General features: G+C 43.2%; 2 protein-coding genes and 3 long non-coding RNA genes across 5 annotated transcripts in view; 4 read left to right on the top strand and 1 right to left on the bottom strand.

Annotated features, from left to right (window-relative positions):
• The window catches only part of LOC310673955 (uncharacterized protein), a 10419-nt gene extending 9352 nt beyond the window's left edge, over positions 1–1067 (top strand). The window contains exon 6 of the mRNA XM_083432807.1: positions 983–1067. Within this exon, the coding sequence (XP_083288933.1) occupies positions 983–993 (11 nt within the window). The 3' untranslated portion in view covers positions 994–1067. The remainder of the gene's footprint in view (positions 1–982) is intronic.
• A 23852-nt stretch (positions 1068–24919) lies between these two features.
• Positions 24920–70906, top strand: LOC310673917 (uncharacterized protein). The gene is made up of 10 exons (XM_083432738.1): positions 24920–25002; positions 27042–27170; positions 27607–27732; positions 28098–28223; positions 35477–35614; positions 37255–37383; positions 37723–37863; positions 38459–38587; positions 39653–39787; positions 70692–70906. The coding sequence occupies exons 1-10, from the start codon at positions 24945–24947 to the stop codon at positions 70751–70753; spliced, it is 1173 nt and encodes a 390-aa protein (XP_083288864.1). The 5' UTR covers positions 24920–24944; the 3' UTR covers positions 70754–70906.
• On the top strand, positions 48366–51989 carry LOC310674020. Its single transcript, XR_014509324.1, has 3 exons — positions 48366–48492; positions 48993–49127; positions 51795–51989. It is a non-coding gene; the product is annotated as an uncharacterized lncRNA (long non-coding RNA).
• On the top strand, positions 66582–69700 carry LOC310674010. The gene is made up of 3 exons (XR_014509306.1): positions 66582–66713; positions 67212–67346; positions 69506–69700. It is a non-coding gene; the product is annotated as an uncharacterized lncRNA (long non-coding RNA).
• Positions 70907–103511: 32605 nt separating the features above from the next.
• Positions 103512–114113, bottom strand: LOC310674058. Its single transcript, XR_014509366.1, has 3 exons — positions 113953–114113; positions 105848–105969; positions 103512–103635 (listed from the first exon to the last, which is right to left on the bottom strand). It is a non-coding gene; the product is annotated as an uncharacterized lncRNA (long non-coding RNA).
• Positions 114114–132807: the final 18694 nt, after the last annotated feature.

The following is a 132807-nucleotide window of genomic DNA, read 5'->3' as shown; positions in this document are numbered from 1 at the left end:
CTGAAAGGAGAAGTAATAAAAAATAAGAATAAGAATAAGAATATTTATACCCTGCCCTCCTCGGCCAAAGCCGGACTCAAGGCAGCTAAGACCAATAAAATTACAATAAAAACATAATAGAAAAACAAACAAACATTTATTCAAAAGATACAATACATTCTTGTCCACTGCCACAATATCACGGAATGATCAGTCCAGTCCTTGATCCCACAACACTGTCATGTTGGCTTGCCAAATATCCTCAATAGGAACCCAACTACCGATCTGGTGGTGTAGACATTTTCCATCAATATATCCCCTCAAAAGACACCTCTGTGATTGTGATGGCATTAAAACACCCTGCTCTTCAATAAAAGAGAAAAGAGAGACAAGGTTTCATGTAGGTGTTAAACAGCACGGGGATAACACAGAATGCTAAAGAACCCCACACTGAAGGTTCCATGGGGCTGCAAGCATCACCCTTGGGAAACCACCATAGAAGTATGATGTCAACCACCACAAAGCAGTACCAACAACCCCTAACTTGGACAGCCGCTCCCAAAAAAAAATTATAAAAAAAGGGCTGATGGCTTTGACAACTTTAAAGTTTTGGGAAGGAATATCTAAGTTAATTATATACAATTTTATTTTAATTAATATGCAAAATGATGATGCAACTTTAAGAAAAGGACAACTAAGTTATACTCGAGTGGAGCATTAAAATTCATGGGCTTCAGTTAGTCAAGACAATGAATACCAGTGGGTTTAACCAGACTCGGACTAACTTTGGGTACTAACCCTTGAGACTGAATGCATAGATCAAATGGCAAGATGGGAAGCTAATCATTCTTTATCTTTTAAGATATTTGCTTAACAAAGCATTCGAGTTAGAAATATATGCTCAAGAATTCTGGCTTTTCTAATTTGCTCATGTAATATATGTTTTCCTGAGTGTGGAATATTGCACGAGATTTAGCATAACTTATTCTCTTCTCTTTGATAGGGGAAGAATAGCAGACCATATAAGAGTGTAACAGGAAATTCCTAAGTTGCACCTGTGTCTTCGTAAAGAATGGAGCCCTATTTCCATTGCTTTCAGATGATACTTTTGGTTACCCAGAGTCTTTCCAGGAATTAACTATCTCATTCCTTTCTGCTCCTAATAAAACCAAACTTGTTCTGCAGACCAAGTCCTTTGTCATCTTTTCCTATGCAAACTGGGAGGCAAAGTTATCTTGTTTATTTCATTGCTATATGGTGGAATTAAAAACTTCTCTGGTTTTCTTTGGCTTCAAAGGAAGGGAACTCAGCTTGAAAGGACAAGGTCTGGTGTGTGTTTGTATTTACTAGTCTCCTGTGACTCTCCTGCTTCCTCCTTCACTTCAGACTGAGCTGGCATACAATGCCAGGTGCAAAGGGCTCCATCTTCCCCAGTCTCCCAGACACATATGCAGATTTCTCCCTGCCTTGTCATCAGAGGGATAATATGATAAGCAGTGGGAAAAGCTCAAAATTGTCCCAAACAAGCAGAACAGCCACAACGAAAATGTTAATAAGTATAATAATATGCTGTTTAGATTTCAGGTGTTGCCAATTTTATTTGCAGCAAAGGTTCTTGGAAAGCCCCCAGATTCCACCATTTAGGAATATAATGAATGATTCAAGTGTCCAGGGTATTCTCACCCGTTGCTGTTGTTTATGGCCCTGTCTTATGAACAGGATAACAGCATTGTTCTTTTTCTACATTATACTTGAAACAGGAAGTTTCAATGAATGTTTGTAGCCATCTTGTAGAAAGGCTAAAAGAGCTTTATGGAATGGGCTGCCCTCACTGAATAAGCAGTTTCCTCTTGGTTGCTTATGGATGTAAAGCAGATGAAAAAGCTTTTTGCAAGCTAAGGAGGTCACTTCTGCTCCTTGGGTCCAATGAGTTGTGTTTTTTGTTTTTTTTTGAGGTTTCATATATTTTTGTTATGTTTTTCTTTGTCAGTGCTTGCTTTGTTTTCTGCACACTGACCTTCAGAACATGTTTTTTTGGGTGGGACTGAGCAAGCAAGAAGGAAGAAAATATCTGGCTTCTTTTCAGATGTTCCTGGGTTTCCCCACCCTATCAACAGGGTACTGTGTATTTCCTACACTTGATGACATGCATGTTGGCATGTGTGGGGCAGGAAATGTTGTGTCTGGGTTTGGCATGGCGCTGATTCTGAGCTAATTGTCAGAGATTCAAAGTGCAGTACAGGTACCTCTCAAACACAGATGCTCAGCTTCAAAGGGCAGTCTGGGATCAGCTGCTTCTTCATTGGTTGCGTCCCAAGTGCAACTGAAGGGATCTGGAGGGATTAAGCTGTCTGCAAAGCACACGAGGAAGAGCTTTGAATCCAAACTGCTTTCCCTGCAGAGGTGCAGATGATCCTTAAATGCAAGTAGCAATAAGGAGATTGTTCTTTCTGTGTAAGCATTTAGGAAGCTGCCTTGTGCTGGTGTAGTATTCTTGACTATGACTCCAAACTGCTCCCTTACATCTCAGTTTTTCAAGTCGTCTGCTCTCTGATCCTTTCAGCTGCAGATTCCACTCTTCAGGGATTGAATCGTGTGTACTAGGATGAGCGACGACCCCTTCCTCTCATAATATCTTGATATGCTGCTAAAATTATGACACCGCAACACAATCCAAAATGCACAAAATAAACTCAAAAGGGATTTTAAAGGAACAACGTGTTTCTTGAATCAAGACAATAGATACAACATATAGTATAAGAGCTGGCCTGAGGCAATTTTCTGTCAGAGGTAAAGGACAAAATGGCACCCTATGATGATTCCACATCAATATGTCTACTAGAGGGGGGGAAGTCACAGCCAAATTTTCAAAGCAAGACTTGAAGACGGCTAATATTCAAACAATTCAATGATGCTGAATATGAACTGGGTGCCAAATGTATTGTCTGACATGAATGTGGCCTAGAACAGAATGAAAAGGCTATTACAAGAGTTTAGCTCTCCTTTGGCCAAATGTTTGATTCCACTATGGCAGGGGTGGTGAAAATCAGCCCTGCGTAGCAAACAAGTCCCTCCAGAAGAAGCCCCATGTTCTCATGCTGTCATACATGATAACACGTGGGCCAGGATGGGACTTCAAAGGGAAAACTGGGAGCTTTAAGCTTTACTTTTATTGAGAAAGACAAGCTCCCAACCACTCACCAGATAGTTGGTATTTTGCCAAATGCAAGAGTCATTTTGGAGTCAGAGGAAAAACAGCACAATTGGACACTGGTAGAGGAAGGGAGTGCGGAGGGTGTGCCCTCCCCAGGTGCCATCCCTGGGTGCACAGCATGCATGTGGAGGAAAGCTCAGAAAGGTTAAATACAGCATGAAATAGCATGCCTAAATAGGGCACAAAAAACAGTGACACAGCCCATGGATAAGATAAAATACTTCCCCTTTCAGTTTTCAGGAGCTTGAGGGATCAATAAAGGAGAGACTCCCGCTGGCAATCTTGGTCAGGGCTTCCATCCAAAGAGGACACAGTTATTGATTTTCTCAGTGGTTGCTTTTCAGGGAAAAACGAAGTCAACAGAAAGGTACATATTGTCTAGCCATTGAGATGGGCTGTTGAGAACAAGTAGCCTGTTCATTCTTTTCCTTGTAGGTGCCACAACATCCTTCAGCAGTGATCCATAAATAAGGGGAAACTTTTGATTATATCTGTGAGTCTCATGGAGACTGGAGCAGAATGTCCAGGATGATGTCCTGGGTGTTTTAGCTGAGATTCCTGCATCGCGATGTGTGTGTGTGTGTGTGTGTGTGTGTGTGTGTGGACTTGAAGGCCCATGGGGTCCCTTCCAACTCCATTATTCTATGAGGAACGTAAGAAGAGCCAATGGCCCATCAAGTCCAGCATCCTGTTCTCGCTTTGGCCAATCCAATGAGGAGCACAAGAGCATCAGCCCTTCAGCAACGGCCATTCGGAAGCATCACTGCCTCCAGCTGTGGAAGCAGAGCATAGTCATCCTAGCTAGGAGGCATTAACAGTCTTCTCTTCCATGAATTTGTCTCTTCCTCTTAAAGCCATCTATTTTAGAGAGAGGGAGCAAGAATTAATTATCCAAGACTGAAAGGGTGCATGGTAGCCATGAATATCATTAGCAGAATGTTTGGAACACCCAGTCCTGCCCTTCCCCCTGAAAGCTTCCTGTCACCATTCCCTTGGGAAGTACAAATAGGGGATCCTTTCTCTCTCTGCAATATCTTTGAGCTAGAAGGCAACTCTGGTGGCTACAGCATTCAGCCATGAAGACCTCTGCCCTTCTACTTCTCCTGTTGGTGCTGCTGTCAGTCCCAGGTAAAATCTAAAGGGCTGTCCATCCACAGCACTCCAAGAAGACCTGCCAAACTAGCCTCTGGACTGCTTTGTAGTGCTTGAACTGTTATCCCATTTGATACTATGGACTGATAAGGGAGACGGTTATGTTTGTACAGCTGGGTTCCTGTTATACATGAGCTCAAGTTAATGGTTTTTAGCTAATGCACCCTTGGAGAAGGAGAAATGGGGATTTTGGGGCCCGTTTCAGACTGACTACACAGTCAGGTTTTAGATTTGGGAAATCCATTCCTTCACTAGGTTGTTCGAAATATTAGCTCATTTGAAGCTACCGTGGTACTTTGGTTCTCGAACACCTTGGTACACAAACAACTTGGAACCCAAGCACTGCAAACCCGGAAGTAAGTGTTCCGGTTTGTGAACTTTTTCCGATTTTTATGTCCACTCTAGGAATGTTGTATTTGACTGCTCTGTGTTTCACATCCCACAGTTTTTAACAGTCTAGAACGGATGAATCCATTTTGCATTGGTTTTGGAACGCTTTGGTTTTTGAAATGACTTCTGGAACGGATTAAGTTTGAGAACCAAGTTACCACTGTAGATGATGTACCACTGTAGATGATGTACCACTGTAGAGATGTTGGTGATGTCTTCTCATCTGAGGGATTGATTTCTATCATCACAATATTTCTCCAGGACCTGTCCTAAATTATCGTTGTAAAGGTAGCTGCAAACTAAGTTGTTCAAGAACAGAATCTGTGGCTGCAACAGCCTACTGCCATCATCCTGATATGGTCTACTGCTGTGCAAAGAAAGGTAACATGCTAATTTTTTGTTATGGGCCTCAATTATTATGATTTGGAAAAGAGGTTAAAGATAACAAACAGTAGTGTTCAAAGCAGGAGGAAGAACAAATAAGCAGCAGATGCTTTGTGTGGGAGAAGATAAAGAGATGCTATTGGATGACAGAGAAAAAGTGCTACTGCTCAGCACCTACTTTGCCTCTGTCTTCACCCGTAAGGAAAACAGTGTACAATGTGGTGATAATAGAATGAATGATGCAGAGAGGGTGCTGCAACCCAAGAGAGGAAAGGAGGTGGTAAGGGAACTCCTAGCTTCTCTGAATGAATTCAGGGCCTTATGATCTGCACTCAGACATACTAAATGAAATTGCAGATGGAATCTCACTTTTGATTATATCTTTGAGTCTCCTGGAGAGTGGAGACTTTGTGAGCCCTGGAAGTTGCGTCTGAAGCCTCACAGAGCCTCCCAACGCAACTTCCAAGGAGAAACCAGAAGTCTCATTGGAGGCCTGAGACGTAACCTCCAAGGCCCCACGAGGTCTTGGAAGTGACATCTAAGGCCCTGCACAGTCTCAGAAGCTATTTCTGGTAGAAACTGGAAGTCACGTCGGAGGCCTCGTAGGCATTGCTGCGGCGCCCGCAGTGTAATGTGACATAATGACGTCACAACATCACTTTCCTTTTCACGTGCCATTGGGCAGCCATAATCTGGGGCCCAAGTTGGCACCACTGTGCATGTTAAAGGTGACCTCCCAGCTAGTGTTGACCCACCCTACTCAACAACCAGCGGTCAGGCTGCTTGATACTGTATACATACCCAATACCTTGGCCAAAACCTACTGACATGTGAAATCAATAAAAGTTATGGCCTATTTCAACCCAATAGCAATGTCCTGTGTCTCATTTATTTGGCTGGCCTTTCACTGGGCTGTGAGCATCTTGCCCCTGTATATGCAATCCAATCCTATATGTAACTACTATGTATCTCCCTATATCTGGTCCACTTGCACAAAGCAAGGGCAACTCATATATCAAAACAATGCAGACATTTTAAATAATCCCACAAGAAAGGAAAGTTACAAAATGGGGAGGCTAGTCTTTTAAGGAAAAACAGGCACTACTGAATGCTCCACCTTCCATTTACACACATAGTTTTGACTACAGTGGTGCCTCGCAAGACGAAAAGAATCCGTTCCGCGAGTCTCTTCGTCTTGCGGTTTTTTTCGTCTTGCGAAGCAAGCCCATTAGCGGATTAGCGCTATTAGCGGTTTAGCGGCTATTAAAGGCTATTAAAGGTTTAAGGGATTAGCTGCTAAAAGGCTATTAGCGGCTATTAAAGGCTTAAGGGATTAGCGGATTAGCTGCTAAAAGGCTATTAGCGGCTTGGATCAGCTGATAAGCGGCTTAGATCAGCTGTTAAGCGGCTTAGCGAACAGCTGTTAAGCGGCTTAGGGGCTTGGGAAAAAGGGGGGGAGGGAAAAAACCCCCCAGGAATAGCAAGGCATTTTCGTCTTGCGAAGCAAGCCCATAACAAATTTGTCCTGCGAAGCACCTCCAAAACGGAAAACCCTTTCGTCTAGCGGGTTTTCCGTCTTGCGAGGCATTCGTCTTGCGGGGCACCACTGTATGTATTCTGGGTGAAACATAAGGAAAACTTTTATATAATTTTCTTTTGTTTTTAAGTATAAACTATGAAGATGAAGATTGAGGATCATTTGAATATTGGGTGCTGTCCCATCACTTGGAGAGCCACTGGATCCTGCTTCAACCCCAGCTAGAGTCTCCTTCTGCTTCTTCATCAAAGCATCCAGATCAAAAGAAGTGCTTGCAACATTCTCCATGATTACATGAGATTCTCCCTTGCAATAAAAGTGAATTTAAAAAAAAGCAATTTCCATTCATTTGTCCTGATCTGATTATTTACTAGCATGAGGTTAATCCTGCTTAAATGTAGAACGTGACATTTGTTCTTACTGAAATTCATTTTGGGTTTTTTTTGGCCCTGGTCCCCAATCTGTTAAGGTCACCTGGAATCCTGATTCTATCTTCTGAGGTATTAGCCACCCCTCCCAGTTTGGTGTCATCTGCAGATTTGTATACATTGTTTTGTCCACGTTGACCTTCATGACATTTTTCAAAAGAAAGAGCAGGAAGTAATTATCCAAAATTAATAACCATGAATATCCTTAGCAGAAGGTTAGGAAGAACATACAGTCCCTTCCTTCACCCTGAAAGTTTCTCTTCCCCCTGCCTCTGTGCATGACATCATTCCCTTAGTAAGTACAAATAGAAGATGCTTTCCATTCTCTCTCTGCAGTATCTTTGAGCCGGAAGATGACTCTGGTGGCACCAGCATTCAGCCATGAAGACCTTTGCCCCACTGGTTATCTTTTTTATGCTGCTTAACTTCCCAGGTAAAATATAAAGAACCATACAACCACCGGACTGTGGTAAAAGAAGACTTGTCTAACTAGCTTTGCTGCTGCGCCATGCTTGAAGTATTAGCTCATTTGATACTATGCCATTTGCACAAGATGAAAGTATACCTGAAGGACCTTCTCCACCCCCATCGTTCTGCCTGGACGCTGAGGTCCAGCTTTGAGGGCCTTCTGGCAGTTCCCTCATTGCAAGAAGCAAAGTTACAGGGAACCAGGCAGAGGGCTTTCTCGGCAGTGGCGCCCGCCCTGTGAAACACCCTCCCATCAGATGTCAAGGAAATAAACAACCATCTGACTTTTAGAAGACATCTGAATGCAGCCCTGTTTAGGGAGGTTTTTAATGTTTGGTCTTTTACCATGTTTTTAATGTTCTGTTGGGAGCTGCCCAGAGTGGCTGGAGAAACCCAGCCAGATGGGCGGGGTATAAATAGTATTATTATTATTATTATTATTATTATTATTATTAATTATTACTACTACTACTACTATTCTGCTTTCACTGAATAGGAGATGCTTAAAGATGTTGCTGATTTCTTCTCTTCTGGGGGACTGATTTCTATCTTGTTAATATTTCTCTAGGACCCACCCCCACACTGAATGAAATGTGTAGAGGTCTCTGCAAACCAAGTTGTTCAGGTAGAGAATATTTGGCTTCGTCAACCTTCTGCCACCATCCTGATCATGTCTACTGCTGTGAAAAGACAGGTAACGTGTCTATCTTTTCCTAAGGACTGCAACTATTATATGATTTGGAAAATAAAATAAACAGGTTTGGGGTTTTTTTTTGCTATGTTTGAAGCAAGAGAAAGAACAAACAAGGAGTAGGTCTTCTGCGTGGAGATAATGGAGAGGTGCTATTAGGTGACCTGGTGTGTGTGTGTGTGTGTGGAGCTGATCAACACCTACTTTGTCTCTGTCTTTTTCAAAAGGAAAACAGTCTGCAATGTGATGATATTACAATTAAGAATGCAGGGAGGGAGCTGCAGCCCAAGAAAGGAAAATAGGTGGTGGTGGTAACCACAACAACAACAACTTATTATTTATACCCCACCCATCTGGCTAGGTTTCCCCAGCCACTTTGATGAGATTCTCATTAAAAACATAAATAATTCTCTCTCTCTCTCTCTCTCATAAAGAATTTATAAAATATAAATGAGATTCTCATTTAAAATATAAAGAACTGTATCAAAAGAGCCCCTTCCGATTCTCAGAACTGAGTGTCTTTGCAAATTAGGGTGGAATCTACAAACATAAAAACCCCTCTGAAAATGCTTTTTAAAAAGCATTTAAAAAAATACATTGCATTTTTCCATAAGGCTCACCATTGCCATCTAGTGTCCCATTGTTTACATTGTTTACCTTCCCGCTGGAGCGGTACCTACTTATCTACTTGTACTTTGACGTGCTTTTGAACTGCTAGGTTGGCAGGAGCAGGCACTGAGCAATGCGGGCTCACCCTGTCACAGGGATTCGAACCGCCAACCTTCTGATTGGGAAGCCCAAGAGGCTCAGTGGTTTAGACCACAGCGCCACCCGCGTCCCGTTGTCCCATTGTATATTGCACTTAAAACACACTTAAAACATTTTCTTTGCAGCTGTATAGCTGAGTTCTATGTCATTTGCGCAGGATTAGTTCCATTTCTTTTCTTAGTGAGAAGTGTAATGAGCTCCTTTCACAGAATAGGAGAAGCTTAGCGGAGTTGGTGATCTCATCTGAGGGATGAATTTCTACCTTCACAATATTTTTCCAGGACCCGCTCTCACCCGAAATAAAAAATGTATAGGCCGCTGCAAAGCACGTTGTTCAGGTGGAGAGTATGTCGCTTCAACAAGCTCCTGCCACCGTGCTGATCATGTCTACTGCTGCTCAAAGACAGGTAACATGCTAAATTTTTGTTATTGGCCAAAACTATTATGATTTGGAAAAGAAGGTAAAAATAATATACACGGTTGTTTGGCTATGCTTGAAAGAAGAGGAGGAACAAGAAAGGAGGAGGTCCTCTTCATGGAGAAGATGGAGAAATGCTATTGGGTGGCAGAGAAAATAGTGAACAGCTCAACACCAACTTTGCCTCTGTCTTCTTCCCAAAGGAAAACAGTGTACAATTTGATGATACTAGAATAAAAGATGCAGCTCAAGAGAGGCAAAGAGATAGAAAGGGAATACCTAGCTACTCTGAATTAATTTGAATCTTCAGGGTCTAATGAACTGCACCCCAAAGAACTATATATATGAATGTGCAGATATAATCTCAGAGGCTGTTTTATAATATTTGAGAATCCTTGAAAATCCCTGCAGGTGGGCAAAAATTGTCACCATCTTCAAAGAGGGGAAAAAGAAGACCCAGGCATCTACCGGTTGGTCAGCTTGACTTCGATACTAGGAAAGGTCCTAGAAAGATATATATATGGTGTGGGTTTGTGAACACTTATTAAAGTGTTCTGTGGCTACTAAGAGCCAGCATGGGTTTCTCAAAGACAAGTCATAGCAGATGAAACTCCCCCCCCCCTTTCAATAGAGTGGCAAGCTTGGTGGATAAGGGGCATGCTGTGACTGTAGTGTATCTTGATTGCTGTAAGGCTTTTGACAAACTCCTTCATGGTTCTGTTGTCATCCTGGGGAAAAGGTTGTGAGTGGGTTACCACAGGGTTCTGTCCTGGGCCTGGTATTGTTCAACATCTTTATAAATGACTTAGATAAGGGAACAGAGGGGTTCCTCATCAAATCTGCTGATGGCACCAAATCAGGAGGGGTAGCTAATATCTCAGAAATAGAATCCGGATTTTAGATGACCTTTACAGATTGGAGACCTGGGCCAAAACTAACAAAATGAATTTCAATAGGGATAGATGTCAGGTTCTGCACTTAGGCAGGAACTGCGAGATGCATAAATATAGAATGGAGGACAAAGGATCTTAGGGGCGTCTTTTTTTTTTTAGTAGACCACAAGTTTAACTTGAGTCAACACTGTGATGCAGCAGCAAAAAGAGTTAATGCAATTCTAGATGTTCAGTCCTCACAGCAAGAGAAATAACAGTACCACTCTTACCTCCCTTGGTCAGACCGCACCTTTAGTACTATGTGCAGCTCTGGGTACCACAGTTCAGGAATGATATTGACAAAGTCAGCTGAGGAGAGTGACCAAGATGCTCAAGAGTATGGAAAACACATCTTGGGAGGAACAGTTGAGGGAGTTGGGTATGTTTAGCCCAGAGAAGAGAAGACTGAGAGGTGATCTTATAATCATCTTCAATATCTGGAAGGCTTCCATGTGGAAGATGGAACAAGCTTTTCTGCTGCTCCAGAGGGCAGGACACGAGCCAATGGATTCCTATTACAAAAATGGAAATTCTGACTAAATGCAAAGAAGAACTTTCTGGTGCTAAGAGCTGTTCCACAGTGGAATGGGCTACCTCAGACTTTGCTTCATTGGGGGTTTTTAAACAGAGGTTGGATAGCCTCCTGTCAGAGATTCTTTAGCTGGGATTCCTGCATTTCAGAGGGTTGGGATCCCAGTTCCACAGCTGTGTGACTGGAGTGATATCTGGGTTAAGTGCTCAGTACTGGAATATGCCTGGGGGGGGGCACACACAGCCCCTGGAATGAGCACCTGGGCATCTTCCTGATGAAGCGCAGCCTGGGACATGCATAAATCTTCAGTCCCGGCAAGCACCAGCGGCACGTATCAGAAGACTATGTGCACTCAGCAGAGTATAGCAGAAACAATCGTGGAGCGTGCGTGTGGCATTCTAAGTATTTATTAAGCAATATACAGTTGTACCTCGGGTTAAGAACTTAATTCGTTCTGGAGGTCCGTTCTTAACCTGAAAATGTTCTTAACTTGAGATACCACTTTAGCTAATGGGGCGTCCTGCTGCCGCCGCACCGCCGCATGATTTCTGTTCTCATCCTGAAGCAAAGTTCTTAACCTGAGGTACTATTTCTGGGTTAGCGGAGTCTGTAACCTGAAGTGTTTGTAACCTGAAGTTGCTGTAACCCAAGGTACTACTGTATACAGGACAAAGCAATCATGGCGACCTCTCAGTTCTTCTCCGAGAGAGAGAAAAAGAAAAGTACAAAAATCCAAGAGAGTGGAAGAGATCATAAGACTGGCTTCCATTCTCATTTTCCAAACCTGGAAAGTAAACACAGACATGTGATGTAATAATCACATATCCAGCAATGGAGGAGTGAAATGCTAACACTTAGCGGGTGGGAAGATACAATCACTGGGCGGCAGAATGAAAGAACGAAGAAGTAATTTTTGAAAAGCAACTTAATTTGAAACATTTTGAATTGGAAAAATTGCAACACTTTTAACACTACATTTCTGGTCACACATAACCCCCAGGTTTCACTTGCATGTTCTATTTTCAGAGGTCCCAGAGATTAAATTAATTCAAAGTACGTATAATACACAACATTGAAAAGTTGTATCACCTTTTGTATTATCTTTTCATGTTTTCCAAGGACAACAGAATATAAACAGGAGTCCTTCCAAGTGATCTTTTTACACTTCCTGTTTTTAGAGTCAATATATAGAGCAGGCAGGAACTATTTCCCCAAGAAGTCACCATCCAAATAAGTATACAAATGAGACCTTTGTTAAAATGCTTGCACAGATACAGTAAAGAAGTTCAAAAACTGGTGAAGGTCTTTTTTTTTATTTACTTGAGGGTTTGCCACTCTTAACTAAAGGCCTACAAATATTGTGTGCAGATTATTATAGTTAGGAAGAGATGGAAAACTGGTGGTCCTCCAGATGTTGTTAGTTTCCTGGTTTCATAGAATCATAGAATCATAGAATCATAGAATCATAGAATCATAGAGTTGGGAGAGACCACAAGGGCCATCGAGTCCAACCCCCTGCCAAGCAGGAAACACCATCAGAGCACTCCATCAGCCTCAGCTTGCATGCCCAAAGGTTAAGGATTACCAAGATCTGAAGGGCCAAATTTTAAACGTGATTATAGTAAGGGATTGGATATTATGTCAGACACATTCCCATGGATATTGTTCATCAAAGGAATGCACAAATGGGACTTTATTGCATAGGATTTAACACATCTTGTTCTCTTCTCTTCCATAGGGGCAAAGTAGCAGGTCATAAAACGGTGCAGCAGGAAACTCCTAAATTGCATCAGAACCTATACAAAGGATGAAGTCCTTCTTCAATGCCATTCTTAAGCATCTGACACACAAGTAATCTTTCAGAAGTTCCTTTTTAGTGACTGAAAAGCCTTCCAGAAAGTAACGAACTTATTCCTTTCTGCTCCTAATAAAATCAGACATGTTGTGCAGATGGAGTGCTGTGTAAACTGGGAGTCAACTTGTTTATTTCATTGCTATGTGGCAGAATCAAAACATTCCCTGGTTTCCTTGACTGTAATAGAAGGGAACCCAGCCTGCTACAAGGAATTCAGAGAAGACCTGGTTTTATGGCCTCTTCTTCTTCTTCTTCTTTTGAGGTGGGGGGAGCTTTAAGAATCTCCTCTGACTCTTCTTTGGCCTCTTCCACTGGGCTTGCACACCAGGCCAGATTTAAACCATTCCTTGGTCATCAGATGGATAATATGATGAGCAAGGAGGGTGAGAAAATATTGGCAGCTAATCTGCAGAAGTGGGCTGTGGAGAGAGAGGGAATACATATGACCACATCCATCATTTGTATGGACAAGGATGAAGCCAAAACCAATAATAATAATAATAATAATAATAATAATAATAATAATAATAAGTTATACACCGCCCATCTCGCTGGGTTTCCCCAGCCACTCTGGGAGGTTCCCAACAGAACATTGAAAACACGGTAAAACATCAAACAGGGCTGCCTTCAGATGCCTTCTAAAAGTCTGGTAGTTGTTTTTCTCTTTGACATCTGGTGGGAGGGCGTTCCACAGGGTGGGTGCCACTACCAAGAAGGCCCTCTGCCTGGATCCTTGTAACTTCACTTCTTGCAGGGAGGGAACCGCCAGAAGACCCTCAGAGCCAGACCTCAGTGTCAGGGCTGAACGATGGGGGGTGGAGGTGCTCCTTCAGGTATACTGGGTATACTTAACCTGCCCCACAACTGAGCTCATACATGACAGGTGTGATTTGGTCAAAGTGGTCTTGCGGGTCAAATGAGGAGGCTAGGTAGGCCTAATTACACCCGTAGGCCTGAGGTTTTCCAGCCCAGATTAATATGATTGCAAAATATTTCATGGTTACAGTTCTGATAATTTCCTGTATATATTTTGGCACTTGGATCCTTTGATCCTTTGGATAAAGAGAAGGCATTGATTCCCATGTACTGGGCAGGATGGCACTTTTCTCAATCTCTTCCTTCAGGCCATTTTGTTACTTTCCAGACTGTTATTTCCCATAGGTTCAACGTTTATTGAACCTATAGGAAATAATTGTGTACGGCTGAAAACGTTGACAGCATTACGATAAATTCAACTGTGTAAATAAGTTTTGATGGATGCAATAGTGGAATACTGAATGGTATAGTTTTTGTAAAATATGCAGGGATTTATGATATGTAAAATAAACCATGGAAAGAGAAGAAGGGAAGTCACTGATATCTTAAGGATGTAAAATGAGTATTTTAAATTGTAAAACAGAAAATGTAATAACAATTATATATATACAGTGTATATATATATATATATACACACACACACACACACACACACACACACGTGTGTGTGTGTGTGTGTGTGTGTGTATGAGAAACCAAATGCCTTTACGTTTTGGAATGTTAACAAAAACATTGTTTTATGAACATTTAAGGAGTGAGAATATATCCAGCCCAGCTGGATATACGTTCCTAGTTGTTCTACCACCAAAACACCCTCTGGACTTATAGTCTGGCAATAGTATTAATAAAATCATCATCATCATCATATATTATTTATACCCCGCCCACTCTGGGTGGCTTCCAATCGAGTCTTAAAAACAATTTATCACTATGACCTGGGTAGGTGAGCTGGGAGTAGTGATTGATTGATTGATTGATTGATTATTGATTGGTTATTCAATGTCTATACTGCTTAATATATATAAAATATCTCTAAGCAGTGTACAAAAAACTGAAGCAACAACAGAGAAATTAAATGAAATGTTACCAAAACACTCTGTTACTTATAAAAATGCTACATCAATACAAAGTTACTAGTATATATAAGACCAATATCAGTTCATTTTCCTTCTGACATGCCTTCACTCTCAGCTTCTGGGTTCTCACCCAGGGTCAAAACAAACTCTCGGCTCTCCCACAAAAACTATCAGCATCAGAAGAGTTTCTGGAAACAGTGGACATCCCCCTATTGTCTTATTCTGGAGTTGCATTTTATGGGCAGGCCCAAGTTGGTGGTACTTACGCAGGCTGCCCGCAGCAGTGTCCCATTCAGCTGTCCTCTCCACAGTCATTTCCAGGTGCAGCAGGTTTGTTGAGTTTCCTAGGGGTTCCAGAGGTTGGGAAAGGGGTCCCCTACACTCTCAGCTCTTTCTTCAGCCTTTGTCCTCTCCTCCTCCAGCTGCTAATGGATCTTATCTAGCTTTCCCCACTTAGGTCCTTCCTTCAGCAATAGCACAAGCTGGGATGTCTGTCTGTGTCTGTGTCTGTGTCTGTGTCTGTGTCTGTGTCTGTGCATGTGCATGTGTCTATGTCTATGTCTATGGAGTCCAGTTGGGGTAGTCCACCCAGAGAGATCTATAGATTCCAAGTAGTTCCTGAATGCATGCTCTGGGGGATTCTCCACTTGACAGAGTTGGTGATCCTGTTGAAGCCCTCACCGTGCTGTAAACAGTGAGATGTGGAGGGCTATCCACACAGTCACTCCTGATGCTGTAGAACAGGGTTCCCCAAACATGGGTCTCCAGCTGTTGTTTGACTACAATTCCCATCATCCCTGACCACTAGTCCTGCTAGCTAGGTATGATGGGATTTGTAGTCCAACAACAAGTTTGGGAAACTGTGCTGTAGAGCGTGCTCAGCTTTCTAGAATGTTAGTTAGAGACCCCCCGTGTTATGAAATGGGCCACACAATAGTTAGAATACAAATGGTGAAAGTCCAACAGTCAAGATGACTGAACAAGTGTCAAAGCACACCATCCTACCGCATGGTGATTGAGACCCAGGTTTGGGACTGAATCGACCTTGGCCACCTTGATGAATGACCATTTTGGGGGGGATAGAGACGGGGTGTGTGTGTGCTGCAATCCTACTGCTTGTGCTCATCAGATTTAGGGCCTGTGTTCCTTTGGAGAACTGAGACACAGCGGAGATTGCCGTAGCTGTAAGATATATGGTTTATTCACCTATTTACACCTTCAGTCTGCACGGAGGGAGTCTAGATCTTACAACATAGTCATTTCAAGAGGGGCTTGCCCTTCGCAGCACTGCAGCCCTGGAGTCAAAGGCATCTCTCCCAGACTGCCTTCAGCCAGCCTGCCAAGATGGATCCCAGTCTTTGCTCCCACCCTTTTCCCCAGCACACCTTGTTAAAAAGCACTATTTTCCTGTAAACTCAAACACCAACCCAATCACCACCACAACCTCTGTCTGCTCAGGCCCAAGATTCCTCCTAGATGGGCCACCAACCCCTTTTGTCTTGTTAATGCTTCTATCCCAGGAGAGGCCCTGACTTCAGAGGAAGTTCAGTTTGTACTTTTCCACTGTTCTCCAGTCTTTCCTTCAATACTCCAGATAATCAAAATTCTACTGTTTATTAATTGTTATGGTTTAGGAGGGGTTCTTTCCCAAATCTATAGCAACACTAATAAGGTCATTTAGTTCTAAGCAGAACTAATTTCAAGAGTACTGCCCTTGCTGTAAAGAACACATTGTTCAGTTGGGCGTGTTAACAGCTGTTTGCATTAGTACTAGTGTAAATGGAACGAAGAGTCTTTCAAATGCCCATGGGGCATTTGAACATTTTTTGCCTGTGAATCACTATGATGACTCTCCTTTTAAATAACCCTACTATATGTAGGCTATAGACGCTGTGATATATTGCTAGTAGCAATGTTCTTAACTTTATCCCTGAAACCTTTTCCCAAAACACTGGCAGTCTGCATTTGCTCTCAGCCTATTTACATCCTACAATCTCCCACAGATACACTTGTGCTTAAAGCACTTTACAGGAAACAGACTATGTAAATCCAGACATGCACCCCAAATTTTTCCAAGATGCTTGCTTGCTTATTGATTGATTGATTGATTGATTGATTGACTGAAGTTTTATACTGCCCTATACCCCCAGGTCTCAGGGCAGTTCACAGAATAAAATCAAAATATAAATGCAGAAAATGCATAATCAAATAAAAACAACCCAATAACCCCCCAACCCCCCCCCACATTTTCAAAGGGCATAGGATGTGAACCAAATCAACCTAAATATGTATAATGGAGGTGCCAGGCAAACTTCCCTGGGGAGAGCATTCCACAGATGGGGAGCCACTGCAAAGAAGGCCCATTCTCATGTTGCTGCCATCCATACCTCTCGAGGAGGAGACATATGAAGAAAGACCTCAGAAGATAATCTCAGCACCTGGGTAGGTTCATATGGGAAGAGGTGGTCTTGAGGTATTGCAGTCATGAGTCGTTTAAGGCTTTATAGGTCAAAAACCAGCACAAAACCAGCACTAATTGGTAGTCAGCTCAGTTGAACCAGGATCGGTGTAATATGCTGAAACCGTCTTGTTCTGATGAGCAACCTGGCCACTGAATTCTGCACTAGCTGAAGTTTCTGGACCATCTTCGGAAGCTGCCCTCTGCGTAATGCATTGCAGTAATCTAACCTTGAGTTTGCCAGAACATAGACAACAGTCAGGCTATCCCTGTCCAGATAGGGGCATAGCTAGGCTACTGGCCGAAGGTGATGGAAGGCACTCCAGGCCATGGAGGCCACCTGAGCCTCGAGCAACAGCAGGGCTCATCAAGGCTTACAGCCTTGTTTGCTAAATATCTCTTTCTACTTCTCCACCACCTCCAACAGTTCATTAATTCACACATACACATGCTAGATGCAGCTTGCTGTGAAATGGGGAAAAGCTGCAATTCTTGCAATTCCTATTTATACACAACTATCAAAGATACCGGATGCGGGTGGCGCTGCGGTCTAAACCACAAAGCCTAGGGCTTGCTGACCGGAAGGTCAGCAGTTCAAATCCCTGCAATGATCTCAGCTCCTGCCCACCTGGCAGTTCAAAAGCACGTCAAGTAGGTAAATACCATAGGTACCGCTCCAGTGGGAATGTAAATGGTGTTTCCATGTGCTGCTCTGGTTCGCTAGAAGCGGCTTAGTCATGCTGGCCACATGACCTGGGAAAACTGTCTGCGGACAAACGGCGGCTCCCTTGGCCTACAGAGCGAGATAAGCGCCACAACCCCAGAGTGGTCCGCAACTGGACCTAACGGTCAGGAGTACCTTTACCTTTACCTATCAAAGATACAAGAGGAGATCCATCTCCTCCTTTACATCTGGTCTCTCTCTCAACCAAATTTGGGACCTGGGCAGCTTCCATCCTGAATCCCTGGAAGGGATCCAAATGGTCCGCTTCTTCCAGGAGTTGTTCAGCAACCACTTGCTCAATCACCTTGCCACTCCCCTGCAGATGTTAGAGTACATGCAAAGCAGTGTGGTTCTTGAGGGGCCATGCAGGGACTCCTGTAGTCATTGCTTTGCTGCAGACTGTTCTAAGTTGCTTGGTGTTATGTACTGAGTTGTATAGGATCCAAAAGGCAGTGGTCTGATTGGTCCTAGAACAATAGGATTCAGAATGCAGCAATCTGATTGGTCCTAGAACAATAGGATTCAGAATGCAGCAGTCTGATTGGTCCTAGAACAATAGGGTCCAGAATGCAGCAGTCTGATGGGTCCACAGGAGCCACCCAATCCAGCTCCAGGTGGAAGTGAATCCGCAACCTGATTGGCCTACAGGTGAATCCTGGAATTAGCCAATCACGTGGGGCCCATTGTGTAAATAATGTATATAAAGCAGACATTCTGGGGGAACTTCCATTCCTCCTCACCACTATGAGCTGAATAAAGAGCATGAAATCCACTCTCGACTCCGAGTATATTTCACTTGGGGACATTCTTTTGTATACATTCCACACCAGGACACTCATGATTTATTTGGGATTTTTGTGAAAGATGTTCTGGGAGGTGGGGAGAGTCATGTATTGTAGAGCAGGAGGGGAGAATGTACTAACAGCTTTTAAAAGCTCTTGGATTTTTACATTTCAACTCATTCTTGAGTTTCCTTCATCAAATAATTGATTATTACGTTTGTAAATCGCAGCCTTTTGTAACTTTTTGAATTGAACCAATAGTCTTGAGAGATTGAACTCCTTTCTTCCTTTCTTTAAAATGATCCCATTTTAATATTATAGTTAGTTTTTAAAATATATAAAATGTTTCCAGGAGGCTACATCAGTCCTAATGACATTGGGTGTCGTGGTCAGTGTAGATCAGCTTGCCGAAAAAACGAAGTTTTGGCTTCAAGGAAGTCCTGTCTATCACTACTGCTGCAGACTTTGAGGTAATGCTATTTGGCAGAGAAATGATGGCTTAACGGTGTGGGATGCTTGATGATAATTTTTAATACCTAAACAAGTTTTTAATGAAAAGCTGATCAATACCAAGGAATGATTTCTAAAAAATGAATGTTCTCCTCATCTTTACTTATTTTACCAAACTATTGTCCTGCCATTTTATTTATTTATTTTACAAATGCTCTAGTCAGAAACCCCCTCCCAGGACTACAATATTCTGGCTTTTGTAATCAGTTCACAAGTTTCTCTTTAAATATATTTAAAATACTTGTGGTGAATTTCAGAATGTTTTTAGACAAAGCATAGGTAGTCTATTTGATGCTATTGCAGACCCTCCAAGTATCCCTATTTTCCAGGGACAGTTCCAGATTTACAGAAGCTGTCCCAGATTCAGATTTGATCCTGGAATGTCCCGCTTTTCCTTAGAACATCCCTATATTCATTGCAGAAATGTTGGAGGGTATGGTAAGTTAAAGGTAAAGGGACCCCTGACCATTAGGTCCAGTCGTGACTGACTCTGGGGTTGCGGTGCTCATCTCGCTTTATTGGCCAAGAGATCCGGCGTACAGCTTCTGGGTCATGTGGCCAGCATGACTAAGCCACTTCTGGCAAACCAGAGCAGTGCATGGAAACGCCATTTACCTTCCCGCCGGAGTGGTACATATTTATCTACTTGCACTTTGACGTGCTTTCGAACTGCTAGGTTGGCAGGAGCAGGGACCTAGCAACGGGAGCTCACCCCATCATGGGGCTTCAAACTGCTGACCTTCCCATCAGCAAGTCCTAGGCTCTGTGGTTTAACCCACAGTGCCACCCGCGTCCCTTGGAGGGTTTTGGGGCTCAACGCCTTGGAGGGTACGGGATACAGCTTATGTCTTAAAAACCAGAAACCTAGAAGTAATGTTTAGATTTCTGCATTGCTCCAATAGACCTTCACTCACTGTTTCATTACAGTCAGGATATTCCAGTCATTCTCAGGATTGAGTCACACTTACCTTTCTCTTGCGCTTCCCAGACATGGTCTGCACTTTAAAGCTCTGTTTCTGAGCGCTCTTTCTTTCTTTCTTTCTTTCTTTCTTTCTTTCTTTCTTTCTTCCGGAGCTTTCCCAGTAAAAGCCTACTCTGTAAAGCTGAATCAGAGCAAATGTTAATCCACGGAAAACCCAAATTGTAGTTTGTTGCGTTTCAGCTATAAAGAGCGGGTTTTTGCAGGGAAAACTCTGGAGCAAAAAGTAGAGCGCTTGGACATGGACCTGTGTCAAGAAAGAGTGGAGCCAATGGTCAGTGTGGCTAAGCACCCAAAGTCTGTTCTGCAACAATGGCTGCTGTGCCAGAACAGCTTAGTTAATCAAAGCATTAACCATTCCCATGAGCTCAAAATAACCATCTAATGTATCCCTTCAGGGTTCGCTGCTGCACCAACGCCAGTTTCCAATCAGCCTCCAATGAAGTGACATAATTCTCTCCCAGGTTTGCAACCTGAGGCACAGTCTATGCTTGGTTCTACAAAAGGCTGCCCCTGAAGTCACCAGTCCCGTCGCCCGTGTCTATTACAGCACATTTAATTTATTGCAATTCTTTGGTGACCATTTTCCTACCTGTTTTTGCGCTTCCTTGTGAAAAAGAGAATGCATTCCCACTAATGGTGTGGGAGGTCTGGTGCTTTTCCCAATCTGCTCCTTCAGTTGCTTCTATTGCCTTGCTGACTGTTTAGCATTTATTGAGAGTGATACTGCAGTGGGAAGGCACGATTTCAAGACTAGAACTGGGCTGTTAGGGTTTTAGTTCAAAGTTCTTATCTGTAGAAGTTGGGCTGCCTTCTTTACCCTCTGAGCTCTAAATTTAAGAGGGTATTAGCAGCAGTTAGCGTTTGTGCTGGTGAAAGTGGAATGGTCACTCTTTCCATTGCCAACAGGTCCCCTTGCAGAGACCTACCGTATTTTTCACTCTATAGGACGCACTTTTTCCCCTCCAAAAATTAAGGGGAAATGTGTGTGCGTCCTATGGAGCAAATGCAGGCTCCTTGGCTTCAGTGATAGCAACGTGAAGCCTCCGAAGCGCAGAGGGAGCACTCCCTCCACGCTCCAGAGGCTTCGCGTTGCTTTCACTGAAGCCTGGAGAGTGAGAGGGGTCAGTGATGAAGCCAGGAGAGTCTTGCTCTCCCGGCTTCAGCAAAAGGAACCTGAAGCCTCCAGGGTGCAGCGGGAACTCGTGCTGCGCTCCAAAGGCTTCAGGGATAGCCGCCTGAAAGGGGAAGGGGCTCCATTTCTCCTGCAACTTCGCTGAAGGGGCGCTGAGCAGAGAGGGGGAGAACAAGGTGAGTCCTATGGTCAGGTGCATCCTATAAAAATATGGTAATTTGTTCCTTGTCCACCTTCATTTCCTTATTAAGTATAAATAAAGGGTTATTTTTTGCTCTCTTTCTGCCAGCTGGCTGCTTCAGCGCCTGCAGCAGAAAAAGCCTGTGGTGCTCCGACGGGCTCTGCTCCGCTCAGCAGCGGCTGTCAGCTGGCCTGGCTCTTCAATCCCCGGACTCCAAATCTTGGCCCTGGGCTCTCGGCCTGGTGCCCCTGAGAGCCCGGTGCCCGGTGCACCCCTAGCACCTATGGGTAAGCCGGCCCTGGAGTTGGTGGCCTGTTTGATAAGGTTACACTGATCTTGTTCTTCTTTGTTTACCAGGGCAAATAATATATTATCCAGTCAATAATATAATAATGTATTATCCAGTCGAAGCAAATCCTAAATGGCACCAGTCACTTCCTAAAAGATGGACCTCTTCAACACTGTCAATTTGATGCACTGCGAATGTTGGACTGGTGATCTGGAAGAACTTATTGACTTGCTGGAAAGCCACTGAGAAATCAAATTTCCCATTTGCAGTAACAGTCTCATCTCCAAAATAAAATCTCCCATTGTCTATAACAATGTTTTGACTTTCTGCTCCCAATAAAACAAAACCGTTTCACCGAATCTGCAAAAAATGCAGACATGACTTGTTGCTCTTTTTGTTTCTACCATGCTTTTGATTCCACGAAGGTGGATTTGTTCTTTCCTGGCAGTCAAGAGAAGAACACTTCATCCCTTTCCCAGAAAGGAGGAGTGTCATGGAAGTCTAGTTGCTGTTCAGATCTATGGCATCTACAACCCACCATACATTTTTGGCAGCATGCTTCCCTTTTAACCTGTGAGAAACATCCTTCATTTTTTAAAATAAACCTACAACAGAGTCACATCTAATAGCTGAAAACTCATCAAAACGTAAGGAAAGTCCTGCTGTATCAAGCCAGAGATGCCCGAAGGAAGCCTACGAGCACAATCTGAATGCAGCTGCACTCTTCCCATTTATCATCTGGGTAGGCAACCATTGGTAGCCTTATCTTTCACGTAACAAAAACTCCTGGCTCCAACCAGCACAATTTTGTTGAATTGGTGGGCATGAGACTGGCCCGGCACAGACCGATCTCCCAGTAGTTTGTTTCTTTACTGGAGTTTGTTTCACACAGGTGGACTGTTAAGCCCTTTCATCTATGCTGTGTTCCTTATTGAAATTGCATGCCCCAATGCTAGTTTAGGGAGTGGGCAGGGTGGAACAGGTGCCTAATGTGAATGACGCACTGGGAAGTATTGAAGCTTTCAGTGCTGAGCGGCACCTGAGAGTGAGGTCGGTGTGTGCGTGTCAGATTCGGACGAATCCTGGGTCAACAACTGTCATGGGCTATTACAGACAGATTTGGGGTTTTCTCCAAGATGAAGCAAGATCTCTCTGAAGCAGTATCCTCCAAAGAAACTCCAGAGACTGTGTCTGCAAAAACTGAAACATTTGCCCCCAAGCCTGCCCTATTCTCTAGCCGAACACCTCCTACCACCCCACCCCCTCACCATTCCTCCATCCAAACATACTCCTAAAAAACACTTATTCAATCCAAGCCCCCCCCCCCCGTAAATGCAGAACCCTCCTTGCACTTTGCCTGGAGTTGTTCACGCTGACGGTCAGACTCCTCCTAAACTGTTTCTTACCAGCTTTGTGGTCAGCCTGCAATCTTGCGTAATGACACTGGCCTCCCTGAAAATGGGTTTTGCAGAATTTCTGCTTCAGTGTGCATGTAAATCAGCCTGTACCCTATTGGTACATACCCTAAGGGACTCCTGGACGAAGGGCATTTCTCCAGCAACTTTCCATTGCTGACTGGATGATGGAGCTGCTTAGCCTGGTACTCTTAGGGTCTGGGCCCTGCATTCAGTGAGGGTGAGATGTGCAATTCAGGCTCTACACACCCAGTGCTCTCCTCTGTGGCCAGTTAGCAATGATAGGCTTGATAGACTCACATCACTCGCTTTGATGGCGATGGAGCTGGTCCAAGGAGGCTTTGTCCAGGGTGGGAGACAGTCAGTCTTTGCCCTTCTGCCTCCACATGTTCCATCTGCCCACACTGGAACAGCTTGTGTTTATGGTGATGGATCCTCAAGGTACCATGAATAAATCATGTATTTTTGCCACAATATTGTCTCCCACGTCTTCATTCTGGGGTGTGTGGGCAATTTGTTTGAGACACATTCCAATGTACTATACAGAACACTGCCAATCATGACCCCCCCCCTTTATGTAGAGAAGCTCTCCATACACATGTAAATGCACAATAAAATTCCTCATCTCTCTCTCTCTCATCTATCTCTATCTATCTATCTATCTATCTATCTATCTATCATCTATCTATCTATCTATCTATCTATCTATCTATCATCTATCTATCTATCTATCATCTATCTATCTTTCATCTATCTATCTATCTATCTATCTATCTATCTATCTATCTATCTATCTATCTATCTATCATCTATCTATCTATCTATCTATCATCTATCTATCTATCATCTATCTATCTATCTATCTATCTATCTATCTATCTAATCTATCTATCTATCATCTCTCTCTCTCTCTCTCTCTCTATCATCTATCTATATCTGTCATCTATTTATTTTTAATTCATTTAATTATTTGACAGTTATTAACTATAATCAACACGCACTGCAGGAAAAAAAATCACTTCAGCTTAAAAAAATTAAGGAAAAACTATGAATTATAATGTTTCTGTAAAAAAAAAAAAAACAACTCTCAAAGCTAACTTGAACTTGCTTTCTCATGAGATATTTATTTTCTTGACAATATTGTATAAGGGGCAAGCAGTTTCCCCAGAAACGATTTCTATATTTGCCTGCAATTCTCACTTAGACGTTATTTCTGCCATTATAGCCATTATCCCAAACTTTATTAAACCATTTTCTCCAAGAAGAAGTGTATGTAACTTTCTAGTTTTGAGCCATTAACCGTTTCTTTATGTATTCTCCTTATGATAGGTGATGTATAGTTCAGCAATATCATTGCTGGATATATGGAAACTTCATATTTCAATATTTTTGCCATTAGTCTAAAAAATCATTTTCCCCAGCATAACTACGTGTCCACAACATATGGCAATATGTTCCATTCTGCTCTTTGTACCTCCAGCTGTTCTCACAATGTTCTTAGCTGTTTTCAGAAGGTTTTTTAATTGTTTTTAGATTATTTCAATTATTGATCTGTTTGCTGCCCTGGGCTTCTTTGGGAAGAAGGTGGGGATATAATTGGAACCATCAAAGAAACCTCTTCTAAAGCCATCCAAATGTAGAGAACACCTTGTATCAACATTCTGAGGGTGTGCTAACAGCTGGCACTGTTAGTACCTGGTGGAACACACCATCTTTCAATGGCCAATGAGGTTTCCTGTGTGGGCCTCTTGTTGCCTGAGCATCCTAATGAAGTATAAATTCTTCTGCTTCTTCCACATCCAAAGAGAATGCGCATACCCAATGTTCAGCTATGAAGACCTTCCATCCTCTACTTCTATGTCATTTTTTCACACTGCTGACTTTTTCAGGTAAGATGCACAGGGCACATCGGCAGTGATAAAACCAACCAGCCTGTTCAATGAGGCCAGTTGTTTATTTGACCCAACATTGTCTCAAAATGGTGGGAATATTACTTGTTTTGTCCTACCGTGCTGTTCTAGAATTAGAATCCCATTTCTTTGGAAATATCAGGAATGGGGTGCCTTCATGGAAGGGGAAAGGCTCAGCAATATTGAGGACCCCTTTTTATTTGAGCACTCCCAACTTCAGGCAATAGTGCAGCTGAGTGATATTGGGAAGGATGCAAACCAAGTTGTTTCTATGTCAAATATGTTGCTATGGCAAAAACCTATTCTTTGCTATTAAAAAAAAAGCAACTATTGTAATAAATTGCCAGGTAACATTCTTTAATTTTATGCTCAAAAATAGTCATGATTTACTGGGGGATTTCTGGGTAAGGTGAGGAAGGAGGAAGACATTTCTTGCAGAAAGACATTGCATCTTTCTTAAAGAAATAAATAATAAAACCTTTGAAGTTGCTGATAAGGTCACTCTCACAGATTTTCTTCATCAAAGAAATGGACAGACATCATGCAATTGAGGGAAGTTTGAGGGTGAGGTTCAAAGATCCTCACCCTCACCCATATATAAAAGGATGTCACATAGAGGAGGGAGAAAGGTTGTTTTCTGCTGCTCCAGAGAAGCGGACACGGAGCAATGGATCCAAACTACAAGAAAGAAATTCCACCTAAACATTAGGAAGAACTTCCTGACAGTAAGAGCTGTTCGACAGTGGAATTTGCTGCCAAGGAGTGTGGTGGAGTCTCCTTCTTTGGAGGTCTTTAAGCAGAGGTTTGACAACCGTATGTCAGGAGTGCTCTGATGGTGTTTCCTGCTTGGCAGGGGGTTGGACTCGATGGCCCTTGTGGTCTCTTCCAACTCTATGATTCTATGATCCTTTCCCTTTAGTTAGCCCAGCCTTTGGTCTGGACCTTCCAATTTCCCCTCTGTATTATCTGTCTCCAATCCTCACGCAAAACAATGGAATGGGGTACAGTTAGATTGCAGGTGACGTAACAGAGAGGCATAGAAACACAGGGGAGCAATTAACTCCTCTAAATGTCCAAGTCTCTGTCTTTCTTTGAGTCTATGGGCTTCCATGAAGTGTGGCTATCCTTGAACCTGCTAGCAGATTGCTGACTTGAGGATTTTGTTCTTTAGAAAAGCAGAGTAGCTGATGATTTTTTTCAAATTAAAAAGGAAGAAATCGACAAAAGCTTCATTAATTTATTTAAATGAAAACCCTCCCGGTGTTCTGCTTAAAGTAAAGAAAATCCCCCAAAGTCCTTTAGCTCTCTGAAGGCAAACTGCGGGATAGCCACATTTCTTCTGATTTCCTATTGCTTCTTGACGTGTCCACTATAAATAAACACACACTGGTAAGTTAAGAAGCTGGTGTGTGAGAAGCTGGTGTGTGTGTGTGTGTGTACACACAAAGAAAGCTGCACACCACACAACTACATCTAAATCATTTTAAGGTAAGGGCAAAATATACTCCCTCGCTGCAGTGCTTTGAAGTTGTGACATCAGAATTTTATTGATTGATTGATTGATTGATTGATTCAATTTATCTAGTGCCCCTTATCCAATGATCCCATGGTGGTTTTCATCAAGGGATTTATTCTTGTCCATCCCACAACTGGGGATGGGGGCATGGGATGGTTTGGGGTAGTGGACACAATTTGAAATTATCGCCTTAGCACTAAGTCCCATGCTTTTTATGTGCTACAAGAAGGATTAATGTTATCATTTTTTAAAAAAATATTATACCCTTCACTTTCCGCCAAAGGAGCAGAGGGTGGTAAATGTGGAGGTTTTCTTCGTATAGCATAGAGGGGGTCCTGTGAAGGAAAATGAGAAACTGAATGAGTGGCTTCTAAAAGCCCTTGAATATGACGAAGAACGCTCCCTGAGTTGCTTTTGTTTTTTTAAATGGCAGCTTAATGTGACTATCTGAAAGTGAATTCATAGAGATGCTGGCAAACTCTCTTCCTCTGTTTTGCTAAAGTTTCCGGAGGATTTGCAAATGCTGTCGTCAAGAAACGTTGGGCACGATGCAAGCCAGAATGTGATGAAGATGTTTCTGCAGCAAGAGCCTGCTCTATTCCTTGCTTTGTCTTCTGCTGTGAACGGCCAGGTAATATCACCTTGCTTTTAATGTGCCAGAACAAGAATGAGGCACTGGGGTATTTCTGGGTAAAGCACGCGGTAAATGGGTAGGTGTGGTTTATAAATGTTGTCTTTGCCTGGTTCCTGAAGTTCCTTGCTTCCTAATGAATTGTGGGGTAGCCAGGAATTAATGTGAAGCCCAATGAGTGACAGAATGAGGGGCCTTTAACAGCCCTTGTACTTGTGGGATGGACAAATTCATAGATTTGATTCATAAAGCAACAGGCAAACAGAACTGTTGGTCTATAGATGGCAATCTTTTGTAAATTTTGTAGCTGCATTTAGGGTATTTAGAGACTGAATAGACAAAGATTAAACTCTTTTAATAATAATAATAATAATAATAATTCCTGCATTCATAGGAAGTGCTCGGAGATGTTGATCTCTTCTCTGTTTTCATACAGTGCACCAACAATTTCTCCCCTTCGTAGCTGAGAAATGTTTGGGTAGATGCAGTTCAAGGTGTTCCAATGGTGAAAATGTGCCTTCAAGAAGACCCTGCTCTACTCCTGGTTGCTGCGAGAAGCCAGGTAATATTCAAATGCCTTTTGCAATGATGTATTGGGGAATTTTGAGTAAGGTGTGCAGAGGCTGGGTACAGATAAGTTATTTACTATGTCTATGAGTGCATTTCAAAGTCCATCGTGAGGTAGACAGGAATTATTGCGAAGCCCAATGAGGAATTGAATGAGTAGTTTTTAGAAGACCTTGAACTTCTATAGATGCACAAATTTGTGGATCTTGGTTCATCATGACAAACAGCTTTATGGAGCTTCTCCCTGGAAATACATTTATGGTACTGAAAGACGGAATTCTTTTCAGTGTTTTCTGTGTTTATTGAGATTGCTAAGAGATATTGATGTCCTCTTCTCCTTTGTTTTGACCATGTCCCAAGGTTTGGTCCACACTGCAGGCAATAAATGTCGGGGTCAATGCAAGTCAAGATGTTCCAGTGGTGAATATATATCTTCAACAAGAATCTGCCCTGTCCTTGGCTATGTCTTCTGCTGTAAACGGGCAGGTAATGTTCTCATGCTTTTAATGTGCTAGAGAAGCAATGACGTATTGGGGGATTTCTGGGTAAGGGACGTGTGGGGGCGCAAATGAGGGTTACTTTGAAATTCCATGGTTTCTAATGAATTGCATGGTAGACAGGAATTACTCTGAAGCCAAATATGTGATTTAATGAGTGGCTTTTTAACAGCTCTTGGATTTTCAGGGATGCTTCTCAGGTGGCTCAGTTGGTTAGGGCATGGTGGTGATAACACCAAGATCGCAGGTTCGATTCCCATATGGGACACCTGAATATTCCTGCACTGCAGGGAGTTGGACTGGATGATCCACAGGGTACTTTCCAACTCTACAGATTTGGAAATGTTAATTTAAAGAAAAGGTGAGTAAGAGGCAACTTTGCAAAATTATGTGTGACATGGAGAAAGTGGATGAAGGAAAAATGAACTTATGGTCATCCTCCACTGCTGGAGACTCCTAAATGCCAGTTGCTGGAAACTCCAGGAGGGGAGAGGGTTCTTGTGCTTGAATCCTGCTTTCTGGTTTCCCATAGGCATCTGGTTGGCCACTGTGAGAACAGATTGGTGGCCTAGATGAACAACTGGCAGAGACAGACCACTCAGCCCTTTGAGTTAATTCATGCAGATTTGTGTGGCCCCGTGTCAGTTGAGTCATTGGGGGGGGATCAAAGTTCTCTCTGCTTTTGATTGATGATTTCTCGAAAAATGCGTGGATATTTGCTTTATTTTTTTAAAAAATAATATTTATTAGGATTTTAAGGTTACAAAAGAAAAGAAGGAGAGAAAAAAAGAGACAAGAAAAGCAAACAAGCAGAGTTAACAATACAGATCAAAAATAAATAAATAAATAAATAAATACAACATTCCAACATCAAAAATAAAAACAAAAGAATAAATTTAAAAACAAATCCAATAATTCCATATTCTTATCTTCATTAACTTATTTCCTTGACCTCCTCACACCTCCCTCTTTTGTATTCTAATTATTAATTTTCTCAGCAAATCCTTTCCATCTTTCACTATATTCAGTCCTTTAATTATCTTTGTTTTAGCCTTATCTCACCCTAAAAAGAAAAAACCTTAACATTAAAAAAATTATTTATACATAACTCCTTATAACATTTCTACTAAAGCCTAATGGTTTCATTCCTAGATTTTCCTAACAATCATTAATTTTACAATACTTCTCTAAATTTTTTAAAAAAACAATTCTGCCAAACTTCATCCACCGTCTCTTCTTCCTGGTCCCGAGTTCTGTTAGTCCTTTCTATCTGTTCCATCAAATCCATCAGCCGGGTGATCTTATGTCCGAGGCTCTTAACTCTTTTCCATGTCTCTTCTGGGGATCTTCTTCATACTTTACTTTGTGTTCTGCTGGTCTTGTTCTTACTGTCTTTCCTTTATCTCTGAGGGGTAGGTCTCGGGAAAGCAACTTAGAAATAACTTTACCCCTTCTTGGCCAGTCAGCCCATTCTCCATGGTTTGCATTGAAATCCAAAAGGTATTCCAAGGCGTACTTCAGTACCCCCTCCAAAATTGAGGGCCTTGATCACTCCAACCTTCTCCTGGCCCAAAACCATATCCGAAGGGTCAGAACATCCCTGCATAGGGGAGTCTGACCAACTTGCCATCTCAAGTCCCAACAGGACTCCATCTCTCCAAGTCTGGCTCACACCAGGTTCAGTTATCCGAGGCGACAACTTATGCTCTTGCAGGACCACATCACTCTCAACTTGTATTACTTGAGGTTCAACAACAACCTCCTCCTTTATTTTCACCACTGCTTGCCCTGTCAGGGCAAATTCCTGGGTCAATTCTTGAGCAGGTCCTATATAAATGTTCACTGTTTGACCAAAGTTAACAGTTGCAGTAGTCATCAAATCCATCTTTGCATGAAGCTGCCCCAACAAAGCACTTGTCCTGCACAGAGCAGACACTAAGGCTTCCTGTGTCAACATTCTCATTCTCGAGGTCAGAGCCTGTTTCCCACGATCTCTTATCTCTGCAGCTGTTAAGTCCCCCAGATCCACTCCAATAACAGTTCAAAGGCTCCCTCTAGAGGGAACAATTTCGGCAACAGTGTTACTTTCGTTTTCCAATCTTTATTCCTTTTCGATATAAAAAGAAACGTTGTAGTCAATATTTAGTCAATATGTAGTCTTATTTAGTTCCCTGCAACATACGTTGTAATTCACAGTCAATGGGCTTTCCCAAAACGTCTGACTTTGACAGCTCGTTCCCAGGTTCAAGACGATAGAAATTTATCTCTCTTTACTCCCTCTCCTGCAGGTTTAAGTAGTTTAAAAAACTTCCCCCCTCTTCTGCTTCCAAGGGGGTTTTGTAGCTTTAATCAATGGAAATTTAGCACTTTACAGATAGCTTTCCAGACTTTAGCTTGTGATATCTTTGCTTCAGGCTATTTACAAAAGCGGAAAGGTGGACTTCCTGTTTAGACCTTCCCGCTCCGATGCCAAATTACATAGTTTTATAATCCAAATTTTCCGTTCTACTCACGGGTACTTGTTTAGAGTCCAATTTGTCCACAGGAAAAAAGTTAATGCTCTCCGACAACAGCAACGTGGCTTCACTCCGTGAAAAGAGCAGTCGGTTCGAAGCACCACACCACTCACCCCACGTCGCTCTGGATGCCCAAAATCGGGTATCCCCACGAGTAGGGGAGGCACAAAAGGTGCCAGCCAAATCCCAGGTCCACAGGCTTCTCCCACCTGTGGTTTCGATGGGTCTCCGCCTTGCTGTGGCGGTCCAGACCCTGATTTTCATGGAGCGGGTTCCTCCAGTTCAGAGGAAGCCCGCCATTGCCGGTGGCGCCAACCCGGAATTCGACATTTGCTTTACACTCTAAAGGGGAGGTGGCTAAGCTGATCAGGGATTGGATCACCGCAGTTGAGGTAACCTTTCCACCAAAGTGCGTGGTTTCCAGAGTGACAGGGGTTCGGAGTTCACTGGTTCTGCTTTGCAGGATTTCTGTAGGGAAAAGGGGATTAGCCACCGATTGACCGCTCCTTAGTCTCCACAGCAAAATGGAATCGCGGAGAGGCGGAACAGGACAATACAGGAAGCGGTGTCGTCTGTACTGTGGGATGCAGGGCTACCCCAGAAATACTGGTCCGAAGCCTGGCGATATGTTGTGCTTACACAGAATCAAGTTTACAACTCAAGTGTAGGGAACATGCCCTATTTCTTGCTGCATGGAAAGAAACCCAAGGTGCACTACCTTCGTGTGTTTGGTTGTGAGGCCTGGGTTCTAATTCCAAAGGCTCTACGCAAGAAAGGTGAGCCAAGATCCAAAAGAATGATCGTTGTAGGGTATGAGCCTGGCTCCAAGGCCTGGCGGTTTGCGTACCCAAGTGGAAACCAGTCAAGGTTGGTGATCAGCAATAGCGCTGAATTCTGTGAACATGCTAGATGGGCACGTTTGCACACTAATCCAGACGTACTTTCACAGCTGTTCTATGACTCAGATGTTGAGGAGGAAGAGGAACTTGTTCCTGGGGACCGTGGTCCAGAGCAACAGGGTCCACCACAGGGACAGAGTCCAAGGCAGGGTCAGCTCAGGATCCCTCAGAGGGGGGAACCTAGAACCCCTCCTCAGGCAGTTTTCAAGTCTGAGCCAAGAGTGAGCCTTCCTCACCTGCTGGACCAGCTGTAAGGCCCAAGAGGCGCAGCAGGTCAGAGGGGGAAGACACTGAAGTTGAGGATGATTTAGCTGGACCCAGTGAGACAGAAGGGACACCAGGGTTCACACTGAGGAGATCAGCGAGGACAATAAGGCCTCCTGATCGGTATGACGCTTCAGGCATCTGGGTAGGTGCAGCCAGATGTGAACCTGAATCCTTCGAGGATATACAGAGTTTACCTCAGGAAGAAGCAAGTAAGTGGCACAAGGCAATGGACAAAGAGATGAGGTCCATGGAAGATCTAGGTGTGTTCTTGCTCACAGAGTTGCCACCGGGCAAACAGGCTGTGAGTTGCAGGTGGGTTTACCGACTTAAACCCACTGACGCTGGAGAACCACAGTATAAAGCTAGATTAGTGGCTCGAGGATTCACTCAGAGAAAGGGAATACACTTCACTGAGGTGTATTCGCCAACCTCACGAGCGGAGACTCTGAGGACGCTTTTAGCTGTTGCTGCACAGAGAGGTTGGAAGGTAAACCACTTTGATGTGGATGTTGCCTTCCTGAACTCAGATCTCCAGGAGGAGCTGTACATGCTTCCTCCTCCGGGGTTTGAGATCTTGAGGCAGGGTGTTGTGTGGAGATTGCACAAATCCATCTATGGATTACATCAATAAGCCAGAAACTGGAACATGTGCCTGAATGAAGCCTTAGAAGAGCTAGGTTTCAGAAGAAGTGTTGCTGATAGTTGCCTTTATTTGAGAGGCTCAGGCGCAACACAAGAGTACTTGCAGATTTATGTGATGATGTATTATTCTTTTCAGAGACAGATAAACAGGCAGAGAGGTTTGCCAGGGAGCTAGGTAAACGGTTCAAGCTCAAGCAGCTTGGAGCTGTCAAGAATTATTTAGGTGTGGATGTTGTCAGAGCACAAGATGGAAGTTTCTTGCTCAGTCAGAAAGGTAAAGTTGAACAACTGCTTCAGAAATTCAGGATGAGCGATTGTGCGGGAGTGAGAAGTCCTATGGAGACTAGTTTTGTGAAGGACAGTCAGCAAGTAGAACACGCTGTGTTCGAAAATGCTGAGGTGTTTCAGTCAGCCCTAGGGAGTTTGTTGTACTTGTCCCAATGGAGCAGACCAGATATAGCGTTTGCTGTCAATCTGCTCAGCAGGGAGGCCTCAAATCCTAGTGTGCAAGCCTGGAATGGCATCAAGAGAGTTCTGAGGTATTTGCAGGAAACCAAAGATTTTTGTCTTAGGTTGCCAGCGCAAGGTGAAGTCAAACTGACTTGTTTTGTGGACTCGGACTGGCCTAATCTTCAGGATCGCAAGTCCGTGTCTGGTCTAGTGGTGAAGTTTGGGAACTCAGTAGTTGGATGGAGGTCCAAGAAGCAGAGTCTTATAGTGCTCTCATCCACTGAAGCTGAGTTCAGTGCTCTTTCAGAGGTGTGCAGAGAGATAGAGTTCTACGCTTGTTTGGTCCAGGAACTCTGCGGAGAAAATTGTCTGCCGTACTTGTCTTCGAAGACAATCAGCCATGCCTTTGTTTGGCCGAGACGGGTCAATTCAAGGCCAGGACCAAACACCTAGACATTCACTTTCAGAATGTGTGTCAGAGTGTTCAGGAGGGGTTAGTTGCGTTGAAGTACTGTCCCTCCGCCAAGAACCTCGCTGATGGGTTCACAAAGCCACTCACCTTCCAAAGACATGGGGAGTTTTGTGAAGGTCTGGGTTTGGGGTGACCAAGGGTCAATATTCCCCCTCAGGCGCGAGACAAGAGGGGTTGTTGGGTGTACTGAAGGGTTAACCTTCTATGTCTCGAGCTTGAGGGGAAGAGCTTACAAAGGAAGTAAGCCAGGACGTGACGTAACAGCTTGTTATGCTGTGAAAGAGTGCTTTCGTTTTTGAGTTGGAGTGCGGCTTTCAGCCGAGAAAGATGTCTGAATTCTCTGAGGGAGTATTTGACTGTTTGACATGTAAATAAAGCGTTTAGATTAGAAGAAGCCATTTGGACTGATTTACTGTCCTTCTCACACATGAGATTTCGCTGTGCATCTGCTTAATTGCTTTCTCTGGAGCTACGTTGAAAACAGAAGCTGGCAGACGCTGGAAACCAGAAGCTCGCAGCGGGAGCGTAGCTAGACGAATAGAAGCAATAAATCTTCTGAACAGTGTAGGCAAGAAATGTTGGGGTCAATGCAAGCCAAGATGTTCCTATGGTGAATATATATCCTCAACGAAAGTCTGCACTGACTTTGGCTATGTCTTCTGCTGCAAACGGGCAGGTAATGTTCCCATGCTTTTAATGTGCTGGAGGAACAAGTGGGGATTTCTGGGTCAGGATCCTAGAGGGTGGGTAGATGTTGGTCCCATGAAGAACAGTGGGAGATGGAGCAAGTGTCCTTGAAAAGCTCTTGATACAGAAACTCATGGTTTCGGTTCACCAAAGAAATGGGCTTTGTTTTCATGTGTGAGTGGGGTGGGTGGGTGTTTTGGATCAGGTTAGCCATATTGATTTGTATGCTGTTGGTAGATTTTTTCCATTGTCTTGTTGGGCTGTGTATGTGATAAAGGGGAGAGCCATACTAGGGTGAAGGTGTCTTCTTCTATTTGTTCCCGTGTCAGTCTCAACAAATGAAAATGACTTGTAAAAATGTTGCATGGGAAAAAATATACAAGAGAGAGACATTGTGCACACTTTTGTAAATCAAGAAAAATCTTTAATAATAATAGAAAGAAACCAAAGAAATGGGCAAAATTGGGCTCTCTATAACTTTTTGGAACTTTTCTGAATTGCACGTATCATGTTGTGAGTTACACGCACACACACTTAATGGAAAATGCTTTGATACGTTGCTGACCTCTTTTTCTCTGCTCGGGTAAAATGTCCCATGAATTGACCATGAAATGTTTGGGTAGATGCAAGCCAAAATGTTCCCATGGGGAATATGTGTTGTCCGCTGGTTCCTGCTCTGTTCCTGGCTTCTTCCTTTGCTGTAGAAAGCCAGGTAATGGCTGCCTTCATGTCACCTTTGCAGACATCTTTGTAACGCAGACTGGGTCTGCTAATGGGCCTAGTACCAGAAGCCAGCTGCCCATAGAGCACCTCCTTGGGGATCCTGTTATCTTCCATTCTGTGGGCGTGACCAAGCCAGCATAGATGTTGATGAGACAGGAGCGCAAACATGCTAGGAATGTGGCTTGGGAAAACGCATCATTGTTTGAGACTCTCCCCTGTTGTGAGGTAACCCAAATCTCCCTGACACAGCACATGTGGAAGGTGTTGGGTTGTCACTCCTGGCGGTTGTAAGAGAGGAGTTATTTACTTTGCTTGAAAGTGAATTTCAAAGCCGTCATTTCCTAATGAACTGTGAGATGGACAGGAATTACTGAGAAGCCCAATGAGAGATTGAATGAGTAGCTTTTAGAAGCCCTTGAGTTCCAATGGATGGAGATACACATGGATCATCAAGACAAACAGTCCTCTGGTTATTCTCTCTGGAACTGTATTAATGGTGTTCAGAGACATACTTCTTTTCAATATTTAAAATACTTCTGATATTTCCAAATGCTTAGAGATGCTGATGATCTATTATCTGTTTCAGGAATGCCACAAGGATTGATTTCTGCTGCATCTCTGAATCTTCGGGGTAGATGCAAGTCTAGATGTTCGTATGGTGAATTTGTGTCTCCAGCAGTAGTGTGCCCTATTCCTGGCACCCTATTCTGCTGCAAATGGCCAGGTAAAATGCTTTTAATGCACTAGAGCAACAAGGGGACCAGGTAAAATGCCCCATGAATGGACCACGAAATGTTAGGGTAGATGCATGTCAAAATGTTCCCATAGTGAATATGTGTCTTCTGCAAGACCCTGCTCTGTTCCTGGCTTTGTCCTTTGCTGTAGAAAACCAGGCAAAACCTGGAAATTCTGGACGAGTGGTGGTTTGTGGGCACAGCACAGCAATGGCCTGCCCAGGGTTTGTCTTGCAGCACAGCCATTGGAGAACATGCCTCAGCAGCCACACAACCTTGCAGCAAGATGTCCGATTTGAATGGGCCAATCCAAGAATACTGCCCCAAGAATTGACGCTGTAGCTAATAAATTATTATTATTCATAATAATAATAATAATAATAATAATAATAATAATAAATAATAAATATTATAATAATAATAATAATAATAATAATAATAATAATAATAATAATAATAAAATAATAATTATTATTATTTATTTATACCCTGCCCATCTGGCTGGGTTCCCCCAGCCACTCTGGGCAGCTTCCAAGAAAAGTAAAACATTTTTTAAAATTGTGGTTAAATGCAATTCAGGATGTTCCAATGGTAAAAATCTGTCTTCAGCAAGACCCTCTCTATTCCTGGCATGGCAGCTGTAATAGGTAATATTCAAAAGCTTTTTACATGGTAGAACAACTGTAGTATTGGAAAATTCTTGGTAAAGTAGGTAGTGGAGGATTATTGGCATCCGTCTGTCTTGGAAGACAATGGAGGAATGTAACTGTGGGGGGTGAGGTCACTCCTGGTGGTTGTAAGAGAGGAATCACTTGTGAACTGTGAGATGGACAGGGATACTGAGAAGCCCAATGAGAGATTGACTGAGTAGAACTGAGTAGATGGACTTAGTAGAAATGTTATAAGGAGTTATGTACAATTTTTTAAAAAAAATTCTAGGGTTTTTTCCTTTTATGGTGAGATAAGGCCAAAATAAATTAAGATAATTAAAGGACAGAATATAGTGAAAGATGGAAAGGATTTGCTGAGATAATTAATAACTAGAATACAAAAGAGGGAGGTGTGAGGAGGTCAAGGAAATAAGTTAACGAAGATAAGAATATGGAATTATTGGATTTGTTTTTAAATTTACTTTTTTGTTTTTGTTTTTGATGTTGGTGTATTGTATTCTTTTTTTATTCTCTTTTTATTGATTTGTATTGTTAATTCTGTTTTTTCGCTTCTCCTGTTTTTCTTTCTTTCTCTCTCTTGTAACTTTAAATTTCCAATAAATATTATTTAAAAAATAAATAAAAAATAAAGAAGCACTGTAAAAGCTGAGATATATTGTTAAAAGGAAATGGATGATTGGAGGGAGGACTAATGACAATATAGAACAGAAGAAATGCGTAACTAAGAGTTAAAAATGGATGATTGTCAGTGAAGCTGAAGGAAGTTCATAAATGTTAAATTTGTGAAAACTTGGATTAAACTATATCTATGTTGGAAAATTAATAAAAAGTATTTTTTAAAAAAGAGAGTTAAAAAATGGGACAATGTCACTGGATAAAAACTATGGCATTTAGCTGTTGAACCATTTTTTCTATGTATAAGGGAAGATGTTAATGGTTCCTTTTCTCCTTTGCTGAAGTGTCCCAAGGATTGGTTCACAGTGTAGGCAAGAAATGTCAATGCAAGTCAACATGTGGCAACAGTGAATATGCATCTTCAGCAAGAGCCTGTTCTAATCCAGACTTTGTCTTCTGCTGCAAAAAGCGAGGTAATATTCCCATACTTTTATTGTGCTGGAGCAACAATGACGCATGTGTGGGATTTCTGGGTCACGATCTCAGTGGGTGGGTAGATATTGGCCCTGTGCAGGGCAATGGGAAATGGAACAAGTGTCTTTGAAAAAGCTCTTGAATTTGCAGGGATGTAAAAACTCATGGCTATGAAGTATCAAAGAACCAGAGGGAAAGGAGCTCTTTGGCTATTTTTGGAAATGGAAACCTGACAAAACTTTATTTGAACTGTTGATAGATTGAATTCTCTCTACATTATTATTATTATTATTATTATTATGCTCTGATATGTTGATGATCTCTTGTTCTCTGTCAAGATAAAGAGCCTAAACAATTGACAAATGCTGCAGCTCAGAAATGTGTGGGTAGATGCAAGGCAAGATGTTCCAAGGGTGAAAAGGTGTCTTCAACATGTTCCTGCTCTATTCCTGGCTTCGTCTTTTGCTGTCACAATCCAGGTAATATCCCAAAAAATTCTTTGTGCTAGAACAACTATAATATATTCAGGGTTTTCTGGGTAAGTCACACAACACGTGGGTAGATGGGAATTATTTACATTGTCTTCTCAAGAATTGCAGTATATTTTGTTTTCTAATTAATCAACAGGAATTAAAGTGAAGCCGATTGAGTGATTGAATGAGAGGGTTATAATGGTCCTTGGATTTGCTGGGATAGACAAACTCATAGATTCCTGTTCATCAAAGAAATAGGCAGATTCCTGTTCATCAAAGAAATAGGCAGAGCTGTCCGTTTATTTTCATAAATGGGCAGCCTTTTCTAACTTCAAAGAAATGGACTTATGGGGTTTTATCCAACAAACTCATCTCACTTGTGCAAGAACTTCTGTTTGTAAGCAGCTTGTGGATGGCACAAGGTGATATAGGAAAAAGACAAGGAGAGATGTTCCATTCCTCAGGTTGAAGTCATTGTTACAATGTGAATGAATTCATTGGATACAAACCATGGTATTTAGAAATTAAACGGCTTTTAAAAAATATATATTTTCTATGTGCATGGGAAGATATTGATGGTATCTTCTCTGTTTTTCCAAAGTGTCTCACGGATTGGTCCGCCCTGAAGGCAAAAAATGTCATGGTCAATGCAAGGTAATATGTGGCCCCAGTGAATATGCAACAAGAGTCTGCTCTAATCCCGACTTTGTCTTCTGTTGTAAAAAGCAAGGTAATGTTCCCATGCTTTTAAAGTGGTGGAGGAACAATGATGAGAGGGGGGGATTTCTGGGTCAGTATTCCAGCGGGTGGGTACATGCTGGTCTTGAGAAAAACCGTGGGAGATGGAACCCGTGTCTTAGAAAAGCTGTTGAATTTGCTGGGATATAGAAACTCATGGTTTTAGTTCATCAAATAACTACTCAAACTCTGGTTTTGGAAATAACAGCCCCATATTACTTTTTCTTGCAGTAGACTTGGTTTGAGAGATTAAATTTGCTTTGTATTTCCTCCAACTGCTTATGGCAGGAGTGTGAGGCATTCATGGAAAAGAGTTTTTGCTCAATGCAACGTATCAGCAGAGAAACTGAAGGTGCCGTGTTACATGGTTCAGTATAGCATGGCGAGCTAGCATGGCAAGATGCTTGTGCATCTCTCTGTATACTTGTATCTCACAAGGTTTACTTCAAAGCCCATAACTGTATTACAGTAGACTAGTTCAAGATGTAAGAGCATCTTTTAAAGTTTACGTGGCTAGCATGTTTATGCTTGTCTTGTAAGGTAAAGGTAAAGGGACCCCTGACTATTAGGTCTAGTCGTCCGCCGACTCTGGGGTTGCGGTGCTCATCTCGCTTTATTGGCCGAGGGAGCCGGTGTTTGTTCACAAACAGCTTCTGGGTCATGTGGCCAGCATGTCTAAGCTGCTTCTGGCAAACCAGAGCAGCACACGGAAATGTCGTTCACCTTCCCACCGGAGCGGTACCTATTTATCTACTTGAACTTTGACGGGCTTTCGAACTGCTAGGTTGGCAGGAGCAGGGACCGAGCAACGGGAGGTCACCCCGTCGTGGGGATTCGAACCGCCAACCTTCTGATTGGCAAGTCCTAGGCTCTGTGGTTTAACCCACAGCGCCACCCGCGTCCCTTGCTTGACTTGTACCATGAGACAATAAGCACTTTCTAGTCTAAACTGTAGTGAGTGATGGTGGGCCCAAGTTTCACAGGACATCAAACTCTTCATTCTCCCTCCCTCATTATATGGAAATATGTGGATGATATCTTCTCTGTTTTTCTAAAGTGTCTCACGGATTGGTCCGCCCTGAAGGCAAGAAATGTCATGGTCAATGCAAGTTAGCATGTAGCCACAGTGAATATGCATCTTCAACAAGAGTCTGCTCTAATCCCGACTTTGTCTTCTGTTGTAAAAAGCAAGGTAATATTCCCATGCTTTTAATGTGGTGGGGTAACAATGATGTGAGGGGGGATTTCTGGGTCAGGATTCCAGTGGGTGGGTACATGCAGTGGCGGAGCTTCATGATCCGGAACTGGGTGATGGACAGCAGGTGGGGCGGGGCTGGCGCGCGTCCTAGGGGCGGGGCACGCCTCCTGCACTCCTCTTCCTCCGCCAGTGGGTACATGCTGGTCTTGAGAAAAATAGAGGGAGATGGAACCCGTAATTTTGGAAAGCTGATGAATTTGCTGAGATACCAAAACTCATGGTTTTAGTTAATCAAATAACTGCTCAAACTTTGCTTTTGTAAATAAAAATCTCATATATATTTTTCTTGCAGTAGACTTGTTTTGAGCGACTATATTTGCTTTGTATTTTCTCTATGTATGGGAAATTCTTTGAGATACAGTGGTACCTCGGGTTACATACGCTTCAGGTTACATATGCTTCAGCTTACAGACTCCTCTAACCAAGAAATAGTACCTCGGGTTAAGAACTTTGCTTCAGGATGAGAACAGAAATTGTGCTCCGGCGGCACAGCAGCAGCAGGAGGATCCATTAGCTAAAGTGTTGCTTCAGGTTAAGAACAGTTTCAGGTTAAGAACAGACCTCCAAAACTTATTAAGTACTTAACCTTAGGTACCACTGCATTGATGTATCTTCAGATAACATGCCTAAACAATTGGTTTTTAATCCAACAATGACCATCCAATCACAAAGGGATTTTGCTTATGGCAGGAGTGTGAGTCATTCAAGGAAAAGCGTTTTTGCTCAGTGCAACATATCGGCAGAGAAGCTGAAGGTTACATGTTGTATGGTTCAGCATAGCATGGTGAGCTAGCATGGCAAAATGCTTGTGCATCTCTCTGTATACTTGCATCTTGCAAGGTTTACTTCAAAGCCCAGAACTGTATTACAGTAGATTAGTTCAAGATGTACCAGCATCTTGTAAAGTTTATGTGGCTAGCATGTTTATTCTTGTCTTGTGCCGTAAGATAAGAAACACTTTCTACTCTAGACTGAAGTGGGTGATGGTGAGCCCAAGTTTCACATATGAAGGACTAACTGATTGCCAGAAGATCATGGCATCTCTGAATCCTTTGGAACAGATTTAGTGGTGCTGGCAGAGAGAGCAGAGGAAAGAAAACCTCCATTTCACAGGTGGATATTTTTGTGAAAATGGGATCGTGCCACTGGGAATTGACCCATAGTATTTAGACATCAAACTCTTCATTCTCCCTCCCTCATTATATGGAAAGATGTGGATGGTATCTTCTCTGTTTTTCCAAAGTGTCTCACGGATTGGTCCGCCCTGAAGGCAAGAAATGTCATGGTCAATGCAAGTTAGCATGTGGCCCCAGTGAATATGCAACAAGAGTCTGCTCTAATCCCGACTTTGTCTTCTGTTGTAAAAAGGAAGGTAATATTCCCATGCTTTTAATGTGGTGGAGGAACAGTGATGAGAGGGGGCATTTCTGGGTCAGGATTCCAGTGGGTGGGTACATGCTGGTCTTTTGAAAAACAGTGGGAGATGGAACCCGTGTCTTTGAAAAGTTGGTGAATTTGCTGATATAGAGAAACTCATGGTTTTAGTTCATCAAATAACGGCTCAGACTTTGGTTTTGGAAATAACAGCCTCATATGATGTTTTCTTGTAGTAGACTTGTTTAGAGAGTACATTTGCTTTGCATTTCTCTATTTATGGGAAATGCTTTGAGATTTTGATGATTTCTTGTTCAGATAAAGTGCCTAAACAATTGACCAAAGCCTGAGAGAGATTGACTTGGATGTTTTCTCCAACAATGTCCTTCCGATTGCAAAGAGACTTTTGCTTATGGCAGGAGTGTGAGGCATTCAAGGAAAAGAGTTTTTGCTCAGTGCAACATATCAGCAGAGAAGCTGAAGGTTCCATGTTTGATGGTTCCGTATAGCATGGCAAAATGCTTGTGCATCTCTCTGTATACTTGCATTTCGCAAGGTTTACTTCTAAGCCCAGAAAGGTATTATAGTAGGCTAATTTACGATGTACCAGCATCTTTTAAAGGTTATGTGGCTAGCATGTTTATGCTTGTCTTGTGCCATGGAACAATAAACACTTTCTACTCGAAACTGAAGTGAGTGATGGTGGGCCCAAGTTTCACAGGTTAAGGACTACCTGACTGCTAAAAAATCATGGCATCTTTGAATACCTTGGAACAGTTTTAATGGTGCTGGCAGAGAGAGCAGTGGAAAGAAAACCTCCATTTCACATGTGGTTGTTTTTGTGAAAATGGTGCCACAGGCAATAGACCCATAGTATTTAGACATCAAATGGGACATGGGTGGCGCTGTGGGTTAAACCACAGAGCCTAGGACTTGCTGATCAGAAGGTCGGCAGTTCGAATCTCTGCAATAGGGTGAACTCGACTGGACCTAATGGTCAGGGGTCCCTTTACCTTTACCTATTTAGATATCAGACCCTTAATTTTCCCTCCCTCATTATATGGAAAGATGTGGATGGTATCTTCTCTGTTTTTCTAAAGTGTCTCACGGATTTGTCCACCCTGAAGGCAAGAAATGTCATGGTCAATGCAAGGTAACATGTGGCCACAGTGAATATGCATCTTCAACAAGAGTTTGCTCTAATCCTGACTTTGTCTTCTGTTGTAAAAAGCAAGGTAATATTCCCATGCTTTTAATGTGGTGGAGGAACTATGATAAATGGGGGGATTTCTGGGTCAGGATTCCCGTGGGTGGGTACCTGCTGGTCTTGAGAAAAACCATGGGAGATGGAACCCGTGTCTTAGAACAGCTGTTGAATTTGCTGGCATATAGAATCCTGTTCATCAAAGAAATAGGCAGAGCTGTCCGTTTATTTTCATAAATGGGCAGCCTTTTCTAACTTCAAAGAAATGGACTTATGGGGTTGTATCCAACAAACTCATTTCACTTGTGCAAGAACTTCTGTTTGTAAGCAGCTTGTGGATGGCACAAAGTGATATAGGAAAAAGACAACGAGAGATGTTCGAGATGTTCCATTCCTCAGGTTGAAGTCATTGTTACAATGGGAATGAATTCATTGGCTACAAACCATGGTATTTAGAAATTAAACGGCTTTTTAAAAATATATATTTTCTATGTGCATGGGAAGATATTGATGGTATCTTCTCTGTTTTTCCAAAGTGTCTCACGGATTGGTCCGCCCTGAAGGCAAGAAATGTCATGGTCAATGCAAGGTAACATGTGGCCACAGTGAATATGCTTCTTCAACAAGAGTCTGCTCTGATCCCGACTTTGTCTTCTGTTGTAAAAAGCAAGGTAATATTCCCATGCTTTTAATGTGCTGGAGGAACTATGATGAATGGGGGGATTTCTGGGTCAGGATTCCCGTGGGTGGGTAGCTGCTGGTCTCCAAAAACAGTTGGAGATGGAACCAGCTGAAAATCTCTTGAATTTGCAAGGATGCATAAAATCATGGTTTGGGTTCATCAAATAAATGGGGAAATGGCCACATTGGTTATACTTGGAAATAGAAACCTTATGACTTTGAGATGTTGATGATCTCTTGATCTCTGTTCATGTAAAGTCTCCCGACGACTGAACAAAAAATGTTTGGGTACGTGCAAGTCAAGCTGTTCCCATGGTGAAAATGTGTCATCAAGAAGATCTTGCTCTGCTCCCGGCTTTGTCCTTTGCTGCCAAAAGCCAGAGAACATCACAATACTTTCTTTGTGCTAGAAGAACTATTATATACATATATTCTTCCAAAAGCATCTCAGAAACATGGTGTCACCACTGAAGAGACCTGTTCTCGTGTTGCCAGCTTCCAGACCTCTTGTGGAAGAGGCACACAAAGACAGGCCTCAGATTATAATCAAAGGGTCCAGGCTGGTTCATATGGGAAGAGGCGGTTCTTGAGGTATTGTGATCCTGAGCTGTGTAAGGCTTTATAAGTAAAACCAGCAATTTGAATTGGGTCCCAAAACTAACCGGCAGCCAGTGCAGTCAGGCTAGGATTAGTGTGATATGCTCAAACCGCCTTGCCCTTGTGAGCAACCTGGCCACTGAATTCTGCAGCGGCTTAAGTTTCCAAAGCAATTTGTGCTGCAATAATCTAACACAGATGTTAAAAAGGACCCCTGATGGTTAAGTCCAGTTGCGAATGACTCTGGGGTTGTGGCGCTCATCTCGCTATACTGGCCGAGGGAGCTGACGTTTGTCCGCAGATAGTTTTTCTGGGTCATGCGGCCAGCATGACTAAGTCGTTTCTGGCGAAACCAGAGCAGCGCACGGATATGCCGTTTACCTTCTTGCCAGAGAGGTACCTGTTTATCTAATTGCACTTGACGTGCTTTCGAACTGCTAGGTTAGCAGGAGCTGGGACAGAGCAACGGGAGCTCACCCTGTTGTGGGGATTCGAACCACCGACCTTCCGATCGGCAAGCCCAAGGCTCAGTGGTTTACACCACAGCGCCACCCACATCCCAAACATATAGGTTGTTGTTGTTGTTGTTTAGTTGTTTAGTCATGTCTGACTGTTCGTGACCCCATGGACCAGAGCATGCCAGGCACTCTTGTCTTCCACTGCCTCCCATAGCTTGGTCAAACTCATCTTCGTAGCTTTGGTTACCAGAGTATAAATGACAGAAGTTAGGCTGCCACTGTCCAAATAGGGGTGCAGCTGGGCCACTACCTGAAGCTGATGGAAAGCACTTTGGGCCACTGAGGCCGCCTGAGCCTCAAGCAACAGCAAAGTACTATGTAGCTGCTCCTTCAGATGGAGTGTAATCCCATCGAAAGCAGGCAACCTCCCATCCACCTAGTCTATGGAACCACCCACTAACGGTGCTTCAGTCTTATATGGCTTGAGCTTCAGTTTGTTATATACTCAGGGAGTTCTTTGTAATCCACACAGTGTGTGGAAATTCCAACAAATCTTGTTTTCTAAGGAATTGCAGAGTAGACAGGCATTGCTGTGAAGCCAAATGAATGCTTGCAAGAATGGCTTTTAACGCCTTTTGGATTTGCAGAGATTACATGTTGTAAAGGTAAAGGTAAAGGTACCCCTGCCCATATGGGCCAGTCTTGGCAGACTCTAGGGTTGTGTGCCCATCTCACTCAAAGAGGCTGGGGGCCAGCGCTGTCCGAAGACACTTCCGGGTCAATGGCCAGCGTGACATCGCTGCTCTGGCGAGCCAGAGCTGAACACGGAAACGCCGTTTACCTTCCCGCTAGTAAGCGGTCCCTATTTATCTACTTGCACCCGAGAGTGCTTTCGAACTGCTAGGTTGGCAGGTGCTGGGACCGAACAGCGGGAGCGCACCCCACCGCGGGGATTCGAACCGCCGACCTTACGATCGGCAAGCCCTAGGCACTGAGGCTTTAACCCACAGCGCCACCCGCATCCCTGATTCCATGTTGAGGTCAATGCAAATCAAGATGCTCCAGTGCTGATAATCTGTCTTCCACAAGAGCCTGTGATAATGCTGCCTACATCTTCTGTTGTAAAAAGCCAAATAAAAGAGACTTTCTGGATCAGGATACCAAGGGGTGGGTAGATGCTGCTCTTGTGAAAAACAGTGAGAGGTGGAAGGAGTGTCTTTGAAAAGCCCTTGAATTTGCAGGAATACAGAAACTCATGGTTTGGGTTCATCAAAGAAACCGAGGAAAAGGTGCTCTCTGGTTGTTTTTGTTAGTGGAAACCTTATATGACTTTTTTGAAGTGGGTTTATGGTACGGAGAGGTTAAATTCTTTTTGTGCATGTGGAATTTTTAATACTATGGGGAAATGCTCTGAGATGTTGATGATCTCTTGTCTTCTCTTTTGATAAAGTGCCCCAAAGATTGCCTGACCCTGTAGCTAAGCAACCTGAGTGTGTATGCAAGTTCAGATGTTCCTATGATGAAGATGCAAATTCAGAAGCATTGTGCCCGATTCCTGGCTTTGTTTTCTGCTGTAAAATTACGACAGGTAATGTTTCTATTTATTTATCACAAGGCAGAAAAAATGTAATATCTGGACAAAGGCTACCAATGGTGGGAACGTTTTTTTTTTAAAAAAAACCTTATTAAAAAATCAAAAGTACAAAATTACAAGTGCACAGATTGAGGTAAGACACAAAGAAGAAGAAGAAACGGAAAATAGTACCTATGTGGGGGGACGGGACAAAACAACAACAACCAAAATATTTTGTGTACCTTGCGAAATGGGGAGGGGAAATGGGGAATTTGCTGGGATACCAAAACTCATGGTTTTAGTTAATCAAATAACTGCTCAAACTTTGCTTTTGTAAATAAAAATCTCATATATTTTTTTCTTGCAGTACACTTGTTTTGAGCGACTATATTTGCTTTGTATTTTCTCTATTTATGGGAAATTCTTTGAGATAGAGTGGTACCTCGGGTTACATACGCTTCAGGTTACATACGCTTCAGCTTACAGACTCCTCTAACCCAGAAATAGTTCCTCGGGTTAAGAACTTTGCTTCAGGATGAGAACAGAAATCGTGCTCCGGCGGCACAGCAGCAGCAGGAGGACCCATTAGCTAAAGTGTTGCTTCAGGTTAAGAACAGTTTCAGGTTAAGAACAGACCTCCGAAACTTATTAAGTACTTAACCTTAGGTACCACTGTATTGATGTATCTTCAGATAACATGCCTAAACAATTGGTTTTTAATCCAACAATGACCATCCAATCACAAAGGGATTTTGCTTATGGCAGGAGTGTGAGGCATTCAAGGAAAAGCATTTTTGCTCAGTGCAACATATCAGCAGAGAAGCTGAAGGTTACATGTTGTATGGTTCAGCATAGCATGGTGAGCTAGCATGGCAAAATGCTTGTGCATCTCTCTGTATACTTGTATCTTGCAAGGTTTACTTCAAAGCCCAGAACTGTATTACAGTAGTTTGGTTCAAGATGTACCAGCATCTTTTAAAGTTTATGTGGCTAGCATGTTTATTGTTGTCTTGTGCCGTAAGATAAGAAACACTTTCTACTCTAGACTGAAGTGGGTAATGGTGAGCCCAAGTTTCACATATTAAGGACTAACTGATTGCCAGAAGATCATGGCATCTCTGAATCCTTTGGAACAGATTTAGTGGTGCTGGCAGAGAGAGCAGAGGAAAGAAAACCTCCATTTCACAGGTGGATGTTTTTGTGAAAATGGGATCGTGCCACTGGGAATTGACTCCTAGTATTTAGACATCAAACTCTTCATTCTCCCTCCCTCATTATATGGAAATATGTGGATGGTATCTTCTCTGTTTTTCCAAAGTGTCTCACGGATTGGTCCGCCCTGAAGGCAAGAAATGTCATGGTCAATGCAAGTTAGCATGTGGCCACAGTGAATATGCAACAAGAGTCTGCTCTAATCCCGACTTTGTCTTCTGTTGTAAAAAGGAAGGTAATATTCCCATGCTTTGAATATGGTGGAGGAACAGTGATGAGAGGGGGCATTTCTGGGTCAGGATTCCAGCGGGTTGGTACATGCTGGTCTTTTGAAAAACCGTGGGAGATGGAACCCGTGTCTTTGAAAAGTTGGTGAATTTGCTGATATAGAGAAACTCATGGTTTTAGTTCATCAAATAACGGCTCAGACTTTGGTTTTGGAAATAACAGCCTCATATTATGTTTTCTTGGAGTAGACTTGTTTAGAGAGTACATTTGCTTTGCATTTCTCTATTTATGGGAAATGCTTTGAGATTTTGATGATTTCTTGTTCAGATAAAGTGCCTAAACAATTGACCAAAGCCTGAGAGAGATTGACTTGGATGTTTTATCCAACAATGTCCTTCCGATTGCAAAGAGACTTTTGCTTATGGCAGGAGTGTGAGGCATTCAAGGAAAAGAGTTTTTGCTCAGTGCAACATATCAGCAGAGAAGCTGAAGGTTACATGTTTGATGGTTCCGTATAGCATGGCAAAATGCTTGTGCATCTCTCTGTATACTTGCATTTCGCAAGGTTTACTTCTAAGCCCAGAAAGGTATTATAGTAGGCTAATTTAGGATGTACCAGCATCTTTTAAAGGTTATGTGGCTAGCATGTTTATGCTTGTCTTGTGCCATGGAACAATAAACACTTTCTAGTCTAAACTGTAGTGAGTGATGGTGGGCCCAAGTTTCACAGGTTAAGGACTACCTGACTGCTAAAAAATCATGGCATCTTTGAATACTTTGGAACAGATTTAATGGTGCTGGCAGAGAGAGCAGTGGAAAGAAAACCTCCATTTCACATGTGGTTGTTTTTGTGAAAATGGTGCCACAGGGAATAGACCCATAGTATGGAAAACCTCCATTTCACATGTGGTTGTTTTTGTGAAAATGGTGCCACAGGGAATAGACCCATAGTATTTAGAGATCAAATGGGACATGGGTGGCGCTGTGGGTTAAACCACAGAGCCTAGGACTTGCAGATCAGAAGGTCGGCAGTTCGAATCTCTGCAATAGGGTGAGCTGGACTGGACCTAATGGTCAGGGGTCCCTTTACCTTTACCTATTTAGATATCAGACTCTTAATTTTCCCTCCCTCATTATATGGAAAGATGTGAATGGTATCTTCTCTGTTTTTCTAAAGTGTCTCACGGTTTTGTCCGCCCTGAAGGCAAGAAATGTCATGGTCAATGCAAGGTAACATGTGGCCACAGTGAATATGCATCTTCAACAAGAGTCTGCTCTAATCCTGACTTTGTCTTCTGTTGTAAAAAGCAAGGTAATATTCCCATGCTTTTAATGTGGTGGAGGAACAATGATGGGGGGGGGGGGAGATTTCTGGGTCAGTATTCCAGCGGGTGGGTACCTGCTGGTCTTGAGAAAAACCGTGGGAGATGGAACCCGTGTCTTAGAAAAGCTGTTGAATTTGCTGGGATATAAAATCCTGTTCATCAAAGAAATAGGCAGAGCTGTCCGTTTATTTTCATAAATGGGCAGCCTTTTCTAACTTCAAAGAAATGGACTTATGGGGTTGTATCCAACAAACTCATCCCACTTCTGCAAGAACTTCTGTTTGTAAGCAGCTTGTGGATGGCACAAGGTGATATAGGAAAAAGACAAGGAGAGATGTTCCATTCCTCAGGTTGAAGTCATTGTTCCAATGTGAATGAATTCATTGGATAGAAACCATGGTATTTAGAAATTAAACCGCTTATTAAAAATATATATTTTCTATGTGCATGGGAAGATATTGATGGTATCTTCTCTGTTTTTCCAAAGTGTCTCACGGATTGGTCCGCCCTGAAGGCAAGAAATGTCATGGTCAATGCAAGGTAACATGTGGCCACAGTGAATATGCATCTTCAACAAGAGTCTGCTCTAATCCCGACTTTGTCTTCTGTTGTAAAAAGCAAGGTAATATTCCCATGCTTTTAATGTGCTGGAGGAACTATGATGAATGGGGGGATTTCTGGGTCAGGATTCCCGTGGGTGGGTACCTGCTGGTCTCCAAAAACAGTTGGAGATGGAACCAGCTGAAAATCTCTTGAATTTGCAAGGATGCATAAAATCATGGTTTGGGTTCAGCAAATAAATGGGGAAATGGCCGCATTGGTTATACTTGGAAATAGAAACCTTATGACTTTGAGATGTTGATGATCTCTTGATCTCTGTTCATGTAAAGTCTCCCGACGACTGAACAAAAAATGTTTGGGTACGTGCAAGTCAAGTTGTTCCCATGGTGAAAATGTGTCATCAAGAAGATCTTGCTCTGCTCCCGGCTTTGTCCTTTGCTGCCAAAAGCCAGATAACATCACAATACTTTCTTTGTGCTAGAAGAACTATTATCTACATATATTCTTCCAAAAGCATCTCAGAAACATGGTGTCACCACTGAAGAGACCTGTTCTCGTGTTGCCAGCTTCCAGACCTCTTGTGGAAGAGGCACACAAAGACAGGCCTCAGATTATAATTAAAGGGTCCAGGCTGGTTCATATGGGAAGAGGCGGTTCTTGAGGTATTGTGATCCTGAGCTGTGTAAGGCTTTATAAGTAAAACCAGCAATTTGAATTGGGTCCCAAAACTAACCGGCAGCCAGTGCAGTCAGGCTAGGATTAGTGTGATATGCTCAAACCGCCTTGCCCTTGTGAGCAACCTGGCCACTGAATTCTGCAGCGGCTTAAGTTTCCAAAGCAATTTCAGAGGCAGCCCTATATATAATGTGCTGCAATAATCTAACACAGACGTTAAAAAGGACCCCTGATAGTTAAGTCCAGTTGCGAATGACTCTGGGGTTGTGGCGCTCATCTCGCTATGTTGGCTGAGGGAGCTGACGTTTGTCCGCAGACAGTTTTTCTGGGTCATGCGGCCAGCATGACTAAGTCGTTTCTGGCAAAACCAGAGCAGCACACGGATATGCCGTTTAGCTTCTTGCCAGAGTGGTACCTGTTTATCTAATTGCACTTGACGTGCTTTCGAACTGCTAGGTTAGCAGGAGCTGGGACAGAGCAACGGGAGCTCACCCTGTTGTGGGGATTCGAACCGCCGACCTTCCGATCGGCAAGCCCAAGGCTCAGTGGTTTACACCACAGCGCCACCCACATCCCAAACATATAGGTTGTTGTTGTTGTTGTTTAGTTGTTTAGTCATGTCTGACTGTTCATGACCCCATGGACCAGAGCATGCCAGGCACTCTTGTCTTCCACTGCCTCCCATAGCTTGGTCAAACTCATCTTCGTAGCTTTGGTTACCAGAGTATAAATGACAGAAGTTCGGCTGTCACTGTCCAAATAGGGGTGCAGCTGGGCCACTATCTGAAGCTGATGGAAAGCACTTTGGGCCACTGAGGCCGCCTGAGCCTCAAGCAACAGCAAAGTACTATGTAGCTGCTCCTTCATATGGAGTGCAATCCCATCGAAAGCAGGCAACCTCCCATCCATCTAGTCAATGGAAGCACCCACTAACAGTGCTTCAGTCTTATATGGCTTGAGCTTCAGTTTGTTATATACTCAGGGAGTTCTTTGTAATCCACACAGTGTGTGGAAATTCCAACAAATCTTGCTTTCTAAGGAATTGCAGAGTAGAGAAGCATTGCTGTGAAGCCAAATGAATGCTTGTAAGAATGGCTTTTAACGCCTTTTGGATTTGCAGAGATTACATGTTGAGGTCAATGCAAATCAAGATGCTCCAGTGCTGGAAATATGTCTTCCCTGTGATAATGCTGCCTACATCTTCTGTTGTAAAAAGCCAAATAAAAGAGACTTTCTGCATCAGGATACCAAGGGCTGGGTAGATGCTGCTCTTGTGAAAAACAGTGAGAGGTGGTCAGACCTCACCTGGAGTACTGTGTCCAGTTCTGGGCACCACAGTTCAAGAAGGACATTGACAAACTGGAACGTGTCCAGAGGAGGGCAACCAAAATGGTCAAAGGCCTGGAAACGATGCCTTATGAGGAACGGCTAAGGGAGCTGGGCATGTTTAGCCTGGAGAAGAGGAGGTTAAGGGGTGATATGATAGCCATGTTCAAATATATAAAAGGATGTCACATAGAGGAGGGAGAAAGGTTGTTTTCTGCTGCTCCAGAGAAGCGGACACGGAGCAATGGATCCAAACTACAAGAAAGAAGATTCCACCTAAACATTAGGAAGAACTTCCTGACAGTAAGAGCTGTTCGACAGTGGAATTTGCTGCCAAGGAGTGTGGTGGAGTCTCCTTCTTTGGAGGTCTTTAAGCAGAGGCTTGACAACCATATGTCAGGAGTGCTCTGATGGTGTTTCCTGCTTGGCAGGGGGTTGGACTCGATGGCCCTTGTGGTCTCTTCCAACTCTATGATTCTATGATTATGAGTGTCTTTGAAAAGCCCTTGAATTTGCAGGAATACAGAAACTCATGGTTTGGGTTCATCCAAGAAACAGAGGAAAAGGTGCTCTCTGGTTGTTTTTGTTAGTGGAAACCTTATATGACTTTTTTGAAGTGGGTTTATGGTACGGAGAGGTTCAATTCTTTTTGTGCATGTGGAATTTTTAATACTATGGGGAAATGCTCTGAGATGTTGATGATCTCTTGTCTTCTCTTTTGATAAAGTGCCCCAAAGATTGCCTGACCCTGTAGCTAAGCAACCTGAGTGTGTATGCAAGTTCAGATGTTCCTATGATGAAGATGCAAATTCAGAAGCATTGTGCCCGATTCCTGGCTTTGTTTTCTGCTGTAAAATTACGACAGGTAATGTTTCTATTTATTTATCACAGGGCAGAAAAAATGTAATATCTGGACAAAGGCTACCAATGGTGGGAACGTTTTTTTTTTTTAATTTTATTAAAAAATCAAAAGTACAAAATTACAAGTGCACAGAGTGAGGTAAGACACAAAGAAGAAGAAGAAACGGAAAATAGTACCTAATGGGGGGGGGGGGACGGGACAAAACAACAACAACCAAAAGATTTTGTGTACCTTGCGAAATGGGGAGGGGAAGTGGGGAATTTGCTGAGATACCAAAACTCATGGTTTTAGTTAATCAAATAACTGCTCAAACTTTGCTTTTGTAAATAAAAATCTCATATATATTTTTCTTGCAGTAGACTTGTTTTGAGCGAGTATATTTGCTTTGTATTTTCTCTATTTATGGGAAATTCTTTGAGATACAGTGGTATCTCGGGTTACATACGCTTCAGGTTACATACACTTCAGCTTACAGACTCCTCTAACCCAGAAATAGTACCTCGGGTTAAGAACTTTGCTTCAGGATGAGAACAGAAATCGTGCTCCGGCAGTGCAGCAGCAGCAGGAGGACCCATTAGCTAAAGTGTTGCTTCAGGTTAAGAACAGTTTCAGGTTAAGAACAGACCTCCAAAACTTATTAAGTACTTAACCTTAGGTACCACTGTATTGATGTATCTTCAGATAACATGCCTAAACAATTGGTTTTTAATCCAACAATGACCATCCAATCACAAAGGGATTTTGCTTATGGCAGGAGTGTGAGGCATTCAAGGAAAAGAGTTTTTGCTCAGTGCAACATATCAGCAGAGAAGCTGAAGGTTACATGTTGTATGGTTCAGCATAGCATGGTGAGCTAGCATGGCAAAATGCTTGTGCATCTCTCTGTATACTTGTATCTTGCAAGGTTCACTTCAAAGCCCAGAACAGTATTACCGTAGATTAGTTCAAGATGTACCAGCATCTTTTAAAGTTTATGTGGCTAGCATGTTTATTCTTGTCTTGTGCCGTAAGATAAGAAACACTTTCTACTCTAGACTGAAGTGGGTGATGGTGAGCCCAAGTTTCACATATTAAGGACTAACTGATTGCCAGAAGATCATGGCATCTCTGAATCCTTTGGAACAGATTTAGTGGTGCTGGCAGAGAGAGCAGAGGAAAAAAAACCTCCATTTCACAGGTGGATGTTTTTGTGAAAATGGGATCGTGCCACTGGGAATTGACTCCTAGTATTTAGACATCAAACTCTTCATTCTCCCTCCCTCATTCTATGGAAAGATGTGGATGGTATCTTCTCTGTTTTTCCAAAGTGTCTCACGGATTGGTCCGCCCTGAAGGCAAGAAATGTCATGGTCAATGCAAGTTAGCATGTGGACACAGTGAATATGCAACCAGAGTCTGCTCTAATCCCGACTTTGTCTTCTGTTGTAAAAAGGAAGGTAATCTTCCCATGCTTTTAATGTGGTGGAGGAACAGTGATGAGAGGGGGCATTTCTGGGTCAGGATTCCAGTGGGGGGGTACATGCTGGTCTTTTGAAAAACAGTGGGAGGTGGAACCCGTGTCTTTGAAAAGTTGGTGAATTTGCTGATATAGAGAAACTCATGGTTTTAGTTCATCAAATAACGGCTCAGACTTTGGTTTTGGAAATAACAGCCTCATATGATGTTTTCTTGGAGTAGACTTGTTTAGAGAGTACATTTGCTTTGCATTTCTCTATTTATGGGAAATGCTTTGAGATTTTGATGATTTCCTGTTCAGATAAAGTGCCTAAACAATTGACCAAAGCCTGAGAGAGATTGACTTGGATGTTTTATCCAACAATGTCCTTCCGATTGCAAAGAGACTTTTGCTTATGGCAGGAGTGTGAGGCATTCAAGGAAAAGAGTTTTTGCTCAGTGCAACATATCAGCAGAGAAGCTGAAGGTTACATGTTTTAAGGTTCAGTATAGCATGGCAAAATGCTTGTGCACCTCGGGGGCTCTCCATCCAGTGCCCCCACCCCCTCCTTCTTTACAAACTTGGGGGTGTTTTGTTGGGCACCGCAGATGAGACTGCATCTTCCCTTCCACCAGGAAGAATTTGGGAGGTTGATTGCTCCCATGTTAGCCTCTAAATTACCTCACGGGAGCTGGAGAGATGGTATTGTTGGCCATCTTCTGTGGCGCCCCTAGCGGAGCCTCCTTTGGAACAGATTTAGTGGTGCTGGCAGAGACAGCAGAGGAAAGAAAACCTCCATTTCACAGGTGGATGTTTTGGTGAAAATGGTATGGTGCTAGCATGTCTTGTGCCATGAGACAATAAACACTTTCTAGTCTAAACTGTAGTGAGTGATGGTGGGCCCAAGTTTCACATATTAAGGACTAACTGATTGCCAGAAGATCATGGCATCTCTGAATCCTTTGGAACAGATTTAATGGTGCTGGCAGATAGAGCAGTGGAAAGAAAACCTCCATTTCACATGTAGTTGTTTTGTGAAAATGGTGCCACAGGGAATAGACCCATAGTATTTAGACATCAAATGGGACATGGGTGGCGCTGTGGGTTAAACCACAGAGCCTAGGACTTGCCGATCAGAAGGTCGGCAGTTCGAATCTCCGCAATGGACCTAATGGTCAGGGGTCCCTTTACCTTTACCTATTTAGATAACAGACTCTTAATTTTCCCTCCCTTATTATATGGAAAGATGTGGATGGTATCTTCTCTGTTTTTCTAAAGTGTCTCACGGATTTGTCCGCCCTGAAGGCAAGAAATGTCATGGTCAATGCAAGGTAACATGTGGCCACAGTGAATATGCATCTTCAACAAGAGTCTGCTCTAATCCCGACTTTGTCTTCTGTTGTAAAAAGCAAGGTAATGTTCCCATGCTTTTAATGTGCTGGAGGAACTATGATGAGGGGGGGGGGTGATTTCTGGGTCAGTATTCCAGCGGGTGGGTACATGCTGGTCTTGAGAAAAACCGTGGGAGATGGAACCCGTGTCTTAGAAAAGCTGTTGAATTTGCTGGGATATAGAATCCTGTTCATCAAAGAAATAGGCAGAGCTGTCCGTTTATTTTCATAAATGGGCAGCCTTTTCTAACTTCAAAGAAATGGACTTATGGGGTTGTATCCAACAAACTCATCCCACTTGTGCAAGACCTTCTGTTTGTAAGCAGCTTGTGGATGGCACAAGGTGATATAGGAAAAAGACAGCGAGAGATGTTCCATTCCTCAGGTTGAAGTCATTGTTACAATGTGAATGAATTCATTGGATACAAACCATGGTATTTAGCAATTAAACGGCTTTTTAAAAATATATATTTTCTATGTGCATGGGAAGATATTGATGGTATCTTCTCTGTTTTTCCCAAAGTGTCTCACGGATTGGTCCGCCCTGAAGGCAAGAAATGTCATGGTCAATGCAAGGTAACATGTGGCCACAGTGAATATGCATCTTCAACAAGAGTCTGCTCTAATCCCGACTTTGTCTTCTGTTGTAAAAAGCAAGGTAATATTCCCATGCTTTGCCTCCAAAAGCCAGATAACATCACAATACTTTCTTTCTGCTAGAAGAACTATTATATACATATATTCTTCCAAAAGCATCTCAGAAACATGGTGTCACCACTGAAGAGACCTGTTCTCGTGTTGCCAGCTTCCAGACCTCTTGTGGAAGAGGCACACAAAGACAGGCCTCAGATTATAATCAAAGGCTGGTTCATATGGGAAGAGGCGGTTCTTGAGGTATTGTGATCCTGAGCTGTGTAAGGCTTTATAAGTAAAACCAGCAATTTGAATTGGGTCCCAAAACTAACCGGCAGCCAGTGCAGTCAGGCTACGATTAGTGTGATATATTCAAACCGCCTTGCCCTTGTGAGCAACCTGGCCACTGCAGCGGCTTAAGTTTCCAAAGCAATTTCAGAGGCAGCCCTATATATAATGTGCTGCAATAATCTAACACAGACGTTAAAAAGGACCCCTGATAGTTAAGTCCAGTTGCGAATGACTCTGGGGTTGTGGCGCTCATCTCGCTATACTGGCTGAGGGAGCTGACGTTTGTCTGCAGATAGTTTTTCTGGGTCATGCGGCCAGCATGACTAAGTCGTTTCTGGCGAAACCAGAGCAGCGCACGGATATGCCGTTTACCTTCTTGCCAGAGTGGTACCTGTTTATCTAATTGCACTTGCCGTGCTTTCGAACTGCTAGGTTAGCAGGAGCTGGGACAGAGCAACGGGAGCTCACCCTGTTGTGGAGATTCGAACTGCCGACCTTCCGATCGGCAAGCCCAAGGCTCAGTGGTTTACACCACAGCGCCACCCACATCCCAAACATATAGGTTGTTGTTGTTGTTTAGTTGTTTAGTCATGTCTGACTGTTTGTGACCCCATGGACCAGAGCATGCCAGGCACTCTTGTCTTCCACTGCCTCCCATAGCTTGGTCAAACTCATCTTCGTAGCTTTGGTTACCAGAGTATAAATGACAGAAGTTCGGCTGTCACTGTCCAAATAGGGGTGCAGCTGGGCCACTATCTGAAGCTGATGGAAAGCACTTTGGGCCACTGAGGCCGCCTGAGCCTCAAGCAACAGCAAAGTACTATGTAGCTGCTCCTTCAGATGGAGTGTAATCCCATCGAAAGCAGGCAACCTCCCATCCATCTAGTCTATGGAACCACCCACTAAGAGTGCTTCAGTCTTATATGGCTTGAGCTTCAGTTTGTTATATACTCAGGGAGTTCTTTGTAATCCACACAGTGTGTGGAAATTCCAACAAATCTTGCTTTCTAAGGAATTGCAGAGTAGACAGGCATTGCTGTGAAGCCAAATGAATGCTTGTAAGAATGGCTTTTAACACCTTTTGGATTTGCAGAGATTACATATTGAGGTCAATGCAAATCAAGATGCTCCAGTGCTGGAAATATGTCTTCCACAAGAGCCTGTGATAATGCTGCCTACATCTTCTGTTGTAAAAAGCCAAATAAAAGAGACTTTCTGGATCAGGATACCAAGGGGTGGGTAGATGCTGCTCTTGTGAAAAACAGTGAGAGGTGGAAGGAGTGTCTTTGAAAAGCCCTTGAATTTGCAGGAATACAGAAACTCATGGTTTGGGTTCATCAAAGAAACCGAGGAAAAGGTGCTCTCTGGTTGTTTTTGTTAGTGGAAACCTTATATGACTTTTTTGAAGTGGGTTTATGGTACGGAGAGGTTAAATTCTTTTTGTGCATGTGGAATTTTTAATACTATGGGGAAATGCTCTGAGATGTTGATGATCTCTTGTCTTCTCTTTTGATAAAGTGCCCCAAAGATTGCCTGACCCTGTAGCTAAGCAACCTGAGTGTGTATGCAAGTTCAGATGTTCCTATGATGAAGATGCAAATTCAGAAGCATTGTGCCCGATTCCTGGCTTTGTTTTCTGCTGTAAAATTACGACAGGTAATGTTTCTATTTATTTATCACAGGGCAGAAAAAATGTAATATCTGGTCAAATGCTACCAATGGTGGGAACGGTTGTTTTTTTTAAAACTTTATTAAAAAATCAAAAGTACAAAATTACAAGTGCACAGAGTGAGGTAAGACACAAAGAAGAAGAAGAAACGGAAAATAGTACCTATGTGGGGGGGGGGGGGACGGACAAAACAACAACAACCAAAATATTTTGTGTACCTTGCGAAATGGGGAGGGGAAATGGGGAATTTGCTGAGATACCAAAACTCATGGTTTTAGTTAATCAAATAACTGCTCAAACTTTGCTTTTGTAAATAAAAATCTCATATTTTTTTTCTTGCAGTAGACTTGTTTTGAGCGACTATATTTGCTTTGTATTTTCTCTATTTATGGGAAATTCTTTGAGATACAGTGGTACCTCGGGTTACATACGCTTCAGGTTACATACGCTTCAGCTTACAGACTCCTCTAACCCAGAAATAGTACCTCGGGTTAAGAACTTTGCTTCAGGATGAGAACAGAAATCGTGCTCCGGCGGCTCAGCAGCAGCAGGAGGACCCATTAGCTAAAGTGTTGCTTCAGGTTAAGAACAGTTTCAGGTTAAGAACAGACCTCCGAAACTTATTAAGTACTTAACCTTAGGTACCACTGTATTGATGTATCTTCAGATAACATGCCTAAACAATTGGTTTTTAATCCAACAATGACCATCCAATCACAAAGGGATTTTGCTTATGGCAGGAGTGTGAGTCATTCAAGGAAAAGCATTTTTGCTCAGTGCAACATATCAGCAGAGAAGCTGAAGGTTACATGTTGTATGGTTCAGCATAGCATGGTGAGCTAGCATGGCAAAATGCTTGTGCATCTCTCTGTATACTTGTATCTTGCAAGGTTTACTTCAAAGCCCAGAACTGTATTACAGTAGATTAGTTCAAGATGTACCAGCATCTTTTAAAGTTTATGTGGCTAGCATGTTTATTCTTGTCTTGTGCCGTAAGATAAGAAACACTTTCTACTCTAGACTGAAGTGGGGGATGGTGAGCCCAAGTTTCACATATTAAGGACTAACTGATTGCCAGAAGATCATGGCATTTCTGAATCCTTTGGAACAGATTTTGTGGTGCTGGCAGAGAGAGCAGAGGAAAGAAAACCTCCATTTCACAGGTGGATGTTTTTGTGAAAATGGGATCGTGTCACTGGGAATTGACTCCTAGTATTTAGACATCAAACTCTTCATTCTCCCTCCCTCATTATATGGAAAGATGTGGATGGTATCTTCTCTGTTTTTCCAAAGTGTCTCATGGATTGGTCCGCCCTGAAGGCAAGAAATGTCATGGTCAGTGCAAGTTAGCATGTGACCACAGTGAATATGCAACAAGAGTCTGCTCTAATCCCGGCTTTGTCTTCTGTTGTAAAAAGGAAGGTAATATTCCCATGCTTTTAATGTGCTGGAGGAACAGTGATGAGAGGGGGCATTTCTGGGTCAGGATTCCAGTGGGGGGGTACATGCTGGTCTTTTGAAAAACAGTGGGAGATGGAACCCGTGTCTTTGAAAAGTTGGTGAATTTGCTGATATAGAGAAACTCATGGTTTTAGTTCATCAAATAACGGCTCAGACTTTGGTTTTGGAAATAACAGCCTCCTATGATGTTTTCATGGGGGACACGGGTGGCGCTGTGGGTAAAAGCCTCAGTGCCTAGGGCTTGCTGATCGAAAGGTCGGCGGTTCGAATCCCCGTGGCGGGGTGCGCTCCTGTTGTTCGGTCCCAGCGCCTGCCAACCTAGCAGTTCGAAAGCACGTCAAAGTGCAAGTAGATAAATAGGGACCGCTTACTAGTGGGAAGGTAAACGGCGTTTCCGTGTGCGGCTCTGGCTTGCCAGAGCAGCGATGTCACGCTGGCCACGTGACCCGGAAGTGTCTTCGGTCAGCGCTGGCCCCCGGCCTCTTTGAGTGAGATGGGCGCACAACCCTAGAGTCTGTCAAGACTGGCCCGTACGGGCAGGGGTACCTTTACCTTTTATGATGTTTTCTTGGAGTAGACTTGTTTAGAGAGTACATTTGCTTTGCATTTCTCTATTTATGGGAAATGCTTTGAGATTTTGATGATTTCTTGTTGAGATAAAGTGCCTAAACAATTGACCAAAGCATGAGAGAGATTGACTTGGATGTTTTCTCCAACAATGTCCTTCCGATTGCAAAGAGACTTTTGCTTATGGAAGGAGTGTGAGGCATTCAAGGAAAAGAGTTTTTGCTCAGTGCAACATATCAGCAGAGAAGCTGAAGGTTACATGTTTTAAGGTTCAGTATAGCATGGCAAAATGCTTGTGCTTCTCTCTGTATACTTGCATTTCGCAAGGTTTACTTCTAAGCCCAGAAAGGTATTTTGGTAGGCTAATTTATGATGTACCAGCATCTTTTAAAGGTTATGTGGCTAGCATGTTTCTGCTTGTCTTGTGCCATGGAACAATAAACACTTTCTACTCGAAACTGTAGTGAGTGATGGTGGGCCCAAGTTTCACAGGTTAAGGACTACCTGACTGCTAAAAAATCATGGCATCTTTGAATCCTTTGGAACAGATTTAATGGTGCTGGCAGAGAGAGCAGTGGAAAGAAAACCTACACTTCACAAGTGGTTGTTTTTGTGAAAATGGTGCCACAGGGAATAGACCCATAGTATTTAGACATCAAATGGGACATGGGTGGCGCTGTGGGTTAAACCACAGAGCCTAGGACTTGCTGATCAGAAGGTCGGCAGTTCGAATCTCTGCAATAGGGTGAACTTGACTGGACCTAATGGTCAGGGGTCCCTTTACCTTTACCTATTTAGATATCAAACTCTTAATTTTCCCTCCCTCGTTATATGGAAAGATGTGGATGGTATCTTCTCTGTTTTTCTAAAGTGTCTCACGGATTGGTCCGCCCTGAAGGCAAGAAATGTCATGGTCAATGCAAGGTAACATGTGGCCACAGTGAATATGCATCTTCAACAAGAGTCTGCTCTAATCCTGACTTTGTCTTCTGTTGTAAAAAGCAAGGTAATGTTCCCATGCTTTTACTGTGCTGGAGGAACTATGATGAATGGGGGGATTTCTGGGTCAGTATTCCAGCGGGTGGGTACCTGCTGGTTTTGAGAAAAACTGAGGAAGATGGAACCCATGTCTTAGAAAAGCTGTTGAATTTGTTGGGATATAGAATCCTGTTCATCAAAGAAATAGGCAGAGCTGTCCGTTTATTTTCATAAATGGGCAGCCTTTTCTAACTTCAAAGAAATGGACTTATGGGGTTGTATCCAACAAACTCATCCCACTTGTGCAAGAACTTCTGTTTGTAAGCAGCTTGTGGATGGCACAAGGTGATATAGGAAAAAGACAAGGAGAGATGTTCCATTCCTCAGGTTGAAGTCATTGTTACAATGTGAATGAATTCATTGGATACAAACCATGGTATTTAGAAATTAAACCGCTTTTAAAAAATATATATTTTCTATGTGTATGGGAAGATATTGATGGTATCTTCTCTGTTTTTCCAAAGTGTTTCACGGATTGGTCCGCCCTGAAGGCAAGAAATGTCATGGTCAATGCAAGGTAACATGTGGCCACAGTGAATATGCATCTTCAACAAGAGTCTGCTCTAATCCCGACTTTGTCTTCTGTTGTAAAAAGCAAGGTAATATTCCCATGCTTTTAATGTGCTGGAGGAACTATGATGAATGGGGGGATTTCTGGGTCAGGATTCCCGTGGGTGGGTACCTGCTGGTCTCCAAAAACAGTTGGAGATGGAACCAGCTGAAAATCTCTTGAATTTGCAAGGATGCATAAAATCATGGTTTGGGTTCAGCAAATAAATGGGGAAATGGCCGCATTGGTTATACTTGGAAATAGAAACCTTATGACTTTGAGATGTTGATGATCTCTTGATCTCTGTTCATTTAAAGTCTCCCGACGACTGAACAAAAAATGTTTGGGTACTTGCAAGTCAAGTTGTTCCCATGGTGTAAATGTGTCCTCAAGGAGATCTTGCTCTGCTCCCGGCTTTGTCCTTTGCTGCCAAAAGCCAGATAACATCACAATACTTTCTTTGTGCTAGAAGAACTATTATATACATATATTCTTCCAAAAGCATCTCAGAAACATGGTGTCACCACTGAAGAGACCTGTTCTCGTGTTGCCAGCTTGCAGACCTCTTGTGGAAGAGGCACACATAGACAGGCCTCAGATTATAATCAAATGGTCCAGGCTGGTTCATATGGGAAGAGGCGGTTCTTGAGGTATTGTGATCCTGAGCTGTGTAAGGCTTTATAAGTAAAACCAGCAATTTGAATTGGGTCCCAAAACTAATCGGCAGCCAGTGCAGTCAGGCTAGGATTAGTGTGATATATTCAAACCGCCTTGCCCTTGTGAGCAACCTGGCCACTGCAGCGGCTTAAGTTTCCAAAGCAATTTCAGAGGCAGCCCTATATATAATGTGCTGCAATAATCTAACACAGACGTTAAAAAGGACCCCTGATAGTTAAGTCCATTTGCGAATGACTCTGGGGTTGTGGCGCTCATCTCGCTATACTGGCTGAGGGAGCTGACGTTTGTCTGCAGATAGTTTTTCTGGGTCATGCGGCCAGCATGACTAAGTCGTTTCTGGCGAAACCAGAGCAGCGCACGGATATGCCTTTTACCTTCTTGCCAGAGTGGTACCTGTTTATCTAATTGCACTTGACGTGCTTTCGAACGGCTAGGTTAGCAGGAGCTGGGACAGAGCAACGGGATCTCACCCTGTTGTGGGGATTCGAACCGCCGACCTTCCGATCGGCAAGCCCAAGGCTCAGTGGTTTACACCACAGCGCCACCCACATCCCAAACATATAGGTTGTTGTTGTTGTTGTTTAGTTGTTTAGTCATGTCTGACTGTTCGTGACCCCATGGACCAGAGCATGCCAGGCACTCTTGTTTTCCGCTGCCTCCCATAGCTTGGTCAAACTCATCTTCGTAGCTTTGGTTACCAGAGTATAAATGACAGAAGTTCGGCTGCCACTGTCCAAATAGGGGTGCAGCTGGGCCACTATCTGAAGCTGATGGAAAGCACTTTGGGCCACTGAGGCCGCCTGAGCCTCAAGCAACAGCAAAGTACTATGTAGCTGCTCCTTCAGATGGAGTGTAATCCCATCGAAAGCAGGCAACCTCCCGTCCATCTAGTCTATGGAACCACCCACTAAGAGTGCTTCAGTCTTATATGGCTTGAGCTTCAGTTTGTTATATACTCAGGGAGTTCTTTGTAATCCACACAGTGTGTGGAAATTCCAACAAATCTTGCTTTCTAAGGAATTGCAGAGTAGACAGGCATTGCTGTGAAGCCAAATGAATGCTTGTAAGAATGGCTTTTAACACCTTTTGGATTTACAGAGATTACATGTTGTAAAGGTAAAGGTAAAGGTACCCCTGCCCGTACGGGCCAGTCTTGACAGACTCTAGGGTTGTGTGCCCATCTCACTCAAAGAGGCCGGGGGCCAGCGCTGTCCTAAGACACTTCCGGGTAACGTGGCGAGCGTGACATCGCTGCTCTGGCGAGCCAGGGCTGCACACGGAAACGCCGTTTACCTTCCCGCTAGTAAGAGGTCCCTATTTATCTACTTGCACCCGAGAGTGCTTTCGAACTGCTAGGTTGGCAGGCGCTGGGACCGAACAGCGGGAGCGCACCCCGCCACGGGGATTTGAACCGCCGACCTTACAATCGGCAAGCCCTAGGCACTGAGGCTTTAACCCACAGCGCACCCGCGTCCCTGATTACATGTTGAGGTCAATGCAAATCAAGATGCTCCAGTGCTGGAAATCTGTCTTCCACAAGAGCCTGTGATAATGCTGCCTACATCTTCTGTTGTAAAAAGCCAAATAAAAGAGACTTTCTGGATCAGGATACCAAGGGGTGGGTAGATGCTGCTCTTGTGAAAAACAGTGAGAGGTGGAAGGAGTGTCTTTGAAAAGCCCTTGAATTTGCAGGAATACAGAAACTCATGGTTTGGGTTCATCAAAGAAACAGAGGAAAAGGTGCTCTCTGGTTGTTTTTGTTAGTGGAAACCTTAGATGACTTTTTGGAAGTGGGTTTATGGTACGGAGAGGTTCAATTCTTTTTGTGCATGTGGAATTTTTAATACTATGGGGAAATGCTCTGAGATGTTGATGATCTCTTGTCTTCTCTTTGGATAAAGTGCCCCAAAGATTGCCTGACCCTGTAGCTAAGCAACCTGAGTGTGTATGCAAGTTCAGATGTTCCTATGATGAAGATGCAGATTCAGAAGCATTGTGCCCGATTTCTGGCTTTGTTCTCTGCTGTAAAATTACGACAGGTAATGTTTCTATTTATTTATCACAGGGCAGAAAAAATGTAATATCTGGACAAAGGCTACCAATGGTGGGAACGTTTTTTTTTTGAAAAAACTTTATTAAAAAATCAAAAGTACAAAATTACAAGTGCACAGAGTGAGGTAAGACACAAAGAAGAAGAAGAAACGGAAAATAGTACCTATGTGGGGGGGGGGGACGGGACAAAACAACAACAACCAAAATATTTTGTGTACCTTGCGAAATGGGGAGGGGAAATGGGGAATTTGCTGAGATACCAAAACTCATGGTTTTAGTTAATCAAATAACTGCTCAAACTTTGCTTTTGTAAATAAAAATCTCATTTTTTTTTCTTCGAGTAGACTTGTTTTGAGCGACTATATTTGCTTTGTATTTTCTCTATTTATGGGAAATTCTTTGAGATACAGTGGTACCTCGGGTTACATACGCTTCAGGTTAAATACGCTTCAGATTACAGAGTCCTCTAACCCAGAAATAGTACCTCGGGTTAAAAACTTTGCTTCAGGATGAGAACAGAAATCGTGCTCCGGCGGCACAGCAGCAGCAGGAGGACCCATTAGCTAAAGTGTTGCTTCAGGTTAAGAACAGTTTCAGGTTAAGAACAGACCTCCGAAACTTATTAAGTACTTAACCTTAGGTACCACTGTATTGATGTATCTTCAGATAACATGCCTAAACAATTGGTTTTTAATCCAACAATGACCATCCAATCACAAAGGGATTTTGCTTATGGCAGGAGTGTGAGGCATTCAAGGAAAAGAGTTTTTGCTCAGTGCAACATATCAGCAGAGAAGCTGAAGGTTACATGTTGTATGGTTCAGCATAGCATGGTGAGCTAGCATGGCAAAATGCTTGTGCATCTCTCTGTATACTTGTATCTTGCAAGGTTTACTTCAAAGCCCAGAACTGTATTACAGTAGATTAGTTCAAGACGTACCAGCATCTTTTAAAGTTTATGTGGCTAGCATGTTTATTCTTGTCTTGTGCCGTAAGATAAGAAACACTTTCTACTCTAGACTGAAGTGAGTGATGGTGAGCCCAAGTTTCACATATTAAGGACTAACTGATTGCCAGAAGATCATGGCATCTCTGAATCCTTTGGAGCAGATTTAGTGGTGCTGGCAGAGAGAGCAGAGGAAAGAAAACCTCCATTTCAAAGGTGGATGTTTTTGTGAAAATGGGATCGTGCCCCTGGTAATTGACTCATAGTATGTAGACATCAGGAACGCGGGTGGCGCTGTGGGTTAAAGCCTCAGCGGCTAGGACTTGCCGATCGAAAGGTCGGCGGTTCAAATCCCCGCAGCGGGGTGCGCTCCCGTTGTTCGGTCCCAGCGCCTGCCAACCTAGCAGTTCGAAAGCACTCTCAGGTGCAAGTAGATAAATACGGACCGCTTACTAGCGGGAAGGTAAACGGCATTTCCGTGTGCGGCTCTGGCGAGCCAGAGCAGCGTTGTCACGCTGGCCACGTGACCCGGAAGTGTCTTCAGACAGCGCTGGCCCCCGGCCTCTTTGAGTGAGATGGGTGCACAACCCTAGAGTCTGTCAAGACTGGCCCGTACGGGCAGGGGTACCTTTACCTTTACTTTATTTAGACATCAAACTCTTCATTCTCCCTCCCTCATTATATGGAAACATGTGGATGGTATCTTCTCTGTTTTTCCAAAGTGTCTCACGGATTGGTCCGCCCTGAAGGCAAGAAATGTCATGGTCAATGCAAGTTAGCATGTGGCCACAATGAATATGCAACAAGAGTCTGCTCTAATCCCGACTTTCTCTTCTGTTGTAAAAAGGAAGGTAATATTCCCATGCTTTTAATGTGGTGGAGGAACAGTGATGAGAGGGGGCATTTCTGGGTCAGGATTCCAGTGGGTGGGTACATGCTGGTCTTTTGAAAAACAGTGGGAGATGGAACCCGTGTCTTTGAAAAGTTGGTGAATTTGCTGATATAGAGAAACTCATGGTTTTAGTTCATCAAATAACGGCTCAGACTTTGGTTTTGGAAATAACAGCCTCATATTATGTTTTCTTGGAGTAGACTTGTTTAGAGAGTACATTTGCTTTGCATTTCTCTATTTATGGGAAATGCTTTGAGATTTTGATGATTTCCTGTTCAGATAAAGTGCCTCAACAATTGACCAAAGCCTGAGAGAGATTGACTTGGATGTTTTATCCAACAATGTCCTTCCGATTGCAAAGAGACCTTTGCTTATGGCAGGAGTGTGAGGCATTCAAGGAAAAGAGTTTTTGCTCAGTGCAACATATCAGCAGAGAAGCTGAAGGTTACATGTTTGATGGTTCAGTATAGCATGGCAAAATCCTTGTGCATCTCTCTGTATACTTGCATTTCGCAAGGTTTACTTCTAAGCCCAGAATGGTATTATAGTATGCTAATTTACGATGTACCAGCATCTTTTAAAGGTTATGTGGCTAGCATGTTTATGCTTGTCTTGTGCCATGGAACAATAAACACTTTCTACTCGAAACTGAAGTGAGTGATGGTGGGCCCAAGTTTCACAGGTTAAGGACTACCTGACTGCTAAAAAATCATGGCATCTTTGAATCCTTTGGAACAGATTTAATGGTGCTGGCAGAGAGAGCAGTGGAAAGAAAACCTCCATTTCACATGTGGTTGTTTTTGTGAAAATGGTGCCACAGGGAATAGACCCATAGTATTTAGACATCAAATGGGACATGGGTGGCGCTGTGGGTTAAACCACAGAGCCTAGGACTTGCCGATCAGAAGGTCGGCAGTTCGAATCTCCGCAATGGACCTAATGGTCAGGGGTCCCTTTACCTTTACCTATTTAGATAACAGACTCTTAATTTTCCCTCCCTTATTATATGGAAAGATGTGGATGGTATCTTCTCTGTTTTTCTAAAGTGTCTCACGGATTTGTCCGCCCTGAAGGCAAGAAATGTCATGGTCAATGCAAGGTAACATGTGGCCACAGTGAATATGCATCTTCAACAAGAGTCTGCTCTAATCCTGACTTTGTCTTCTGTTGTAAAAAGCAAGGTAATGTTCCCATGCTTTTAATGTGGTGGAGGAACTATGATGAATGGGGGGATTTCTGGGTCAGGATTCCCGTGGGTGGGTACTTGCTGGTCTTGAGAAAAACCGTGGGAGATGGAACCCATGTCTTAGAAATGCTGTTGAATTTGCTGGGATATAGAATCCTGTTCATCAAAGAAATAGGCGGAGCTGTCCGTTTATTTTCATAAATGGGCAGCCTTTTCTAACTTCAAAGAAATGGACTTATGGGATTGTATCCAACAAACTCATCCCACTTGTGCAAGAAGTTCTGTTTGTAAGCAGCTTGTGGATGGCACAAGGTGATATAGGAAAAAGACAAGGAGAGATGTTCCATTCCTCAGGTGGAAGTCATTGTTACAATGGGAATGAATTCATTGGCTACAAACCATGGTATTTAGAAATTAAACCGCTTTTTCAAAATATATATTTTCAATGTGCATGGGAAGATATTGATGGTATCTTCTTCTTCTTTTTCCAAAGTGTCTCACGGATTGGTCCGCCCTGAAGGCAAGAAATGTCATGGTCAATGCAAGGTAACATGTGGCCACAGTGAATATGCATCTTCAACAAGAGTCTGCTCTAATCCCGACTTTGTCTTCTGTTGTAAAAAGCAAGGTAATATTCCCATGCTTTTAATGTGCTGGAATAACTATGATGAATGGGGGGATTTCTGGGTCAGGATTCCCGTGGGTGGGTACCTGCTGGTCTCCCAAAACAGTTGGAGATGGAACCAGCTGAAAATCTCTTGAATTTGCAAGGATGCATAAAATCATGGTTTGGGTTCATCAAATAAATGGGGAAATGGCCGCATTGGTTATACTTGGAAATAGAAACCTTATGACTTTGAGATGTTGATGATCTCTTGATCTCTGTTCATGTAAAGTCTCCCGACGACTGAACAAAAAATGTTTGGGTACGTGCAAGTCAAGTTGTTCCCATGGTGAAAATGTGTCATCAAGAAGATCTTGCTCTGCTCCCGGCTTTGTCCTTTGCTGCCAAAAGCCAGATAACATCACAATACTTTCTTTGTGCCAGAAGAACTATTATATACATATATTCTTCCAAAAGCATCTCAGAAACATGGTGTCACCACTGAAGAGACCTGTTCTCGTGTTGCCAGCTTCCAGACCTCTTGTGGAAGAGGCACACATAGACAGGCCTCAGATTATAATCAAATGGTCCAGGCTGGTTCATATGGGAAGAGGCGGTTCTTGAGGTATTGTGATCCTGAGCTGTGTAAGGCTTTATAAGTAAAACCAGCAATTTGAATTGGGTCCCATAACTAACCGGCAGCCAGTGCAGTCAGGCTAGGATTAGTGTGATATGCTCAAACCGCCTAGCCCTTGTGAGCAACCTGGCCACTGAATTCTGCAGCGGCTTAAGTTTCCAAAGCAATTTCAGAGGCAGCCCTATATATAATGTGCTGCAATAATCTAACACAGACGTTAAAAAGGACCCCTGATAGTTAAGTTCAGTTGCGAATGACTCTGGGGTTGTGGCGCTCATCTCGCTATACTGGCTGAGGGAGCTGACGTTTGTCCGCAGACAGTTTTTCTGGGTCATGCGGCCAGCATGACTAAGTCGTTTCTGGCGAAACCAGAGCAGCGCACGGATATGCCGTTTACCTTCTTGCCAGAGTGGTACCTGTTTATCTAATTGCACTTGACGTGCTTTCGAACTGCTAGGTTAGCAGGAGCTGGGACAGAGCAACGGGAGCTCACCCTGTTGTGGGGATTCGAACTGCCGACCTTCCGATCGGCAAGCCCAAGGCTCAGTGGTTTACACCACAGCGCCACTCACATCCCAAACATATAGGTTGTTGTTGTTGTTGTTTAGTTGTTTAGTCATGTCTGACTGTTCGTGACCCCATGGACCAGAGCATGCCAGGCTCTCTTGTCTTCCACTGCCTCCCATAGCTTGGTACAACTCATCTTCGTAGCTTTGGTTACCAGAGTATAAATGACAGAAGTTCGGCTGTCACTGTCCAAATAGGGGTGCAGCTGGGCCACTATCTGAAGCTGATGGAAAGCACTTTGGGCCACTGAGGCCGCCTGAGCCTCAAGCAACAGCAAAGTACTATGTAGTTGCTCCTTCAGATGGAGTGTAATCCCATCGAAAGCAGGCAACCTCCCATCCATCTAGTCTATGGAACCACCCACTAACAGTGCTTCAGTCTTATATGGATTGAGCTTCAGTTTGTTATATACTCAGGGAGTTCTTTGTAATCCACACAGTGTGTGGAAATTCCAACAAATCTTGCTTTCTAAGGAATTGCAGAGTAGACAGGCAGTGCTGTGAAGCCAAATGAATGCTTGTAAGAATGGCTTTTAACGCCTTTTGGATTTGCAGAGATTACATGTTGAGGTCAATGCAAATCAAGATGCTCCAGTGCTGGAAATATGTCTTCCACAAGAGCCTGTGATAATGCTGCCTACATCTTCTGTTGTAAAAAGCCAAATAAAAGAGACTTTCTGGATCAGGATACCAAGGTGTGGGTAGATGCTGCTCTTGTGAAAAACAGTTAGAGGTGGAAGGAGTGTCTTTGAAAAGCCCTTGAATTTGCAGGAATACAGAAACTCATGGTTTGGGTTCATCAAAGAAACAGAGGAAAAGGTGATCTCTGGTTGTTTTTGTTAGTGGAAACCTTATATGACTTTTTTGAAGTGGGTTTATGGTACGGAGAGGTTCAATTCTTTTTGTGCTTGTGGAATTTTTAATACTATGGGGAAATGCTCTGAGATGTTGATGACCTCTTGTCTTCTCTTTTGATAAAGTGCCCCAAAGATTGCCTGACCCTGTAGCTAAGCAACCTGAGTGTGTATGCAAGTTCAGATGTTCCTATGATGAAGATGCATATTCAGAAGCATTGTGCCCGATTCCTGGCTTTGTTTTCTGCTGTAAAATTACGACAGGTAATGTTTCTATATATTTATCACAGGGCAGAAAAAATGTAATATCTGGACAAAGGCTACCAATGGTGGGAATGTTTTTGTTTAAAAAAACTTCACTCCAACCATTAAAGGAAGCTGCATTTTTATTGTTCCAGTTAATCAATACCAGTATTTTTGCTGTAGTAAGGGCGTAGAGAGTCCATTCAAATTGTTCCTTTGGGATACTGAGGGTGGGAAGTTGTGACACAGAAAGAGAGAATGACAGAGCCTTTGAATACACAGTTTTTGTCATGGTCCCTGCTTGGCATTATGAATGTAATGGCAAAAGCGTGACTTAGACTACTGTTCTACAAAGTCAAGTAACATTCCCTCATACTTGCCATTCCTATAGCAGTGATGATTTAAAGGGTGTGTTTTTTATGATGTATAATACATTGTATGTATAAAAACAACATTTTGTAATAAAATTTAAACATGCCTATGAATGACGTGTGTGGCGCTGTGGGTTAAACCACAGAGCCTAGGGCTTGCCGATCAGAAGGTCAGCGGTTTGAATCCCCGCGACTGGGTGAGCTCCCATTGTTCGGTCCCAGCTCCTGCCCAACCAACAGTTCGAAAGCATGTCAAAGCGCAAGCAGATAAATAGGTACCGCTCTGGCGGGAAGGTAAACGGCGTTTCCGTGTGCTGCTCTAGTTTGCCACAAGTGGCTTAGTCATGCTGGTCACATGACCCGGAAATCACATGACCCGGAAGCTGTATGCTGGCTCCCTTGGCCTATAGTGCAAGATGAGTGTGCAACCCCAGAGTCGTCCGCAACTGGAGCTAACGGTCAGGGGTACCTTTACCTTTATGATTTTGCAGTGGGAGCATTGCTCCACCCCCTTAGACAGTTGGTAGAGCCTTTCCCTTTCTTTTTGAGAAGAACAACGATGACCTTCAAATATGCATAGGTTCTTGAAGTTTCTGTTTTAAGATATTGCCTTGCTGATTGTTATGAAATTTAGCTGATTTCTTCCAGCGTGCATTCATATGTCTTGATTAGTACTGATCATGTCCTTCATTTATCAGGTTACCACAGACTGTCTCGTGTTGTGCCTGCACTGGCTAAACTGTATCCACCCACCTTTTAAAATATGGAGTTCGTCTCCACGCTAACCAGATGTCCTTAACACGTGGGCTGGTGATTCGGAAGAATGCTTTGAGCTGCTGAAATGTCTTCCAGCAATCCAACCGCTCACGATTCGTTGACATTCTGAACTTAATAAAACCAAATTTGATGTGGAGATGAATTGCCGAGTCATGATTCTGTCCAGAAAGGCTTTCTTTTTAATTTACTTTTCATTTATTTATACACTTCATATGCCACTTAACTACAATAGTCTTTTACAAAGATATAATACATTAAAAAATAAAATCCAGCCCCGGTCGAAACTATAAAATCAAACTTCAGTTAAAATGCTCTTCAGTAAGCACCCAATATTTAGTAGGGAGTGAGCCTGTCTGACCTCAGTCAGAATGAAGCTCCCAAAAATTGGGCTTCTGAATCTGGAAGGGACCACTGACAATGATTCCGCCAAAGACTTCTATGATTAGGTGGTCCCTGAGGTATCTTGGACTGAAATTGTTAAGGGCCCTGTAAGTTAATACAATAACCTTGAAACTGCCTTGATAGAAGAAGATGAAGATGAAGAAGAAGAAGAAGAAGAAGAAGAAGAAGAAGAAGAAGAAGAAGAAGAGTAGAAGAGTTTGGATTTGATATCCCGCTTTATCACTACCCGAAGGAGTCTCAAAGTGGCTAACATTCTCCTTTCTCTTCCTTCCCACAACAAACACTCTGTGAGGTGAGTGGGACTGAGAGACTTCAAAGAATTGTGACTAGCCCAAGGTCACCCAACAGCTGCATGTGGAGGAGCGGAGACGCTAACCTGGTTCACCAGATTATGAGTCTACTGCTCTTAACCACTACACCACACTGGCTCTCTGGTAGGGTATGGGCAGCCAACATAGGAGCCAACTCTTAAGGGCCAAGGTTCCTTCGCCCTCCCCAATAAAACATTTGAGGGCCCCGCTACCCCTAAAGTTAATGGGCATTGCCATTCAAATGGTGTGTTGTGCTGCATCATGTGATTGATTATACAGGGCAGGGGCTTACCTCCCCCTTCCCATATTTTATTCAAGCTGGCACCTAATGCAGCTAGTGCAGACCTTTTGAGCACTGGAGTTCTGTGTTGGCAATAGTCTGTCTCCATCAACAGCCTAGCAGCACAATATTTCACTAGGTGGAGTCTCCAGACTGGGCCCGAATATAGTTCCATACAGAGCACATTGCAAGAATCAAGCCTTAAGGTTATTGTTGTTCTGTAGTGAAGACAAAGTATCAGCACCTTCTTCCAACCTGCTGCAAAAGATGGGAGCCCAGCCTGTCAGGAATACAGCCATGGCTTGACAGCATTTCAGACTTTCCCATGCTTTTACTTCCATGAAGGTGGTTCTTTCCTTCCACCGGAACTTTCGCCTAAGGTGATGCTTCATTCCTGTTTGAAAAGGAATGGGCTGCCTGAACAGTGTGCCCAAAATCAGTTTATTGGCTTTCACCTAGTCCACTGCTGCGTTAAGACACTGATCCAGAGCTTGCACAAAATATTTTGATTTCGCTCATGTTATGGAGAAGTAGAGCTGGGTATCAGTACAGTCGTACCTTGCTTCTCGAACGTAATCTGTTCTGGAAGTCCGTTTGAAAACCAAGATGCAGCTTGCGATTGGCTGGAGGAGCTTCGTGCACTCAAGCGGAAGCTGCGTCAGATGTTCGAAAACCAGAACACTTACTTCCAGGTTTTCGGCGTTTGGGAGCCAAAACGTATGAGTAGCAAGGCGTTTGAGAACCAGTGTATGACTGTATACTGATGGTACCATGCTCCAAAATTCCTACTGACCACTCCAAATGTCTTCATATAGATATTGAACAACATTGGGGTCAGAATAGTGCACCATGGAACCCAATAGCACAGGTGCCAAGGAGCTGAAGAACATTCCTCCAATGTTACTTTCTGCACAACTAGGTAGGAACAGAACTACTGTACCACAGTGCCTCTGATACGCTTCCCCCACATTTGATCCAGGAAGATACCATGGTCAATGGTATCAAAAGTTGCTGAGACACTGAGTAAGAGTAGCAGTTTTGTATTCTCTACGTCTCTCTCCCGATGCAGCACAACAAAGGCTGATTAAGTAGTAAAACCATTGAAGTGGATCCAGATAATCAGGGTCATTGAGGATCACATGCAACTGCATTTAGTCTCATTACTGTGATTTGTATTATTACGGTGCTGTTCAGAACACACAGTCCTTTGATTGCCAATGGGTCCCCCCCCAGGTTTCTTCTGTTCTGTATAGGCATCATTAGTCCCCAATGAAGCACACATGAAGAGTTCATCTACTTCTACTTCAGCCATATCTTTGGGTGGGAAGGAGACATTGGTGGATCCAACTTTTAGCTGCTATAACCTCCTTTTTCATGATTTCTCAGTTGGTCCCCTGCTCAGTTGGTCCTCTATAGAAAACATGTAGGATTGAATCCTGAAAGTATAGAGAGCTCTTATAGTAATTCTTAAATTTTCTCCTGCCACCAATTCATTCAAAAACATTTTGGTTACTGATATAATAGGCTTAGGCATGAGATAGACACCAGCACTAGAGACAGGACAATTTTTCAGCTAAGACGGTTGGTTTTATAAAGGGATACTATGTGTAAGAATGTGGCTCCTTTAAGAGGAGGGCTGCAAGAAAGAAGGAGTGAAGAAGTATCACCAGAACAGAGAACAGCAACAGCCGCATATTATTAATTATATGCCACCCAACTGACTTGGTTTCCCCAGCCACTCTGGTTGGCTCCCAACAGAATACTAAAAGCAAAATAAAAGATCAAACTTTAAAAACTTCCCTAAACAGGCCTGCCTTCAGATGTCTTCTAAAAGTCAGTTGTTTATTTCCTTGAAATCTGACGGGAGGATGTTCCACAGGGTGGGTGCAATTACCAGGAAGGCCCTCTGCCTGGTTCTCTGTAACCTCACTTATCACAGTGAGGGAACCACCAGAAGGCCCTTGGAGCTGCATCTCAGTGTCTGGGCTGAATGATATGGGCGGAGCTGCTCCTTCAGATATACAGACCAAAGCCGTTTAGGGCTTTAAAGGTCAGCACCAACACTTTGAATTGTGCTTGGAAATGCACTGGGAGCCAATGTAGATCCTTTAAGACTTGTGTTATATGGTTCTGGCAGCTGCTCCCAGTAACCAGTCTGGCAGCGTGGTCAAGAGTATCATATGTCTCTGAGAGATCCAGCAGGACCAGAAAACAGCTTTTGGAAGAAAGATCACCAGTGTTGAAGTGACGATTCTTCAACATCAACTTCATTGGATTGGTCATGTTTTTCAGATGCCTGATTATCATCTTCCAAAGCAACTACAGTGGTACCTTTGATGGTGTTTCCTGCTTGGCAGGGGGTTGGACTCGATGGCCCTTGTGGTCTCTTCCAACTCTATGATTCTATGATTCTATGATTCTACCTTGAGTTACAAACGCCTCAGGTTACAAATGCTTCAGGTTACAAACTCTGCTAACCTGGAAGAGTTACCTAGAGTTGAGAATTCTGCCCCAGGATGAGAACAGAAATCGGCGCAGTGGCAGCAAGAGGCCACATTAGTGAAAGCACGCCTCTAGTTAAGAACAGTTTCAGGTTAAGAACGGACCTCCAGAATGAATTAAGTTCACAACTAGAGGTACCACTGTACTCTATTCTGAACTTAAAAATGGAAGGCGTAATGCTGGTGGTCAGCAAAAGAAGTTTAAAGACTCTCTCAAGGCAAATCTAATAAAATGTATAAACACCGACAATTGGGAAACACTGGCCTGCGAGCACTCCAGTTGGAGAACAGCCTTTGCCAACGGTGTCATGGACTTTGAAGGCACTTTGTACGCAGGCCGAAAGGGAGAAACATACTAAGAGGAAGGCACATTTGGCAAACCCTCACCATGATCAACTTCCTCCCGAAAACCTATGTCCTCACTGTGGAAGGATGTGTGGATCCAGAATTGGCCTCCACAGTCACTCACTGTTAAGACCGTGTTCATGGAAGGCAATCTTACTCAGCTCTGAATGATCGCCAAAGAAGAAGAACTATTATTTACATTTGGTTCTTAAAAGTCCTTGGTGGCAGTTTCTGAAGACCCAAGAGTGATAGTTGCTGACATCAAACTCTAAGTGGCTTTGTCCTCAGACTAAATTTCCTAAGCTCCATGGCAGCCAAATATTCCCACAACCCAGTCCAACTATTGGGGACAATCTGCTTCTGTATACCAATGAGCCTCTGGTTGTACTTATGGCTTCTTGGATAGTTCATCCACCTTAAAAACACATTTGTGTTGCCTCCCTCTCAGGACAGTTCAGTTATGGAGTCCCTTCTCCCAGACAAGTATTAATAATACATGGGCTATTAAGAGCACACTGCATTATAATATTCAAGCCTTAGCTTTTCTCCTCAGTTTTTCCTCTTCGGTCCTTCTCCTCAGGCCTCCTCCACTTCTCAACTGTCCAACCTTGTGAGGTGTGGGCTGAGCGCAAGTGGGAAGGTGCTATTTTGGAAATAGAACTTTTCCTTGAGATCTTTGGATCAAAGTCTTTATACTCTCTATCTCTCTGTGTACGTGTGTGCATGTGTGTATTAGTTCTGTGCAACTTGATTTTCAGATCAAAGCACCTCAAGCATTTTCTGTAGGAATAACCTCCCCTTTTTGCCAGTGCTTTGACTTCCTGCACTGTCTCTAGAGCTTGCAGCACAAAGCAGATGACATTGTGACGCCTGTGAGTCTCATTGTGTTCTCTTCTATTTTTCAGGGACGACTTACAGAAAGATATCCCAGATGATATCCCAGAGAATCCTTATATCTCAGCAGACCTTTTGTAAAAGATGCCTTCCCTTTCCTAACCAATCTGATGTGCCTAACATTCAGGAGATTAGCCAAGCCTTTGCTGCAACCCAACAACTTTCTGTAAAGGAAATCTCCAGTTTCTTCCAATGCTTTGACCTCCCTGTTTTAATAATAAAAAAACAAAACTGTTGTGCCAATGACTTACTGTGTAATTTTTCATAAATGCAAACAGGAAGGAAGAGGTGATTTCTGTCTCTCATTGCTCTCTTGCAGGGTTGGGGAAAACCACCAAATGGCCTTGTGTGCCCAGGATTTGTTCCCTTCACTGCTAACAACTGTATTTTCCCAATTTTTCCTAGGGACCGGAAACAAGGAAACAATAGCAAGAATATTAAAAGAACACAACAAATAGATTGTGCATGGAAAGATACATAATTTGTCCTGTGCTTTCGACCCGGTGTTAACCAGGCAATTCCTTGAAGGAACAACTGCCATGGAATGGAGGTAGTGGCCAGGAAGGTGGGGAAAGGAAATTTGCTCATGACCACCAAAATCCCAACACCCCTATTTTAGGAGCCCAGGACACATCAAGAGAGACATTTTAAGGAAAAGCATGACATTCTGGTATCAAATAAGAAATTGGAACAGCTTCTGAAAATCTGCTACTGTCCCTGGAAAATAGAGACACTTGGAGGGTCTACAATATTTGTGGGAAGGAGGCTGGGCCCCCTCAATGTTGAGGGGTAGAGGAGGCCAAGCACGGAACCGAGCATGGCTCAACTTCAGTGACTGGCTCCTCCAGAACCCTTGACCTCCTACCACACAGTGTGATGTCTCATGCACAAGTTGCACGCCGGGCCCCCTCAATCTTGGGGGCAACTTGGTGCCTATCATATGGGCCTGTATAGGCCATCAGCCCTCCTAGTTTTGGTCATATTATTCCACTCAACCAATTTTACAACCCACTGAATTCTGAAGATTTCATCAGGTTAATGCACTGTTCAGTATTTCCTCGCTTTGGTACAGTGCGTCTTCTTGAGTGGTTGTAGTCATGGACCACAGTACCCAAAGCAGGAAATAATATATAGACAGAAACTTTCAAAACAGTAAGTGCTATAGAACCACATGAGTGCATATCATGCTTAATGATATGAATTTTCCTTTCTGTTCTTTGAATATTATGGCTTTCTGAAGAATAATGTGCAATATATACGGTGATTAACTTTTGGGGTTCTTCTTGGTGAATAGATTTTGTCATCACGTGTATCATGCCAGGTCATCCAGGCAGAGGGCTTACGTGTCAGTATATCACAAATCCCTATAAATAGTTGGGCATTCAGAAGACACAGAACTCTCACTAGAGCATTCTGCCTCAAGATTCTGCTCTTGCTGCTCAACCTGAGACCTGAGTCAAGCTTCAACAATGCAATTGCGCTGGCTCTTCATGGTTGCCCTTCTGTTTTCTGGGATGATCATGTTTTCTGCAGGTAAAACATCTATGAAATTAAAAGCATTTGGACATAAATGACAAAAGAAAAAATGGGGTTGGAAGTCATGCAGTACCACCAGGTCCTCTCCATGAGGCAGACTGAGGGAGGTGCCTCCTATGCCACTGGAGAAGCGAGCAGAAATGGGTGAGGAAGTTTCAGGTTTCCAGAGAGATCTCATGGGAGCCCCTTGAGATCTCAGTGGCATATGGAAGCCACAGCTGCGCAACCCTGGCAAGCAAGGCTTTGGTGGTGGCTCACAGCATGGGATGCCATCCTCCCTTTTTGCCTTTTTGTGTTGAAATAGGATGGGCTGCCCCTGTACATAGACATATATTATAAATATAGGTAAAAAGGTAAAGGTAAAAGGACCCCTGGCCTTTAGGTCCAGTCATGGCCGACTCTGGGGTTGAGGTGCTCATCTCGCTTTATTGTCCAAGGGAGCCAGTGTACAGCTTCCAGGTCATGTAACCAGCATGACTAAGATGATATTCATAAGTATATCATATACAGTTAGTGCATGCATGCTGACTCTGAATTTGCTTACATGTAAATTTATTGAAATTCAATCAATTCTTCTTTGAAAAGTCACACAGTGAATTGTATTTCTTCAGTTACGTGACAATCCTAATTAAAATAAATATGGAAAATAAGGAAAATACTTTAATAATAATAATAATAATAATAATAATAATAATAATAATAATAAATAAATTTTATTTATACCCCGCCCAGCCCCGGGCTCAGGATGGCTAACACCCGATATAAAACGAATTGATTGAAATACAGCTTAAAAACAAGATTAAAATACAACATTAAAATATTAAAACATTAAAATGCAGCCTCATTTCAGTGGAAACTCATATCAAAAACTTCTTTGGGGATGAAAACGTCAAGTCTTCTCCAAGGCTCACTCTCCAGACTGGTCCTATATGGGCCAGAAAAAAGCCAGAGAAGACCCCAAATACGAATTCCATCACAGAAGGAGAAAGGAAAAAAGAAAGAGGGGGAGGGAATCAAACTGATTCCAAGCCAAAGGCCAGGCGGAACAACTCTGTCTTACAGGCCCTGCGGAAAGAAATCAGATCCTGCAGGGCCCTGGTCTCATGAGACAGAGCGTTCCATCAGGCCGGAGCCAGTGTTGAAAAGGCCCTGGCTCTGGTTGAGGTTAATCTGACTTCCTTAGGGCCCAGGACCTCTAGGGTGTTGCTATTTATGAACCTTAAGGTCCTCTGTGGGGCATACTGGGAGAATAGTCAATTAAGAATAGTGCACCAGGCAGTAGGGTCCGATTTGGTGACAGCCCAATTTAAAATAAATGTGGAAAATCAGGAAAACAATTTACAGCATTAAATTTCTATGCTATCTCTGTTCATTTTCTCTCTTTTAGTCACCCTACTCTCTTTGTTGACCAGTCTGCCTGGCGACAAATTTATCTGTCTAAATTTATTGCCATTTCTCCCTCTTATAGGATCTAATGGAAAGGCTTGTAAACAACTGGGAGGCACTTGCATTCCTAAGAGTGCAAAATGCAAAAAATCCATCAGCAAAGGCGACTGTAGCAATGGTCAACAGTGCTGTGAGAAACAATGATGTGCAGTGCATGTTTCTTAACCTCGACTACCTGAAAAAAGAGATGGATCTTCAGTCGGGGAAGCCAAAGAAGCTCATTTCTGCTGAACACAGATAAAGCAGTGTATTCCACTCAATAAAAACATGTCAGAAATACAGGTGTGAAACTCATTTTTAAAATAGGTTTTGCAAGATATGATTCCATCCCAATTACATTTTAGAATGTTCCTGATGTTTCCTGCTCAGCTTTGAGCTTTCTCTAAATCCAAGTGACAATTGTTGTGGTCAAAAAGCTTCCAACTGCATTTTGGATTAGCTGTTTTAGCAAAATAGTTTTCAAAGGGACTACTGTAGTCCAGTTTGGAGACTCTGAGAGTGTGATTGATCATGGCCAGTGTTTTGATCCAGACAAGACCATGGCTCAAAGATTATCCCCATGCACCTGATGTCACTTATATCCCCAGTGACACAGCTGGATCCAAGAGGCCTCTTGAGCTGGTCTGAGAGGTTCAACCATATCCAGAGATGAACTCCATGACCTTGGCTAGATGAGTACTGAGACAGGGGCAAAAAAAGATCAAAGACTCCTGAGCACCAGAATTTCATGCAGCTCATGGTCCTTCCATGCACACAAAACCACTCCTGTTTACCAAACCAGCCAAATAGATGGCATTTATTCCACCAGTATCACTTAGGAGCCTGAATTCCTGGTCAATTTCCTGCAAAGCACCCAGATCCGGTAGATCCATCCTATCTTCTCCACCCCCGCTGCTCAATATCTCTATCTTCACCAGACTGAGTTCCAATTTACACCCCTTTCTAGTTCATTCACAATTCAAGGCACCAATTTAGCACATTCAATGTTTCTCCTCAGGTGCAATGAACAAGGCACCAATTTAGCACATTCAATGTTTCTCCTCAGGTGCAATGAATCAGGTCTTTAACGTCCCTTGAGGGACAGCCAAATTTAAATAACAATTTGACACACAGCTGTGAGGCATTTGCGAGCTTTTTTGCGGAGAAGGTCTTGTTGCTCCGCCATGACCTCCCTGCCAATTTGGATACAATAAAGGAACTGGAGGCCCCTCGACTGTCCTCGGGTCCAGTATTGGACCACTTCAACCGGATATCCCCAGCCGATGTGGACAGACTCCTCCGAGCTGGAAAGCCCACCACCTGTCCTCTCGACCCGTGCCCGTCTTGGCTGATTAGAGCGTGTCCAGACGAGGTGCGGGCCCTCCTGGGGGATATCATCAATTTGTCCCTTGGCACGGGGACATTCCCAGGAGAATTGAAGGAGGCAGTGGTGCGCCCGCTCTTAAAGAAAACATCATTAGATCCTTTAGATCTATCCAATTACCGCCCAGTTTCGAATCTTCCGTTCCTGGGTAAGGTGATTGAGAGAGCGGTTGCTGAACAGCTTGGTAGGTTTCTGGATGAAACATCGGCTCTCGACCCATTCCAGTCCGGCTTCTGCGCTGGTCATGGGACCGAGACGGCTCTGGTTGCCCTAACAGATGATCTTCGTAGACAGCTGGATCGAGGTGGGTCGGGGCTGCTGATTCTTCTAGATCTGTCAGCAGCTTTTGACATGGTCGATCACGAACTTCTGGACCACCGCCTTGCCGACGTGGGGATTCAGGGCACAGCCCTTCAATGGCTGCGCTTGTTTCTCTCTGGTCGGGGACAGAGGGTGGCGCTTAGGGGGGAATTGTCATCGCGCCACTCCTTGGTGTGTGGAGTACCTCAGGGTGCGATACTCTCCCCGATGCTTTTCAACATCTTTATGCGCCCCCTCGCCCAGCTTGTCCGGAGTTTTGGGCTGGGTTGCCATCAGTATGCTGATGACACCCAACTCTATCTGTTGATGGATGGCCATCCTGACTCAGCCCCAGACACACTGACCAGATGTCTGGAAGCTGTGGCTGGATGGCTACGTGGGAGCCGGTTGAAGTTAAATCCTTCGAAGACAGAGGTCCTGTGGCTGGGACGGGACGATATGCGATTGGGGGGCAACTCCCATCTCTTGCGGGGGCGCAATTAGTGCCAGCACCGTCCGTTAAGAGTTTGGGTGTAATCTTCGACACCTCCCTTTCCATGGAGGCGCAGATTGCAGCTACAACAAAGGCAGCATTTCTCCATCTCCGCCAAGCTAAGCAGTTGGCTCCTTACCTCTCTCGCCCTGACCTAGCCACTGTGATCCACGCGACGGTCACCTCCAGACTGGATTATTGTAACTCGCTCTATGTGGGGCTGCCCTTGAGACTGACCCAGAAACTCCAGCGGGTGCAGAATGCTGCAGCGAGACTCCTTACGGGGTCTTCGCTGCGAGATCACATTCACCCGGTGCTATACCAGCTGCACTGGCTCCCGGTGGAGTACAGGATCAGGTTTAAAGTGCTGGTTTTAACCTTTAAAGCACTATACGGCCTAGGACCCTCGTACCTACGGGACCGCCTCTCCTGGTATGCCCCACAGAGAAACTTACGGTCTTCAAATAAAAACATCTTGAAGGTCCCAGGCCACAGAGAAGTTAGGCTGGCCTCAACTAGAGCCAGGGCTTTTTCGGCCGTGGCTCCGATCTGGTGGAACACTCTGTCACAAGAGACCAGGGCCCTGCGGGACTTGACATCTTTCCGCAGGGCCTGCAAGACAGAGCTGTTCCACCAGGCCTTTGGCCAGGGCACAGCCTGACTCCCTCCATTGGCAATCTTCGCAGAGCTCTGGCCCAATGGTTGCCAGTGGCTTGAATTAATTAATCTTATAATGAATGATTTTAAAGTGTTGTTTGTACTGTTTTATTGTTGTTAGCCGCCCTGAGCCCGGCTTCGGCTGGGGAGGGCGGGATATAAATAAAATTTATTATTATTATTATTATTATTATTATTATTATTATTATTATTGTCAGGTTATGGGCAACCTTCATCAGACGCTTCTTGTTGAGAAGGCCAGGTGATGTCCTGTCCAGACTGGACATCTAAACATACTGCATCCATGTTGTGGAAGACATGAACCTTTTAAATCCTTGAAATAATTGGAAAATATATCACAGCATGCTTACAGGACTTCACATGGTCAGGCACCCCTTGTAGGCTCAAGAACAGCAGTTGTCACCATTAGGACCTCGGCCAGTTTTGGCAAGGCACAAGAACTTTTGCCTTTCCTGCTGCAGATCACTGAACTTGCCTATATTCCCCACTCTCCATTGCAGCCAAATATTCCCACAACTCATTCCAGCTATTGGGGACAATCTCCCACTGTACCGCAATGAGCCTCTGGTTGAAATTGTGGCTTCTTGGAAAGTTCCTCCACCTTAAAAATAAACAAAAACGTTTAGTGTTGCCTCCCTCTTGTTGCAATGCAGATCTGCTCTCTCACTAGTACCATTAACTACTTGTGAGTCGGGTTGAAGAAAGAATCCAGAAAGTTTATTTACTGCAGTAAAGTGTTTCAGTGGGATTGATTCACAAAGCCTGGAACCCCACCCCAGAGCAGGTGTGTGTGTGTTACTTACAGGTTTATTCCACAAAGCATTAAGATTTCCTTCAATCATGTGCATCATTACCTCATTCCAGGAAGTGTACAAGATGTCGTTAGCAAGAATTTATCTAGTTACATTTCATTTTAGTGCGCCTGCGCTTCTCGCATAAGCATATTCGTATTCAGGTCGTATTCATTAGCTGACATCACTCAACATCTACTGTGCATAAGCATAACCTTTGCATGGATACATTTTGTAGCAAAAGCTCTTGTGGTTTGTAATGTGTATGCTGTGAACCTGCGTGTGTAGCTGTGTGTATGGCTATTGTGTTTTTGTGATAAGCGTTTTAGCTCCTCTCTTCCCATGGTGGGGGCTCCCTGGAAAGTGAAATGCTTTCTCATCAATTTCTTAAAGCGATAGGCTACTATAAGTTCCTATTGACAGTCACACGCAGGGGTCCACATTATCACAATTTTGGGGGCTTGCCCCTCCACATTCCCCCATTTCAAGCTACAGTTGTTGAGGGTGTGGCTTCCTCCCACAACTCTCAACGTGACAATCCTGGGCCACTAGATGATACAGCAGAAACAATTGCCTCGTTAGCCACCCTATTTTCACCCAAAGCGGTGTAAATGCTATTGCCCTATTTGGATTGGGGCTGCTGGTGGGGCTGCAGACTCAGAGGTTCTTATGGTGCAGTCAGAGTCTGGGTCCTTAGCACATGTCCATGTGCCTTCAGACCTTCTTATGCGAAAATGGTGAATCCTGGAGGAACCCCTGCAACTTTCAACAGGATGATAAATGGAGTTCTCCAGCGTGGTGCCAGTGGTTTGTCCTTGAACTCCTTCACCCCAATCCCCGTCACCTGGCTGGGACTGGTGTGTTGTTTTGAAGAAACATGGGGCTCAATATGGGGCTCAATCCAGGACCCACTTGTGGAGAGAAGACTAAACAGGAAAGAGAGAAATACTGCACTTGTTTTGCTAATGCATTTTCCCCTCTACCAACTCACTGTCGGTTGTACAGTATGGACCGCCAATGTACATATTATAAATACCTGTAACATCAGTTGTGAGTGAGTGAGGGGCATCCTAGCTTCATGCAGGGGAGACTGGGGTGTGTGACTGTGTGTATGTGTGTGTGGCGGGGTGGGTTTCTAGCTTCACCTAGGGGAGACTGGGGTGTGTGAGCGAGGGGGGTGAGTCCTAGCTTTATGCAGGGGAGGCTAGGGGCAAAGGGGAGGCTGGCCTGTTGAGCGCCCAGGGTGGCATTGAGCTGCTCCTCCCGGTGCCATGTGTGGGCAAAACTGGGTGGCTTAGCTGGCACTCTCCCGCGTGCTCTGCTTTCGGGGGGCAGCAGAGGCTTTTTGGAGGGGGATTGGGGCCCGAAGGGGGTGCGCAGGACAGGCAGCGGCCTTGGCAGGCTTTGCCAGCAGCCCGGAAAGTCAGCCTATGTGAATAAAATGAGACTAGGCCGAGCAGATTCGGCCTTGCCTTGCCTTCGCCCTGCCCCCAACCCCGCTGGCCAATCGGATGTGGGCAGGGGGCAGGGCGAAGGCAAGGCAAGTCCTAATCTACTCGTCCTAAAAGGTAAAGGTACCCCTGCCCGTACGGGCCAGTCTTGACAGACTCTAGGGTTGTGCACTCATCTCACTCTAGAGGCCAGGAGCCAGGGCTGTCCGCAGACATTTCCGGGTCACGTGGCCAGCGTGACGAAGCTGCTCCGGCGAACCGGCACCAGAGCAGCACACGGAAACGCCATTTACCTTCCCGCTATAAAGCGGTACCTATTTATCTACTTGCACTTAAGGGTGCTTTTGAACTGCTAGGTGGGCAGGAGCTGGGACCGAACGACAGGAGCTCACCCCGCCGCGGGGATTCGAACTGCTGACCATGCGATCGGCAAGTCCTAGGTGCTGAGGTTTTACCCACAGCGCCACCCGCGTCCCTAATCTACTAGTCCTAGTCTCATTTTATTCACATAGGCCGACTTTCCAGGCCCCGGGAAGCCCAGTGGAGGGTAGGGCAATAGGGAGGTTCATAATTCTTTTTTTTTAAAATGCCTGCTCCAGAGGTCTTACCTTACTAAACTAGGGGTTATATAGCTATATCTGGAATTTCATGTATGTCAGTTAATATCTTGACCCTGCTCCACTGAATTGAAATTTCAGCCTTCACGACATAGGAAAACAGCCAAGTAAACAGCTATTTTCATGGAGGAGGGTCAAGACAGAAACCGATATGCATGAAATTTCATATATAGCTATATAATCCCTGGTGTAGTAAGATAATACTTTTGGAACAGGCATTTTCAAAAAAAAGTTTTTTATGAACTGCCCTAAAAGGTAAAGGTATTATTCTTGGGGGCAACTTGGTGCCTCTGATGTGGGCCTGTATAGGCCATCAGCCCTCCTAGTTTTGGTCATATTATTCCACTCAACCAATTTTACAACCCACTGAATTCTGAAGATTTCATCAGATTAATGCACTGTTCAGTATTTCCTTGCTTTGGTACAGTGTGTCTTCTTGAGTGGTTGCAGTCATGGACCACAGTACCCAAAGCAGGAAATAATATATAGACAGAAACTTTCAAAACAATAAGTGCTATAGAACCACATGAGTGCATATCATGCTTAATGAGATGAATTTTACTTTCTTTTCTTTGAATATTATGGCTTTCTGAAGAATAATGTGCAACATATGTGGTGATTAACTTTTTTGGGTTCCTCTTGGTGAATAGATTTTGTCATCATGTCTTTCATGCCAGGTCATCCAGGCAGAGGGCTTACGTGTCAGTATATCACGAATCCCTATAAATTGTTGGGCATTCAGAAGACACAGAACTCTCACCAGAGCATTCTGCCTCAAGATTCTGCTCTTGCTGCTCAACTTGAGACCTGAGTCAAGCTTCAACAATGCAATTGCGCTGGCTCTTCATGGTTGCCCTTCTGTTTTCTGGGATGATCATGTTTTCTGCAGGTAAAACATACATTGAAATTAAAACATTTGGACATAAATGACAAAACAAAAAATGGGGTTGGAAGTCATGCAGTACCACCGGGTCCTCTCCATGAGGCAGACTGAGGGAGGTGCCTCCTATGCCACTGGAGAAGCGAGCAGAAATGGGTGAGGAAGTTTCTGGTTTCCAGAGAGATCTCATGGGAGCCCCTTGAGATCTCAGTGGCATATGGAAGCCACAGCTGCGCAACCCCGGTAAGCAAGGCTTTGGTGGTGGCGCACAGCATGGGATGCCATCTTCCCTTTTTGCCTTTTTGTGTTGAAATGGGATGGGCTGCCCCTGTACATAGACATATATTATAAAAACCTTTAACACCATTTCAAAAAGCATTCCAATTTTCAACATTGAATGGGATGATAAATGGACCTCCCCAGCACTGTGCCAATGATTTGTCCTTCAACTCCTTCAACCCAAAGCTTGTCACCTGGCTGGGACTGGTGCTCTGGTTTCAAGAAGCCTATATGGGGCACAATCCAAAACCCCCTTGTGGAGAGAAGACAAACAGATTGCACTTGTTTTCGTAATGCATTTTCCACCTCTACCTTCCACTGTCGGTTGTACAGTATGGGCCGCCAATGTACATATTATAAATACCTGTAACATCAGTTTAAAGGTTATTCCTGTTTAGGGAAGCTTTTAATGTTTAATAGGTTATTGTATTTTAGTGTTTTGTTGGAAGCCGCCCAGAGTGGCTGGGGGGAGCCAGCCAGATGGGCAGGGTATAAATATTATTATTATTATTATTATTATTATTATTATTCCAAATATCTAGGAATGCTATTGTGCAATGGTTATACTGAACCTGGGGTGTTGAACCTTGAAGAGAGAAGTTTGTTCTTTAGAAATCCAGACCTCAGTGCTCTGGCTCTTCTCTGTAATGTGTACTAAACTTAGGGGCTCTGGGTAATTCTTTTTGTCCTTTGCCCGATCACAGTTCTTAAGAGAATTATGAATTTTTCTACTCCACCACCTTCTCCACTTGCTTGTCTTTCACAGTCTTATTACATAACATTCTTAAATCTCAAGAAACAACATGTTGTAATAACACCATATAGGTAAATAGAACCACGTTTTCCCCCTTGAGGATGTTTCCTCTAAGACAATATTCATAGGTATATCATATACAGTTAGTGGATGCATGCTGACTCTGAATTTGCTTACAAGCAAATTTATTGACATTCAAGCAATTATTATTCTAAAAGTCACACAGTGAATTGTATTTCTTCAATTATTTGAGAATTCTAATTAAAAGAAATATGGAAAATAAGGAAAATACTCCCGTCAACTAAGAATAGGCAACTGCAGTGCACCAGGCAGCAGGGTCCGATTTGGTGACAGCCCAATTTAAAATAAATGTGGAAAATCAGGAAAACAATTTACAGCATTAAATCTCTATGCTATCTCACTCTGTTCATATTCTCTCTTTCAGTCACCCTTCTCTCTTTGTTGGATCAAACTGCCTGGCAAGTCAGAATCTCATTCTCTTTATTTATCTGTCTAAATTTCTTGCCATTTACTCCTCTTACAGGATCCAAAGGAAAGGCTTGTAAAGAACTGGGAGGCACTTGCATTCCTGTCAGGTATAAACAAAATTGCAAAACGAACGAATACATTAAACCTTCCGACTGTGCCCGCTCTTACGTGTGCTGTGTGAAAGGAAAGACTTGTAAACAACAGGGAGGCAATTGCATTTCTGAGAAGGCAAAATGCCCCAGCAACAAATACATCAGCAAAACCGACTGTGACTCTGGTCAAGTCTGCTGCAAGAATTGATGTGGAGCTCCAGGCCAGTGCATGTTTCTTATCCTCGACTGCCTGAAAAGAAGAGATGGCTCTACAGTTGAGGATGCCAAGAAAGCTGATTTCTGCTCAACACAGATAAAGCAGTATATTCCACTCATTAAAAACATGTCAGAAATGCCGGTGTGAAACTCATTTTTAAAATATCTGTTAAAAGATTTGAGTCCATCCCAATTACATTTTAGAATATTCCTGATGTTTCCTGCTCAGCTTTGAGCTTTCTCAAAATCCAGGTGACAATTGTTGTGGTCAAGAAGCTTCCAACTGCATTTTGGATTAGCTGTCTTAGCAAAATAATTTTCAAAGGCAACTCTGAGCAACGTGCTACTGTAGTCCAATTTGGAGACTCTGAAAGTGTGAATGATCATGGCTAGTGTTTTGAACCAGAAAGGACCATGGCTGAAAGATTGTCCCCAACCCCCTGATGTCACTTATATCTCCAGTGACACATCGGGATCCAAGAGGGCCCCTTGAGCTGGTTTGAGAGGGTTCAGCCATATACAGAGATGAACTCCACGTCCTTGGCTAGATGAGTACTGAGACAGGTGCAGAAAAGAATCAATGACTTCTGAGCACCAGAATTGCATGGAACTCATGGTCCTTCCATGCACACAAAACCACTCCTGTTTAACCAAACAAGTCAAATATATTTATTGCACCAGTATCACTTAGGACTCCGAATCCCTGGTCAATCTCCTGCAAAGCATCCATATCCAGTTGATCCATCCTATCTTCTACCCTCCCACCGCTCAATATCTCCATCTTTACCACACTGAGTTCCTATTTAAACCCTTATCCATTTCATTCACAATTCAAGGCACCAGCGTAGAACATTCACTGTTTCTCCTCAGGTGCAATGAGCGTTGTCAGGGTATGGGCACCCTTCACCAGAAGCTTCTTCTTGAGACAGGTGATGCCCTGTCCAGACTGGACATCTAAATGTATTGCATCCATGTTGTGGAAGACATGAACCCTTTAAATCCTTGAAATAATTTGAAAATATATCACAACATGCTTCCAGGGCTTCACATGGTCAGGCACCCCTTGGAGTCTCAATAATAGCAGTTGGGACCTCGGTTAGTTGTGGCATGGCACAACAGCTTTTGCCTAGGCCAACAAAGATCACTGAATAGCATGACCAAATTCCTTATCTCCATTGCAGCCAAATACTCCTGCAACCCAGTCCAGTTATTTGGGAGAATCTCCCACTGTTCCCCAATGAGACTCTTGTTGTACTTATTGCTTCTCGGAAAGTTCCTTCAATTTAAAAACAAACAAAAACCATTTGTGTTGCCTCCCTCTTGGAACAAAAGTTCCAGGGCAAGTTAAAAGATTTCAAAAATATGCCCCCTTTCTGGAGTCATCCTAGGCACTTCTGCACACAAGGCACGTGGGCCAGGTGAACCCACGGTAGGTGTCTTCAGCCCCCTCAATCACATACCCTCCAAAGCTATATATAACCCACCCATCTGGCTGGGTTGCCCCGGCCACTCTGGGCAGATTCTAAAACATATGAAAACATAATAAAACATTAAATATTGAAAAACCTCCCTATAAAGGGCTGCCATCAGATGACGAGGTTTGGATAACTCCATACCCTCCAACAGGGGTGCCAAGTTGAATAAAATATTGTGGGGACCCAGGTAATCTCTGCCCCACATCGATTGGTCACATCTGGTACGCAGGCTGAGACCCTATCTGCCCACGGACTGTCTTGCCAGAGTGGTGCATGCTCTGGTTATCTCCCGCTTGGACTACTGCAATGTGCTCTATGTGGGGCTACCTTTGAAGGTGACCCAGAAACTACAACTAATTCAGAATGCGGCAGCTAGACTGGTGACTGGGAGCGGCTGCCGAGACCACATAACACCGGTCTTGAAAGACCTACATTGGCTCCCAGTATACGTTTCTGAGCACAATTCAAAGTGTTGGTGCTGACCTTTAAAGCCCTAAATGGCATCGGTCCAGTATATCTGAAGGAGCATCTCGACCCCCATCGTTCTACCCAGACACTGAGGTCTAGCGCCGAGGGCCTTCTGGCGGTTCCCTCACTGAGAGAAGCCAAGTTACAGGGGACCAGGAAGAGGGCCTTCTCGGTAGTGGCACCCGCCCTGTGGAACGCCCTCCCACCAGATGTCAAACAGAACAACTACCAGACGACATCTGAAGGCAGCCCTGGTTAGGGAAGCTTTTAATGTTTGATGCATTACTGTATTTTACTGAAACCCAGCCAGATGGGCGGGGTATAAATAAATTATGATGACGATGATGATCATGATACAGTGCACACAAAATTTTGAATGGGAATGATCATTAACTTTTTTTGGGGGGTGTCATCCCTCAAATATATTATTGTGAGCAGCGAAGTCCCATCAGCCCTAAGGAGTTGACTCTCATGCCCTACAGCATTTCTCTGATGACAATGCTATAGATACATTCTAAGGAAAAATGGGACATTCTGTTATCAAATAAAATATTGGGACAGCTTCTGAAAATCTGGGACTGTCCCTGGAAAATAGGGGCACTTGGAGGGTCTACAATATTTGTGGGAAGGAGGTTGTGCCTCCTCAGTGTTGAGGGGTGGAGGACGCTAAGCACGGAGCCGAGCATGGCTCAACTTCAGTGACCGGTTCCTCCAGAGCCCTTGACCTCCTACTACACAGTGTGATGTCTCATGCACAAGTTGCACGCCGGGCCCCCTCAATCTTGGGGGCAACTTGGTGCCTCTGATGTGGGCCTGTATAGGTCATCAGCCAAGTGAATCTTGAAGATTCCATCAGGTTAATGCACTGTTCAGTATTTCCTTGCTTTGGTACAATGTGTCTTCTTGAGTGGTTGTAGTCATGGACCACAATACCCAAAGCAGGAAATAATATATAGACAGAAACTTTCAAAACAATAAGTGCTACAGAACCATTGAGCTGAATGGTACTTTCTGAATGGTACTTTCTGTTCTTTGAATATTATGGCTTTCTGAAGAATTATGTTCAACCTATACGGTAATTAATTTTTTCGAGTTCTTCTTGGTGAATAGATTTTGTCATCACGTGTATCATGCCAGATCATCCATGCAGAGGGCTTCCGTGTCAGTATATCACAAATCCCTATAAATAGTTGGGCATTCACAAGACTCTCACCAGAGCATTCTGCCTCAAGATTCTGCCCTTGCTGCTCAACTTGAGATCCGAGTCAAGCTTCAACAATGAAATTGCATTGGCTCTTCATGGTTGCCCTTCTGTTTTCTGGGATGATCGTGTTTTCTGAAGGTAAAACATTCATTGAAACTAAAAACATTTGGACATAAATGACAAAACAAAAAAATGGGGTTGGAAGTCATGTAGTATCACCTGGACCATCCATGAGGCAGACTGAGGTAGATGCATCAGGTGGCATAATTCAAGGGTCCCCTCTGTGGGCACCTCCACAGGCGCCTCTTGTGCCACTGGAAAAGCGAGCAGAAATGGCTGAGGAGGCTACTGGTTTCCAAAGAGATCTCATGGGAGCCCCATGAGATCTCACTGGCATGTGGAAGCCACAGCTGAAAATCCCAAGTTAGGTAGGCTTTGGTGGTGGCACACAGCACGGGATGCCTTCTTCCCTTTTTGCCTCAGGTGGTGAAACAGTATGGGCCACCGCTGTACATAGACACATTTCATAAATACCTGTAACATCAGTTTAAAAGTTATTTCGAATATCTAGGACTGCTATTTTCAAATGTTTATATTGAACCTGGGATGTTAAAGCTTGAAGAGAGAAGTTTGTTCTTTAGAAATCCAGACCTCAATGCTCTGGCACTGAGCTATGGCCCTTCTCTGTAATGTGTGCTAAACTTAGGGGATCTGGGTAATTCTTCTTTTTGTCCTTTGCCTGATCATAGTTCTTAAGAGAATTGATGAATTTTTCTACTCCACCACATTCTCCACTTGCTTGTTTTTCACAATCTTATTATTTAACATTTTTAAATCTCAAGAAACAACATATTGTAGTCACACCATATAGGTAAATAGGCACATATTAAAAATACCTTTAACACCATTTTAATCAGCATTCCAAATATCTTGCGCTGCCATTATTCAACAGTTATCTTTAATCAAAAATTCATTGTTCAATCAAATAATTGATTGCAGGATTTTAGCACAACTCTGCTGTCATTCATAGCATTAGAATGCCCTTTGAAACACTAAACCTTGAAATTGTTGGGCCTTCCAACATGCTCTACTACACTGAGGAATTTTATTTCTCCTTCCAGCTCTTTTCCATCAGCTTTTTTTATTATTCCGCAAAATGTACATATATATTTTTGACAGTTCAGTAATATTTTGTTGATTCCTAGGAGAGCCAGTGTGGTGTAGTGGTTAAGAGCAGTAATCTCGTAATCTGGGGAACCGGGTTTGCGTCTCCGCTCCTCCACATGCAGCTGCTGGGTGACCTTGGGCCAGTCACACTTCTCTGAAGTCTCTCAGCCCCACTCACCTCACAGAGTGTTTGTTGTGGGGGAGGAAGGGAAAGGAGATTGTTAGCCGCTTTGAGACTCCTTCGGGTAGTGATAAAGCGGGGTATCAAATCCAAACTCTTCTTCTTCTTTTCTACTTGATAATTAATATTTCTACCTTGTCAATCAATTCATAAAGGCTCTCCCTGAAAGGCTCCCATAAAGGCTCAAGGTACCTGTGGACCTTGAGATGTTTCTGGAATATAACTCCCTTCATGGGCTTTGCTGACTGTGGGTGACAACAACATCTGGAGCTAGGCCCCATATTTTCCCATCTCCAGAGCTTTTTTCAGCTTGAACCCACCAGGGCTCAGGTCCAGCACCTCTCAGGTGGCCGCCATTCCCGTTATAACTTATAAGAGCACAAGGGAGGCATTCGTGGTGAGTTCTGGGACCTCTTTTCCTAGAAAAATAGCATGGCGCATTCCTAAGCTAGATGAATCAGTTAAATATTTTAAAAATCCAATCAATTCTTTGTCTAAAAGTTACACAGTGAATTAAATTTCTTCAATTATTTGAAAATTCTAATTAAAAGAAATATGGAAAATAAGGAAAATACTTCCGTCAACTAGTAATAGGCAACTCCAGTGCACTAGGCAGCAGGGTCCGATTTGGTGACAGCCCAATTTAAAATAAATGTGGAAAATAAGGAAAACAATTTACAGCGATAAATCTCTCCATGCTATCTCACTCTGTTCATTTTCTCTCTTTCAGTCCCCCTTCTCTCTTCATTTGGTCAGCCTGCCTTGCAAGTCAGTATCTCATTCTCTTTATTTATCTGTCTAAATTTATTGCCATTTACTCCTCTTACAGGATCCAAAGGAAAGGCTTGTAAACAACTGGGAGGCACTTGCATTCCTACCATGTATAAAAAAAATTGCCGCACTAAAGAATACATTGAAGAGTCAGACTGTGAGAAGAATCAAGTGTGCTGCTTGAAAGGAAAGACGTGTAAAGAACAGGGAGGCAGTTGCATTGCTAAGGGTGGAAAATGCCCCAGCAAGAAATACATCAGCAAAACCGACTGTGGCAGTAGTCAAGTGTGCTGTCAGAAAAAATGATGTGCAACTCCAGGCCAGTGCATGTTTCTTAACCTCGACTACCTGAAAAAAAGAGATGGATCTTCAGTCGGGGAAGCCAAGAAAGCTGATTTCTGCTCAACACGGATAAAGCAGTATATTCTGCTCATTAAAAATATGTAAAAAATTCAGGTGTGAAAATCATTGTGTGGACAGGCAGAGCCCCCCCCCCTAACCCCAGGCGACCCCCGAGCGGAATAATGACTCAAGGCAATATGCTATGGAGTTAAAATTGGCCACTACTTTATTAAGTTTCAGATGTAGGGAGACCATGGCTCAGCCATTGGGTGTTTATCCTTCCCAGTCCCCAGCTGGGGATATGGGGGACTTCAGGGTTATCCAGAATGTGTGGGGATTGGGCTGGCTCTGGAGAACAGAGAGCCCCCCCCCCCCCCGTTTTGCTGCCGTTGGAGGAGAAAGTAATAACGACCTCTTGGCGTATGGCCAGTGCCTCCCCTCCAGACCCCTTTAATTGGGAACCCTGGTATCATCGCTGCAAGGGGGGCGTGGGTCACCGCTTCACCCTCACCCCCAATTTAGGAAGATAGACTAAAGGATTCTGCCCAAGGCCTGAAACTGCCAAAGTTGTGACGTTTTGCTACGGGAAAGGCAAAACCTGCCAATGCAGGAAAATTCCTTTCCGGCCCTTCAACAGCAACACTGACGTAGCAGTGCCTGCATACCTGTGGAGAAGAGGTTAACCTGCAAAAGAAGACTTAACTGAGGGAGGGGAGGGTGGGAGAAGGTCTGGAGCAGACTGCCGCTTCGCAGTCCCCTGGCAACACTTTCCCAGATGGGATTGGACAATTGGCTGAGGTAGGCAGAGACCTCCAGGTATCCAGCCTTGGGAGGATGAAGCCAGTCCAAACTACCAAGAGTAGCACTGGGATCCGGTGGGCTGCGCATGACCACGCAAAAGGCACCCCCATTTGAAGTGGGAGTGGTCATTTAAAAAATATGTCTTGCAAGATATGATTCCATCCCACGTACATTGTAGAATGTTCTTGATGTTTCCTGCTCAGGTTTGAACTTGTTCTAAATCCAAGTGACAATTGTTGCGGTCAAGAAGCTTCCAACTGCATTTTGGATTAGCTGTCTTAGCAAAAATTGTTTTCAAAGGCACCTCTGAGCAACACACTACTGTAGTCCAATTTGAAGACTCTGAAAGTGCGAATGATCATGGCCAGTGTTTCAATCCAGACAGGACCATGGATTCCACCAGTATCACTTGGGAGTCAACAATAACCATAACCATAACCATATATTTATACCCTGCCCATCTGGCTGGGTTTCTCCAGCCACTCTGGGTGACTGGATCCGTGGTCCATCTTGTTGCGGAACAGTATGTTAATCAACACAGGGTCTTCTTCATAAACAGAATAAGGACTTTACTGAAGAAAATAAATTTGTTCATAAACAGCATAGTTAAAGAGCATACACAGAGTGCTCATAACAGCTTTCTTAGTCTTCACAGAGGCACAGATCTTAGTTACTGATTAACTGTAGTCCTGGAGCCTCTCTGTCTTCAACAAGACACACATACTGAGCTGAGACACACACATTATACAGCCAGACTGAGGCCCACAGAGAGTGAGGCCTTACTTCTATAGGGAACCCAAGATGAGCCACAAGTCACAATAGTAGTAGTAGTAATAATAATAATAATAATTTATTTATACCCAGCCCATCTGGCTGGGTTTCCCTAGCCACTCTGGGTGACTGGTCCACCTTGTTGCGGAACGGTATATTAATGCAGAGTCTTCTTCATAAACAGAATAAAGACTTTACTGAAGAAAATGAACTTGTTCATAAACAGTATAAAGAGCATACACAGAGTACTCATAACAGCTTTCTTAGTCTTCACAAAGACACAGATCTCAGTTACTGATTAACTGTAGTGCTGGAGCCTCTCTGTCTTCAACAAGACACACATACTGAGCTGAGACACACACATTCGACAGACAGAGGCCCACAGAAAGGCTTGCTACTTCTATAGGGAACCCAAGATGAGTCACAAGTTACAGGGACACAGCATTTTACTGCTAACAGTTATGCCTGAAAGATTTGTGTACGCCTCATAGGTTGCAATGCCTAGGCCTTGCTTGCTTCTTTTTTTTTTTAAATATATTTTTATTCCATTTTTTTCATAAATATTGACAATCTGCATATTTCCGATTAACATATTTACAATTTTACGGACTTCCCTCAGCTTCTCTGACAATCATCCGTTTTTAAGATTTTTCTACGCATTTCTCAATTATCATATCACCTTTAAATAAGCAAATATATAAGAAAGTAAGTAGCTAAATAAATAATAAAATTAAATAAATAAATAGATATCTTAACTAATTTGTTTACATTTTTGCAATATTCCTTATTTTTTTCACAAAGCTTCTTTAAAGCCCACTAGCGTTGTTTGTTCATCACATACGCTCTTCAAATATTCCGAAAATTTTTCCCAGTCCTCAATAAATTTATGATCTTTCTGATGTCTGATTTTCCCTGTTAACTTATCCAGTTCTGCGTAATCCGTTAACTTCAATCTCCACTCCTCTACAGTCGGTAGATCTTCTTGTTTCCATTTTTGGGCCACTAAAATTCGCGCTGCTGTTATTGCGTATTGGAAGAATTTGCGATCTTTTTTATTAATTTCATTTCTCATTATACCTAGAAGGAAAGTTTCTGGTCTTTTTACAAAACTATATTTTAATATCTTTTTTAACTCATTATAAATCAACTCCCAGAACCCCTTCATTTTTTTGCATTCCCACCACATGTGAATAAAGGTTCCTTCTTTCTCTTTGCATTTCCAACATTTGTTATTGGTTTTAAACATTTTTGCTAATTTAACTGGTGTAATATACCACCTATATACCATTTTCATCGTGTTTTCTTTTAATGTGGTGCATGCTGTAAACTTCAAGTTATCATTCCATATTTTCGCCCATTCTTCCAAATATATATTGTACCCGAAATCCTTAGCCCAGTGAATCATTACCGACTTGACTTCCTCGTCCATCGTACACCATTCCAATAACATTTTATACATTTTTGAAATAATTTTGCTGTCATTATTTACTATTTCCTTTTGAAATCTTGAATCTTTTTCTGTAAAGCCTTTCTCTTTCAAATCTTTTTTAAACATTTCGTTTATTTGGTAATAGTTAAACCAATCATATACGTATTCCTTTACTTGTTCGTATGGCTTCAATTTCCATTTACCTTCATCTTTAACCACTAAATCTCCATAAGTAATCCAACTGCCTTTCATATTGATTTTTTTAACACACGTAACCTCCAATGGTGACAACCAATGTGGGACCCCTGATTCCAGCAAATTTTTATACCTCTCCCATACTTCCTTTAGTGATTTCCGGACGATGTGGTCTTCAAAACTTTTGTGGCCCTTCTTATTCTCCCGCCAAAGATACGCGTGCCACCCAAATCTGTTATCGAATCCCTCCAGATCTAACAATTTGGTGTTCTTTAATTTTATCCAATCTTTTATCCAACAGAGGCACGAGGCCTCGTAATATAATTTCAAATCTGGCAAAGCAAAACCTCCCCTTTCTTTCGCATCCGTTAGCAATTTATATTGGATCCTCGGTTTTTTGCCTTGCCAGATGTATCTTGAGATACTTCTCTGCTCTTTAAATATCCTCGTCCCTCTCAGTATTGGGATCATTTGGAATAAAAATAACATCTTTGGGAGCACATACATCTTGATCGATGAGATTCTGCCCCAAAATGATAGATTCAATCTACCCCACCCCTCCAGATCTTTTTTAATTCCGTTCCACACTGGTATATAATTATTCTGAAACAGATCAATATTTTTTGGGGTTATCCATATTCCCAAGTACTTTACTTTTTTCACGACTTCAATACCAGTTTGTTGTTGCAAACCTTCTATCAGTGTTTGCTCCATATTTTTTGCTATAATTTTAGTTTTTTTCTTATTTAATATGAAACCTGCCACTTTGCCGAATTGTTCAATTTCTTCTATCACTTCGGTTGCACTCTCCATCGGGTCCTCCATCATTAATACCAGATCATCCGCAAAAGCCTTCACTTTATATTCGTTTTGACCCACTGACACCCCTTTTATCACCTCATTTTTCCTAATTGAGTTTAAAAAGACCTCCAGAACCGTTATAAACAACAAAGGCGAGAGCGGACATCCCTGCCTTGTACCTTTCGATATTTTTACCTCCTCCGTCATTACATTATTCACCATCAATTTTGCTCTTTGTTCCGTGTAAATTGCCTTTATTCCGTTGAAAAAATCCTTCCCAATCTCCATATATTCTAAGTTTTTTAACATAAAGTCCCATGAAATATTATCGAATGCCTTTTCGGCATCCACAAACATCATAATTGCCTGCTTCTCATTCCTGGCTGTCAGATACTCTAGCATATTAATTATATTCCTTACATTATCCCTCATCTGCCTGCCTGGAAGAAAGCCTGCTTGGTCATCATGGATAACTTCTTGTAGTAACTTTTTCAACCTGCTCGCCAATACTCCCGCAAATATTTTATAGTCTGTATTCAGCAAGGAAATTGGCCTATAGTTCTTTACTTGTGTTAGGTCTGCCTCTTGTTTAGGAATAAAAGTTATAAAGGCTTCTTTCCACGTCTCCGGTATTTCCTTTTCTTTCAGAATATTATTCATTACTTCTTTCAATGGTGTCATCAGGGTCTGTCTTAGCTCTTTATAATAGCTTGCTGTAAATCCATCTGGTCCTGGGGCTTTCCCTTTTTTCAACTCTTTTATAATCTCTGCTATTTCCTCATTTTCTATTGGGGTGTTCAGCTTGTCTTTCATTTCTGTCGGGATCTTTTGCACCTCTTTTTCTCTTAAGTATCTCTCTATTTTCCTCATGTTATTTTTTTCGTTGCTTTTGTACAGTTGTCTGTAAAAGTCCAAGAATCCTTTTCTAATTCCTTTCGGGTTGGTTATCTCTTCCCCATCTACTATAATTTTAGTTATTGTACTTTGTTCTTTCCTTTTCTTAATTTGCCAAGCAAGCCACTTTCCAGATTTATTAGCAAATTCAAAATTTCTCTGTCTTAACCTTTTGATGTTCCACTCCACTTCTTTGTTTATTATCATAGCAAATTGTGTTTGGAGCACCTTTATACTTTGCTTAATCTTGGAGTTATTTGGTTTTTTAATTAATTTTTGCTCATTGTCCATTATTTGTTTTAGGATTTCTCTCTTTTCTTTCTCTCTATTTTTCTTTTTGATTGAATTCTGTTGTAAAAAGAACCCTCTCATCACTGCCTTGCTTGCGTGCCACACTGTATTCATCTTCGTACCTTTGTTGCAGTTATCCTCAAAATATTCCATCAATTTCTTTTGTGCGCCTTGTACAATTTTTTGATCGTCCAGAAGGTAATCGTTCATTCTCCATCTGAGAGTTCTTTCTTCGAAACCTTTTAACTCTAATTTAATTGGATTGTGGTCTGAAATTACTTTTGGTTGGATTTCGATTTGTAGGATTCTTGGCACTAGATCGTTAGAAATCCAGATTTGGTCAATTCTAGACATTGACTGTTGAGATTCTGAGTAGAACGTAAACTGCTTTTCTAATGGATGTCTCAGTCTCCAAATATCAGTCAAATTACAGTTTTTAACCATTTCAAAAAAAGTTTTGGGTAGTTTGCCCTCTTTCGTCTTTTTATCTCTTAGTCTATCCATTTCTGTTGACACTACCCCATTCATATCTCCCATCACAATTATTTTCTGATCCATATATTCCATCAGTTTTTCTTCCAGCTTTTTATAAAAATCAGTCTTGTTGCCATTAGGTGCATAGATCCCGACTATAATCAATCTATCGCCTTGCCAGTTGATCTGTACAGCGATTATTCTTCCTTCTTCATCCTTGAAAATTTGTTGGGCATCAATTTTGTTTTTAATATACAAAACTACTCCTCTTTTCTTTTCTTTATCAGATGATATAAATTCATTCCCCAGTCTTTTATTAATCAAAATTTTCTTGTGTCTTCTTGCAACGTGTGTTTCTTGTAGGCAGATAATGTCCAGGTTTTTCTTTTTTAGATATTGTTCCACTTTGTTCCGTTTTTTTTTTTGTTCATCCCATTAATATTCCAATTCCATATTTTTAACGCCATTGTACTTCCTGATTAACAGTAAATAAAAATTATATTGTGAATTATTTTTCTTATACTCTTTCTACTTCTTCTTCTTCCTCTTCTTGTTCCTCCTCCTCTTCCTCCTCTTCTTCACCTGTCCTGTCCCCTCTCCTCTCTTTTTCGTCTGGGTCCAGTCCACCAGTGGCTCCACTTCCTCCGAATGCTCCTTTATCTTTATCTTCCTCTTCTTCTGTTATCAATTCCTTATATTTTCTCTGAAACTTACCTATCTCTTCTGGCCTGTTCAACCTATGCCTCTTGCTTTTGTAAATAAAGGAAATCCCCTCTGGGTACTCCCATTTAAATTCAATGCTGTTTTTTTTGAGGACTTGCACCAGAGGTTTATATGGGGATCTTCGCTTTAATAATCTGACTGGGATATCTTTAAAAATGATTATGTAACTGCCATCTATGTATAATCTTTTTTCCCTGTTTCTCTGAAGGATCAGATTTCTTATGTCTCTATCCTTAAAAGTTATGAGGCAATCGCCTGGATATTTCTTTGGTTTGGTCGTTCTTACTCTCATCCTAAAGACATTTTGTACTGCATTTTCCACTTCCTCAATTTGTAACTCCAACCATTGTGCTAACTCTGTTATTATTTTTTGTCTGATGTCTTCTCCTTGAGTCTCTGGTATGGCTCTCAATCTTAAATTCACTTCTCGCTGTCGCAATTCATTCATAGAAATCGCATCCCACATCTCTTCCTGTGATCTATTTACTTCTGAGAGCCCCACCTTGATCTTTTCATCTTCCTTTTTCAATTCTTTCATTTCCAGCCGTGTCCTCTTCATTCCTTCTTCCAACACATGTGTTCTCTTAGACACCTCTTTAATCTGTCCCTTCAGTTCATTAACTGTCTCATCTATTTTCCTATCCAATTTTCCAATCTTTGTATCTACTTGCTCTAATTTTGATTCTAGATTCTTTTCACTTTGTCTTATATCTGCAAACATTTTTAATATTTCAGATTTAAAATCAGATTCTTGCTTTGACCCCTTTCTCTCGGCTGGAGTCCCCCCATTACCTCCTTTCTTTTGTTGATGAGACATTTTCCACACTTAAATTATTGCTTTTACAATTTAGAGAATCACTTCTGCAGAACACAAATCACAATCACAATAATCACAATAACTCAATAATAATAGCAGAACGCACTCCCAATATAAATACAGCACAGTCTTCTTTTAAACCTATGTTAGTAATTTCTTCTTTCCCTTATTTTTATTTTTTAACCCTCTTGCCGCTCAGTAAGTTATTTCTTACTGAGACTCCTATTCAAATAATAGGTTAGACCTTCCTAAGATTTCTGTGATGCAAAATCTGGATGCAGTCCCACCAAAGTAAAATAAAGTCCCTACTTTAAGTCCCCTGTTACTCCAGTTACCCCCCCACCAAGCAAAAAAAAGATCAAAAAAAGAAAACCAGAAAAGAAGCTTGGTCTTTATCTTTATCTGGTCGTTCCGCAGAGCTTTTGTTAGAAATGAGGCTTTATCTTCTTGCCACCGCTTAGGCTAAATCCTCATGTTATTGTGAGTATAAGTAAAAATTAAGATGTAGGAATAAGCATCCGGCATCCGGCATCCACAGTGGAAAAAAGTACAAAAAAAAAAAAAGTACGAAACAAACAAAGAAAAAAAGGGAGAGGCGAAAAAGAAGAAAGAAAAAAAAATTTGGCCCACAGTTAGTCCATATGTTGTAAAAACTACAAAGATTTCCTTCTAGTAGTAGTTGGTGGCCCCTAAGATTAAAGGTCCCCTTTTCTTAAATAAAGGCTCTTAAATATGAGAGAAGACGAAAATAGTAGCAAGTGCAACAAATGGTAACCGAAAAAATAAAGTAAGAAGAAAAAAAAAAAAAACCAGTTGTTATTTCTTTCCTGTCCACCAGGGGTCTCTATAAATTCAAGGAGTCCAAAGGAACCTCACTTTTCCCAACAGTTCTGAGTTCTAAATCCCAAATACTCAGGAGTAGACGTAATTAATCCGTGAAAATTTTATTTTATGTCAAAGTTCTTAGAGAGGCGGTAAGTCACAGCAAACATTCCAAGTCCTTTATTCTTCTCCACCTCCCAAAGCTCCGTCGCATGCAGTCGAGACACACACATTCGACAGACAGAGGCCCACAGAAAGGCTTGCTACTTCTATAGGGAACCCAAGATGAGTCACAAGTTACAGGGACACAGCATTTTACTGCTAACAGTTATGCCTGAAAGATTTGTGTACGCCTCATAGGTTGCAATGCCTAGGCCTTGCTTGCTTCTGCTCTCAAGAACCTTTGTCTCATGACACATCTCCTGCAAAGCATCCAGATCCAGTAGATCCATCCTATCTTCTACCCTCCCACTGCTCAATATCTGCAGCTTCACCAGACTGAGTTCCAATTTAAACCCTTATCCGGTTCATTCACAACTCAAGGCACCAGTGTAATACATTCACTGTTTCTCCTCAGGTGCAATAAACGTTGTCAGGCTATGGGCAACCTTCACCAGAGGCTTATTGTTGAGAAGGCCAGGTGATGTCCTGTCCAGACTGGACATCTAAATGTACTGCAACCATGTTGTGGAAGACATGAATCTTTTAAATCGTTGAAATAATTGGAAAATATATCACAATGTGCCTAGAATCATAGAATCATAGAGTTGGAATAGACCACAAGGGCCATCGAGTCCAACCCCCTGCCAACCAGGGCTTCACCCCTTGGAGGCCCAACAATAGCACTTGTCACCATTGGGACCTTGGCCAGTTGTGGCATTGCACAACAGCTTTTGCCTAGCCTGCCAAAGATCACCGAATAGCGTGACCAAATTCTCTAAGTTCCATTGCAGCCAAATACTCCCACAACCCAGTCCAGCTGTTAGGGACAATCTCCTACTGTACCCCAATAACCGTCTGGTTGTACTTATGGCTTCTTGGAAACTTCATCCCCCTTAAAAATAAAATAAATTTGTGTTGTTTCCCCCTTGTTGCAGTGCAAACCTGCTCTCTCACTAGTACCATTAACTACTCATGAGTCGGGTTGAAAAAAGAATCCAGAAAGTTTATTTACTGCAGTAAAGTGTTTCAGCGGGATTGCTCCACAAAGGCTGGAACCCCACCCCAGAGCTGGGTGTGTGTTACTTACAAGTTTATTCCACAGAGCGTTAAGATTTTCCCCATTCATATGCATCATTAGCTCATTCCAGGAAGTATACAAGCTGCCATTAGCCAGAACTTATTTAGTTACATTTCATTTTAGTGTGCCTGTGCTTCTAGCATAAGCATATTCGTATTCAGAGCAGTTCATTTGCTGACATCTACTGAGCCTAAGCATAACCTTCGCATGGATACATTTTGTAGCAAAAGCTCTTGTGCTTTGTATTGTGTATGCTGTGAACCTGCATGTTACATGTATAGTTGTGTGTATGGCTATTGTGTTTTTGCGATAAGCGTTTTAGCTCTTCTCTTCCCATGGTGGGGGCTACTTGCAATGTGAAATGCTTTCTCAGCAGTTTCTTTAAAGAGCTAGGCTACTTTGTCTTTAGTTTCCCATTCCAAAAGTATACTATATGCCTTTTCAATAATTTAGAATTATCATCTATAATATCCCTTTTGAATTTGGAAACTGTGTAAGTAAATCCTCTCTTATTGTCCTCTATAAAGATTTCATTTTGTTGCCTGTGATTCATCCAACCCTTTATCTCATCATAATCTTTAAGTTTTTGCTTTCCTTCTTGATCAGTTAATTGATCTCTATATGTTGGTCATATTCCTTTCTTTGTTGACGCTATGGATGATAATGTTTCAATAGGTGATAGCCACCACTGGGTTCTAATTTCCAGTACAGTGGTACCTCAGGTTGCATACACTTAAGGTTACAGACTCCGCTAACCCAGCAATATTACCTTGGGTTAAGAACTTTGCTTCAGGATGAGAACAGAAATCATGCTCTGGTGGCACGGCAGCAGCTGGAGGACCCATTAGCTAAAGTGGTGCTTCAGGTTAAGAACAGTTTCAGGTTAAGAAAGGACCTCCGGAACGAATTAAGTACTTAACCCGAGGTACCACTGTAAATCTTTATATTTTCCCATAGCTTTATTAGAGATTTTCTTATTATATGGTTATGAAATCCTTTATGTACTTTAGCTTTTCCATACCATCCTTATACAGTGGAGTCTCGGGTAATCTTGCCTCCAGCTTATGTCACCCTCGGCTTGAAACCAGAGCAAACCCAAAGGACTGGAATGTGTTACTTCTGTGTGCATGCCTTTCGCACATACGTAGAAGCACTAAATTGTGTGTGTGCATGCACAGAAGGGCTAAATCGCGCCACACGTGTGCGCAGATGCGACACTTGGGTTGCGTCGTCTTCAGGTTAAAGTCGGGCCTCTGGAACGGTTCCCCACAGTAACCTGAGGTTCCGGTGTATATCACCAAAGCTTTGGTAAAAGATGGGTTCCTTTTTCTGATGTGCCTAGCATTTGGTTCAATAGTTTAGCCAAGCCTTTGTTGCACCTCAAGCATTTTCTGCTAGTGCTTTGACTTCCTGCACTGTCTCTAGAGCTTGCAGCACAAAGTAGATGGCATACAGAAAGATATCCCAGATGAAATCCAGGAGAATCTTTATATCTCAGCAGACCTTTTGGAAAAGATACCCTACTTGCTAACCAATCTGATGTGCCTAACATTCAGAAGATTAGCCAAGCCTTTGCTGAAACTCAACAACTTTCTGTAAAGGAAATCTCCAGTTTCTTCCAATGCTTTGACCTCCCAGTTTTAAGAATGATAAAATAATAATAATAATAATAATAATAATAATAATAATAATAATAATAAACAATTGTTGTGTCAATGATTTACTGTGTCATTTTTCATAAATGCAATCAGGAAGGTAGTGGTGGTTTCCTTCTTTCTTTAATCTCTGGAAGGGTTGGGAAAAACCACCAAATTGCTTGTGTGCCCGGGACTTCTTCCCTTCACTCCTTACAACTGTATTCCCCCCATTTCCCCCAGGTAACTAGAAACAGAACAATAGCAAGAATATTAAAAGAACATAACAAATAGATTGTGCATGAATAGATACATTATCAGTCCCATGCTTTCAACCCTGTGTGAACCAGGCAATTCCTTGCAGGAACAACTGCTGGGGAATGGAGGTAGTGGCCGGTATAGCTATATATAACACACCCATCTGGCTGGGTTGCCCCAGTCACTCTGGGCAGATTCCAAAATATATGAAAACATAATAAAACATTAAATACAGTGGTGCCTCGCAAGGCGAAAAGAATCCGTTCCGTGAGTCTCTTCGTCTAGCGGTTTTTTCGTCTTGCGAAGCAAGCCCATTAGCGGATTAGTGGATTAGCGCTATTAGCGGTTAAGCGGCTATTAGCGGCTATTAAAGGCTTAAGGGATTAGCGGATTAGCTGCTAAAAGGCTATTAGCAGCTTAGTGCCTTAGAAAAAGGGGGTGGGGAGCGAAAAAAAACCCCAGGAATCGCAAGACATTTTCGTCTTGCGAAGCAAGCCCATAGAGAAATTCGTCCTGCGAAGCACCTCCAAAACGGAAAACCCTTTCGTCTAGCGGGTTTTCCGTCTTGCGAGGCATTCGTCTTGCGGGGCACCACTGTATTGAAAAACTTCCCTATACAGGGCTGCCATCAGATGACCTGAGGTTTGGATAACTCCATACCCTCCAACAGGGGTGCCAAGTTGAATAAAATATTGTGGGGGCCCAGGTAAGCTCTGCCCCACATAAACAATCATATGATACAGTGTACACAGAACATTTAAATGGGAATGATCATCAACTTTGGGGGGTCACCCCCTCAAATATTTTATTGTGGGGGCCAAAGTCCCATCAGTCCCTAGGAGTTGACTCCCATGCCCTACAGCATTTCTCTGATGAAAATAGAGTAGATACATTCTAAGGAAAAATGGGACATTCTGTTATCGAATAAGAAATTGGGACAGCTTCTTAAAATCTGAGACTGTCCCTGGAAAGTAGGGACACTTGGAGGGTCTACAATATTTGTGGGAAGGAGGATGTGCCCCCTCAGTGTTGAGGGATGGAGGAAGCCAAGCACGGAGCCGAACATGGCCTAACTTCAGTGACCAGCTCCTCCAGAGCCCTTGACCTCCTACCCGACAGTGTGATGTCTCATGCATAAGTCGCATGCCAGGCCCCTTCAATCTTGGGGGCAACTTGGTGCCTCTGATGCGGGCCTGTCAGCCTTCCTAGTTGTGGTCATATTATTCCACTCAACTGTGGTGAAAATGCGGGAGACAATTGTATTTCGAGGAGTTAGGTGGCATGTCCCTTAGCCTTTGTTATGTACTGAGTTGAATAGGATCCAAAATGCAGCAATCTGATTGGTCCTAGAACAATAGCATCCAAAATGCAGCAGTATGATTGGTCTTAGAACAATAGGATTCAGAATGCAGCAGTCTGATTGGTCCTAGAACAATGCAGCAGTATGATTGGTCTGCAGGAGCCACCCAACCCAGCTCCAGATGGAAGTGAATCCACAACCTGATTGGCCTACAGGAAAATTCCAGAATTAGCCAATCACGTGCAGCCCATTGTGTAAATAATGTATATAAAGCAGATACTTTGGGGGAACATTCATTCCTCCTCACCACTATGAGCTGAATAAAGAGCATGAAATCCACTCTTGACTCTGAGTATATGTCACCCTTTAACATCCCCAGTTGGATTCTTGTGTTTCACACACCTGTCGGGAGTTTATTGGGTTCTTCTGTGTTGCAAGTGCTGGCTGGATGCCAGATGCAGGTAGTGGGAGACACTCAGCCACTCTGTATTAATCATGAGTAATGCCAGGTGCACATGATTACATCAATGCAGGCTATAAAAGCTGTAGGTGGGAAGGGCCTGGTGAGCTTCCGCCCAGATCAAAGGACCTGATGCTGGGAGACTGATGGTTGGGGGTCTTTCTCCTGCTGCTCTACCTGGGGATCCAGGCAGCTGAAGGGGAGACTGGGTGGCCCTTGTCGGGTATGTTTTGTGTTGTGCTTTGTATGTATGTATGTTTGTTAATAAAACTGTTTTGGTTCCCCTTCCACCTCCTCATTCCTTTTGTTCTGATATTCTTGGAAAGAACTGCCGCATTTGGCAGCACATCAACCAAATAGATTTTACAACCCACTGAATCCTGAAGATTCCATCATGAATCCCTATAAATAGTTGGGCATTCAGCCTTCCAGAACTCTCACCAGAGCATTCTGCTTCACTAATCTGCTTTTGCTGCTCAGCTTGAGATCGAGTCAAGCTTCAACAATGCAATTGCGCTGGCTCTTCATGGTTGCCCTTCTGTTTTCTGGGATGATCATGTTTTCTGAAGGTAAAACATACACTGAAATCAAAAACATCTGGACATAAACGACCAAAACAAAAAAATGGGGTTGGAAGTCATGTAGTACCACCGGTCCCATCCATGAGGCGGACTGAGGTAGGTGCCTCAGGTGGCATAATTCAAGTAGCCCTTCTGTGGATGGAAGAACCATGTTTCCGCCCTTGAGGATGTTTCCTCTAAGATGATACATATTAGTACATCATCATATACAGTTAGTGCATGCATGCTGACTCTGAATTTGCTTACAAGCAAATTTATTGAAATTCAATCAGTTATTCTTCTAAAAATCACACAGTGAATTAATTTCTTCAATTGGGTAACAATCATAATTAAAATAAATATGAAAAATAAGGAAAATACTTTAGTCAACAAAGAATAAGAGACTCCTGTGCACCAGGTATCAGGGTCCATTTTTGGTGACAGCCCAATTTAAAATAAATGTGAAAAAACAGGGAAATGATTTACATCAATAAATCTCTCCATGCTATTGCACTCTGTACATTTTCTCTTTAAAACACCCTTCTCTCTGTGCTGATCAGACTGCCTTGCAAGTCAGTATCTCATTCTCCTTATTTGTCTAAATTTCTTGCCATTTCCCCCTCTTACAGGCACTTTCGGAAAGAATTGTAAACAACTGGGAGGCATTTGCATTAATCCCGCCTTCTCCTTAAAATTGTGCCTCCCCAAAAGCCATGAATATAACGACTGTGCCTTGCGAAAACTGTGCTGCAAGTAAAAATGATGTGCAGCTCCAGGCCAGTGAATGTTTCTTATCCTCGACTACCTGAAAAAAGAGATGGATCTTCAGTCGGGGAAGCCAAGGAATCTTATTTCTGCTCAACACAGATGAAGCAGCATATTCTACTCATTAAAAACATGTCAAAATGCAGGTGTGGAATTCATTTTTAAAATATGTGTTGCAAGATTTGACTGCATCCCAATTACAATATAGAATATTCCAGAAGTTTGCTGCTCAGGTTTGAGCTTTCTCAAAATGCAGGTGACAATTGTTGTGGTCAAGAGGCTTCCAACTGCATTTTGGATTAGCTGTTTTAGCAAAATAATTTTCAAAGGCACCTCTGAACAACAAACTACTGTAGTCCAATTTGGAGAATATGAGAGTGTGAATGATCATGGCCAGTGTTTAGTTTGAGACAGGATCATGGCTGAAAGATTGTCCCCAACCACCTGATGTCACTTATATCCCCAGTGACACAGCTGGATCCAAGAGACCCCTTGAGCTGGTCTGAAAGGGTTCAACCATATCCAAAGATGAACTCCACGTTCTTGGCTAGATGAATACTGAGAGAAGTGCAAAAAAGGATCAAAAACTTCTGAGCACCAGAATTGCATGGAACTCATGGTCCTTCCATGCACACAAAACCACTCCTGTTTAATCAAACAAGTCAAATATATTTATTGCACCAGTATCACTTAAGAGTCCGAATCCCTGGTCAATCTCCTGCAAAGCATTCACATCCAGTTGATCCATCCTATCTTCTCCCCTCCTGCTGCTCAATATCTCCATCTTCACCAGACTGAGTTCCAATTTAAACCCTTATCCAGTTCATTCACAATTCAAGGCACCAGCGTAGAACATTCACTGTTTCTCCTCAGTTGCAATGAGCGTTGTCAGGGTATGGGCAACCTTCACCAGAAGCTTCTTGTTGAGAAGGCCGGGTGATGCCCTGTCCAGACTGGACATCTAAATGTACTGAATCCATGTTGTGGAAGACATGAACCCTTTAAATCCTTGAAATAATTGGAAAATATATCACAACATGCTTCCAGGGCTTCACATGGTCAGGCACCCTTTGGAGTCTCAATAATAGGAGTTGGGATCTCGGTTAGTTGTGGCATGGCACAACAGCTTTTGCCTAGCCCAACAAAGATCACTGAATAGCATGACCAAATTCCCTAAGCTCCATTGCAGCCAAATACTCCTACAACAGTTATTTGGGACAATCGCCCACTGTACCCCAATGTTGCTCTGGTTGTACTTATGACTTCTTGGAACGTTCATCCCCTTAAAACACAACCCCCCCCCCACACATTTGTGTTGCTCCTCTTTTGTTGCAATGCAGATCTGCTCTCTCACTAGTACCATTAACTAATTGTGAGTCGGGTTGAAGAAGGAATCCAGAAAGTTTATTTACTGTAGTAAAGTGTTTCAGCGGGATTGCTCCACAAAGGCTGGAACCCCACCCCAGTGTTGGGAATTCCATTCCACCCCTTGCTGCAGATAGGTGGGATTGTTACATGTGACATGTCTGTTTACATTCCAGCACGGATTGCTGGAGTCCTGTGAGCAGAACATCTGCACTGTATTGCTTTTCTTTTCTCTCTCTCCAAGAACAATGACTAAGAGAGAGGCCATGTTTTCTTTGTCCTGATTTATGTATAATAAATGCGTAGTTTAGTATAGCATCCATGCCTCAAGCCTGATCGGTTGTGTGTTTACTCTGCTGAGTAATGAGTGCTCTTGCATGCACAGCAGCTTGAGTTGCAGGCGCATGTCGGAGGAGGATGACTGATGCATCTCTGCAGCGGCAAAGCTGAGAAGGAAGACGCTCCAGCCGAGGCCAAACCAGCTGGCTTTCCATCCCAGGTTCCAACACCCAGAGCGGGGGGGGGGGGGGGGTTGCTTACATGTTTATTCCACAATGCATTAAGATTCCCTCCATTCATATGCATCATTAGCTCATTCCAGGAAGTATACAAGCTGTCATTAGCCAGAACTTATTTAGTTACATTTCATTTAAGTGCGCCTGTACTTCTTGCATAAGCATATTGATATTCAGATTGGTTCATTTGCTGACATCACTCAACATCTACTGTGCATAAGCATAACCTTCGCATGGATACATTTTGTAGCAAAAGCTCTTGTGCTTTGTATTGCGTGTGCTTTGAACCTGCGTGTATAGCTGTGTGTATGGCTACTTCTGTTCTTGTGATAAGCTTTTTAGCTCCTCTCTTCCCATGGTGGGGGCTACTTGGAAAGTGAAATGCTTTCTCAGCAGTTTCTTAAAGCGATAGGCTACTATATGTTCCTTTTAACAGTCACACTCAGGTGTGCACATTATCACATTTTGGGGGCCCTTGCCCCCCATTTCAAGCTACAGTTGCAGGGGGTGGGGTTTCCCCCGTAACTGTCAGCTTGAAAAACCTGGGACACTAGGTGATACAGCACAACTAATTGCCTTGTTAGCAACTCTATTTTTGCCCAGAGGGGTATAAATACCGTTGCCCTATTCAGATTGGAGCTGCTGTCCGGGGTGCTTGGGGATTTGGAAGGTGAGGCCACGGTAATTAAACTCTTTCATCCTCTAGGAGCAAAATCTTTCCACCTCCCTGTATCCTGAGCCTTCTTAAAGCAACCCACGTGGCCACCAGAACACTGCTTGGATGGGGTGGTGGTGCCCCTATGGATTAGCACAATGTGGTGGGCGTCCCCTCCCATTCTCTTACACCTGACGACTCCTCAAGCTTCCCCTTCTGCATAGAACAACTAACTTCTGGTGTGGTTGGGACGTCATCTCGTTGCCCGTGTCCTGACCCACTCCAGGGTGGGTCCAGACTCAGGGGTTCCACTGGTGAAGTTTTAACCTTAATCAGAGTCCTTAGCACATGTCCAGGTGCCTTCAGACCTTCTTATGCATCCGCCACTAACTGAAGTAGCTCGGGCAGGGAATCCTTGGTGCAGCGGGGAGGTCGTTACACCAAAAGAAATCCTGTACTGCCCCTATTACCCAACTTCCTGAACATGCACTCAGAAAACTGGGTCTTCCCAATAGGATGCCTGGTGCAAGCTAATGACTTCCTAAAAATCACTGTAACCCCCTCCCCCCCCTGCCCACAAGGTCTGGGTTGCTGTGCGTAAGAGAAACCTGGTGGACAAGAAGCAGCCTTGGACATGCCCATCTGCTTCATCCAACCAAGTCTCTGTTACACATGCCAGGGCAAGTCCTCCATCCATGATCAAGTCATGGATGGCAGTGATCTTATGAGTAATTGACCTGGCATTGCACATCAGCACCTTCAGGTCATGTGGGTCTCCCTTGCTGATTCCAGTATCCATCTGGTCAAGACCAGACCTGGAGGCAGAGATAGTCCTCAAACAGTGACTAAATAATGCTTCCTCGGTAATGACATGGTCTGGTCTTAGCGTAACTCCTCCTCCTACCCATGATCACTGAGATCGGGTGTCCCAATACATTCCCCCCTGTGGAACCTGCCCCAGCCATTTTGTTGGCTGGGTCCCACTCCCAGGCAGCCCTGACCCCGCCCTTTAAAAGCAAAATACAACCCACACAAAAAACCAATAAAACAATAGAAACGAAAAATTATAATAAAAAGTTAGTCATACTAAAATTAAACAAATCCCTAACCCCAACTCCAACATTTATCCCACCCCAAAACTAAAAAAGAGTAAAAGAACCCTCTCTGTTGTTCAGAGGCCTGTCAGGTCCCACCCTGGGCCAGGTGGAGAGAGGCAGGAATGGGGCTCCCAGAGAAGGCCAGATGTTGCCCTGTCCAGATGGGATATCTAAACCTATTGCATCCATTTTGAGGAGGATATGAACCTTTTAAATCCTTGAAATAATTGGAAAATATATCACAACATGCTTCCAGGGCTTCACATGGTCAGGCAGCCCTTGGTGACCCAACAATAGCAGTTGTCATCACTGCGGCCTTGGCCAATTGTGGCATGGCACTACTGCTGCTTGCTACCACCACAGTTTCAAGTCACTTGCTCACCCTGTTTACACCATAGTGGTGCTTGCTATGGGAGCTGAGCCAATGCTTTGCTCCCCTGGCTGCTGGGCCACCACTTTAGATGGAAAGCCACTAGATTCACAGCAAATGGGTGCTGTGTTGCAGATCACAGGCACTCTCTGTGCCTCAGTTCTTGCAGACAATGGTGCTATACTGCAGCAGAGAGTCAGAGCTGAGTCAATGACAGCTCTAGTTTCATTCAATAGCTGTCAAGAGTGACCTGGCAGTAATTTGCACCATTCAAAGTTGGAGTTAACCCTTTATCAGGAAAAACATGATCTGTGCAGACTTCGCTGAGTGTCAGCCCTAAGGAGAACAGCAGTAGGTCTTGTCCCATGGGCTTTTTTGTTTTAAAAAACACAATTTTTAACTGGTTTTTAAACGAACACAAATACAACGACCATTAAACACTTTGCACTTACCTTGTTTAAATGCCCACGACTTTCCCCCTAGCAATTGGGTACTACCCCTGCATGCCACCAATATGATGGGAAATATTACATTACATTATTATATCACACCTTATAAGAAGAAGAAGAAGAGTTTGGATTTGATATCCCACTTTATCACTACCCGAAGGAGTCTCAAAGTGGCTAACATTCTCCTTTCCCTTCCTCCCCCACAACAAACACTCTGTGAGGTGAGTGGGGCTGAGAGACTTCAGAGAAGTCTGACTAGCCCACAGTCACCCAGCAGCTGCATGTGGAGGAGCGGAGATAGTTTGTTAAGAGGGAGATAGTAGTTTGTTAAGAGGGAGATAGTAAAAGCACAACTTCAGGCAATACCAATGAGACGGAAACATGGAAGGTGCCTAAAGAAGCCAGGGTGGCTATCTAAAGAACTTTTAACTGAGTTAAGATTAAAAAAGGATGTGTACAAAAAATGGAAAAGGGGGGAAACCACCAAAGAGGAATTCAAACAAATAGCCAGCACGTGTAGACACAAAGTCAGAAAAGCTAAAGCACAGAATGAACTCAGGCTTGCTAGAGAGGTTAAAAGCAACAAAAAAGGCTTCTATGGGTATGTTCGTAGCAAAAGGAAGAACAAAGAAACAGTGGGGTCACTCAGAGGAGAAGATGGTGAAATGCAAACAGGGGACACAGAAAGGGCTGAACTCCTCAATGCCTTCTTTGCCTCAGTCTTCTCCGATAAAGAAAACAATGCCCGACCTGAAGAATTTGGAGGAAATGATTCAGCAGAGGAAACACAGCCCAGAATAACTAAGGAGATAGTACAAGAATACTTGGCTAGTTTAGATGTATTCAAGTCTCCAGGGCCAGATGAACTGCATCCAAGAGTATTAAAAGAACTGGCAGATGTGATCTCAGAACCACTGGCAATCATCTTTGAGAATTCCTGGAGAACAGGCGAAGTCCCGGCAGACTGGAGGAGGGCAAATGTTGTCCCTATTTTCAAAAAGGGGAAAAGAGAGGACCCAAATAATTACCGCCCAGTCAGTCTAACATCAATACCAGGGAAGATTCTGGAGCAGATCATTAAGCAAACAATCTGTGAGCACCTAGAAAGGAATGCTGTGATCACCAATAGTCAGCATGGATTTCTGAAAAATAAGTCATGTCAGACTAACCTGATCTCATTTTTTGACAGAATTACAAGCCTGGTAGATGAAGGGAACGCAGTGGATGTAGTCTACCTTGATTTCAGCAAGGCATTTTACAAGGTGCCCCATGATATTCTTGTAAAGAAGCTGGTAAAATGCGGTCTTGACTATGCTACCACTCAGTGGATTTGTAACTGGCTGACTGACCGGACCCAAAGGGTGCTCATCAATGGTTCCTCTTCATCCTGGAGAAGAGTGACTAGTGGGGTGCCACAGGGTTCTGTATTGGGCCCGGTCTTATTCAACATCTTTATCAACGACTTGGATGATGGACTCAAGGGCATCCTGATCAAATTTGCAGATGACACCAAACTGGGAGGGGTGGCTAACACCCCAGAAGACAGGATCACACTTCAAAACGACCTTGACAGATTAGAGAACTGGGCCAAAACAAACAAGATGAATTTTAACAGGGAGAAATGTAAAGTATTGCACTTGGGCAAAAAAAATGAGAGGCACAAATACAAGATGGGTGCCACCTGGCTTGAGAGCAGTACATGTGAAAAGGATCTAGGAGTCTTGGTTGACCACAAACTTAACATGAGCCAACAGTGTGACGCGGCAGCTAAAAAAGCCAATGCAATTCTGGGCTGCATCAATAGGAGTATAGCATCTAGATCAAGGGAAGTTATAGTGCCACTGTATTCTGCTCTGGTCAGACCTCACCTGGAGTACTGTGTCCAGTTCTGGGCACCACAGTTCAAGAAGGACACTGACAAACTAGAACGTGTACAGAGGAGGGCAACCAAAATGGTCAAAGGCCTGGAAACAATGCCTTATGAGGATCGGCTAAGGGAGCTGGGCATGTTTAGCCTGGAGAAGAGGAGGTTAAGGGGTGATATGATAGCCATGTTCAAATATATAAAAGGATGTCACATAGAGGAGGGAGAAAGGTTGTTTTCTGCTGCTCCAGAGAAGTGGACACGGAGCAATGGATACAAACTACAAGAAAGAAGATTCCACCTAAACATTAGGAAGAACTTCCTGACAGTAAGAGCTGTCCGACAGTGGAATTTGCTGCCAAGGAGTGTGGTGGAGTCTCCTTCTTTGGAGGTCTTTAAGCAGAGGCTTGACAACCATATGTCAGGAGTGCTCTGATGGTGTTTCCTGCTTGGCAGGGGGTTGGACTCGATGGCCCTTGTGGTCTCTTCCAACTCTATGATTCTATGATTCTATGATTCTAACCCGGTTCCCCAGATTACGAGTCTACTGCTCTTAACCACAACACAACACTGGCTCTCATGACATATGTCAGAGATGTTCCCTTTCTGACAGACGGAATGGAATCTGAAGGGGAGGGGGGAGAGCCAGAGCTGACAGATAAAGAAGAACCCGAATTGGAGTGGGAAGAGCCAGAGAGAAGTCGGAATCTGACTCGTTTGCACAGTGACAGTGAGATAAACTTATCTTGCTCAGGAATACAGGCTAGCGATTCAGAAAGTAACAGCTGAAAGAACAGGATGTCAAAGAGAAGCAGGAAGAACTAGAGTCCCCGAAAAGCCACAGATTGAACGGTTTAGCCAAAAAGTGAATGATAGGAAAAAGGAAGGGGAAGAGGCGGGGAGTACCTTGCTTCCACTGGAAAAAGAGGCTAGATCCGGCAACTGACTCCAAAAGTGATGAATGAGTTAATGAAGCTCAGACTGCTGAGCCCATTAATTGCTGAATAAATCTGAAGTAATAAAACTGTCAGAGACTGTGTCTTGTGTGGAAGAGCCTACCAACCTGACAGCATACATGGTTCCCTTGACCTTTCAAAAATTTTCCTCACCCTGTGAGGTTGGTTAGGCTATGACTGTCCCAAGGTCAATGAATGTTTATTGTTACAGCAAAAACAGCCAGCATAAGGTCCGTATAGTTAAAGATATGGTTTTCCCAGTAGTGATGTATGGAAGTGAGAGCTGGACCATAAAGAAGGCTGATCGCCAAAGAATTGATGCTTTTGAGTTATGGAGGAGACTCTTGAGAATCCCATGGACTGCAAGAAGATCAAACCTATCCATTCTGAAGGAAATCAGCCCTGAGTGCTCACTGGAAGGACAGATCCTGAAGCTGAGGCTCCAATATTTTGGCCACCTCATGAGAAGAGAAGACTCCCTGGAAAAGACCCTGATGTTGGGAAGGATTGAGGAGATGGTTGGACAGTGTTCTCAAAGCTACCAGCATGAGTTTGACCAAACTGCGGGAGGCAGTGGAAGACAGAAGTGCCTGGCGTGCTCTGGTCCATGGGGTCACGAAGAGTCGGACATGACTAAATGACTAAACAACAACAACAACAAAACAGCCAGCATACTAAAACCAAAATGCATGCATAATTATTTACATAAACAATCACTATGGAATTTAACAATCAATATTACTAATTAGGTGGACTTGAAATACACGTCCAAGGGAATAAAAACACAATAAAAAGTTTAAATGAACAAGAAAATTTATTATTATGAGTTATGACGGTTTGTACAGCTGTACAATCTTTTGCTTTCTTTGACTAATGGCTATTGCACAAAATCTAGCTACATTTCTAGTAACATATGAATTCCAAACAGACAAGAGGTAATTTAAATAGTAAGGTAAAGGTAAAGGGACCCTGACCATTAGGTCCAGTCGTGACCGACCCTTGGGTTGTGGTGCTCATCTCTCTTTATTGTCCAAGGGAGCCAGCGTACAGCTTCCGGGTCATGTGGCCAGCATGACTAAGCCACTTCTGGTGAACCAGAGCAGCACACGGAAACGCCATTTACCTTCCTGCCAGAGCGGTACCTATTTATCTACTTGCACTTTGACGTGCTTTTGAAGTGCTAGGTTGGCAGGAGCAAGGACTGAGCTATGGGAGCTCACCCTGTCGCGGGGATTCGAACCACCGACCTTCTGATCGGCAAGTCCTAGGCTCTGTGGTTTAACCCACATCGCCACCCGTGTATTCGTCCATAAAAGCAGAGTTATGAGAGGGGCTCTGAGCTCTGAATAAAATCTACAGAATATGGCTCCCTGTTTCAATTTGACCATTCTTAATTGTCCCAAGGTCACCGAGTGAGTTTCTTGGCTATGCCACTTTTTCTCAAATTGACAGGGGGACGGGGAGCATATCTTAAGTCAACTCTCAAGTAAAAAGGTGAAGGGGTTTATGAGCTGAGTTCCTTCTAAATATGTATAACAGCATCCAGGTTTACCTATATGGAAAGTAGTCTACTGAAGGAGGCTAAACCAGCCAATAGACTGTCAAAAATAATATATGTATAGAAACTTTTAAAACAATAGATGCTAATGAACTCTTGAACATTGAGTAAATGTGCTTAATGCCATGACCTTTACTTTCTGTTCCTTGAATAGTATGGCTTCTTTAAGAATAACATGTAATGAATACAATAATTAATTATTATTTTTTGGGGGGGGACGGACGGACGGACTTCAGCTTGATGAATATTTTCTGTCATCATATGCCAAGTGGTTACGCATCAGTATATCATGAATTCTAATAAATAGGTGGACAGTCAGTCTTCCAGAAGACACAGAAGTATCACCAGAGCATTCTGACTCTGAAGTCCACTCTTGCTGTTTGACGTGAGATTCAAGTCGAGCTTTAACAATGCCTTTGCGTTGGCTTCTCATGCTTGTCCTTTCTGTGTTGCTTCCCTTTTCTGGAGGTAAGATATGCACTGGAATTCAAATAAAGGTAAAGGTAAAGGGGCCCCTGACCATTAGGTCCAGTCGTGACCGACTCTGGGGTTGCGACGCTCATCTCGCTTCATTGGCCGAGGGAGCCGGCCAGCATGTGGCCAGCATGACTAAGCCACTTCTGGCAAACCAGAGCAGCACACGGAAATGCTGTTTACCTTCCCGTCGGAGCGGTACCTATTTATCTACTTGCACTGGCGTGCTTTCGAACTGCTAGGTGGGCAGGAGTTGGGACTGAACAACGGGAGCTCACCCCGTCACGGGGATTCAAACTGCCGACCTTCTGATCGGCAAGCCCTAGGCTCTGTGGTTTAACCCACAGGAATTCAAATATTCAGACATAAATGACAGAACAATGAAATGGGGCTGGAAGGCATCTACTACCAGCATGGCTAGCTTGTGTTCTGTAGCTTTTTCTCTTTGCAGCCTGACATATTCTTAACAGAAAGGTTAGGAGTGATGGTTAAGGTGATGAGGATGGAGAATAGACTGTGTTTGCTTCCTTCCCACCAATGCCACCTGTTTGGGATTGGCCCCAGGTGTACTGCACCTGTAAGAATAGGTGACCCCATTTCAACAGGCATCATTTTTATAATATGGTAGAATGTCCCTTTAAAAGCTGCAAATGGAAAGCAGTACATGTTCACCCTTGAGAAATGTCCCCTCAAAGATGATACACATCAGTGCATCATATCCAGGCAGATTATGAATCTTGCTTATGAACGATGCAAATTTATCAAAATACAATCAATTAATTACTACTCCAAAAAATTCACTTTTTTTAAAAGATTGAGTGACATTTCTAATTAAAATAACTATGTGAAATATGGAAAGTAATTTACTGCATAAAATCTCTCTGTGTTATCTCACTCTTTCTCTTTCTCTCTTTCATCAGTACATTTTCTCTTTCCCTTCTTTCTGTTTCTCCCTCTCTTTCTGCCACCCTCCTTTTCATTTCCTTCTATCACTCCTCCCTCTGGGCTAGATACACAGAATGAACTGGAATAAGGTAGCTTTTTAACGTGTTCATATGATTAGGTATTGTTGAACTGAGGGGGGAGGGGGAGAAATAATGATTCACCTGAGCTCCAGAGGTGTTTGATCAGCCTGTCCTCCAAGCCACAATCTTATTCTCCTTATTCATCTGCCTAAATTTGTTGTCATTTCCCTTTCTTCCAGGAGAATCTAAAGGAACTGGTTGTAAGGCAATCGGAGGTAGCTGCGTTCCTAAAAAAAACTGTCAGAAGATACATACTGATTCTGACTGCGGCAAGCGTGAGGTGTGCTGCCAGCTATAATGAGATTCAACTCCATGTTATTGCATGGTATATCTTAGCCTCAGTTTCTTGAAAAAAAGAGATGGATCTTCCATGGGAAAGCGAAGAGAGCTAAGTTGTGTTCATGTTAACACAGCTCTGTATTCCACTTATTAAATGTATGCCAAAAATACGTATTCGAAACTCATTTGCAGATCAGAAGGCACTGCCTGTGGCCAGGTTTTTTACCTCTGCAAGGCAATGATAGTGATACACTGTAGGAGACAGTCCCGGCTGAGTCAGTGACCACTCTGATTTCATTCACTGGCCTAAAACACAAAAAGAAAAGACGAGCCAGGAAGAATTATACCTGACATTTCTTTTCATAACAATTTTCTTGGAGTCTGGGACCCTTCTGGCTGTTAGTCTGGTACATCAGCGGTGGTAATTGGTAGCCCCGGATCTGGTGGGATAGGGTATGGGCCAAAGTGGAGCCAAGTTGTTCTGGCTTTCTCCCAATTCTCCTCTTCTGCAAAGAGAAGCATGGCAGTTCTGTAAGTAGAGGTAAAGGTAAAGGGAACCCTGACCATTAGGTTCAGTCGTGACCGACTCTGGGGTTGCGGCACTCATCTTGCTTTATTGGTCGAGGGAGCCGGCGTTTGTCCACAGACAGCTTCCGTGTCATGTGGCCAGCATGACTAATCTGCTTCTGGTGAACCAGAGCAGCGCACAGAAACACCATTTATCTTCCCACCAGAGCGGTACTTATTTATCTACTTGCACTTTGATATGCTTTCGAACTGCTAGCTTGGCAGGAGCAGGGACCGAGCAATGGGAGCTCACTCCATCGTGGTGATTCAAACTGCCGACCTTCTGATCGGCAAGTCCTAGGCTCTGTGGTTTAACCCACAGCACCACCTGCGTCCCAGTTCTGTAAGTAAAAAAAAAGGTAAAGGGACACCTGACCAAACAGAAAAAGTATAACCTAGTTTTAGAAGGGGTCCCTGCCATTACAATTTTTAGTGTGGATTAAAATAACCATACAATACTAAGAAGTAACCCCACTAGATTCCACGAGGATGGCTTCTGGATAGGACTGGTTAGTCTTCAAGGTATCTCACAGAACTTTTTACAAGCTTAAAATTCCTTACAGAAATAACTTGGGGCGGGAGCAGGGAAGAGGAAATTGGCAGGCATTCCCCAGGGAGAGCTCAATGATGAGAAGACACCCAACATGGCTATACTAGAATCCTGGGATACCTCAATAGCTATCTGAAGAAAAGGAGAGGTTTTAGTGTTCAGAGAGCACCCACAAGCTCTCAACCAGGAGAGATTTCATAATGAGAAGTCACTGCCTTAAGTTGACTCACAAGCGTAGATGGAATAACACAGCAACAGATTTTTATATTTGTTTGCTTGCTTTATTTCATACCTCCACCCTCAACACCCCCGGGTGAATTACAACAATTTAAAATATTGATGGGCCCTGGTCGCCCAGAATGGCAGGCAGGAGTCTTTCCAATATCTTCCTGGAGGCACTGGTGGAGGAAGAGGGGTGTGGGGGGAGCGCACCGTCCCCGGCAGCATAATCCCGGTGGAGTGCCATTGAGGCTGCCCCCCCAACGCGTGCTGGGCGCCACGCCCCCGCAGACAGCATGCCACGTCCCCAGGACTCGTGCCATGTCCCTGCAGGTGGGCGCCATGCCCCCGGGATGTGCACTAGCCCCGCCTCTGCCTGCTCTCTGCCCCCCAGTGCTGGAGCATGAAGAAGAGAAGAAGAGGAGTTTGGATTTGATATCCTGCTTTATCACTACCCGAAGGATCTCAAAGCGGCTAACATTCTCCTTTCCCTTCCTGCCCCACAACAAACACTCTGTGAGGTGAGTGGGGCTGAGAGACTTCAGAGAAGTGTGACTGGCCCAAGGTCACCCAGCAGCTGCATGTGGAGGAGCGGGGAATCGAACCCGGTTCACCAGATTACGAGTCCACCACTCTTAACCAGTACACCACACTGGTTCTCTGTCTGGAGGCATCCTGGACACTTCTTCACCCAAGGCATGTGGGCCTGTATATGACAGCAGCCTCCTCAGGCTTCTGAGCTTCCCACTCGATTTCCATCCAAAAGGCATGAAACCAAATTTACCCTTAACTGGATCCAGAAGATTTCATCAGGTTAATGTGCTGTTCAGCATTTCCTTGCTTTGGTACACTGCGTCTCCTTGTGGGGTAGCAGCCATGGAGCATAACAAACCAAAGCAGGAAATATTTTTTACAGTATGAATGACGTTTTAAAATAGGGGTTAGCAAGCTTTTTTTAGCAGGGGGTCGGTCCACTGTCCCTCAGACCTTGTGGGGGGCTGGGCTGTATTTTGAAGAAAAAATATATGAACGCATTCCTATGCCCCACAAATAACCCAGAGATGCATTTTAAATAAAAGCACACATTCTACTCATGTAAAAACACCAGGCAGGCCCCACAAATAACCCAGAGATGCATTTTAAATAAAAAGACACATTCTTTGTTGTTGTTTAGTCGTTTAGTCGTGTCCGACTCTTCGTGACACCATGGACCAGAGCACGCCAGGCACTCCTGTCTTCCACTGCCTCCTGCAGTTTGGTCAGACTCATGCTGGTAGCTTCGAGAACACTGTCCAACCATCTCGTCCTCTGTCGTCCCCTTCTCCTTGTGCCCTCAATATTTCCTAACATCAGGGTATTTTCCAGGGAGTCTTCTCTTCTCATGAAGTGGCCAAAGTATTGGAGCCTCAGCTTCAGGATCTGTCATCCAGTGAGCACTCAGGGCTAATTTCCTTAAGAATGGATGCGTTTGATCTTCTTGCAGACTCTCAAGAGTCTCCTCCAGCACCATAATTCAAAAGCATCAATTCTTTGGCGATCAGCCTTCTTTATGGTCCAGCTCTCACTTCCATACATCACTACTGGGAAAACCATGGCTTTAACTATACGGACCTTTGTTGGCAAGGTGATGTCTCTGCTTTTTAAGATGCTGTCTAGGTTTGTCATTGCCTTTCTCCCAAGGAGCAGGCGTCTTTTAATTTCGTGACTGCTGTCACCATCTGCAGTGATCATGGAGCCCAAGAAAGTAAAATCTCTCACAGCCTCCATTTCTTCTCCTTCTATTTGCCAGGAGGTGATGGGACCAGTGGCCATGATCTTCGTTTTTTTGATGTTGAGCTTCAGACCGTATTTTGCGCTCTCCTCTTTCACCCTCATTAAAAGGTTATTTAATTCCTTCTCACTTTCTGCCATCAAGGTTGTGTCATCTGCATATCTGAGGTTGTTGATATTTCTTCCGATGATCTTAATTCCGGCTTGGGATTCATCCATCCCTGCCTTTCGCATGATGAATTCTGCATATAAGTTAAATAAGCAGGGAGACAATATGCAGCCTTGTCGTACTCCTTTCCCAATTTTGAACCAGTCAGTTGTTCCATATCCAGTTCTAACTGTAGCTTCTTGTCCCACACAGAGATTTCTCAGGAGACAGATGAGGTGATCAGGCACTCCCATTTCTTTAAGAACTTGCCATAGTTTGCTGTGGTCGACACAGTCAATGAAGCAGAAGTAGATGTCTTTCTGGAACTCTCTAGCTTTCTCCATAATCCAGCGCACGTTTGCAATTTGGTCTCTGGTTCCTCTGCCCCTTCGAAATCCAGCTTGCACATCTGGGAGTTCTCGGTCCACATACTGCTTAAGCCTGCCTTGTAGAATTTTAAGCATAACCTTGCTAGCATGTGAAATGAGTGCAATTGTGCGGTAGTTGGTGCATTCTTTGGCACTGCCCTTCTTTGGGATTGGGAGGTAGACTGATCTTCTCCAATCCTCTGGCTACTGCTGAGTTTTCCAAATTTGCTGGCATATTGAGTGGTAGCACCTTAACAGCATCATCGTTTAAAATTTTAAATAGTTCAGTTGGAATATCATCACTTCCACTGGCCTTGTTATTAGCAGTGCTTTCTAAGGCCCATTTGACTTCACTCTCCAGGATGTCTGGCTCAAGGTCAGCAACCACACTACCTGGCGTGTATGAGACATCCAGATCTTTCTGGTATAATTCCTCTGTGTATTCTTGCCACCTCTTCTTGATGTCTTCTGCTTCTGTTAGGTCCTTTTGTCTTTTATTATGGTAGTCTTTGTACGAAATGTTCCTTTCATATCTCCAATTTTCTTGAACAGATTTCTGGTTTTTCCCATTCTATTGTTTTCCTCTATTTCTATGCATTGCACGTTTAAGAAGGCCTTCTTGTCTCTCCTTGCTATTTTTTGGAAATCTGCATTCAATTTCATGTATCTTTCACTATCTCCCTCGCATTTTGCTTGCCTTCTCTCCCCCGCTATTTGTAAGGCCTCGATGGACAGCCACTTTGCTTTCTTGCATTTTCGTTTCATTGGGATGGTTTTCGTTGCTGCCTCCTGTATAATGTTACGAGCCTCCATCCATAGCTCTTCAGGCACTCCGTCTACCAAATCTAAATCCTTAAACCTGTTCCTCACTTCCACTGTGTATTCATAAGGGATTTGACTTAGATTGTATCTTACCAGCCCAGTGGTTTTTCCTTCTTTCTTCAGTTTAAGCTTGAATTTTGCTATAAGAAGCTGATGATCTGAGCCACAGTCAGCTCCAGGTCTTGTTTTTGCTGACTGTATTGATCTTCTCCATTTTTGGCTGCAGAGGATATAATCAATCTGATTTTGATGCTGCCCATCTGGTGATGTCCATGTGTAGAGTCGTCTCTTATGTTGTTGGGAAAGCGTGTTTGTGATGACCAGCTTGTTCTCTTGGCAGAACTCTATTAGCCTTTGCCCTGCTTCATTTTGAACTCCAAGGCCAATCTTGCCAGTTGTTCCTTTTATTTCATGACTCCCTACTTTAGCATTCCAATCCCCTATAATGGGAAGAACATCCTTCTTTGGTGTCATTTCTATAAGGTGTTGTAGGCTAGTCTTCAAGGTATCTCACAGAACTTTTAACAAGCTTAGAATTCCTTACAGAAATAACTTGGGGCGAGAGCTGGGAGGAGGAAATTGGCAGGCAATCCCCAGGGAGAGCTCAATGATGAGAAGACACCCAACATGGCTATACTAGAATCCTGGGACACCTCAATAGCTATCTGAAGAAAAGGGGAGGTTTTGGTGTTCAGAGAGCACCCACAAGCTCTCAACCAGGAGAGATTTCATAATGAGAAGTCACTGTCTTAAGTTGACTCACAAGCGTAGATGGAATAACACAGCAACAGATTTTTATATTTGTTTGCTTGCTTTATTTCATACCTCCACCCTCAACACTAAGGTCCCGGGGTGAATTACAACAATTTAAAATATTGATGGGCCCTGGTCGCCCAGAATGGCAGGCAGGAGTCTTTCCAATATCTTCCTGGAGGCACTGGTGGAGGAAGAGGGGTGTGGGGGGAGCGCACCGTCCCCGGCAGCATGATCCCGTTGGAGTGCCATTGAGGCTGACCCCCCACCCGTGCTGGGTGCCACGCCCCCGCAGACAGCATGCCACGTCCCCAGGACGCGTGCCATGTCCCTGCAGGTGGCGTGCCATGCTCCCAGGATACGCACTAGCCCCGCCTCTGCCTGCTCTCTGCCCCCCAGTGTGGGGCATGAAGAAGAGAAGAAGAAGAGTTTGGATTTGATATCCTGCTTTATCACTATCCTAAGGAGTCTCAAAGTGGCTAACATTCTCCTTTCCTTTCCTCCCCCACAACAAACACTCTGTGAGGTGAGTGGGGCTGAGAGACTTCAGAGAAGTGTGACTAGCCCAAAGTCACCCAGCAGCTGCATGTGGAGGAGCGGGGAATCGAACCCGGTTCACCAGATTACGAGTCCACCACTCTTAACCAGTACACCACACTGGTTCTCTGTCTGGAGGCATCCTGGACACTTCTTCACCCAAGGCATGTGGGCCTGTATATGACAGCAGCCACCTCAGGTTTCTGAGCTTCCCACTCGATTTCCATCCAAAAGGCACGAAACCAAATTTACCATTAACTGGATCCTGAAGATTTCATCAGGTTAATGTGCTGTTCAGCATTTCCTTGCTTTGGTACACTGTGTCTCCTTGTCGGGTAGCAGCCATGGAGCATAACAAACCAAAGCAGGAAATATTTTTTACAGTATGAATGACCTTTTAAACCAGGGGTTAGCAAGCTTTTTTCAGCAGGGGTTCGGTCCACTGTCCCTCAGACCTTGTGGGGGGCTGGGCTGTATTTTGAAGAAAAAAATATATGAACGCATTCCTATGCCCCACAAATAAACCAGAGATGCATTTTAAATAAAAGCACACATTCTACTCATGTAAAAACACCAGGCAGGCCCCACAAATAACCCAGAGATGCATTTTAAATAAAAAGACACATTCTTTGTTGTTGTTTATGTTACGATATTGAAGCAATGATGCTGCAAGCTGATTGCTGGGAAAAGTCACATGCTGTTGGGAGTGTCTGTGGGAAACAGACAGCACCGGAATTAGCTCAGAGTGTAATATGAGCTGCACAGGAAGTGCTTGCGGGAGTCGTCTGCTGGAGGTTGATGAGAGCAGACATGATTTTTGTATCACTGCAGACAGAAATAAAAGCCATGTAAATACGTTTCTGTCTTATCTCTTTCCCCTGCCGGGGGGGCAGGAAAGAGTGGTGTGTTCTTCTCACGCTGAGAAGGATCGCCTATCGCGACCTCTGCCTGGTCCTTGCCGGGAGAGCAGACCGGGAGGTCAACAGGAGACCGAGCCGGGTGCCTGGGAGAGATGCCAGTTTCTGCTGATAATGGCTCGGATTCCAACATCTGGTAGCAAAAGCCGATGGTTTCATTCCATGAAAGCAGCGAAAGAGGTTGGTGGATCGTAACTTCATCCTCTGCTTGAAGATAAGGGAAGATATGGTAGCGGGCAGATGCAAGCTGCAAGACCGGCAGAGCACCGGAGCAATCAGTTTTGCTGATAAGCAAACGAGCAACGGAACCCCCAAGGTATGCTGATTTTATGGGCTAAAAGGGTGAACGCAGATTGAAGATTCTCTGGTTCACGAGAGCTGTTTTCTTGGATTAGAAACGGCACTGAGAGAGAGCCACATACTTCGCATACCAAGGATAGATAAGAAGCTTGTTGTTCAGGCTTGGAATGTCCAGTTGCTAAGCAACGAGACGTCAATCTTTTCAGCTACTTCGGAGATAGCTAGCTTGAAAAGGAAGTGGAAAATCACTGGCCAACCGGAAGAGGCTGGACTGTGAAGAGGCTGGAAAAATACTGGGTAAACATTCCAGCGTTTGTTTTGACTTATCTCACTACTCTTGGAAGGGACTTTCCAGAGCTGCCTGCGTTTAGCTGCCAGGTGCAAAAAGGCAGTAAACAATCCAATAGACTCTTGGATTTTACAAGGCTTGAGAGTGAGAGCTGAGGCTTGGATTCAAAATGGATACCAAGAAGGGGGGAGGCTTACCTTACCCACCTCCACTGACTAATGACAATTATGCCTCATGGTCAGTAAAGATGAAAGCCCTGCTACAGAATCAGAGGATTTTTGGGGTGATTGATAACCCCATTCCTCCTGCACCAACGCCAAGTTGGAATTCACAGAATGTTAGAGCCAGGACGGCCATAATTCTGTGTGTCTCAGATGATCAACTCGTGCATGTTCAGGATTTGGAATACGCACGTGAGATTTGGGAAACGCTGCGTAGAATACATCAAAGAGATGCTGGTTCTTCAGCGTTGCTGCATTTTGAAAAGCTGACCAATCTGAGGCTAGCGCCTGATGGAGATGTACACGCGCATTTGACAGAGATGAAATTCTTACGCCAGCAGATGGCGCAACGCAATTTCCCTCTACAGGAAGAGATATTCTGCTTCATGATTATTAACAGCCTTAATCGGACTTATAAAACCGTTGCAAGTCAGCTTGGTTCGCTACCAGCGGCCGATTTAACGGTGGAAAGAATCTGTTCAGTCGTTCTGAACGAAAGAGACAGACTTGCTGCAATAGATGTCAAAGACAGGGGGAGAGAAGTTCGGAATCCTGACACCCCCACTGCTATTGCAAGTGAAGAACAGGCTGTTGCTTTGAACGTTGTCCGTTGTTTTAATTGTGGACAGACTGGGCATCTTCAGCGGAACTGTAAGAAGCCACGTCAACAGAAGGGAGCTAAGGAGAGCTCTGCAAAGCCTGAGGCGTCAGGCAAAAGTCGTACCAAGTCCCAGGTGAAACCTGGAAAAGCATTGCTGTCAACGAAAGCCGAAATTTCAATGGAGAACGCTTTTGTTATTGACACGGGTTGCACGCAACACATGACGTCGCGCCGAGGACTGTTTTCAACGTTTAAGAAGCAAAGCTTCACTGTGAAACTGGCCAATGGCCAGGAGCTGAAGGCGATTGGGTATCTTGAAAGTCTGAACTTGACTATAAACAATGTGTACTTGGTTCCTGATTTAAAGTACAATCTGCTGAGTGTGTCGCAGATCGCAAAGAAAGGACTGAAATTGTCCTATGATGAAGAAAGCTGCAAAATCTTCAAAGATGGAGAGCTGTATCTTTCTGCCAGAGAGAAAGATGGACTGTATTTGTTGACTTTTGATGAAAGTGATTGCATAAAATGTAATGCTTCTGAATCTAACATGATCTCTCTTGCAGGTACGACGAAGACTACGAGAGTAACCAAAGCTTTTCAGCGAGTGTATGCTGATGTGATTGGTCCTCTAGCACCTTCTAGAGGCAATGCAAGATATTATCTTGTGTGTGTGGATCATTTTTCTCATTACGTGTGGTTATTCATGTTGAACAGACCACAAGAAGCCTTAGAAAGGTTTAAAGAGTTTTGTGAGAAGGTTAAGAGTATTCATGATGCTAACATTGATTGTCTTTTCACAGATGAAAAGCCAGTTTTTCTTTTACAGGATTTTCAGAATTTCCTGCATAAGAAAGGAATCAGGCACAAGATTGCTGTTTCAGCAGATGCATGGAACAGAAGTGTCTGTGTACAAGTGAACAAAGAATTGCAAAATGGGATGAAGGCGCAATTGCTGAGTTCACATTTGCCACATGAGTTTTGGGCGGAGTCCCTATCATGTTATTGTTATTGTTGGGTGAGAAAGGTTTCCAAAGGTATGGAATGTTCTCCTTTTGAGAAGCTGTTCCACAGAAAACCTTCTGTCGCACATTTTAAGGTTTTTGGATCACAAATCAGGACAGAAACTCCAGATGGGGTGAAGAATGCCAGAGGCATTTTTGTGGGTTATGAAAAGGGTCTCTACAGAGTAATTTTGTCTGAATCTGGTCAGGTGATTCTCACAAAATTTCTAGAGAGTGCTCCTGAACAGGAGAGAGTAATTGTTCACACATTTCCCACTGAGGACGATTCAGATGATGATGATGATTTTACTGATTACAGTGGTACTGAGAGTGACAGTGAGAGCTCGAAGAGCTCAGTTGACACAGTCATTGAGAGGAAATCTCACACAATGGCAAGACCTTCACAGGTGAAGGATGAACCACTGTTTACTAATGGAAATGGTTCTCCAAAGAGTCCTGAGTTTGCTAACTCAGCTGTAGCATGTGTTACTATTGTTGACAACTCAAGACAGGTTAAAGCTGTGTCTAAGTCAGAGACAAAGACACAACAGGGAGTTGCAAAGCGTAACACTACATTCCCTAGCCAAGGAAATGCAGATGCACTCATTCCTTGGAAATCAGACAACCAGAGAGGTACACTGGGGAAACCAGTGGCGGGTAGTTCCAAGGGTGGAACTGAAACAACAGGGGAGTGTTATATGTATAACAACTGTTTGTTTTCTTCTCTGGATCTCGCAGCACACATTGAATCAAATGGGGGAGTATGTTACGATATTGAAGCAATGATGCTGCAAGCTGATTGCTGGGAAAAGTCACATGCTGTTGGGAGTGTCTGTGGGAAACAGACAGCACCGGAATTAGCTCAGAGTGTAATATGAGCTGCACAGGAAGTGCTTGCGGGAGTCGTCTGCTGGAGGTTGATGAGAGCAGACATGATTTTTGTATCACTGCAGACAGAAATAAAAGCCATGTAAATACGTTTCTGTCTTATCTCTTTCCCCTGCCGGGGGGGCAGGAAAGAGTGGTGTGTTCTTCTCACGCTGAGAAGGATCGCCTATCGCGACCTCTGCCTGGTCCTTGCCGGGAGAGCAGACCGGGAGGTCAACAGGAGACCGAGCCGGGTGCCTGGGAGAGATGCCAGTTTCTGCTGATAATGGCTCGGATTCCAACAGTTTAGTCGTTTAGTCGTGTCCGACTCTTCGTGACCCCATGGACCAGAGCACGCCAGGCACTCCTGTCTTCCACTGCCTCCCGCAGTTTGGTCAGACTCATGCTGGTAGCTTCGAGAACACTGTCGAACCATCTCGTCCTCTGTCGTCCCCTTCTCCTTGTGCCCTCAATCTTTCCTAACATCAGGGTCTTTTCCAGGGAGTCTTCTCTTCTCATGAGGTGGCCAAAGTATTGGAGCCTCAGCTTCAGGATCTGTCCTTCCAGTGAGCACTCAGGGCTAATTTCCTTAAGAATGGATGCGTTTGATCTTCTTGCAGACTCTCAAGAGTCTCCTCCAGCACCATAACTCAAAAGCATCAATTCTTCAGCGATCAGCCTTCTTGATGGTCCAGCTCTCACTTCCATACATCACTACCGGGAAAACCATGGCTTTAACTATACGGACCTTTGTTGGCAAGGTGATGTCTCTGCTTTTTAAGATGCTGTCTAGGTTTGCCATTGCTTTTCTCCCAAGAAGCAGGCGTCTTTTAATTTCGTGACTGCTGTCACCATCTGCAGTGATCATGGAGCCCAAGAGAGTAAAATCTCTCACAGCCTCCATTTCTTCCCCTTCTATTTGCCAGGAGGTGATGGGGCCTGTGGCCATGATCTTTGTTTTTTTGATGTTGAGCTTCAGACCATATTTTGCGCTCTCCTCTTTCACCCTCATTAAAAGGTTCTTTAATTCTGCCTCACTTTCTGCCATCAAGGTTGTGTCATCAGCATATCTGAGGTTGTTGATATTTCTTCCAGCAATCTTAATTCCGTCTTGGGATTCATCCAGCCCCGCCTTTCGCATGATGAATTCTGCATATAAGTTAAATAAGCAGGGAGACAATATACAGCCTTGTCATACTCCTTTCCCAATTTTGAACCAATCAGTTGTTCCATATGCAGTTCTAACTGTAGCTTCTTGTCCCACATAGAGATTTCTCAGGAGACAGATGAGGTGATCAGGCACTCCCATTTCTTTAAGAACTTGCCATAGTTTGCTGTGGTCGACACGGTCAAAGGCTTTTGCATAGTCAATAAAGCAGAAGTAGATGTCTTTCTGGAACTCTCTAGCTTTCTCCATAATCCAGCGCATGTTTGCAATTTGGTCTCTGGTTCCTCCGCCTCTTCGAAATCCAGCTTGCACTTCTGGGAGTTCTCGGTCCACATACTGCTTAAGCCTGCCTTGTAGAATTTTAAGCATAACCTTGCTAGCATGTGAAATGAGTGCAATTGTGCGGTAGTTGGCGCATTCTTTGGCACTGCCCTTCTTTGGGATTGGGATGTAGACTGATCTTCTCCAATCCTCTGGCCACTGCTGAGTTTTCCAAATTTGCTGGCATATTGAGTGTAGCACCTTAACAGGATCATCGTTTAAAATTTTAAATAGTTCAGTTGGAATATCATCACTTCCACTGGCCTTGTTATTAGCAGTGCTTTCTAAGGCCCATTTGAATTCACTCTCCAGGATCTCTGGCTCAAGGTCAGCAACCACACTACCTGGGGTGTATGAGACATCCATATATTTCTGGTATAATTCCTCTGTGTATTCTTGCCACCTCTTCTTGATGTCTTCTGCTTCTGTTAGGTCCTTTTGTCTTTTATTATGGTAGTCTTTGTACGAAATGTTCCTTTCATATCTCCAATTTTCTTGAACAGATTTCTGGTTTTTCCCATTCTATTGTTTTCCTCTATTTCTTTGCATTGCACGTTTAAGAAGGCCTTCTTGTCTCTCCTTGCTATTTTTTGGAAATCTGCATTCAATTTCCTGCATCTTTCACTATCTCCCTCGCATTTTGCTTGCCTTCTCTCCCCCGCTATTTGTAAGGCCTCGATGGACAGCCACTTTGCTTTCTTGCATTTTCTTTTCTTTTTTCTTTTAAATAATATTTTATTTTCCACATTCAATAAACAAACAAAAGACAAATCGACAAACACATCAAAAAGAGAATAGCAAAAGAAAAACAATACATACATTGTACAAAGACAAAATGAAAATTGAAAAAGGTAAAAATAAAAGAATTAAAAACAAATATTGTGTCATTGTATTCTTCAGCATTAACTTAAGTCTGCGACCCATGCCTTCCCACTCTGTATTCTAGGTCTTATATTCTGGTAGTAAACTCTTTCCCTCTGGCGTATCTTTGGTTCAGATTAATGTTATTGTCTTATTTATCCTTACATTTCCCTATGTCTTCCTAAATATACTTTCTTTAACATTGTCATTTTTATAATAACATTCTTTTACATTCAATCTGATAACCTCAAACGTTCGTAATTTTATAATGCTTCTGTAGATAGTCTTTGAATTTCCTCCAGTCTTCCTTCACCATCTCTTCTCCCTGGTCTCTGATTCTGCCAGTCATTTCTGCAAGTTCCATATAGTCAATGAGCTTCATTTGCCATTCTTCCAGCGTGGGTAGATCTTGCGTCTTCCAGTATTGCGCGATGAGTATTCTTGCTGCTGTTGTAGCATACATAAAAAAAGTTCTGTCCTTCCCTTGAACCTGTTGGTTTACCATACCCAGGAGAAAGGCTTCTGGGGTCTTTCTAAATGTGTATTTAAATATTTTTTTCAATTCATTATAAATCATTTCCCAGAAAGCCTTAATCCTTGGGCACGTCCACCAAAGGTGAAAAAAGGTACCTTCTGCTTCTTTACATTTCCAGCATTTGTTATCAGACATATGATACATTTTTGCAAGCTTGACTGGTGTCATGTACCACCTATAAATCATTTTCATTATATTCTCTCTTAAGGCATTACATGCCGTAAACTTTATTCCAGTGGTCCACAACCTTTCCCAGTCAGCAAACATTATGTTATGACCAACATCTTGAGCCCATTTAATCATAGCCAATTTCACTTCCTCATCCTGTGTGTTCCATTTCAGCAGCAAATTGTACATTCTAGGCAATATTTTTGTTTTGGGTTCTAACAGTTCTGTTTCCAATTTTGATTTTTCCACCTGGAAGCCAATTTTTCTGTCCATTTTAAATGCCTCCATTATTTGATAATAATGAAGCCAATCTCGGACTTTACTTTTTAGTTTGTCAAAACTCTGCAATTTCAATTTGTCACCATCCTGTTCTAAAATCTCCCAATACTTTGGCCAATTGGCCTCCATGTTGAGTCTTTTTACTGCTTTAGCTTCCATTGGAGACAACCACCTTGGGGTTTTGTTTTCCAAAAGATCTTTGTATCTGCTCCAAACATTGAACAGTGCTTTTCTGACAATGTGAATTTTAAACATTCTATGCACTTTAACTTTGTCATACCATAAATATGCATGCCAACCAAATGCATTATTAAACCCTTCTAAATCCAATATATCTGTGTTTTCAAGAAGTAGCCATTCTTTCAGCCAGCAAAACGCTGCTGCTTCATAATAGAGTTTCAAGTCTGGCAGGGCAAAGCCCCCTCTTTCTTTAACGTCTGTTAGTATTTTAAATTTTATCCTTGGCTTTTTGCCCTGCCAGACAAATTTAGAAAGGTCTTTTTGCCACTTCTTGAAACAATCAGTTTTGTCAATAATCTGCAATGTCTGAAACAAAAATAGCATTCTTGGCAATACATTCATCTTGATTACAGCGATACGTCCAAGTAGTGAGAGTTTCAAGTTAGACCATATATCTAAATCCTTTTTTATCTCCGTCCAGCATTTCTCATAGTTATCTTTAAATAGGTTCCCGTTTTTTGCTGTCATAGTTATTCCCAAATATTTTACTTTCTTCACCACTGTTAAACCTGTTTCTTTCTGAAACCTTTCGTTTTCAATTTCTGTCAAATTTTTTGTCAAAACCTTAGTTTTTGTCTTATTTAATTTAAAACCTGCCAATTGACCAAATTCTTGAATCAGTTCTAGAGCTTTTTTCCCACTAGATTCTGGTTCCTGCAACGTCAAAACCAGGTCATCTGCAAATGCTCTTAATTTATATTGTTTAGCTCCGACCTGTATCCCCTTAACCAATTGGTCTTTTCTAATCATATTCAGCAACACCTCCAGGACCGATATAAAAAGTAAAGGGGAAATTGGGCACCCTTGTCGTGTTCCTTTTTCTATTCTGAACTCTTCTGTCAAAACATTGTTTACAATTAATTTAGCTTTTTGTTCAGAGTAGATTGCCCCTATACCATTTTCAAATTCTTGGCCTACCCCCATGCCTTGGAGGTTCTTCTTCATAAAACTCCAAGAGATATTGTCAAAGGCTTTCTCGGCGTCCACAAATATCAACGCCGCTTTTGTATTTATATTTTCCTGTAACAGTTCCAAAATGTCAATTATATTTCTTACATTCTCTGATAAGTGTCTGCCTGGGAGAAAGCCTGCTTGATCTTTATGAATCTCCTCTGTTAATACCTTCTTCAGTCTTCTCGCCAAGATATCTGCAAATATTTTGTAATCCACATTTAACAATGATATAGGCCGATAGTTCCTAAGTTGATGTTTTTCAGTGTCTGTCTTTGGAATAAGAGTCACGAAAGCTTCTTTCCACGATTCTGGGGCCTTTTTCCCCTGTAGTATTTCATTACATATTTCCTTTAAGGGTTGAGTTAGCCAGTCTTTCAATGATTTGTAATATCTTGCAGTCAGCCCATCAGGTCCCGGAGCTTTGCCCAATTGCATGTTTTGGATGGCGCTCTCTACCTCTTGTTCTGTTATCCTACAGCTCAGTTTCCGTTTACTTTCCTGCGATATTTTTGGCAGCCCATTCACTTTCAGGAATTCTTCTATCTCTGTTTCTTTCTGTGGTTGTTGAGAGTAAAGCTTTTTAAAGTATTTTTGAAAAGCACTCCTAATCTCATTAGGGTGTTGCAGCATTCTTCCTTCAACTTCCAGATTTGTAATAGTGTTCATTTTTTGCCTCTTCTTTATTTGCCATGCCAATAACTTTCCAGACTTATTTGCCGATTCGAATGTTCTTTGTCTCATCTGTCTGATTTTCCATTCAATCTCTTGGTTTATCAATTGCATGTACTGTACTTGATGCAGCTTTATCTCTCTTAAAATTTCCTGTGATTTTGGATTTGTTCTCAGTCTCTTTTCACCTTCCTTAATTTTGTCCAAGATCTTTTCTCTTTTTTCCTGTTGTGATCTTCTCTTGAGTGCATTTTGTTGGATCAAAAAACCTCTCATAACCGCCTTACTTGCGTCCCATATAATTCTTTTCTCCACTGTAGTGTTCAAATTTATTTCAAAATAAT

This window comes from Podarcis tiliguerta (assembly GCF_965153285.1).
Source record: "Podarcis tiliguerta genome assembly, chromosome: 3".
NCBI classification, from domain to species: domain Eukaryota; kingdom Metazoa; phylum Chordata; class Lepidosauria; order Squamata; family Lacertidae; genus Podarcis; species Podarcis tiliguerta.
Note: the sequence above shows the minus strand (reverse complement) of the source record. Positions and strands in the feature narration are given on the sequence as shown.

Excerpts from the sequence above, each read along its gene's own strand:
- LOC310673917 (XM_083432738.1), top strand. The coding sequence starts at position 24,945 with ATGAAGACCTTCCATCCTCTACTTCTATGTCATTTTTTCACACTGCTG. Across the intron at positions 35,615-37,254 it reads ATTCTGCTGCAAATGGCCAG|TGTCCCAAGGATTGGTTCAC; the intron begins GTAAAATGCTTT and ends CCTTTGCTGAAG. Across the intron at positions 39,788-70,691 it reads CTTCTGTTGTAAAAAGCAAG|GTTACCACAGACTGTCTCGT; the intron begins GTAATATTCCCA and ends TTCATTTATCAG.